At 41.6% G+C, this 124,237-nt stretch overlaps 7 protein-coding genes across 14 annotated transcripts; 4 read left to right on the top strand and 3 right to left on the bottom strand.

The window, feature by feature from the left end:
• Positions 1 to 17,904: 17,904 nt before the first annotated feature.
• On the top strand, positions 17,905 to 30,442 carry LOC109614752 (sialic acid-binding Ig-like lectin 5). Its single transcript, XM_034288715.1, has 9 exons — positions 17,905 to 17,939; positions 22,715 to 23,068; positions 25,209 to 25,502; positions 25,699 to 25,962; positions 26,354 to 26,647; positions 27,174 to 27,264; positions 27,355 to 27,399; positions 30,074 to 30,268; positions 30,403 to 30,442. Exons 2-9 carry the CDS (start codon positions 22,747 to 22,749, stop codon positions 30,440 to 30,442), a joined length of 1,545 nt encoding a protein of 514 aa, XP_034144606.1. The 5' UTR covers positions 17,905 to 17,939; positions 22,715 to 22,746.
• An 820-nt stretch (positions 30,443 to 31,262) lies between these two features.
• On the top strand, positions 31,263 to 36,726 carry si:ch211-231m23.4 (free fatty acid receptor 2). The gene is made up of 2 exons (XM_010899442.2): positions 31,263 to 31,274; positions 35,787 to 36,726. The coding sequence occupies exons 1-2, from the start codon at positions 31,270 to 31,272 to the stop codon at positions 36,724 to 36,726; spliced, it is 945 nt and encodes a 314-aa protein (XP_010897744.2). The 5' UTR covers positions 31,263 to 31,269.
• A 2,088-nt stretch (positions 36,727 to 38,814) lies between these two features.
• On the bottom strand, positions 38,815 to 53,397 carry lim2.5 (lens intrinsic membrane protein 2.5). The gene is made up of 5 exons (XM_010899439.4): positions 53,287 to 53,397; positions 46,535 to 46,787; positions 46,113 to 46,262; positions 44,199 to 44,333; positions 38,815 to 39,035 (listed from the first exon to the last, which is right to left on the bottom strand). Exons 2-5 carry the CDS (start codon positions 46,707 to 46,709, stop codon positions 38,974 to 38,976), a joined length of 522 nt encoding a protein of 173 aa, XP_010897741.1. The 5' UTR covers positions 46,710 to 46,787; positions 53,287 to 53,397; the 3' UTR covers positions 38,815 to 38,973.
• A 12,742-nt stretch (positions 53,398 to 66,139) lies between these two features.
• Positions 66,140 to 72,509, bottom strand: vsig10l (V-set and immunoglobulin domain containing 10 like). Of its 5 annotated transcripts, none has more exons than XR_002195694.3 (12): positions 72,158 to 72,509; positions 71,663 to 71,992; positions 71,295 to 71,567; positions 70,674 to 70,937; positions 70,078 to 70,323; positions 69,490 to 69,765; positions 69,070 to 69,162; positions 67,208 to 67,426; positions 66,975 to 66,982; positions 66,838 to 66,898; positions 66,656 to 66,751; positions 66,140 to 66,568 (listed from the first exon to the last, which is right to left on the bottom strand). XR_002195694.3 is itself a non-coding variant. In XM_010899436.4 (12 exons), exons 1-12 carry the CDS (start codon positions 72,228 to 72,230, stop codon positions 66,494 to 66,496), a joined length of 2,100 nt encoding a protein of 699 aa, XP_010897738.2. In that variant the 5' UTR covers positions 72,231 to 72,505; the 3' UTR covers positions 66,140 to 66,493. The 5 variants fall into 5 exon arrangements, 4 of the variants coding, with proteins under 4 accessions (XP_010897738.2, XP_019896367.2, XP_019896366.2 ...); XM_010899436.4 differs by having other exon boundaries at positions 66,838 to 66,878; positions 66,975 to 67,088; positions 72,158 to 72,505; XM_020040807.3 differs by lacking the exon at positions 66,140 to 66,568 and having other exon boundaries at positions 66,660 to 66,751; positions 66,838 to 66,878.
• Positions 72,510 to 73,342: 833 nt separating this feature from the next.
• etfb (electron transfer flavoprotein subunit beta) lies at positions 73,343 to 77,388 on the bottom strand. 2 transcript variants are annotated; one of them, XM_010899435.3, is made up of 7 exons: positions 77,264 to 77,388; positions 76,067 to 76,225; positions 75,548 to 75,706; positions 75,394 to 75,456; positions 74,576 to 74,734; positions 74,258 to 74,471; positions 73,343 to 74,017 (listed from the first exon to the last, which is right to left on the bottom strand). In XM_010899435.3, the coding sequence occupies exons 1-6, from the start codon at positions 77,312 to 77,314 to the stop codon at positions 74,301 to 74,303; spliced, it is 762 nt and encodes a 253-aa protein (XP_010897737.2). In that variant the 5' UTR covers positions 77,315 to 77,388; the 3' UTR covers positions 73,343 to 74,017; positions 74,258 to 74,300. The 2 variants fall into 2 exon arrangements, with proteins under 2 accessions (XP_010897737.2, XP_019896309.2); XM_020040750.3 differs by lacking the exon at positions 77,264 to 77,388 and adding an exon at positions 77,070 to 77,195.
• A 5,581-nt stretch (positions 77,389 to 82,969) lies between these two features.
• Positions 82,970 to 96,884, top strand: LOC105027356 (upstream stimulatory factor 2). Of its 3 annotated transcripts, none has more exons than XM_010899432.5 (11): positions 82,973 to 83,572; positions 84,480 to 84,544; positions 85,225 to 85,337; positions 87,258 to 87,374; positions 87,643 to 87,796; positions 88,129 to 88,216; positions 91,574 to 91,612; positions 92,662 to 92,720; positions 93,887 to 93,981; positions 94,085 to 94,213; positions 94,887 to 96,884. In XM_010899432.5, exons 1-11 carry the CDS (start codon positions 83,532 to 83,534, stop codon positions 94,974 to 94,976), a joined length of 990 nt encoding a protein of 329 aa, XP_010897734.1. In that variant the 5' UTR covers positions 82,973 to 83,531; the 3' UTR covers positions 94,977 to 96,884. The 3 variants fall into 3 exon arrangements, with proteins under 3 accessions (XP_010897736.1, XP_010897734.1, XP_010897735.1); XM_010899433.5 differs by having other exon boundaries at positions 82,978 to 83,572; positions 84,504 to 84,544; XM_010899434.5 differs by lacking the exon at positions 91,574 to 91,612 and having other exon boundaries at positions 82,970 to 83,572.
• Positions 96,885 to 114,587: 17,703 nt separating this feature from the next.
• On the top strand, positions 114,588 to 115,705 carry hamp (hepcidin antimicrobial peptide). The gene is made up of 3 exons (XM_010899430.4): positions 114,588 to 114,889; positions 114,993 to 115,076; positions 115,306 to 115,705. The coding sequence occupies exons 1-3, from the start codon at positions 114,803 to 114,805 to the stop codon at positions 115,402 to 115,404; spliced, it is 270 nt and encodes an 89-aa protein (XP_010897732.1). The 5' UTR covers positions 114,588 to 114,802; the 3' UTR covers positions 115,405 to 115,705.
• The last annotated feature ends 8,532 nt before the right edge of the window (positions 115,706 to 124,237 follow it).

Raw genomic sequence — 124,237 nt, 5'->3', positions numbered from 1 at the left:
TATTTTGTCCAGAAACTGTATCAGTAACATTGTTGCAACTTGGGTAACTGGGTCGAAAATAGTAACAAGTGTTGAGAGGACAGCAAATGCTATTATCAGTAATCATCAAATTATTTATTTTGTATTATATTTAAAGGTTTTCATTAAGATTTTGACATAGAGTTTGAGTATTTTTAAATAAGATCCCAACCTTTTAAATAAGACCCCAACCAGGAGAGTCAGAACATCCTAATCCTGGTTAATTGAGCTGAGAAAGTGTATGAAAAAATATCATGTTTATTTTGTTTTGTCAAATTCAAACCCATAAAAACAATAAATTCATACAGTTGCAACCAGGATTTTAATTCACTTTTCCCCTATGAGAGACACATTCATTTATTATATACTATAAGGAAATAACATATGTACAGGGTAAAACAAACAGAAAATGTGATTATATAACATCAGAACTTTTTTTATGTAATATATAACATCATAAAACATTAAGAGACCATTGCACCGTTTTCTTTCCTTTCCAAAAAAGTATTTGATACACTGCCGATTTTGCACGTTTTGCTAGGCCACTCCAGGACCATGAGATGCTTCTTACGGAGCCACTCCTTAGTTGCCCTGGCTGTGTGTTTCGGGTCGTTGTCATGCTGGAAGTCCCAGCCATGACCCATCTTCAATGCTCTTACTGAGGGAAGGAGGTTGTTGGCCAAGATCTCACGATACATGGCCCCATCCATCCTCCCCTCAATACGGTGCAGTCGTCCTGTCCCCTATGCAGAAAAGCATCCCAAAGAATGATGTTTCCACTTCCATGCTTCACAGTTGGTGTTCTTGCGGTTGTACTCATCCTTCTTCCTCCAAACATGGCGAGTGACGTTTAGACCAAAAAGCTCTATTTTTGTCTCATCAGACCACATAACCTTCTCCTATTCCTCCTCTGGATCATCCAGATGGTTATTGGCAAACTTTAGACAGGCCTGGACATGCGCTGGCTTGAGCAGGGGGACCTTGAGTGTGCAGCAGGATTTTAATCCATTATGGCTTAGTCTGTTACTTATGGTTTTCTTTGAGACTGTGGTCCCAGCTCTCTTCAGGTCATTGACCAGGTCCTGCCGTGTAGTTCTGGGCTGATCCCTCACCTTCCTCATGATCACTGATGCCCCACGAGGTGAGATCATGCATAGAGCCCCAGACCAAGGGAGATTGACCGTCATCTTATACTTCTTCCATTTTCTAATAATTGCACCAACAGTTGTTGCCTTCTCACCAAGCTGCTTGCCTATTGTCCTGTAGCCCATTCCAGCCTTGTGCAGGTTTACAATTTTATCCCTGATGTCCTTACACAGCTCTCTGGTCTTTGCCATTGTGGAGAGGTTGGAGTCTGTTTGATTGAGTGTGTGGACAGGTGTCTTTTATACAGGTAACGAGTTCAAACAGGTGTAGTTAATACAGATAATGAGTGGAGAACATGAAGGCTTCTTAAAGAAAAACGAATAGGTCTGTGAGAGCCGGAATTCTTAATGGTTGGTAGGTGATCAAATACTTATGTCATGCATTAAAATGCAAATTAATTATTTAAAAATCATACAATGTGATTTTCTGGATTTTTGTTTTATATTCCGTCTCTCACAGTTGAAGTGTACCTATGATAAAAATACAGACCTCTACATGCTTTGTAATTAGGAAAACCTGCAAAATCGGCAGTGGTTCAAATACTTGTTCTCCCCACTGCATCAAATGCTGAAACAGACATTTTATTGTTGCTTGAAAAACATAAGCCCACTTTGATTTTGATGCCAGCAAAAATTGGGGCATAGGCAACAAAAGACTGGAAGATTTGTGTTATGCTAAAAACTAAACCTGGTAGAATATCCCACAACTAATTAGGTTAGTTGGCAACAGGTCAGTAACATGATTGGGTATAAAATGATAATTCCAGAGAGGATGGATCTGTCAGAAGTAAAGATGGGGAGGGGTTCACCACTCTGTGAAACACTATGCGGGCAAATAGTGCAACAATTTAAGAAAAAAATTTCTCTATGTAAAATTGCAAAGCGTTTGGGGATCTCATCATCTACAGTACATAATATCATTAAAAGATTAAAAAGAAAATCAGAAGAAATGTCTTCATACAAGGGACCAGGCCGAAAACCAATATTTGATGGCCATGATCTTCAGGCCAGCATACATGATCAAAAGCCAACATACATGCGTTAGTCCATGGGTGACTTGCACCTCTGTGAAGGCACCATTAATGCTGAACAATATATACAGGTTTTGGAGCAACATATGCTGCCATCCAGACAATGTCTTTTTCAGGGAAGGCCTTGATTATTTCAGCAAGACAGTGTCAAAAACAGTAAAAGTTCTCATTTGATATGTTGTCTTTGTACTATTTTTTATTAAATATAGGGATAATTGATTTGCACATCATTGCATTTTGTTTTTATTTGCATTTTACACAACGATTCAACTTTTTTGGAAACGAGGTAAAGTAAACTATTTGATTATGTCTTATTTTTTGTTGGGGAGACTACCGTACACATTAAGCAATTACATGAAGAACTTCTTATTCAACTGCTGATTGTCCAATAAACTTATTTGGCGCATTAACAGTGTTATATAACAACTTTATTAATACCCATACAGTGTTCCATATCCAAGTCCAAATGTAAGCATTTCTTTTAATTTAATTCCTCTGAAACAATTCTGCTGCCTCATTATAAGGAAGTATCTGTAGGTTTTGAAGTTTTACATTCCTTTGCACATTAGGAGGCAACATCCTTGTCTGGTCAAATATAATGTTCAAAGTGTCTGCAGGGATGCAGAACAGTGAACTATTTTCTATTGAAAATATTTCATTTCAAAACACAATATATTTTGGATGTATTCGATTCCATGCACAGGAGGCATCAATCAATAATGCCACCCTACACCTGTTACAGGCCAAGCAGATTATTGCAGAATCACAATGATATATCTGCATTAATAGTGGGATAATGGTGTTTCACAGTATTACTTACCAGCCGTGTTTTGATTGGCTGTGGTATTTGTCTGTTGACTTTATACCATAATCCACATAGGTATAAACATCCACATCCTACATCCCACATCCTTCTCATGGACATCCAGAGACTGTTTGGACTTTTCATCACTGGTAGGTTATATACATCTTACTATTAGAAATGTGTTTACATGTTAAAAGTAGCATGTACTGTATATGCACTATGTACATAAAATACAAATTTTGTTTAGGACAAGTTAGTGCTGTTATCAACCCAATTATTCGACATACCATCACTCTTGTTAAAGCTGCCACTGGTCTTTATATAGAAATAGAGACAACAAAATAACCATACTCAGTATTTTCAACCTGTGACAAAATGTGAGAAATGAGCATACTGGCTACATATAGCTAATTTGGTTCTGATGCAGTGTTTGTGCTATAGTTATATTTGGCATGAAATTTATCTTGCTGTCTAAATGTTGTACACGTCTGACTATTCATAGACCTTGGAGCTTGCTGCTACTTTCATTGAGTTTTAACAACGATGCATCTTTGCACCAATTTAGCACTTTTTACTTTTAAAAGTAAAAATAAAAGTCCAAAAATTACAACATATGAGGTGATACATACTGTATACAGATGGATAAGGTGCATACTGTATGTGCTCGATGTGAGAGACAATTTGTTTTTAAATGTGTACGAAGACATAAAAAGATTCAAAGACTTTTGAAATTCAACAACTGAAAATTACTGTAATTTGGTATTTCCCTAAAGAAGAAACCAGGCAAGCCTAGTTCAGCTGGCCCGCTACAGAAAGTGGTGAATCGTGGCTGCCCTCCTGAGATGAGAACACCGGTCACCCACGTGAAAAGCTGTGTCTTTAACCACTACTCCACAGAGCTGATAGTTCAGTGTGTGTCAGTATAGCATATTGACATTATATAATATTGTCATGCAAGTTTGAATATTTTGTTAGACACCATTGACCATTGTGTTAAACTGAGTAACGTTTCTTATTAAGTTTACCTCCACCACAAATACCATCTATGAACTGCATGACTTTTGCCACTAGCCGTTTTAAAAGCTTATTAGCCAGTAAGACGCTAGACGCCATTACGCATTGTGTTAAACTTTCTAACATTTCTTATTAATTTTACCACCACCACAAATACCATCTATTAATTGTATGGCTTTTACCACTGGCCATTTTAACAGCTTATTAGCCATTTGTGAATGACATTGATACAATAACTACTGTATCAATATAGGTGACGATAACTGACTTTTACTTCAAGTGAAAAGACGAGAGAATCATGTAGCCATCGAAGCGTTTGACTATCCTGAAGAAATCCTAAGACATTCGAAAATCCACCAGAAATTGTTGCAATGGCCGTTCTTCTAGCAGCAGGATATTATGCTAGCAGCTCTAACTCAGATTTTCTTTTTTCAGTCAGGGATGGATGGACTCACTCACTCAGTCAGTAAGAGACATTCGCTCCTCTTGGCCGGCTCCACTTACACGGTCCGGCAAAAGGACTATTAGATAAGCTGGTACCTAAAAAGGACTTTTAAATAATAGCTGGTAGCAGTTACTTTCTAGTGTTTCAATATAAGTAAAACATATACACAGATTTATTATCTTTTTTACTTATAATTATTCTTTAAGCTCCCCATAATTAATCAACAAGGCACAAGCATGAGGCAGTACTTCATGAATACAATCACAATTGAATAGCTTGTTTAAATACTTCAGCCCAATTCGGAGGTCTGGTCAAGACATTTTCGTGTGACTGTGTTCATATGACACAGCACTTCCTGGCACAGCATTTTGGTTATATAAGACCAATTGAAGGGGCAAATATACAGCTCTGGAAAAAATTAAGAGACCACTGCAAAATGATCAGTTTCTTAGTTTTACTATTCATGGCTATGTGAAAAAATGAACAGTTTTGTTTTATTCTGTACACTACTGACAACATTACTCCAAAATTCCAAATAAAAATATTATCACTGAGTATTTATTTTCTAGAAAATAACTAGTCAAAATAACCAAAAAAGATGCATTGTTTCCAGACCTCAAATAATGCAAAGAAAACAAATTAATATTCATTTTTAAATACTGTGAATAATACATTTGTATTATTTTAATTAGCTTCTTTGTTACACATCGGAGCCTAACTTTTTGTAAGAATTATTTGACGTAGCCTACTTTTCTCTCAGAATTATTCCTTTGCATCCTCTCGCACTACATCGCATTTTTAATTGTCATTGCGTTGTGTGCAGAGCAAAACATTTTAGCTAGCTGTATACACAAAATGCCACTATCAAAGAGTCTAAAATAGGAAAGCTGACAGCGGAAATAGGGCATTCAAAGATGAATGGAAAGACAACTATGCCTTCATCCTACCTAGTTTCGTGAATGCAAAGCCGGTGTGTCTCCTTTGCACTGAAGTTGTTGCTGTTGCGAAGAGTATAACGTTATTGTTAGTTTTTTTATACCATACATTTCCCGACCTCTATTTCAACTGCAAGCAACAGTCGAATGTACTTCAGAACTTTTCAGTGTAAAAACTCAATTCAACTCCAAATAACGCATTGTTGCAAAAAACGTTCTCGCAATTTAATTTTGTAGGAAAAATCCCTAAAAAGGAAGTGTTTATGTGAATAAATGTTGCTGTCATGACTAAGATCTATTTAAGCACCAAATAATCATGCTGCGGGCCAGATATTATTGCTTACGGGCCAGATTTGTCCTGCGGGCCGTCTTTTGACCAAAACCTGTAGTGCATCTGTATGGAAGCATCTGGATTCATTATGTTCCTCCTCTTATTCATTCAGGTTATTTTTTAGTTTTTCACCCATCTGCATCTATACAGGGCCTTGCAGAAGTACTCAACCCTGACCAATCCTATCACATTACGAAATTACAGACGGTACTGTACACTGACATTCTGTTTAATTTTTATTTATTTTTTTACTGAATTTAAAGAAAATCTATTGATTTTATAATGGGAAATATTTCTAATAAAAAAAAATTTACTTGCATAAGTATTCAACCCCCACACATTAATACTTGGTGGAGCCCTTTCACTGCAATAACCTCTTTTAGTACTGAGGTAACTAGAGTATGTACCAACTTTGCACATAGTATTGGAGTTAGGGGTGTGCCGATCTCATCATCCACATATCCATAATCTTATCCCTATGTCATACTTTACACACAATTGTATAAATGTGATCGGAAAACCCAGAAGTGCATTTTTAAATGATGGTAAGGCCTGTATCTGATCTGCATGTTATTGCTCCATTATTCAGAGGGGTTACCAGTGCAACTCTGATATGCCTTTACTCACTCAAAACATACTGATAGTTTAAAAACAATTCTGACAGCTCAAATGGCCAATGCACATTGCTTATTTTTACAACCCTTATATTAACAATACATTCTAATAAATGCATGGATGCCAGTTCGCCTGAGTATTTGTCTAAGTTTCAAGAGAGGAAAAACGTTTCTCTTTTAAAGGATAGCCTATGCCACAACATTTGTAGAATTGCCATTCACTTTTACATTTCTTATCTTCTTATAATCTGTAGTTCATAAAACATTCTGGGATTAGTAATAACAGTATTCATGCATTGTCTTAATTAAATCACAGCCACATACAGTTAAATTATAAGTAGACATTACTCAAGCAATCGAACCACCGGCTAAACATAAAATAGACTAGTAAACTATAGTAAGGTGAAATTGGATTACTACAGTAACTATGGATTTTAACTGGTGTATTTGCACTGGAGAAAAGGTTAAATACTGTGAGTGAAGTAATACAGCTGACCGCATGTGTGCATCTATAAAGACTTGAGGCGAGTGAGAGAGGCATTAACCCTGTGTATGAAAATAAATTATATTGCAAGAATGTGTGTTGTTCATTATGGATAGGGGGCCCCATGATGCTCCACTAATATGTTGCTCAACCCTGCACTAGCTCACTGTAGTGGAAAACAGTTCATACACTGACTACTTTCTTTTGAGACAGTACTCAGAGATCAAGAGTTATCAGCGGACATCTTTATTGATGGATATCAGAGTAGCTCTGCCAAACAAGTAACACAGTAATCTACATTACTTTTTTCATAACGAATGACATATGCATCTTAATCAGACCTGCAACAGCTGTACCGGAGGTTTCTCCTAAACTACAGGCTACCTTTAAACTTCCTCCTGCAATCTTGCCGAAACCAGATAGGTTTCACAGTTAGTCTTAAACTAATTCCGGAACGGTGTCTGACTGCCCTATTCTCATCAACCACTTTCCTGTGGTTTTGCAAACCCATCTCAAATATTATTATGCACACACATTTTACATGCAGTGAACATGTTTATGCATAACACACAGAATAGACAATATGCATTCTGGATGTTGCAATAACATTTCTCCTTTTGTGTGTTACAAAGCAGACCACAAAAAAAAAAATCAAGAATATGCACAGATCAGGCAACTCAATCAATCCAGTAACATCTACATGTGTCTTCTTTATTAGGTTCCTGCTCAGGGGTGGACAGCAATGGCATAGTTAGAACAGTGACAACAGTTCTCATATAGTTTAGCCAAACACATCAATGTTTAATTAGTCATATAATGTCCAAATTCGCCGGGCCGGGCTCAGCCCGAACGGGCGACGTGGGGCCGCCCTCCCGTGGGCTCACCACCCACAGGAGGGACCATAAGGGGCCGGTGCGAAGAGGATCGGGCGGCAGTCGAAGGCAGGGGCCTAGACAACCCGATCTCTGGACACGGAAACTGGCTCTAGGGACGTGGAATGTCACCTCGCTGGCGGGGAAGGAGCCTGAGTTGGTGCGTGAGGTTGAGAGGTTCCGATTAGAGGTAATCGGGATCACCTCTACACACGGCTTGGGCTCTGGAACCACACTCCTTGAGAGAGGATGGACTCTTCACCACTCTGGAGTTGCCCATGGTGAGAGGCGGCGGGCTGGTGTGGGTTTGCTCATAGCTCCCCAGCTCTGCCGCCATGTGTTGGAGTTTACCCCGGTGAACGAGAGGGTCGTTTCCCTGCGCCTACGGGTCGGGGATAGGTCTCTCACTGTTGTTTGTGCCTACGGGCCGAACGGCAGTGCAGAGTACCCGACCTTCTTGGAGTCTCTGGGAGGGGTGCTGGAAAGTGCTCCGACTGGGGACTCTATTGTTCTACTGGGGGACTTAAACGCCCACGTGGGCAACGACAGTGACACCTGGAGGGGCGTGATTGGGAGGAACGGCCCCCCGGATCTGAACCCGAGTGGTGTTCAATTATTGGACTTCTGTGCTAGTCACAGTTTGTCCATAACGAACACCATGTTCAAGCATAAGGGTGTCCATCAGTGCACATGGCACCAGGACACCCTAGGCCGCAGGTCGATGATCGACTTTGTTGTCGTCTCATCTGACCTGCGGCCGTATGTCTTGGACACTCGGGTGAAGAGAGGGGCGGAGCTGTCAACTGATCACCACCTGGTGGTGAGTTGGATCCGATGGCGGGGGAGGAAGCTGGACAGACTCGGCAGGCCCAAGCGTACTGTAAGGGTCTGCTGGGAACGTCTGGCCGAGTCTCCTGTCAGAGAGATCTTTAACTCCCACCTCCGGCAGAGTTTCGACTGGATCCCGAGGGAGGTTGGAGATATTGAGTCCGAGTGGACCATGTTCTCCACCGCCATTGTCGAAGCGGCCGCTCAGAGCTGTGGCCGTAAGGTCTCCGGTGCCTGTCGAGGCGGCAATCCCCGAACCCGGTGGTGGACACCGGAAGTAAGGGATGCCGTCAAGCTGAAGAAGGAGTCCTATCAGGCCTGGTTGGCTTGTGGGACTCCTGAGGCAGCTGACGGGTACCGACAGGCCAAGCGGGCTGCAGCCCGGGTGGTTGTGGAGGCAAAAACTCGGGCCTGGGAGGAGTTCGGTGAGGCCATGGAGAAGGACTATCGGCTGGCCTCGAAGAGATTCTGGCAAACCATCCGGCGCCTCAGGAGAGGGAAACAGTGCCCTACCAACGCTGTTTACAGTAGAGGTGGACAGCTGTTGACCTCAACTGAGGATGTCGTCGGGCGGTGGAAGGAGTACTTCGAGGATCTCCTCAATCCCGCTGACACGTCTTCCATTGAGGAAGCAGAGGATGAGGGCTCAGAGGTGGACTCGTCCATCACCCGGGCTGAAGTCACTGAGGTGGTCAAGAAACTCCTCGGTGGCAAGGCACCGGGGGTGGATGAGATCCGCCCTGAGTACCTCAAGTCTCTGGATGTTGTGGGGCTGTCTTGGTTGACACGCCTGTGCAACATCGCGTGGCGGTCGGGGACAGTGCCTCTTGGATGGCAGACCGGGGTGGTGGTCCCTCTTTTTAAGAAGGGGGACCGGAGGGTGTGTTCCAACTATAGGGGGATCACACTTCTCAGCCTCCCCGGGAAAGTCTATGCCAGGGTTCTGGAGAGGAGAATACGGCCGATAGTAGAACCTCGGATTCAGGAGGAACAGTGTGGTTTTCGTCCGGGCCGTGGAACACTGGACCAGCTCTATACCCTCTACGGGGTGTTGGAGGGTTCATGGGAGTTTGCCCAACCAATCCACATGTGTTTTGTGGATTTGGAGAAAGCATTCGACTGTGTCCCTCGCGGCATCTTGTGGAGGGTGCTTGGGGAATATGGGGTCCTGGGTCCTTTGCTAAGGGCTGTCAGGTCCCTGTACAACCGAAGCAGGAGCTTGGTCCGCATTGCCGGCAGTAAGTCAGACTTGTTCCCAGTGCATGTTGGACTCCGGCAGGGCTGCCCTTTGTCACCGGTTCTGTTCGTAATTTTTATGGACAGAATTTCTAGGCGCAGCCAGGGGCCGGAGGGTGTCAGGTTTGGGGACCACACAATTTCGTCTCTGCTCTTTGCAGATGATGTTGTCGTGTTGGCCCCTTCTAACCAGGACCTTCAGCATGCACTGGGACGGTTTGCAGCCGAGTGTGAAGCGGTGGGGATGAAAATCAGTACCTCCAAATCTGAGGCCATGGTCCTCAGTCGGAAAAGGGTGGCTTGCCCACTTCAGGTTGGTGGAGAGTGCCTGCCTCAAGTGGAGGAGTTTAAGTATCTAGGGGTCTTGTTCACGAGTGAGGGAAGGATGGAACGGGAGATTGACAGACGGATCGGTGCAGCTTCTGCAGTAATGCAGTCGATGTATCGGTCTGTCGTGGTGAAGAAAGAGCTGAGCCGCAAGGCGAAGCTCTCGATTTACCAGTCAATCTACGTTCCTACTCTCACCTATGGTCATGAGCTTTGGGTCATGACCGAAAGGACAAGATCCCGGATACAGGCGGCCGAAATGAGCTTTCTCCGCAGGGTGGCCGGGCGATCCCTTAGAGATAGGGTGAGAAGCTCGGTCACCCGGGAGGAGCTCAGAGTAGAGCCGCTGCTCCTCCACATCGAGAGGGGTCAGCTGAGGTGGCTTGGGCATCTTTTTCGGATGCCTCCGGAACGCCTTCCTGGGAAGGTGTTCCGGTCCCGTCCCACCGGGAAGAGACCCCGGGGAAGACCTAGGACACGCTGGAGGGACTATGTCTCCCGGCTGGCCTGGGAACGCCTCGGTGTCCCCCCGGAAGAGCTAGAGGAAGTGTCTGGGGAGAGGGAAGTCTGGGCATCCCTGCTTAGACTGCTGCCCCCGCGACCCGGCCCCGGATAAGCGGGAGAAGATGGATGGATGGATGGATGTCCAAATTCATATTTCATTAGCTACGTCTAGTTGTACCAGGAAAATATGATCAGAACCTCCCTGCTAAGTTCAGTTGCTTAAGTTTTTAAGTATAAACCATTTTGGGAAATAAACATTATTACTCTTAATCTAGGATTACAAAAGCTAATGTTCATCTTATTTTCCTTCTGAATTTCTTTTCACATGCATATTCAAAAAATCAATCCTGTATAGCCATACATTTTTTTACTTTCTGTACATACCAGTCAAAGCAATGTTCATATAATGATTTAATTGTATTCCTTATTAGTGTCCTTTGTTGTTTCTCTAAACACATCCAATGTTTCTCCACTATCACCCAGTATCATGCTCAAATAAAGATCAAACAACATTTTATGTTCATTAAACACAAAAACACTGAACACAATCAAAACATCTATTATTGTCATCCTATGAGCCTTGTATCCTCCCACTTTACACCACCAACGGCATTCAACTCCTCTCTTTTTGTTTAATTTTGGATCACTGACCCACAGTGTCAACGCCACTAACCTTATGGTGAATACTGGCCTGTAACCCTGATCCATAAAGTCACTGAGCTACTGTGCACATACACCAGGTAAAAATGTTTTCCTGGGAACCAACTAGTCATATTTCACTTTTAATATGTACCTGGTTACTTATACCCCTGTGTAATGACATTACGTGGAGCTTTTGCTCTGAGCGATAGCCCGCTGGTCATGTCCTACTCATATGCTCATTCGAACTAGAGCCGACGGAGGGTCGGTAGCCGGCGGAGGGTCAGAGGCCGGGAGAGCCGACGGAGGGTCGGTAGCCGGAAGAGCCGACGGAGGGTCGGTAGCCGGAAGAGCCGACGGAGGGTCGGTAGCCGGAAGAGCCGACGGAGGGTCGGTAGCCGGAAGAGCCGACGGAGGGTCGGTAGCCGGAAGAGCCGACGGAGGGTCGGTAGCCGGAAGAGCCGACGGAGGGTCGGTAGCCGGAAGAGCCGACGGAGGGTCGGTATCCGGAAGAGCCGACGGAGGGTCGGTAGCCGGAAGAGCCGACGGAGGGTCGGTAGCCAAGAAATAAACAAACACCGAGCACAAAACACACAAAAGCAAATGCTGACTAAAGCAGCAAAAACGACAATATACAATGGAACACGTACTTACAAACAACGGCAACACACACACACCATCCAAACACGACAAGCACAATGAGCCACAATGTGGGGAGCAGAGGGGAAACATATATACACATACAAACGATTAAAATTGGGACCTGGTGTGAATGATTGAAAACATGTGACAGTCCGGGATGTGTTCGTGAGAATATGGGAACTTGTGAAAATATGGCACGGTGGCGCTGCTGCTCACCGCACCATGACAGCCCCCTAGAGGGGCTTTAGCTCCTAGTGGTTTACCCTGGCCGCATCTGCGGCTGTACTGAAAACTCATTATGCAAGATGCGATAGCCAATCAGGGCAAGTCTGCCCCTATATAGTACCCGTAAGCCCAGATCTACTGATTACTCTATTTCTGCTTCAGACTGAGAATATTTGCCGTCGACATTCTTCAGTTCAACGTTTCACTATGAAGAAATTTTTCGCCCACACTTGCCGTTGCGCGGACCTGTCTCCGAATCCTAACCGTTCATGTGTTTCCTGCCTGGGACCGGCCATGCGAGGGTCTCACCGATCCCCCGGCTTGCTCCTCCTGTGCTGCTTTGTCCCTCCCTACACGTGTAGGCAAACCTTTCGAACAGGAAGTGGACGTCTCCGCTGTGTTGGATTCCAGCGGCGACTACGAGATGTCCGAGGAGGACGCTCCTACGCAGGACCCGACTCCTCTGACTCAGACAGTCCCGCTCCCTTTCCACGTGGGTTGTGGTGGCGGGTCTCGCGCTTTTCACTCTCTCCGGGGAGAACCGGATGACGACCTCTCTTCTGCTGCTCCATTCGGCCTCACGATCCTCTGCTCATCACCCGGGCTTCTGTGCTAAGCGCCGCCAGTGCTGTCTCTGCTGCCGCGGCGCCTTAAATGAACGCCTGTATATGAGCAGTGGCGCGAATGAGCGGCTTTTCCCTTATTCTCGGCCTGCAGCCTACAGGTCTTCTAATGTTTTTGCTTGTGCATGCTTTGTTCCTTTCCCTATGCAGTGTAAAGGTAAGAGTTATCTTAGCTATGTTCAGGGTAGTGAGTGTTCTCAGGAATTTATAGGTATAACTACTCTCCCCTCTCTACCTGCCACCTCTAATAGAAATCAGCGCCGGCTAGCGGGTTCAGAGGCCTCCCGGCCCTTGCCGCATCAACCTGCTTGAACTGGACACAGACTTATTGGTGCTCACGCACTTCTCGGACCTAGTCAAGGGCCGCAGTGTCCTGGTTCGCTCAGACAACTAGGCTACAGTCGCGTACATCAATCAGGTCTCCTGCTCTCCACGATCTGCGACACGTCTTTGGTTATGGGTACATGCCCCCTTCTGCTCCCTGACTGCGAATAACATTCCAGGCCGTCTCAATGTGGGCACGGACATGATGTCTCGGGGTGGCCTTCATCACGACGAGTGGCGTCAACACCAAACATCGTCTCCCTCATCTGACAGAGGTTTGGGCTCCTTTACGAGTTTCCCCCGCAGCGTGGTGACGTGGTGCACCCAGAGGTCCGCGGACCCTTCGTGTTGCCCTGTGGAAGAGATTCTGTCATTTCTGCAGTATCTCTTTGATATGGATAGGTCTCCTTCGACCATCCGCGGATACGCATCAACCATCTCTGCATGTCATGAGGGCTTTGCTGGAAACGCGCTGTTGGCGCCCGGGGGCCAGGCTAGGCATTCCACAGTGGGACATTGCTAAGGTGCTGGGCACTCTTTGTGAACCCCCATTCAAGCCCTTCCAGCAGTGTTTTCTTAAGTTGCTCTCCCTTAAAGGAACCGTATGTAAGAAATCTATTTCAATTAATCATAAAATGGCCCTGATGTGTCACTAGACATTAAGAAATCATGTTCATTTCAAATACTTATATCACTGACAACAGTAGTCTGGCCAGGATATTGTCATTTAAAAGTGAGAGTTGCAGCCCTCAACTGATGTTGATGTTGTCATGTTGTGTTTTGGCCTGATGCGCCACCCTCCACCCAGTAGGCTACATTCATTTAAAATTAAACTTGCCGTTGGTGATATGTAAAGCGTCTGTCACACTGTGATTGGTTATGTCGATGTTAGTGACAGCGACATAACCAGTCACCTGCTCCGGGTGCTCCCTATCCACTAATCACAGCGTTTCTCAGATGAAAAAATGCCACTATCAAAAACTCGTAGCAGAAATTAGGGAGAACTCCCAGAAACTATATGTGTAGTTTTTTTTAATCGATATTTAGATAATAGCGCAAAACATTAATTTCCCACGAACTGATCGCGGTTAGGCCTACGTGTCAGTTAAACTTTTCATCTCCAATCCTGTATTTGTGATAAGTGGTACATTTTGAAAGATCTACTTTACGGCTTTATTAATAAGTAAATGAATAGGTGTGCGTAGTGCGTTTATATATGTATATATAGGTGTGTATATATAGGTATATAGGTGTGTGTGTGTATATATATATAAATGGCGTGCGCCTATGAGCACCCACGGAGGAAAACATAAATCGGCGCCTATGCTACCAATCACAAAGTCAGTAGTGTTTCGGGATCCGGGTTGCCAGCTCTGCTCTAACCTACCCTAACTCTAGTCGGATAAATAATGTCTAACGTTACAAAATCTAAAGGACCTCGTTATATTTCCGAAATACGTCGTGACAAAGTCCGAAATAAAACAATAATTTGTATAGGAGATGCTTTTGAAAGATAGAGAAGAATTTGAAGACAGACGCCAACGTTGCAAATTTTCTCCTGGACAGGTAAGATTCATCTATGTTTGACTAACTTGTACTTGATGTCAATGGACATTTCATATATTCATGACAGTCGAACAAAGTTATGCATGTTCGTGCAAAGTAACGTTACGTTAGCTCAGATGGACGTATGCTAACATTAGCAATGCATTACCAGAGCCCGTTTCTCTGTCCTTATGCTGAGACCCTGAGGAAAACAACATTAGCACACCCATTATGGCAATTTGAAACGTAATTAAGACAGAAGCCTAACTTTACCTTGGAAAAAATTATTCCTCATTCGTTCTTCGCGTATATTGTGGACTAAGTTACACATGCTGCAAGTTGACCTGTTATGGCCATTGCTAATGTTATTTAGTTACTCTAAATATTTTCTGATGGGACTGAAAACAACCCTGTGATAACCATTGGTGATATTGAATTTGTCCCGCGTTATACTTGCTGTGGCAAATGTTTTCGTTATTTGTTAGCCTACTTATGACAAAACCTTTTGTACTTGTCTGAATTAGGCTGAAACAAGTACTAGGCGGAATTCCAAGGTAAAATAACTTTTTCTAATGTCCATAACACTCATGAAAAGCACAGTGTAGCCTATGATGTTAAAAAAATGTGGCCCACTTGGAACGTTTTTTGTAGCCTACTTGTTTTTCATGCATGTTCTACAGCCAAAAATATTGGAATGTCATGTAATCTTTCACATCACATATTTTAGCGTTATGGACGTGTGCTGCAGGGTAAGTAAAAAAATACAGCTGGCCGCTTTCACTTATAGCGTCAGCAAAATGAATAGCTGTATCTTTGATATCGGTTACACATAGTGACATAGGCTTGTGCTTGTGCTTGTACTTACGTTAACAATGTACTGTCACATACGAGCATACATCTTTACGATTATATTTGACTAATGACAATTAGTAAATTTTTGCAATACATAATTACTTCGCAATAATTATTTACTTCGCAAATAATTACTATCTCTTTTTCTGTTAATTAAGCATAAACATAATTAACTGAAAAAAACTTACTGTGTACGACTCGTCGTCACTTGCCATTGGAAGCTCGTAGAAGCAGCCTTTCGCAGAGCCCCCCCTTAGTTACTGTTGCTACGTCCGACAAACAAATGGTCAAACACGACCATCACAGACTCTGTCTGCACACACGTTTTTTACATGAACATCATCACCCTTTAACTTATTTACAGTAACATATAAATGTAACATGTTGATAAGCACTATTACCATTAGTGCTTATCAACATACATGTTTAAAAATTGGCCTACCGTTTTTTGGGCGAGCTTCGACACCCTTCAAGCTTCTCCTTAGCTGGGTTAAGCCCTTGCACAGCATTTACAGGATTGGGGAACTCAGGAGTAGGTTTTCCGTTCATAAAATGCTACATGAAAGATAAAAACAAAATTATTTAAAGTTGCTTGTTGGAGCGCTATGTTCGCCTTTGTTGTAAACTGATGAAAAATAAAGTTGGGGAGCTCAAAGACCCAACACAACAGCAACTAATGTAGCTAGCGTTAACTAACATGTTAACTAATGTTGGCTAAAGCTAAAAGGCTCGTTAAATTTAGCTTAGAGAGTTTGTTAACATTCTGGCAATGATATCCATGGTAATCATAACTTTGCTCCAATTTGAGTTCTTGCCTCTAGTTAGTAGATCTAGACAACACGGTAACTAGTTAGCTGTTAGCCTTACCTTTGAGCAGACGTATTTATGCTTCGTAATGTTTGACACATTTAACTGGGAGTGGGGCACTGTTTTATCCGTTGTAGGCACCGCTCACGTTGTGTTTTCGGCTTTGGGAATGGAAAGAACACAACTCCTCCAGACAATCTCTCTGGGTATCTAGTGTCCGATTTACACACTCTGTGGGCACACCGCGGGCGCACCGCTTCACCATCTTGCTTAGAGTCAATGTTTGTCGGACTTGCTCACATAGTAACGGTTGCTATGATGTGTGATTGGACAATGGCCGTTTTGGGGGAGGGGCGAGAGGTCAATTGTAGTGTAAAACAATTAATTCACCAACTACTTCCTTTTGAGACAGTAATCAGAGATCAATAGTTATCAGTGGACGTCTTGATTGGGGATCATCAAGAGGAAACTTTTCAGACAGGATATTGGGGTCCCATATGTCAGAGCAGCTCTGCAAACCACAAGTTACACAGCAGCTTATACTTCTTGTTTTCATCCACCCTAATGACATACACAGCTCAATCAGCCCAGTAACAGCTCTGCCTATCTCAGTTCTTGGAAGTGGGTCTAACAGCCCAGTTCTCATCAACCAGTTTCCTGTTGTCTACCAGCATACTGCTCTCTTTGGTCTTGTGGTTTTGCAAACCCAGCTTAAATATTATTTTGCACACACATTTTACAAGCAGTAAATGTGTCTATGCATAACACAAAGAGGATACAACATATATTCTTGACTTTGCCATAATATTGCATACACCCAGAGCTGACCAAGAAATGCCAGGGTCTAAAGCCCCAAAAGCCAAAGTCTTGTGACGCCCTTGTTATTTCTTACTAGTACTAATAATGTGATAGTTACATTTTCTTGTGTCTTTCCCAGTCTGCAAGGCAGAAAAATAACTATGTCGTAAAATCCAAAAGGGGAGATTTGAATCTTATGTCATCAAATATACTGGTCACTTTATAACCTTTTGTTTGTCACTATGGTTGTTACATATTTGTAAGCTGACCCATGACTCTATGTTAGAGAGAATTTTCTCACCATGTGCTTTATGAGACCTGACCGTGCCTTAGAGGCTTCCTGCTGACAAATTAGATTCCTGACTGAGGGTGCCAATCAGTGTCAGGTTGTGTAGGAGAAACCAGGTATAGGGTCTTGTGTTCAGAAATGTATTCCAGAAATGTAGGAGTAATGCTTTATGCGTAAGATACTTGTTGAAGTCCATATAAGCAAATACGTAACGTACCATTGACGAAAACAGAATGAGGGGCAGAGGAGACATATATACACACACTGATGTGTGTGACGATGGGGACAAGACAATTAAGAGACCAGGTGTGATTAATAGGGACGGTGGCAGCTAGAAGGCCGGTGGCGTTGACCGCCGGAGCCGCGACTGACCAGATGGATCAGGAGGATTGTGTCATGGTGCGGTGAGCAGCAGCGCCACCGTGCCATATTTCCACAAGTTCCCATATTCTCACGAACACATCCCGGACTGTCACATGTTTCCCATCTTCCACACCAGGTCCCAATCTAGCTCGTTTGTATGTGTATATATGTTTCCCCTCTGCTCCCCACATTGTGGATCATTGTTGCTGTCGCTGTCATTGTTGCTGTTTGTGCATTTAATCGGTGAGTGTTATTGAATGTACTGTTTGAATGTTAATTGTTAAGACGCATGTTGCGCACTTTTATTTCATTCAGTCATTAGTATTGTTTTTCCGTTCGTGTTTGGTTTGTTTGTTGTTTTAATAAATCCCACGAACGAGAGTACTGCCTGCGCCTGGTTCCCTCCAACACTACACCTTGACAAGTTGTTACAGAATGATCCACCAAACCTGGAACCAGCAGGCAGTCCCTCCAGAGAGGGTATATACCTGGAGGGGCGATTGGGGGTCTGACTCCCTCTCCTCAGATGACGATGAAGCGGTCTATGAGAGAGTGGAGGAGGATCCCCTTGGGGAGCTGTGCTGGGGGTTGCCCCAAGACGGGTTCGTGGTGCCGCTGTGGGGCATGGACCAGTATGGAGTGGTCAAGCCCCTCACCAAAGAGCAAAGGGAGCTGGTGAAGGGTCTCCTGCAGGACATGCAGGAGGCAGGAAGGACAGGACGCAGGCGAGGCCGGAGGAAGAAGAGGGCGAGGTGCCCAACGCTTGGTCCGAGGTCCCCCCAGGAAAATTTTAGGGGGGGGCTGAGTGGGTGCCCGGGGGAAGTCCCGACGGCGCCCCCTCTATGTCCGGTGCCTCCTCGACCCCGTGCAGGCTGGCCAGGCTGTAGGCTGGCAATTAGGCGCACACCGCTTCCTGCTCCGCGGCCTTCCGCCGCCCCTGTCCCTGCGCCACGGCGCCGATTGCCCACTGCTGCATTGGAGCAGCAGCCAGCTCCTCCTACCTGCCAGCAGCGGCAGTCAGCGCCCCCTGCTGCATTGGAGCAGCGGCAGTCAGCGCCCCCTGCTGCTTTGGAGCAGCAGCCAGTGCCTCCTACCTGCCAGCAGCGGCAGTCAGCGCCCCCTGCTGCATTGGAGCAGCAGCCAGCGCCTCCTTCCTGCCAGAGGCAGCAGCCTGCACCGCCTGAGGCCGAGGAGGAGTGGCCTGCACCGCCTGAGGCCGAGGAGGAGTGGCCTGCACCGCCTGAGGCCGAGGAGGAGTGGCCTGCACCGCCTGAGGCCGAGGAGGAGTGGCCTGCACCGCCTGAGGCCGAGGAGGAGTGGCCTGCACCGCCTGAGGCCGAGGAGGAGTGGCCTGCACCGCCTGAGGCCGAGGAGGAGTGGCCTGCACCGCCTGAGCTTGCCGGGGTTTGGCTGCCACCGCCCTCTCCTGTCCCGGCCGCCCCGGCGCCTCCTTCGGCTCTTCCGGCTACCGACCCTCCTTCGGCTCTTCCGGCTACCGACCCTCCTTCGGCTCTTCCGGCTACCGACCCTCCTTCGGCTCTTCCGGCTACCGACCCTCCTTCGGCTCTTCCGGCTACCGACCCTCCGTCGGCTCTTCCGGCTACCGACCCTCCGTCGGCTCTTCCGGCTACCGACCCTCCGTCGGCTCTTCCGGCTACCGACCCTCCGTCGGCTCTTCCGGCTACCGACCCTCCGTCGGCTCTTCCGGCTACCGACCCTCCGTCGGCTCTTCCGGCTACCGACCCTCCGTCGGCTCTTCCGGCTACCGACCCTCCGTCGGCTCTTCCGGCCACCGACCCTCCGTCGGCTCTCCCGGCCTCTGACCCTCCGCCGGCCACCGACCCTCCGTCGGCTCTCCCGGCCTCTGACCCTCCGCCGGCCACCGACCCTCCGTCGGCTCTCCCGGCCTCTGACCCTCCGCCGGCCACCGACCCTCCGTCGGCTCTCCCGGCTCCTGACCCTCCGCCGGCTCCTGATCTTCGGCCGGTTCTGCCTCCCCGGCCTGTCCCGACGGCTCCGCCACCCTGGTTAGTCTCGGCTGTTCCGCCCCCTCGGCGGGTTTGTGCCGATGGGGGTACTGTGCTGCCCAGCCCCCCCTCCCTTGGGCTGGGGTTCGTCTTGGCCCGTCCGGTGGCCGGGCCTTTGGGGGGGGGTACTGTCATGGTGCGGTGAGCAGCAGCGCCACCGTGCCATATTTCCACAAGTTCCCATATTCTCACGAACACATCCCGGACTGTCACATGTTTCCCATCTTCCACACCAGGTCCCAATCTAGCTCGTTTGTATGTGTATATATGTTTCCCCTCTGCTCCCCACATTGTGGATCATTGTTGCTGTCGCTGTCATTGTTGCTGTTTGTGCATTTAATCGGTGAGTGTTATTGAATGTACTGTTTGAATGTTAATTGTTAAGACGCATGTTGCGCACTTTTATTTCATTCAGTCATTAGTATTGTTTTTCCGTTCGTGTTTGGTTTGTTTGTTGTTTTAATAAATCCCACGAACGAGAGTACTGCCTGCGCCTGGTTCCCTCCAACACTACACCTTGACAAGTTGTTACAGATTGGAAGATGTGATCAGTCTAAGATCAGTCTAAGAATATATAAAGGAATATATAGAAGGGCATCAAAGGGGAACCCTTAGATCACAAAAAAATCTGAAATTAAAGTACATTAAATAATTACATCATATCCGTATCTGGCAAATTGCTCTTTTTTAACAGTACTCATTTTGTCGGAGTACTCAGCATACCCTTAGTTGGAAAAAATGCGGCCCATTGTTCTTGGCAAATTGCTCCAGACTGTTCAATTTAGTGCCACAGGTCCTGATTGAGATCAGGTCCTGATTGAGACAGGGCCACTGTAGGACGTTTACCCTTTTGTTCTTGAGGCAATTCAGTGTTGCTTTTGCCTATTGCTTGGTGTCATTGTCTTGCTGAAAGGTACATTTCCTCCCAAAATAGTATTTATTTCACAGACAGAAGCAAGTTCTGTTGTATTATTTCCCTGTATTTTGTCCCAAATAATCTCTATTCTAGTCTCACTTGACCACAACCTTGGTCAATCTCTTGATTTCTGGCAAACTCCAGACTTGATTTCAGGTACTTCTTGTAATGGCATCTTTCTTGCCACCCTCTCATACAGACCAGTGTGGTGCAGAGCTTTTGACTCGTTGACTGGTGCAACATTACTTCACTACAGCCACTGAACTCTATAGCTCCTTCAAAGTGATCGTTGGCCTCTTACGAGTCTTCTCTCGAGGTTTTGAGTTGTTCGCAACAGACTTCTTTTTTTTACAAGTGCCTGGTGGTGTGATGCAGCTTTCACCTAATAATTATTGATCCAACTTTTTTTTTCTTAAAATTCACAGCCTGACCAATGTTTTTTCTACAGTCAGGTAGTTACCAGAATATGACAGCAATTTTAAATGTTCACTGATGGAGGACAATAGTAAGTTATTTGTGTCCTCATTTCCCTCATCTGTGTAAACTGAGATATTCTATATTCTAAGGGTTGAATACAGCATTTCATTGTTTGTATTTTTCATACAAATATTTCCCAACATAAAACAAATATACAATAATTGATTTGGAGTTAATATATAACTCCGGAAAAAATTAAGAGACCACTGCACCTTTTTCTTTCCTTTCCACAAAAGTTGAAAAGGAAGGTTTTGAGTGATTAATAAATTAATAAAATTAAGAGATGATTGCAAATTGAACGCTTCTGTTACTCACTCGAAAGTTTCCTTTTAAATTTTTTGCAAAGTAAAGAAAAAGTTGCAGTGGTCTCTTAATTTTTTCTGGAGCTGTATATATATCAAACAGAACTAAATGTTAATGCACTATTTGTAATTAAGTAGGGGTATGAATTCTTTGGAATGGTTATTTTTATTTTAGTCTTGTTGCCACAGATGTGACACAGTCATTAGTGATTTTGCGAGGACTGTAAAAAGACTTGCTGTCTGTTCCCTCAAAAATGGTTGCCTTGCAAGCTAACAATCTTTGGTCACTGCTAAGTTGCTAGCCAACCTGAGCTAACTCAGTTGTGTCAAAATAAAGAAATGTAATGACAGTGAAGCTATATTTTTGAACATTTTAGATTTTCTATTGGCATTTATCTGGATGAATTGTGTGATGGCAATTCCATCGATCAGAACTCTTAAAGGAGGAAGTACCGAGACAAAATTCTCTTCTCTTGGCATAATTAACAGTATATTTGCAAATAGAGAGAAGCGTCAAACGCTTACAAAATAATCAGAGGAGTCTCTGAAGTACATGAACAGTCTGTATTTATTACAGTTAAAAGGGGAGTGGTAAGATGCTGCCCATCTGTCTTTGTCAATAAAACACATTCCCTTTGTTCTGTCAATACCTAGGCTTCACACAAGGGGCAAGCTGTCCTCCCCACATGGGTAACCTCTTGAACTCTAAAGAGCTCTTACAGCATCCAGATTGACAATAGATGCCCTGATGAGTTGTACAGATGCGCAGATTAATGAATAACCTTATAATCTACCGATACCAGTCAATGATCCCCCCTAGGTAAATACCAGATCCCCCTCTCCTACATTCCTAAGGAGCAAAGGACAGATACACTTCTTGGTTTAAGCAGAGGAACATGGTCAGAGTAGCTAGTGATGCTCTGATATTTATACAGACATGTGTCTCACAATCAAAGAAAAGAGTTACATACCAGGCAATAGAAAAGCAGACATTTCTCAAATGCACCTTAGTTCTGAATTTCCATAACAATTGCTGCTGACTTGTATTTACCCAGTCCCTTACTGTGACTTGATAAATGCAATATTATTGAGATGACTTGAACTGCAAGTCAGGATGCTGACCAGCATTCACTGTCTACCACCTCTGAATGTTCTTCCATTCTATGTGATCATGTGACTGCCAATTCCACAAGACATGGAATGCTGGTCAGCATCCTGGATCTACGACCAGTTTTATAAAATGCATTAAAAAAGATGGATACAATGCAAACCAATTGGTTCTGCTTTTTTCCTCAGGGTTGCTACTTGGCTCGCTTTGTCACAGTTGGATGGTGAAGGTCCCAGACACTGTGATGGCAGTGGATGGCAGCTGTGTAGAAGTCTCCTGTCAGACCGCTCCCCATTACCGGGTCATCTGGTATGAGTACCATAGTATATCCTACCCTAAGGTCTATGACGGCAAGGACCCGGCCAGCGTGGGGACCAACTTTAAAGGGCGTACATCAGTGGGTAATGCCAGCGAGGGTGACTGCACACTAAGGATGGAGCGTGTGACGTGGACAGACGATAACCTCTGCCTTTATGTGTGGATCAACCCTGAAGTGGAGAAACAGAAGTTCTATGAACAGAAAATTCGAATAAAAGTTACTGGTGAGCACTGTCTTGTAGAAGTGAATAACACTGTGTAGTTTGTGTTTGTGTTTTCGGGATAAAGAAATACATACTGACCAAGTACTACATTCATGAAACCTTCTCAGAAAAGATCTCAGATTCAAGTGTGGGGAGAGATGTACGATCATTTCCAAGAGTGATTTACAAAACTGCCGCACCTCTTCCAAATGAGTGTAGATGTCATTGCAGTTTGATAAATAGCCGTGGACATCAGAACGTGCTGCACCTGTCCTTATTTAGCATGGAGATCATAAAGGCATGAGTGACTTAGGAAAAGCAAGACAAATCAAGTTAACTTGTCTAACACATTACATACACAAAGACAATACAAACGTTACAAATGCATGAACAGAAGCAGAAACAAGAAAATGCAGCATAAAGTGAAAGGAATAAATTATACATTAATAAGGTAGCAATACATTATTAAATATGTTGATACATTTGGATGTGCTACATTTCTAGTCATTTTATTTTATATTGCCCATTATTATTATAATTGTGGTTGTTGTTACTGAGACTGTAGTTTTTCATGATAATGATGGTCTTTATGCAAATTAAGCATCATTACATTTTTGGACGTTGGCTTACACGCTCTCCACACAGAGATAAACACCTGCTCTGTCGCTGAAACGATCTCACTATCATTTTAAGGTCATACACGTTTCATGAATGAGGGCCTCTGTAACTACTACACATGTGTAAATAAAGAACTGGCTAGCAAAATAAATGCATTGTCATTTTATTACCGATTATGATAAACACTGCCCCTCGCTATATTAAAAGAGGGTTTTCTTTCTCAGATGTTTTTCATTAGGTTTTAAGCAATTCTAACTGAAACAGTATGTATTCCAAAAGGTTGGAGGATTTGAACAACACTGAAACTAGTATATACACTATGACCACATTTTTGTGGACACCCGACCATCACACCTACATGAGGTTTTAGACATCCCATTCCAAAACCATGGGCATTAATATGGATTTGGTCCCCCTATGCAGCTGTAACAGCCGCCACTCCTCTGGGAAGCCTTTCCCACAAGATTTTTGATTTTCTCTGAGGGAATTTGTGCCCATTCAGCAAAAAGAGACCTTGTGCGGTTAGGCACTGCTTTTGGACGAGAAGGCCTGGCTCACAATCAATTCCAAAGGTGTTCAGTGTGGTTGAGGTCAGGGCTCTCTGCAGGCCACTCAAGTTCCTCTACACCAAGCTTGTTCAACCATGTCTTTATGGACTCCATTTTGTGCATGGGCACAGTCATGCTGGAATAGGACAGGGCATTTCACAAATTGTTGCCACGAAGTACCCAATTGTCTAAAATGTTTTTGTATCCTGTAACATAAAGATGACCCTTCACTGGAACTACTGTAAGGGGCCTACCCCACTCCCTGAAACATAGCCCCATACCTTTATCCCTCTTTACAGTAGGCACTAGGTATTCCGGTAGGTAACGTTCTCCCGGTAGGTAACGTTCTCCTGACTTGTGAGCAATGGGTGTGGCTTAAACACCTGAACTCAATAATTAGTAGTTGTATCCAGATACATTTGGCGATATGGTGTACATGTAGCCTAAGCCCTGCTGTTTGACAGAGTTTTGGTGGCTAATCGGTGGCCTTACACTTTCATAAGTAGGTGGCCTGGTGCTTATAAGTAGGTGGCCTGGCAATTGGTACGTGCCGTTTAGTTAGCCAGCATGCAATGTCCATCACTTTCTAGCTACATTGAATTAATGCTTTCCAAAGATAGCATTATTGTTACAAGGATTCTGTCTAATGATTTGCATAAAACCTGATCATAGTGCAGTCTTGTAACATACACAAATTTTAACAAAAGCATGTGTACATAAAAATTTAAGCGAGCTGAAGCAAACACACATAATAATTAAGTGAGGGTAAAATTACGTGTCAACCTTTCAACATAAATGATCCCCCCATTTGAACATTCATAAACACCTTTCACATACGTACACACACATGCATACAACCACACATTATAAAGACCCCTCCAACTCTCACACAAATTCATTATGAAAATCTAGGAACTCATTACTGTAATGCACTCTAGATAAGATAATTTGTCTCCTAAAATGTACATTTACTGACAATAATAATGTATTTGCAGAAAGAAAAGCTCCTGTGCTATCCATTCAGAATTCAGTGGTGGAGGGAGATTTTTTCCAGGCCAACTGTAGCATCATTCATTCCTGCCCTTCCACTCCTCCATCCCTTCGCTTGAAACTTTTGCCTGAAAACTTTACATCTATGACTTCACTGAAGGAAACGGGAGGTCTGTGGATATCAACAAAGACAATACAAGGAATAGCAAAGCGCCAACTGCACAACAAAGAGATTAAATGCACATCAAAGTTTTCTACGGTCTACGCTGAGAGTGAACAACTACTTTTTAACATCTTATGTACGTTTCGGGTCTTGTCCGTTTTATTGTCAATTGATTAACTTTTTTGTTCATGCAGGTTTACAGTGTAAATACAGAGGTTTCATAAAGGTTTACAGTGTAATATACAGGTTTCATACACGTTTACAGTGTAAATTACAAGGCATACAGACTGGGAGTCACACAAATTCTGCATGTTTGTCTGCTTCATCAACAGATGCACCTGATGGTGTAACTGTGAAGGTGCAGGAACAGCCAATCATTCTTGGTAGTAATGTCCACCTGGAATGTGTAGCTGACAGCAACCCTCCGCCAAGCAGATATTTGTGGATCATACGACAGGGTGGCCAAAGCTTCCAGGAGAATTCAACCCAAAGCAAAATGGTCTATAACAACATAAGCCAAGATACCTCATTCTCCTGTATTGTCCAAAACCATATTGGATCAAAGCAGTCAGGCTGGCTGTTTCTGGATATGAACTGTAAGTATTGTCATGTTCCCGCTTTTATCTAGTTCCACAGTTTCAAATGGAACTGAACATTATAGTTGTTCACATAAAAAAAATTTATTGCAGGAATACATTATGGGTGTAAAAAAACAGATATTTTCACTTTTCCACCATTTTATGTTTTATTGGACTGGAATGGTGTGAAAGACAGGAGAGAGTTTTTGCTGAAAGAGCAGTAGGCAAAATTCAAACCCATAATGAAGCAGTACGCGCACCTGAGTCAGCAGCTTAGAATGCTAGACCACATTAGGCCAGACAGAGTTACATTTTCATTGTTTTTCATCCACTTGGAACAGAAGACAAATGTTCAGTGTCACACAACAATTTCGGTAACCTGTGAGTTTAAGTTTGGCATCTTCCCCAGTCCCCCCGGTCATCCTCTCTGACTCCTCCTGCTGCTTGTGGGCCGGGGTCCTCCACTGTGTGTGTCGGGCAGAGGCCCGCCCTAATGCCAGTCTGCACTGGAGGATCAATGGAAGCACCACTCTCCCATCATCCTTCACATCATCCTACATTATCACAGCTAGAGAAAACCTGGTGTCAGCAGAGTTCACTGGACCGGTGGAAAGAAAACTAAATGTCTCCTGCATAGCTACTAACTCGCTGGCCATGGAGAACCAGCTACTGCAAGTTGACACTGGAGTTGAATGTGGACAGTGTAAGCTTTCAGGGAGTAGTTTATGTTGTTAAAGGAGACCTTTGTGTATGATTTTTACCATAGAAAATAGGAATAATTCTAATTATACTATAAAAGGTATTGATATTTGAAGTGTCAGCGTATTCATGCATGGTTTTTCCCTATGCCTTTCTGTTGTTTATTTATGTCCAGTCATTGTGTAGTCACCAACTGGAATAATGTCTTGGAGAAAACTTTAATGAATGTAGACATCACTTTTTAGAGATAGAGGAATACACCGACTGATATGAACCTGAAAAGCTAGCTGATGGACATTTTTCTTCTTGACATATATCCTACACAGTACATCCAAGTAGTATAAGGCGAAAATAGAATTTCACTATTATGGCTAACTTAGTATAGGTGCGACCTCATACATTGCTGTCCATGGGCAGGACAGACTTTTCTGCTGAAATTAACATTGTCTCTTTTCTGACATAATCTGTACACAGCGACAGTTATTCCTCCAATGTTTTCCCACTTTTTTCTCTCTTTTTCTTTCTTTTAGTTCTTCAATGGATGTTGACTGCTTTGGCTTTCGGATGCATAATTCTATTTGGAGCTGTATCTTTTATTTGCAGTATATGCTGCAGAAAGAGGTGTGTGCCAGTGCTCTCCATAATATAAAAAATGTAACCACTAGATTTCATCTGGAATGATGTCTCCCTTTTACACTTTATTATCTGTAGACAAAAGGCCAGATGTGATCGCCCTACTTTGGATATTCCATTAAGGTACTGTCCTTTTCTCATACCTTCATAATGATTGCCATCTTTAATAGAGATGAGAAGTAAATGCTGCATAGAATAACACAGCTTATTAGATATGTTGTAATTTTCAACATGTGGAATATATTGTGGTTTATTAACAGAAATATATTTAAATTGCACATTATAATGTGTACGCAAGTACAAATTCTTTCTCAAATGTATACTACCATTCAAAGGTTTGGGGTCACTTAGAAATGTCCTGGTTTAAAAAAAAAAGAAGCTTTTTTTTGTCCATTCCAGTTGATCAGAAATACATTGTAGACATTGTTAATGCTGTAAATGACTATTATAGCTGGAAACAGCTGATGTTTAATGGAATACAGAAGCCCATTATCAACAGTCGTCAGTCCTGTGTTCCAATGGCACATTGTGTTTGTTAATCCTTTTAAAGGCTAATTAGAAAACACTTTTGAGATGGTTAATGATGAAACTGTTGCGCTGATTAAAGAAGCAATAAAACAGTCCTTCTTTAGACTACATCAGTATCTTCAGCATCAGCATTTGTGTGTTTGATTACAGGCAGAAAATAGCCAGAAACAAAGAACTGTCTTCTAAAACTCACCAGTCTACTCTTGTTCTGAGAAATGAAGACTATTCCATGTGAGAATTTGCCAATAAACTAAATATCCTCAACTGGCAGCTTCATTAAGTACCTGCAAAAGGTCCTGCAAAAAGTCTCAACAACAACAGTGAAGAGGTGACTCCATGATACAGAGTTGCAAAGCCATATCTCAGACAGGCCAATAAAAAGGAATTGGTGGGCAAAAGAACACAGACCCTGGATAGAGAAAGAACTCTTGATGTTGACCCCAAAATAGAACTAATTGTTTGTATTTTAAATTTTTTGCATTCACTTTTTCTCAGTATCATGAAGGGAGAAAAGGCAGTTAACAAACCATTGTAACCTTTAACCATTGTAACCTTTAAAAGGGTAGGTCTTTCCTTTAAAGAAATAGCAAAGAAAGCAGAGGTGTCAGTGAGTTCAGTTTTCTGCACCATCAAAAGGCGCCTAGAAATTGTATGAACAACAAGAGTCACCGACTGCAATATACAGTACACATAAATACACCTAATAAACCAAAACAATGGCATAATAAGACTGATGAGACAATAGCGCAATGAGCAGGGTATAAAGGGTGATGGAAATAAATATTTTTGTCCAGGTATTATTATTTACATAATGACGGTGGATGTAATCTATATATATATAGTTTAATGAGTGCAACCGATGCTGTAATGAATAAATAAGACATTTTTGTGCAGTTGTAATGTACATGAGGTAGGTGTATATGATATATACAGTATATATACAGTGGGGCAAAAAAGTATTTTGTCAGCCACCAATTGTGCAAGTTCTCCCACTTAAAAAGATGAGAGAGGCCTGTAATTTTCATCATATTTCACATTATATATAGTGTCTGCAAAAAGTGGCTACTTTGATGAGTCAAAACTGTAGATTAGATTACATTATGTTAAACAAAATGATTCAATTTTTTTATCCAATTGTTTATTTGTTCTTTGGTTTAACTTCAGACTACATTAAGACATTTAACTGTGTGAATTTCAATAAAAACTGAAAAAGCTGATGTGTTCTAAAACTTATACGTGCATTTGTTTGTGTTTGAAAGAAAGATAGATATAGATTGAGTGTGAAGTGAATGTGCGTTTGTGTACCCCCACTTAAAGGAACACTTGACCCAAAAAGCACACAGAATTACATCACTGTGTGGATTGAAGTGTGAGCGAGACCTGTAAAATGAATATTGACATGTTTTGTTTACTTTAGCTAAGACTCCATTTTGTACACTGTTGTATTGTGCTACATGTCAATTTTATATGTAGTTGAGGTTGTCCTTGACTGATGGAGCCATCAGATGTCTTTCGACAATGTTCCTATCAACCGAAAGCCTATAGTGGTACATTTACAAGGTGTCAACCACTTAGGGTGTTGACGCAGGCTGTTGAAAAATGACGATGCGGTATATACACATGTAAAGCCAATCCTGACTTTGATTAACCTCACAGCCGACATGAATCTGATAACCACATGGAAAAGGGTTAGGGTTATGGTAATGTGTTCTGATCTCATAAAAATATGTTTGGGAAAATGTTTGTGTTATTATCCTTGCAATGGGAAGGTACACAACCAACTGAAAACAAGGGCGCCAATAATTTTCACACAACATGTTTTGGATTACATTTATAATTCGAAAAATGGTTATGTAAAAACTGATTCCACTGGCTCATTAGTGCTGTACAGTATACTCTGTATGCTCAAATTTGACCTTGTTTGTCATGTCCTGGCAGGGCTGGTTCGTTTGCCCTGTCCCACATTTGGATCACGGACACTTGGTTGTTTATCACCCTCACTTGTTTCGCTAATCACTGTTCCTATTTAAGTATGTTTTTCCCAGTATATCTTGTCGGTCTTTGTTTGGCCTTTTGTTTCGGGTTGTTCTTTTCAGTCCAGTCTAGTTGCGTAGTGTTTTTTTGGTTATAATTAAAGTTTTGCTTTTGAATGTCCTCCATTATCCCTGCACTTGTGTCCATGCCTCCTCAATCAGGACAATAGTGTAAGTAGCTTTGTATCTTTTCTTTGTTAATTCTTTTTTGTCATGTTTATTTTTTAACACAACAGATCTGTTCTAGATCCTCCTCTCCAGCCCAGCTCACAGCAAAAGGCTAAGTGGACAAAGCCTAAGGAAAAAGGAAAGACAGAAAGGCAATCCGACATCTACGAGAATGACTTTCTGCCCAAGAAGCCCAGTCAAACCACAGCAAAAAACAACAAGAGTTATCCAAAGATTAAATTACAAAAGGACACAGAGATAATGTAAGTTCAGTTTGGTTTATAAAAAAAATCAATGATATATCACTCTAACATCAAGTATAATCAGGTTATGCATTTTGTTGGCCTAAATATAAGAATGAAGAAAAACGTTTAACAGACTTGTACCCCTCTCACAGGTTGTGTCCAGACATGGATGACATCTACCAAAACCTTTGAACTATCAATAATGTTGCCTTCACAAATGTGACACATGCCAAGTGCACTAATGCACCCCCATACCACCACAGATGTTGGCTTTTGAACTGTGCGATGATAACAAGCCGGATGGTTCCTCTTCTCTTTAGTCTGGAGGACGCAGTGTCCATGATTCCCAAAAATAATTTCACATTTTGATTAGTCAGACCACAGAACAGGTTTCCACTTCGTCTCAGTCCATCTTAAATGACCTCGGGCCCGGAGGAGGCTGTGGCATCTTTGGATCTTGTTTATATCTGGTTTCTTTTTTGCATGTTAGTTTTAACTTGCATTTGTGGATGTAGCTACAAAGTGTGTTTACAGACAATGGTTTTCAGAATTGTTGCACTATTTACCTGCACAGTTTTTTATGGAGTGGTGAACCGCTCCACATTTTTACTTTTTTACTCATCCTCTCTGGGATGCTCCTTTTATACCCAATCATGTTACTGACATGTAGCCAATTAGCCTATTTGTTGTGAGATGTTCCACCAGGGTATTAATAAGGTACAACTGTGGCACCTTAACCCCTAAGTCAAACCAAACCCTACGGTGGCAGTTATGCAAAATGTCACTGATAAGGCAGAGTGAGTTTTGTCTGTTTTATAACGTTTGCTTAAGTCAGTCAAAGATAAATAACCCGCCCAGTGACTGTTTGCTTGTGCTACTAAAATGAAATAAATGTCCAAGCAAAATGAAGAGCATGTAAATTGCAAGAGATGGACAATCCTTCGCAACAGCTAAGGAGAGAAGTAACAACAATCCAAAATCTAAAGACAACGTTCCATAGCCATCGGTTTCATCCATTAATGATGTGAGTAATACTGCAGTAGCTTTTCATACTTGTTAACTAATCATTAGGTATGACAGTGCAGTTCAAATGTTTAGTTAATAGCCTACAAATTGAAGCTATACACTCTCTTCAACCTTTATGTTTATCAGCCGCTACAATAGACCTTAAAAGGTTTCATTTCGACATGGCTGACTTTGAGTTTGAACTATAGAAAATTAAATGGGAGATGATATCAAGGATGGTTTAATTTTCTCTTTAATATTCAATCAAAAGGCCTCATGCACTATATCAATATTTAGATAATGGTTGATCTTAATTTAAAGTTGAATGTTATTCACATAAAACAATCAAATGTTTTATCTGACAATGTCATGGACGATGTCTTTCTCTGCTTCGTAGCCATAAACCATGAAGGTGATTAATAAGGTGATTCTGTCTGTCTACATCATCACTTTTTTACTGGGCCTGCCTGCTAACCTCCTGGCCCTCTACGCCTTCATCATGAAAATACACAAAAAGCCCACACCCACAGACATCCTCCTGCTCAACTTGACCGTGTCTGACCTGGTCTTTCTGCTCTTCCTGCCCCTCAAGATACACGAGGCTGCCTCGGACATGGTTTGGACCTTCTCTAGATCTTTGTGTAAAGTCACCTCCTTCCTGTTCTTCTCTACCATCTACACCAGCTCCCTCCTGTTGATGGCGCTCAGTGTTGACCGTTACCTGTGTGTGACCTTTCCCGTCCAGTACAGGCTACAACGCAAGCCGCTGTACGGAGTGGTGAGCTGCCTGGTGATATGGGCCTTCAGTATGGGCCACCTCTGCTTCATCTACATCGTGGAGGGCAAGACAGGGATGGAGGAGGGCCTTGAACCTTTTGTCTGCTACAGCAATTTTACCCAGGACCAGATGAAGCTAGTGCTGCCTTTTCGTTTGGAGCTGTGCGTGGTTCTGTTTATCATTCCCTTGCTGGTCTGCACATTCTGCTATCTTAACTTCATCCTCATTCTCAGTAGGACCCCCAACCTTCGAGCGGAGAAGAAGAATCGGGCCATTGGAATGGCACTGGGGACCCTACTGGTCTTTTTAGTGTGCTTCCTGCCTTATAATGTCTCCCATGTACAAGGTTATATGATCCAAGACAATGTAAGCTGGCGGCCCTACGCTCTTCTCCTGACCTCGGTCAACACTGTCCTAGACCCCGTGACATTCTACTTCTCCTCTTCCTGTTTCCAGGCCACTGTGAAAAGGATTCTGTGTGGAAAGAGAAACGCCTCCCGTGGTCTCATAACAATGCCTCAAAACAACACCAGAGACACAGAGGGAAGGGGAAACCTTCCCTCAACCGAGGGAGTTTTGTCTGACCACTGATTACTTCCAAACAGCGGGGAAACGTCAGAGCCTTCTATGCCTTCAGATGTTTTTTATTGATTTTAATCTTTCCAACATTTTAATGCCTTTCTTATTACATGAATTCAGTTGCTGTCGGAAAAAGAAGAGTTAACACTAAGGACTAAAGAACATCCAAGCAGAATATTCCTTTGATGTCTCCAAACAGTTCAGCCAGAGATTTCAGGGTCTTGACAGAAGGCAACTGCCATTCACTTGCATTAGAAGAGCATTTTCCAATGACAATAGAATCAACCAATCACCGTTTGACTTGCAATGGGTTGGATTGTTCTGGAGGGGGGAAATAACACTTAAGGACCTGAGACACACCATTAACTAAGAGCAAATAGCTGGCAGTTCACTTGTTGAAGAAGGCTTTTTGTGTGGACTGATACTGGTGGCAAAAATTAGCAACATGTTCATGAACTCACTCACTAGTTTACAATAGATAAACGTTCCCCACTGCTCCCTGCAATGTATAGTGTCAATAAGTCATGGTCTAGATGCAATAGCTAACAAGGCAATCTGGTTTCATAACCAGACAAAGCTAGCAAACAGTGTTTCTTCGTTCATTAGTGGTGAGTTGTGAATGTCATGACATAATATCATTGACCCCGACTTCACATTCTGCTGGTATGACGGCAATGTCCAACAGCAGTTGGTACAGCTGTTTTAACATATTTTTTTTTAACCAAATATAGCTAACTTTCCTATTTGCGTTCCGTGGCATTGCAGTATCCTGCTTGTCTTTCTCTCTGCTTTCCTGGTTTTCTTAAAGTCAAATTATTGACTGGTGACTATGCAGGTTGTAGAAGTGAGTTTGATATGGGGTGGGGGCATTTTGATAACATAACAAATATTAATTATAAAGCTATGCATGCTCCTCCTGACACATCTATACGTTTAAAATTATATAATCTCACGTTTATAATAAAACAAGTTTATCCTTCATAAAAATATCAGACAGGGCTGTCCGGAGGAGTGACAGTAAGGGACAGGCAGTTAGTCAATAGGGTATAGCCTGGAAAAGACTGGGGAGTCTTTTTGACTTGGCATAGTTAAATCCCAAATTGACAGTGTATTGTGATTAACTTTTCAGTGTTTATTTTGTGTTTTTTGTGTTTTTTCTTTTTTTTCTGGGTTTAAATTTAACATTTAAATCATAAAGGCTAGAAAGCATTATAGGTAATATTTCGTTAACAGATCTTGTTTTTAACTTCCATACTTTTAAGATTATAATCTACTCTTGTCTGCACACATTGTAAGTCTCTCTCTCTCCCAGATATCGTGGAAGACATTACAGGATAATTTCCCCTCCCCACTCACTGAGGGTTCATATAATATAACTGTTGTTAGAGCAAATGTGCTTTCTGTCACAGCAAACACATTACATTTGTGAAGTATAACTGATCATAAGATTTGACATATACATTTTGTGATATATTTGGGTTTAATGGGCACAATTTTACTTTGTCATTCTGAAAACAACAACAGGGCTTAGGCTACATGTACACCATATAGCCAAAGGTATCTGGACACACCTACTAATTATTGAGTTCTGGTGTTTAAGCCACACCCATTGCTCAAAGGTGCATAAAATCCAGCATATAGCCTTGAAATCTCCATAGACAAACATTGGCAGTACAATGGGTCATACTGAAGAGCTCAGTGACTATAAATGTGGCATTGTCATGTTTGTCTATGGAGTCATGAAATTTCTGCCCTGGCCAACTGTAAGTGCTATAATTGTCAAATGGAAGCATCTAGGAGCATCTAGGAGCAATAACAGTCCAGCTATGAAGTGGTAGACCACGCAAACTCACAGAGCGGGGCTGACGAGTGCTGAAGCGCATAGCGCATAATAATCACCTTTCTACTGTTGAATCAATTTTCCAACTGACATTTTTGTCATGTGAAAAGACAAGAGAATTGTGGGAAACCCTACTCTTTTACTGCCCAAGTGGCTGCGATCTAAAAACATGTATGGATAGATACTTGGAAAATCCACCAGAAACAATTTTAGTCCAGTAAAGTTTCTGTCTATCGTGAACAAATCCTGATAGTTTTGTACTATTTCATTCCATGGCACAACAACCCAAAAAGCATGCATGGATGCATACTTTGAAAAACCACCAGGAATAGTTGGAATATGACTGCAAACAGTTTTATTTTAGGCTTACTATAACGTAGCTACTTAAGGTTGTTGCCAGTAAAGTTTTGTCTATCCTGAACAAATCCTAATGCATAATTTGCACTAGTCCTTTTGCTTGGAGATGCGTGTCTCCAACCACTATGCTATTTACCAAGAGTCAGTCAGTCACTCACTCATTCACTCAAAGAGACATTGGCTCTTCTTGGCCATCTCATCTAATGTACTGTCCCCAACTTAAAATCGTCTAAGTTACCACTAGCACGTTTCCCCCACAAATGAAACATGACACCACGTTTTACGTCCACAGCAATGGAAACACAAACATGAACCTATGAGGCTGATTCGTGTGACTATGTGCATGAATAGTTCCAGTGGTGGAAAAGCAGCATAGATGTTAGGATCTTAGTACCCTGACAACATTTACATGACTGTTCTCTTGGGCAGGCAATGTCTGTTTATACAAAGTAAATATTGAAATTACCCCTTTATTTTACTCCCTACAACTATCTATCTATAACGTCAGATGTAAATACCCTCACATTTGTCATATTAGTTAATCATTACCATGCTCTCTCACTGGGTGTTTTGGTTCAATGTGTCTTCAGTCTTATTACAGAAGACCTCCGACCAATCCATTATTTCAATTTAGAACTGTATTTGCACGTAAGAACAACTGTTTTAACCAAAAAGAACAATCTCTTCAAGAAGACTGACTGCACTTGTCTGATATCGCCAATTACCCATTTGAATAAAAAAATACAACAATAAACTTCAACAACAAGGTAGGTTATGGCCATCTGAAATTAAATGTTTTGTTTAAATTATGTAGCACATTTAATGTGGGGAGAGTGGAGCTATAATCAGATTATGATTTGTTTATTGGTAATTAGAAACTGGCTGAGATTTTGTAACAAAGTACTTAGGAAATGTGAAAACAACCATTTTAATAATTGCAAACAATGTTTAAAAATGTGATTACATCTTCTTGTCAGAGCAATGGAAGAGGTGAAAAGTGATGTGATTCTGTCTGGCTACATCATCACTTTTCTGCTGGGCCTGCCTGCCAACCTCCTGGCCTTCTACGCTTTCACTGTCAAGATCCGCAAAAAGCCCACACCCACAGACATTCTCCTGCTCAACTTGACCGTGTCTGACCTGGTCTTTCTGCTCTTCCTGCCCCTCAAGATGTACGAGGCTGCCAACAACATGCATTGGGACCTGCCTGAGTTCCTCTGCTCCATAACCTCCTTCGTCTTCTTCTCCACTATTTATACCAGCTCCTTGCTGCTGATGACTGTCAGTGTGGTGCGCTACATTGGGGTAGCCTTTCCCATCACCTACCATCAGGTCCACAAGCCTGTCTATGCTATGGTGGCCAGCACAATCGTGTGGCTTTTCAGCGCAGCCCACTGCAGCATTGTGTTCATCGTCCAGCACCACCCGGGCATTTCCTCTGGAAACAAAACTGTCTGCTATGAGGGCTTCACTGATGAACAACTGTACGTGCTCTTAAAGGTGCGTCTAGGGTTCTTCTTTTCCCTCTGCTTCATACCTCTCCTGGTCTGCATCTTCTGCTACCTCAGCTGCATCTGGATCCTCTACACACGCCCCAGGATCAGCCATGGCCAGAAACGGAAGGCCATTGGGATGGCGCTGGGTACTCTGGCCGTGTTCCTGGTCTGTGTCCTACCCTACAACATCTCTCACGTGACAGGTTTTTTGGATGGAAATAGCCCGCATTGGAGGTACTATACCCTGCTGCTGAGCACCTTCAACACCTGCCTGGATCCCATTATCTTCTACTTTTCATCCTCTGAATTCCGCAACACTACCAAGATACCTATCAGTAAGATACTAGTACTAAAACAGGATCCGGCTGCACTCCAAAGGGAAAGCACAAAAGATGATTTGAGCATAGAGGATGAAATGTAGTTGAGATTTTTACTTCTTATTACTGGATTTTGTGTCATGACATTTTGTAAAGAGAAACTTTATGAGACAAAATACAGAAACATGACTATAAAAATAACTGTTAAAATTGTTTTTAGATTACTTTAACATATAACCTTTAATCAGGTTTGGGGAGTAATGGACTACAAAAAATCTAATCCGTTCCATCAAAAGCAAAGAAAACTGTAATTGGATTACATATACTTTTGAAAAATGTATGATTACTTCTTGAATTACTTTTAAATAAAAAAAAAAAAAAGAATATGTGCGCTAAATAGTTATGTCACTTTGCATGTTAGATTTTTTTTTTTTTATTGTCTTGAAAACATTGTTATTCACACCCAAAAGTTTTGGTGATCAGCATGCGGGGAAAAGTTACCACGGATAATCAGATAAATAAGATTAGTGACTGAAGCTCTTGATTAAGTATCTCAGGTTTGGGCTGGTAAAAACTGAGTATGCCTACCTTAATATTAGATTACCCATAGAATATGTGGTTTAGTAATCTACTACAACACATATTCCTCAAAACATTAATAGGCTATACATGGTATTTCCCACGTTGCAGACTATAATGTTTTATTTTTTTCAGATAGGACTGGTTTAGGAGTGTTGGCTACTATTAGCCTACAAATAGCTGTAGCAAATAGCTGATTTGTGATTCTGCTTGTTCTGGACCTCAGAAAAGTAAGAGCATTGGCTGCTGATGACTTTAAGGTGAAATGCAGGGGTTAAATCCCATATTATTTATGAATATTACTTTTAGAAAATCGCCCTTGGCGAAGTTCTGTTCTCATCAATAAAACCTATTTGTGACCATGTACATGTTTGCACACGTGCACGTGCACGTGGATCCCAGGGATTTCTGACAGTTTTTACAATGAACTTTCAGTTGTGGGTCAAAACATCTTATAACTCAAAATGTACGCTTGAAAAGTTAAGAATATCTTGGTCTTTGTGTCCCTTAATATGAAAGTAATACAAAAGGTACTGATTACTTTTACGTTCGGTACTGAGTTTGAGTAATGCAAAAGTTACCTTACTGATTACAATATTAGACAGGTAACTTAACTGTAACGGATTACATTTAAAAAGTAACCTACCCAACCCTGCTTGTAATTACATACAATAAGAGTGAAATGGTCTTTCTTTCAAATATTTTGTTATCTACTGTATCTTCAAAAGCAGGGTCTGTGAAGGAATGCATGTACCAGCCATGATATATCAGTGTGAGTTGACTGCTGATCTCTAAACTACCGATCGACCATTGTGAACTATTTAGGAGCATTTTTCAGTCTAATTGAGATAGAACTTTTAGGTAATTTATTTTTATATTAATATATTATGAATATATAGTAACTATGAATATAGGTCTATAACATTTGGGTGTAAGTGAACAAAATATTAACTTGGTTATTTCACTTGGTTGTTAATGTTAATTAGCTATAGAGGAGACATTTAAATTTAAGCTCATATACTTTTATTTTAGGGTTTTATTTTAGGATTCAGGGTTATGCCCAATGCACTTGATTGTCAACCACATAACATCGGCTCACTTGCTTTTACAATATGATATACAATGTTTAATGTTTCTTTTGTAAACAGTAAATTAGAAACAATTGCTTGGAAATACAATGACGTTATTACAATGATGTGGTAGGCAGCTCAATTTTAATTAGTCTCAGTTGAGAATGTATTAAGAAAAACATTTTGTCTGACACCAATCCTACATCTTCCATCAATTTTTTTAAGTTCCAACTGAAAGTTGGGTGTAGTCCATACATGATTGATTTGTTAGCTTACAGAAGCTTGTGTTATCATTTGAGTTGAGGCAATAACATTGAGGTTCTTTTGTTTAGAAAAATAAGATCGTTTGGTTACACTGGCTTCTGGGTTACCAATGTGAAATGACACATTATGCAAAATCTCTAGGCTTATTCCATTGTATGACAGAATATCTATTTATTAATAAATATATGTATTATTTCTCAAGGTTGAATGAATGAAACAGTAAATGCTTTATATCACATTTTAAAGAGAGCTTTATCAAAATGGCACATAAACCACAAAGACAGAATCATAAATGTTTATTTATCATTGGTTCTCATTCTTCTAGCATTACTTCTATATTACAGAGATGACAATAGTTTTTGTAAGCTTGATTCTTCCATCATGGGGACTTGCTTTGGTAAAACTCGCTGGGTTTTCATTTCAGTCTTTCTTTCTCTTTTAACGTGGGCCCGTCACTCTTCTACATTCATGCATTCTATAAGCACACATGTAAAATATACCTGTAAAAGAAAAAGAAATCAATTTAGCAAATCATGACTTTGTCCAGCATTCCTGCTCTTAAAGGGAGTCTCCATAGAAATTGGTGTGTTAAAATGTTTGTGATGTCATTGCTATTGAAGTGGTTGTTATTTACAAAATAATTACTTGGAAAACCAAAACTAAAACATAGCATAATTGCATTGGATGCTCGATAAAGTTCTGTGGGCAGATGTCTAGAACCAGGACATTACAATGAGAGTAGAAGAAAGAGAAGAATCATAGTGGGAGCCAAACACCCTTAATTTGTAAGTTACAAACATTTTTAAAATGTCTCCTAGCCTTCCTTGCTAGAATTGGAAAGATGCAATCTCCTGCAAAACTATTATTTATTTAAAAAATTACACTTGAAGTGCCATGACAGTAAAATGACCTAGAAACTATTTCCCTGGATAGATCACAAACTAAAGTTCCTCATTAATGTTTTAGTATTTGGCTTGATGACAGTAAATAATTAAAAAAACACGTTGCTAATTTAGTAAAGAAGCTGAAGATCAAAATTGGATTATGTTACATAAATAGGTTGGGACGTTGCGTAAAATGGAAAATGAAAACAGAATGCAATGATTTGCAAATCATTTAATCCTTATTTTGAATAGACAATAGAACAAAGACAACATATCAAATGTTGAAAGTGAGAGATGTTATTGTTGTTGGAAAATATATGTTTATTTTGAATTTGATGCCAGCAACATGTTTCAAAAAAGGTCAGATTGGGGAATCTTTACCACAGTGGTGCATCACCAATTCTTTTAACAACATTCTGTAAGTGTTTGTGAAATGAGGAGTACAACTGCCATAGTTCTGAAAGTGAAATGTTTTCCCATTCTTGCTTGATATAGAACTCCAGCTGTTCAGGGTCTCCTTTGTCATATTTTTCATTTCATTATGTGCCAAATGTTTTCAATGGGGGACAGGTCTGGACTGCAGGCAGGCCAGTTTCACACCGGCACTCTTTTATTATAGAGCCATGCTGTTGTAATACGCAGAATGTGGTTTGGTATTGTCTAGCTGAAATAAGCAAGGCCTTCCCTGGAAAATACATAATCTGGATGGCAGCATATGTTGCTGCAAAACTTGTATGTATTGTTCAGCATTTATGGTGCCTTCACAGATGTACTAATGCACCCCCATACCATCACGGATGCTGGCTTTTGCGCTGTTTGCTGATAACAAGCCGGAAAGTGTCACTCAGTGGTTAATCACTCAGTGGTTAAGTACTACCCATCTTCTGAAAGACTCATCCTCGGGGATGCTCTTTTTATACCCAATCATATTACTCACTTGTTGCCAATTAACCTAATTAGTTGTAACATGTTCCACCATGTTCTGCTTTTGTATTACACAACCTTTCCAGTATTTTGGTGCCCTTGTCCCAACTTTTTTCAAACATGCTGCTGGCATCAAATTCAAAATGGGCATATATTTTTCAAGTAACAATAAGAATTTTCAATTTCAACATTTAACATGTTGTCTTTGTACAATTTATTATTGAATATGGGGTTTAAATGATTTTCACATCTTGCATTCTGTTTTTATTTAAATTTTTCACAGCATCCCAACCTTTTTGAAAACAGGGTTGTAAATATTATGCTAACATTTTATTAGTCACAAATATGGGTGTGCTGAGTACTTGGACAAAAGCTAAACAAAATTCATGAAATCCTTAGATTAGGGCCTAATTAATAAATTTCAACTGACTGATTCTATTAAATAAATTGTAAAGACGTAATATCTTTCAAATTGTTGCATGTTGCACTTATATATTAATTCAGTTTAGATAGTAGTAGATAGTTGTCTGTCGAAATTCCATTGCTGAGAATTTGTAATTATTTTGTAAACTAAGCCCATGCTTGCTTGCAAGTATTATTATTCATGCCCATGCATATTAAAAAGAAAATTTTTACTTTACACATGTTGTGGCATACAGCGTTGGGATCAGTGTTGGAGAATGTTACATTTAAAAGTAATTATTTACAGTTAGTAGTTACAGTTCCCATATACACTAGTAACTAGTTATGTGTCTAAGTTACTTTCTGTAGAAAGTTACATTACTTAGTTACTTTAAAATAAGTCATTTGATTCTATATTCATCTGTTGTTCAATTTGAATCCGTATATAGTCAGGTATAGTCAGTGTCAGTCACCTGTATTAGCAATCATTAATCATTATACAGCAAGAGTGACCAATCCTATTATCTCAAGTAATCATATACCATAATCAGAAACAATATTTACATTTAGGTGTTTAATAAAGAATCTTTTAAAAATCACGATTTTTTTTTGTATTGCAATTAATTCCACATTTTCAGGCCAGGCTTATTCAACAGCCTATATGTACATATTTTAATACTAGATAGATCCATTGCAGTGAACAGTGAAGAACAAAATAATAGCTGTGTTATTGTACACTGATAAACCACCTCTAAAAGAAAACATTAGGCTCATTGCAGTTTGAAACCTCTTTGCAATAATGTGCATAGTCTATTAATGTTTGATTACTTTATTAAGAGGTGAAATATTACTAAGTCTGTTTTGAATCGATTCAGAATAATTGCTTTTATAAACAGAACATGTACAGTGGGGAGAACAAGTATTTGACTGCTGATTTTGCCAGTTTTCCCACTTACAAAGCATGTAGAAGTCTGTAATTTTTATCATAGATACTCTTCAACTGTGAGTGACGGAATCTAAAACAAAAATCCAGAAAATCACACTGTATGGTTTTTAAGTAATTCATTTGCATTTTATTGCAAGTATTTGATACATCAGAAAAGCAGAACTTAATATTTGGTACAGAAACCTTTGTTTGCAATTACAGAGATCATACATTTCCTGTAGTTCTTGACCAGGTTTGCACACACTGCAGCAGGGATTTTGGCCCACTCCTCCATATAGACCTTCTCCAGATCCTTCAGGTTTCGGGGCTATCGCTGGGCAATACAGACTTTCAGCTCCCTCCAAAGATTTTCTATTGGGTTCAGGTCTGGAGACTGGCTAGGCCACTCCAGGACCTTGAGATGCTTCTTACGGAGCCACTCCTTAGTTGCCCTGGCTGTGTGTTTCCTGATACATGGCCCCATCCATCCTCCCCTCAATACGGTGCAGTCGTCCTGTCCCCTTTGCAGAAAAGCATCCCCAAAGAATGATGTTTCCACCTCCATGCTTCACGGTTGGAATGGTGTTCTTAGGGTTGTACTCTAATACTTCTTCTTCCTCCAAACACGGCGAGTGACGTTTAGACCAAAAAGCTCTATTTTTGTCTCATCAGACCAAATGACCTTTTCCCATTCCTCCTCTGGATCATCCAGATGGTCACTGGCAAACTTCAGATGGGCCTGGACATGCGCTGGCTTGAGGACCTTGCGTGCCCTGCAGGATTTTAATCCATTACTGCGTAGTCTGTTACTAATGGTTTTCTTTGAGACTGTGGTGCCAACTCTCTTCAGGTCATTGACCAGGTCCTGCCGTGTAGTTCTGGGCTGATCCCTCACCTTCCTCATGATCATTGATGCCCCACAAGGTGAGATCTTGCATGGAGCCACAGACCGAGGGAGATTGACCGTCATCTTGAACTTCTTCAATTTTCTAATAATTGCGCCAACAGTTATTGCCTTCTCACCAAGCTGCTTGCCTATTGTCCTGTAGCCCATTCCAGCCTTGTGCAGGTCTACAATTTTATCCCTGATGTCCTTACACAGCTCTCTGGTCTTGGCCATTGTGGAGAGGATGGAGTCTGTTTGATTAAGTGTGTGGACAGGTGTCTTTTATACAGGTAACAAGTTCAAACAGGTGCTGTTGATACAGGTAATGAGTGGAGAACAGGAGGGCTTCTTAAAGAAAAACTAACAGGTCTGTGAGAGCCGGAATTCTTACTGGTTGGTAGGTGATCAAATATCTATGTCATGCAATAAAATGCAAATTAATTATTTAAAAATCATACAATGTGATTTTCTGGATTTTTGTTTTAGATTCTGTCTCTCACAGTTGAAGTGTACTCAACATGCTTTGTAAGTGGGAAAACCTGAAAAATCGTCAGTGTATCAAATACTTGTTCTCCCCACTGTATTTAAATGTTAATTTGCGAACAACTTTGGTTTTCCAACAGAGAATGATTTGAGATCAGACTTTGGTTGTCCAATAGGCGAAAGATTCCACCAAAACCTAACAGCAACTGGTCATGGGTGAGTGTAATAATAACGTAGTTGAAATAGTAAACTGCTTCCCAAGCCTGAATCGTGTAGCTCAGCCTTCCACTGTACCTTTAGCAAGGAGAGCTGGTGCTGCCATCTTAGGATCCTTTATTGCTGCTTGGAACTGGAGAAAATAAATGCTACATAATGCTACATTGGTTGCAATTGAGTAACGCCTATTAAAAAAATAACTAGTAAGGGATTACTTAAATTAAAAAACTAACTTGTTACGTTATTCATTACCGTTATGAAGTAGTCTCACTTTTGTACCGTGTTACCCCCAACACTGGTTGGGATAACCTGTGTGATGTTGGTCCCTCAACCAACACAAAACATTGGCAAAATAGGCTAAATCGTTTGTGCGCCGTTTGTGCTGTTTTTTGTCATTACAATTCTAGTTTGTGCTGCTATCATTTTATAGATATTAAAGAATATTTTATAGGTCACTCAGCCCCCCAACATGCTCCAAATTCAACCAAAATAGTAATGTTTGTTAGTGCTCTGTTTGTGTCTGTTTGTCCAGTTAATAGTTTTGTTTGTGCTACTGTAATTTAGGTATTAACTCAACCCCCACATACTCCAAATTCAACCAAAATAGCCTTGTTTGTGCTCAGTTTGTGGTGTGCTGGTGTGCTGTTTGTGCAAGCCTCAGCTTCTGTACTAAAATTTCTGGATGCTGTTTATCATTCAGTCTTGCGTTTTGTCACTAGTGCACAAGTGTCTTATTTGTATGTATGTTTTATTGTTGAAATGTAGGGCTCAGCTGTGTTGATTTCTCTGTATAATTAAAGGCAAAATAAAATAAAAAAGTTAAATATATAGGCCTCAATTGCAAGTGTTCTCCCTGTCTAAATAAAGTTAAAACAAGTTATAAAAAGGGAATGAGCTCTTTTTTTGCATGTACCATGCGTATCTACAGCTTTATCATGCTTACCTGCAAAAAAGGTCATGAGCAGTGCCACCCAGCCCAATATGTAGGACCAAGAGAAGCGCCAGTCACCAAAGCGCTTTCCCAGGAAGTTCACTGTCACCCCAGTGTAGATGGCCATTGCAAGCAGAACAAAGAGAGCTAGCGGTGGTTAAGAGAGGACACATTTAAATTAGGTCTAATTAGGTCTACAATAGACATAACTGTAGAAAAAGCAATGGAATCAGGTATGTTCTGTGAAGGACTAAATTTGATATTTGACCAAATAATGAACAGGCCTTTGTTTATGGGTCACAATATGAAAGAATCTTGCTGTGTCTTTGGGCAAATTAGTAAGTATTTAACAGGACAGGGGGCTCTGTTAATCTGTATGTTGTTTTCTCTTTGTTCTCCAAAGACACAGCCCATCTGTCCTGACAGGATAGGGCTCTGTGAAGAGGGGTGGCCTTCTGGGAAGAGGGGTTGGCTAGAACCAGGGCTAGCTCCCACCTTTTGGAGGCCCTAAGTAACATTTGATTTGAGGCCCTCTTTTCTAGCAGTCCCTAGTGGTCTGGAGCCCCCTAGCGATTGGGGGACCTAAGCAACTGTTCATGTGGCTTATGCCTAGTGCCGGCCCTGTTTATAGCTTCAGCTGGGCAAGTAGCCTTCGATTGGGATGGGTGCTTCTTTCATATTATGCTGCATTAATATAGGTTAATTTTGGTCATTCAGACTTCTATTTTCATTTGTGGGAATTTCCACAATAGTTTTTTTTTTAATTTGTGTATTGTGTGTTACAATGTACACCAATCAGCCATTACATTATGACCACTGACAGGTGAAGTGAATAACACTGATAATCTTATTATCATGGCACCTGTCTGTGGGTGGGATATATTAGGCAGCAAGTAAACATTCTGTCCTCAAAGTTGATGTGTTAGAAGAATGAAAAATGGACAAGCGTAAAGATCTGAGCAACTTTGACAAGGGCCAAATTGTGATGGCTAGACGCCTGGGTCAGAGCATCTCCAAAACTGCAGCCTTTGTGGGGTGTTCCCAGTCTGCAGTGGTCAGAACCTATCAAAAGTGGTCCAAGGAAGGAAAAGCAGTGAACCGGCGGCAGGGTCATGGGTGGCTCATTGATGCACATGGGGAGTGAAGGCTGGCCCGTGTGGTCCGATCCAACAGACAAGCTACTGTAGCTCAAACTGCTGAAAAAGTAAATGCTGGCATAGATATAAAGGTGTCAGAACATCGCAGTTTGTTGCGTATGGGGTTGCGTAGCTGCAGACCAGTCAGGGTGCCTTTTACGTGGATGGCCGGGTGAGTGTGCATCGCCGGGTGAGTGTGCATCGCTTACTTGGAGGATGCAATATGGGAAGGAGGCAAGCCGGCGGAGGCAGTGTGATGTTTTGGGCAAAGTTCTGCTGGGAAACCTTGGGTCCTGCCATTCATGTGGATGTTACTTTGACACGAACCACCTACCTAAGCATTGTTGCAGACCATGTGCACTCTTTCATGGCAACGGCATTCCCTGATGGCATTGGTCTACATCAGCAAGACAATGCGCCCTGCCACAAAGCAAACTTTGTTCAGGAATGGTTTGAGGAACACAACAACGTGTTCAAGGTGCCTCCAAATTCCCCAGATCTCAATCCAATCAAGCATCTGTGGGATGAGCTGGACAAACAGATCTGATCCATGGAGGACCCCACCTCGCACCATACGATGGTGATCTGTTGCTAACCTCTTGGTGCCAGATACCACAGCACACCTTCAGAGGTCTGGTGGAGTCCATACCTTGATGGTTCAGGGCTGTTCTGGTGGCAAAAGGGGGACCTACACAATATTAGGCAGGTGGTCATAATGTTACGGCTGATCGGTGTATATCTCTGTTTAATGTGTAGCTTTGTTAGCTTTGCAATGTCCAGTGGGACTCACTGGATACGAAGAACATGATCCCTGCAGCAAAGGAACGGTTAAACCTCTCGAAGGCGGAAAAATGTGCGAAGGAGAGAATGCCTGCAATGATGCCGGCAAAGCACGACATAGCTGACAGGATCATGAAGGCACGGGTGGCATTCCAGTAGGCTAAGGACAAAGAAAGAAAGACACATATGTACATTTATTTCCTGACACATTTAATGAGCCTAATTGAGTCTAATGAACTTTGTTATGAGACCTCATCAATAGTCCTGAACATGGGAAGACAGGAATACAGCTTCCGCATTAGACTCGATTTGACTCTGTAATTTGAGAAAACTGACAATGATTGAGTTGTCTGACCATATAGGAACTTCCTAATATGGATGTTGTACTACAACTTCTAGTGGTTTTATGGGTTCTCAGTTGTCACCACTCACCGATGCTGTCTGTCTGCATATAGCACTTGCCCGACATGCAGTATCTCCAGAGGCCTTGGTGGGCAAAGCTGCCCGACAGGCGGTACTGCATCCAGTAGTCAGTCGCTGTGGAGACTACTAGCAGGATGTTCCCTACTATGGCGCAGAACAGGCCCCCTCCCATAAAGCTGTGCATTCTGAGTGACACTGCAACGGCGTTGTGGCTCTACGCACTGCAGAGTACAGCGAGGCAGAGGGGCAGGATCGCTTCACACTATACAGTTAGAAATGATGAAAAACAACAACAAACAACAATGGGCTATAGTCAGCAACGGGCCACAATGACACAGAAGATTTCCATTAAGTGGTCATTTCTTTCATTGACTATTTAGAATGTTTTGACATTTAGAGAACAGATATGAAAAATAAATGAAATAAAAAAGAAGAATTATGAAAAAGAAGACATCTATGGATAGGCTGATGTCATAGAGTCCCTATGCATTAGAATGCAAAACGTTGGCAGCCATCTTACGTGGAACCTGTTCTAAGCCAGGTACAATAGAAACGCATGGCATTTCAAGTTTTTTATAATGGTTCTATTTACTTATTACAGTATCTCACAAAAGTGAGTACACTCCTTACATTTTTGTCAATATTTGATTATATCTTTTCATGTGACTGAAGAAATGACACTTTGCCACAATGTAAAGTAGTGAGTGTACGGCTTGTATAACAGTGTCAATTTCCCCTCAAAATAACACAACACACAGCCATTATTGTCTAAACCGCTGGCAACAAAAGTGCGTACACCCCTAAGTGAAAATGTCCAAATTGGGCACAAAGTGTCAATAATTTGTGTGGCCACCAGTGGCGTCGTTAGGCCTGGGCGTCCGGGGCTATAGCCTCGAATCTTATGAATAGCCCCGGAACTCAAACTGAACAAAGATAGTAAAAAAATAACCCCTTGATCTATTCATCCATAATTCCAATCGTGCATTATGACAATGTAGACTTGTAGGCTGCTAGCATGTACATTGGAATTTTCCGCGTGTACATTCAAAACCCTGTACTTTCTGTCCCGTGCGGGGTGGGAGGGTGGGCTAAGCCCTGAATGTATCATGATCCTAGTGACGCCTCTGGTGGCCACCATTATTTTCCAACACTGCCTTAACCCTCTTGGGCATGGAGTTCACCAGAGCTTCAGAGGTTGCCACTAGAGTCCTCTTCCACTCCTCCATGATGACAGAGCTTGTGGATGTTAGAGACCTTGCGCTCCTTCACCTTCCATTTGAGGATGCCCCACAGATGCTCAATAGGGTTTAGGTCTGGAGACATGCTTGGCCAGTCCATCACCTTTACCCTCAGCTTCTTTAACAAGGCAGTGGTCGTCTTGGAGGTGGGTTTGGGGTTGTTATCATGTTGGAATACTGCCCTGCGGCCCAGTCTCTGAAGCGAGGGGATCATGCTCTGCTTCATCTTTAGATGACATCCATGCAGACCAATTTGATGCAGTGTGCAGCATATGGTCTGAGCACTGACAGGCTGACCCCCCACCCCTTCAACCTCAGCAGCAATGCTGGCAGCACTCATGTCTATTTCCCAAAGACAACCTCTGGGTATGACCCTGAGCATGTGCACCCAACTTCTTCTGTGAGGCGAGGCCTGTTCTGAGTGGAACCTGTCCTGTTAAACCACTGTATGGTCTTGGCCACCGTGCTGCAGCTTAGTTTCAGGGTCTTCGCAATCTTCTTATAGCCTAGGTCATCTTTAGGTAGAGCAACAATTCTTCTTTTCAGATACTCAAGAGAGTTCTTTGCCATGAGGTGTCATGTTGAACTTCCAGTGACCAGTATGAGGGATTGTAAGAGCGATGACACCAAATTTAACACACCTGCTTCCCATTCACACCTGAGACCTTGTAACACTAACGAGTCATATGATACCGGGGAGGGAAAATGGCTAATTGGGCCCAATTTAGACATTTTCACTTAGGGGTGTACCAGTGGTTTTGACATTGATGGCTGTGCGTTTAGTTATTTTGATGGGACAGCAAATGTACACTTTTATACAAGCAGTGTACTCACTACTTTACATTGTAGCAAAGTGTCATTTCTTCAGTGTTGTCACATGAGGGGTGTACTCACTTTTGTGAGATACTGTTTGTCCTTTTTGTGGAGCATATTGCTGCTGCACAAACCACCAAGTGTTAAGTGGCTTTACTTTTCCAAACTGGTGCCAGGTAAGATGACAGACCTATTGGGATGGCAGATAGAACTATGGCAGGACTGTCAAAGCTATGATGAATTTCCATTGAACTGTATTGTATCAATGAAAACAGCAGAATGACTACAACAATAACACAAAAGTGTTTTTACATGATCTATTCAGGCAAATTCCACATTAATAAACTGGCAACAGTTCATATGCCCTCGCACCGGTGTCATGTCTCAAGTAGACCACAGGATGCCAAGGCCAATATGGAGATAATTCTTGCCTATTTTAATCATTCTCTAAATATTGCCACCCTGTGCCATGGAAAAACGTGCACTTCCGTAGATCTGAAATACCTTAATGTCAAAGCCATCCAGGTATTATGGCTAGGGGCACACAGTTTTATTAAATGCCATGTCAATTGGCCATGTGGAGGCGCTATTACAAGGGGTTTAGAGTGCGAACTGTGTAAACCTCATGTCCCTAATCCCACGTCGCTGTCAGGTCATGACAGTCGATATATAGGTCCCTCACCTCACAAGGAATTAATTTGCCCCAAGAATTCATAAGGTCTGCCATGATCACTTTTTGGTAATTTGGAATTCTGTGAAAAACAACAAAAACACATTATTTTGGGAGATTTGTTTCAATTTTCTGAGATAAAAATGGGAATCTCTCATTTCCATAAGTATTCATTTCTTTGTAGAAGCACATTTGGCAGCGATTTGAGTGTTCTTGGTTATGCCTCCACCAGTTTTGCACACATGGATTCGGGATGTTTTTGGTATTTGCCTGCATTTATATTTCTCTTAGTCTTCCAGTCACTGCCTCTAAGCATCCCCATCAGTCACTGCCTCTAAGCATCCCCATCATAAATCCCGGACCAAGGTCCTTCTTGGCGGTTATTCTGTTTGGCCCGACAGCCAGCTTTAGGAAGAGTCTTGGTGGTTCCAAACTTCTTCCATTTCACAATGATTGAGCCCACTATGCTTCTGGGAACTTTGCTTCCCCAGATCCATGTCTTGCATAGACAGAAATCACAGAGGGGGCGTGACCCCCACATCCTGGGGGAAACTATGATTTGTCCCCCCAATATATCACAGTAAACATAACTATGTAATTTCAATAATATTAATAAGATGCAATGAAAGCACTTGTGCTGATTATAGATACTTAATAGCGTGTTTTTAAGTTTTAAAAAACTGCGCCCCACCGCCTTTTGACTTACAATGTTTTGATCCACTGCCCCCCAGCACTCAGCAGTGGCACATCGTGCAGGTACTGTGCATGTGTGGGAATCTGACAGTCTTGAGTCTGTCAAAGGATATGTTAGATATTTCTTTCCTTCTACCACTCGGTACAATATAACACATATATAACCGTCACCAGCCTCCATTTTCCCTGCATTGAATTACAGGTCACAATTTATGTTAGCTAGCTGACATAAGCTAGCAAGCTACTGTAACATCAACCAGCATTTGTAGCTGTTTGAATTTGAGTCAATCAGAGAAGTTTACAATGCTCTGTATGTATAGTGCACTCAAGATGTTCTGTACAGACTTACTCCAACTACCGTGTACAAACAAGGCTACAAAGATAACCAACCTAACTATAGTTAATGTATAATCATCAAAATATGGGGCTTTAACTGGGGAACCTTTCAATACTTAATTGACATGGAAATGGACCAATAGCATTTGAAAGAAATCTGAGAAACTGGACCTTCTGATGCTGTACAGTACACCGTGAGATGTGATGGTATACCGTGAGATGTGATGGTACACCGTGAGATGTCATGATGTGCCGCAGAGTGCTTGTCATGTAACTCACGGTGTTCCATACAGTATTTTTTCACACATGATTAAGACGACTGTCATGAATTAAGACAAATTTGACCAAAAAACATACAAGAGACCTTATTTATTCTCATATTATTCTCATCAAGGTGTGTGCCTTTCTATACTTATGTAAATGTGATATTTAAGTTTTTCCATTTCAATAAATTGGCACAATATATTGTGTGTTGATTGATGTTAAGAGCCAAGGATTTTCATTGACTTTGTTCATTAAAAAATTTAGGTTATTGATCCTTTGCTAGCTAGACACTAAGAAAACCATAGGGACTGATACAGTAGATTAGGCTTGGTGGTCAGTGCTTCACCAACCTTGAAGCAATGATAATTGTATTTCAGATAATATTAATTTCAGGGTTAATACCTAAAGTTTGGCAAACTGCTCATGTTCTCCCACTGCATTAAGGTGGAGACTCTAGTGTCCTCTAGAAGGACCAGGCATTGGTGGATATTGTTATAGAAGGCTTTCATGCTAAACGTTCCTGACAATCTAACTGAAAAATTGTGTTGGTAAAATAGCAGTTACCAAACATGCTGTTGGCTTAATCAGAACTGGGTAAAACTGCTTTTGAAAATGTTGCCCCAAACAAATGGAATGATAAAAGTTTTAGTGCCAATAACACAATTTATATTTCTTCTAAATTACCTTTTTATTTTCAGTTGTAATATTATTCTCTCACATTTATCATCTCAACTACCTAACTAGCTAATATGAGTGTATTATCCAAATACATACATGTAACCAAGGACCACCATTAAGTATAGGAGAGACTGGCAATGAAGTAACTTATTCATAACCCTCTAAGTTACACTAGTTTACTCAGTGTGATAATGCTTGGTTATACATTCATAGAAAGTGTTTGATAAACCTAATTTTGGGTTCTATAATTCAAACATAATACAAGTTTACCATTTATGAAATGATTATATATTTAGCATTTTTAAACAGAGTAGGATAAAATGTGTGAAACATGTCAAGTTATCTGATAAAATACATGATAATCGGCCAGTAAAAAGAATGGATGCTAAAATATATGGCAGGTCAGCCATGTAAGCTACAGCAAAAAGCTGTTTGGCTGTCACGACTTGTAATAAGGAGTTAGGGGTTTGATCAATAAAAACCTAGATGCTGGTGTGTGGGGACACTGAAAAAACCCCAGCCCTGAACCTAAATGTAGGCTGACAATTAGGTAAGAAAAGACCCAAGATCAAAATAAAACTCCATCCACTAATATTAGCACCCTTAAATAAATATGAGCAAAACAAGCTGTGAAGAAAATGTCTTAGTTGTTTATTCTTTTGGCCTTTCATCCAAATACTCACAAAAATAGAACCTTTAAATGAAGCATTGATTTAATCAACTGAATTCAAACAGAACTGACCCGAGGCACGTACTAGACCTAGACAAAAGCATAATTTGTGCATAGAAGCAGACAAAGCAGTCAACTCTTTTTACTCTGCAACATTGCAGAGAAGTGCAACACACTCAGCACAAACTAGATGAAACAACACAATCATTCATTATTTGCAGAAACATGCACACACACGTTACTTTCAGTAGCACATTGTGGCAATCATCTCAGTATGGACCTATTTTGAGCTATACATGGCCCATACTTGAGCACTACAAAAGGTTAGGTTTGGTTTATGTTTCAGCCAAAGTCGTTGCAAATTACACAAACCTACACTTTAGTGATTACGCCTGGTAACAAAACTGGTTTCATCAACAAACTACACATGTTGACCTAGCTGAACATGTTGGAAGACTCTCATTGCGATGTGTTCAGTACTAGTGCTCACATTGCCCTTTTTTGTAGAACACTTATTGTGGGCAAAATGGCATATTTTTTCACTTCATGAATGAGCAACCTTTCCGGAATTGCCCACCAGATACTATATTTAATGAGCTACATTTATCTTTAGACACCCACAGCTAATGTGTTCATCATGAGGATGCAAAGAGCCAGCGTATTGGCTCTCTAGATGAGGTAGCCATAGGGGAAACATAATCCTTGGTTTAATAAATGCCTCACTTATGGCAAAGTTAACATATTTTCAGTAATGCCATTGGTTTGGGGACATTGGTTTGGGCACATCGGTTTGTTACCGGACATGATCAAGGTCACCAGCTTATGTTGCATTAGGGCTAAATGTGCATAGTTATGTCGTTTAAACAGCTAACAACGTGTGACCTTTGATCACATGCAAACAACATGCAAACTGCAAACACAGGCAGACAACTAATCACAAATGCCCCAAAGGTGAGATCAATGGATCCTTAACTTCAGCATCCATCTTGACTCTCCATTCTATGTATTACATGCACTTCAACATGTATTATTTGCTACTTGATGTCCAGCACGGAGATCAATATCTGAAGAATGCTAAAACAAATTGTTTATTTTTACTTATGATTGGTAAAACAAAATGGTTACAAAGGCACCGATTGAAATTACTTAATAAGTGGGGGAATAGAGGGATTTAGCCTACCCATTTTAATAGCAATAAGAAAAAAGCCACCTCTTATAATATTTTGCTTATTTATCTTTCTCCACAGCCAGAAGTATCTCTTTTGGCCCACCTGTGCCCTGCATGGCTGCAGTTCTTTACTCAATGTAGATTTTCTGTACTCCTGTGGATTAGTCCATTCAGTATAATCTGGCAACACAACAGTACAGGGTCTAAAGTACCAGGATGCATGCGTCTTACCTGAGTTCTTCAGGATTAATTAACCCCTCTTAAGTGTAAAACTTTCCGCAGGGAAAGGAGGAGAGTATGCAAGCCCGAAGTGAGCAAAATGTCAAAGAGGACCCCCTAGGCTGAATTCCAAAAAGTTATTCCCTCTGCTTTTTTGTTGATGGAGGCAAAATCCTTTAAAACAATCAGCAGAGAGAACAAATGCACTTGAGCTGGTGGGCATAGAGGCACGTGGTTCTTTCCCATTGAGTCCCATCGGGACGGTATGGTGGGGGGATGGGGGGGCTGGGTTGATAATGTGGAACAGTGGGTGTTGGGGGGCAATGAGGCGGCCAGCAGTGTGGCCTGGTCCCTTTTCTGTTGTTTCTGGAACATTGGATGTGCATAGCCTTGCAGTACTAGGGGCGGTCAATACAACATGCTGAAACGCACACTTTCTTTCAGTTGTAGGGGCAGAGTCATCTGTGGGCTGAGTGTGGCCATGGGAACAGACACACACTTAGAGAGCCTACACATGACATCGTCAGGCTGGTTTAACTCTCTCCTCTCCACTTTTTCCTCACACACAAACAGACATTGCTTGCTGAAAATACAGAATTCTCTAGATAGGTTTAAATGCAGGAAGTTAGCTTATTTTGCTTAAAACAAATGCCACACACATTGACATCCCATGTTTAATTTTGATTTGTCAGTGTCAGCTAACACTGGGATTTTAACACTAACGTACACTATGCAAACAAAGATGTCCACCGATTAATGATGCTAGCTACAGGGAACTAAGTGCTGCTGTAACAGGTAAAGCAAAGGATAGTGGCAGACTGACATATGTTGATAGCAATTAGTTTTCTCTGCAATTCAAAATTCATGAAAGGTATATTCTCAGGCTAGCACACAGACATGCATTCACAACAGACAAAATTAGACATATGACACTGATACTAACACTAATGTAATTAATTCAAAATTATCTTTTGCCAAGTACCTGCAATATTAATATATACAGATTATGTTTATGCATGTGCATTAAATTACTTGCAGTTAGACACATTATTAAAGAATCTGGTTTCACCATTACTGCCATTATAGAGCTTGATTAGATAATAACATTCATTCCAATAAATAAAGGAACAAATAAAATTGTAAATTACTGATACAAACAGAGAGTGAACAGTAATTGATTATGTACCCATTGTCCTCCAAGCCATAGAGATATCAAATCCATTGATTTCATTCCTCGGGGCTGTCTGAACAAAGAAAATAATATGAGCATTCAGTGAAGATTACCTCATGTTCACAGTAAAATAATTTCATATCTTTTGGTCTTGAGTGTTGGTGTGTTTCTCCAGTATCTCCGATCTCACAATATTTGCCACGCAACACAGTAAAAAGCAGGAGGTTGAAATTTGTAAGTTATCTCGTGTTGGAGTGAATTACCTAGACAGTGAGTTAGGATACATGGAGTGTCGCCTTCAGCGCCCCCTTCAGGTAAACCTCCTCCAGTGCAAAATGGCTATCATTGTGTCTGTGTAGGTAAAACCACAGTCATTAATGTCATTACAGGGTAATGTCCAGAAGCTGGTTAGTGATAGAGCAGCTGCCTACTGATGCCCCTGGAAGCCATGGTTCAATCTACTGTTCTGCATGAATATTTAGTGATTTCCTATTGTCATACAGAAATCCAAATTACCCAGAGCAAAATATATGAAAACACACAAAAGAAAAAGCAACTGTTAAGCCTGCAGGTGTTATATTGTTCATAATGTTGCATTATATAAGGCATACATTAAGATATATACAGTATGTATCAATATTCCAACTCAAACTCCTAAATGTAATCAAATGCAAATATATCTACATGTTTTAGGTAAACTGTTACTAAAAACTGTCTACTGATCTGTGGTAAATTACATAGATATAGATTTTCTGAGTAACTGATGTGTCATGTTCATGCCTCAAAGACATCTGTCTTATTAGTTTTAGCTTTTGAACACAATACATTCAAATTAAACATCAGCTTGTTATAATCATGTTTCAAATATACCTAAGGGAATGCCAAACAGTAGAATTACATAGGATGAACTAAGCTTAAGAGTTGTTTTTTTACACAAAAACGTGATGGGACAAAGAAAATCTGCAGGCCCTTGCCCTATTGCCTTCACTCAGACAAGACCAAACGCACCAACAAACTGGAGTTTGATGGAGGCACTCCTGTGCACATTGGTCGAATTGCAGAAGACGTCACCCATGTCATCCATTCTGGGAGTGATGAGAAAAGACCTCAGGATCTTTCAGTTGAGCAGTTCAGTGTTTTTGTGACTTTGGTGGTCCCCAATGGTGTCCGAGATGGTAGTAGAGTCCATCACACACTCACACCTCAACTCCCCGTCATGCACGAAGCACAAGGAAAATGGAAGCATAGCTGGTGCATCTGAAAGAGAAAATTCTTTAAAGAAAGTATGCTGTAATCATCCAAAGTTTATATATCAGTGATGCAGAATTTTTTTTAAATGCTTCATGGTCATTTTCAGAATCTTTAATAATAAAATTAGTTGGTGTCAAAATGTAAGTAGTTCTCTGAAACCCAAATTAACAACTTGGCCCTTTTGTGCCTAGGGAGGCGGAGCTGTTCGGGATTCATTGATCATGTCAATCACAGCAGATACTCTACAAATATAGCACATACACTCAACATTCACAACAGTGGTGGCTGAACTAGTCTCTCCCATCTTGTTCACAGCAGAACAGCAGAAATGACCTGCGTATCTGGTCGCAGAGAAACTCAAACTCTCAGAAGTCTTATCTGAGCCGGACCGCCCGCTCGCCAAACACATTGTACCACCTGTATTATGTGACTGGCTGGGAACTGGCAGAGGAAAACCTTGACAGGGCGGGCTAGTGAACATAAAACAAGGAAAACACTGCTATGGGAAAGTGAATCCAATAGCAAACAGTGAATTTAGCTCCAATTACAATAAAAGCATGAGCATCACTGTTAAAAAAAAGTGAAGAATATTATATGTATGATAATATTATATGTATGATAATATTATATGTATGATACAAATATAGCACATACACTCAACATTCACAGCAGTGGTGGCTGAACTAGTCTCTCCCATCTTGTTCACAGCAGAACAGCAGAAATGACCTGCGTAATTATTTGTAAGTTATATTAAAGTGGCCATATATAAGATTGTTACTGTATTACTAACATACATTTTAACATAAATGACTAGAATACATTAGCAGTTAATTTAAGCTATTGCTTCAAAAAAGCGCCAGAGATATTCTCCACTGAAACTCTCTCGCCGGTCAGTCTTGGAGTTTGAATTGACTTATGGTATGCTAATACACACAGTATCATCCCTCCCCCCCTTAACCTCCCTGCACTAGCTAGTGCTTCAGTGATGGAAGAAAGATTACGTTATTGTTTAATTGTTTAGTCTTGTGAACATTAGAGGCAGGATTCAACACAGTGACCTCGTAAATGATCCTAAAAGGAGACCTATATATACCCACACACAATACACTGACTCAATGTTTATACCTTTCGCAAGTACACTCAACGTGTTCATCATGGCGGTGAACATTGTTGACCAGACAGATGACAGACACATTTTCATTGGTGCCCTTGGCAGCCCAGATACCCACAGTGTGGTTCTGCTTCAGGTGGCAGGTTGTTGAACCAGAGCCAGGAACTAAGATCCTCCATCCATCTTCAACTGCATTGTGGCCACAGGGCGAGACTGAGTTTGGCACCTGCAGATGATTTGGTCAGCATGGAAGAAGCTGGAGAAAATATATATGATTAATCTGGAAAATAAAAAAGTGTTTGTATTGGAAAGTTCTCCAGCATAATAGGCAAAGCTCCTACACTAGGATACAGCGCCATCTGCTGTAGAGACTTAGAATCTCACCCGTTCGAACCATAGACATCATATATAAAGGCTAGACACCTTGTCCGCGCTAAAGGCTAATGGAGGTCGACGTCCGCACATGGCGGCCATCTTGCCACAGGCCGCTCGCTCACTTGTAACATTGTGTTTTATGGTGCATGTACTTTTAAATAACCATAACTTGCACATTTTTCTACTGATTTTCAAACGGTTTGGTTTGTTATAAACGTCAGAGATAAAGTTATGACACTGCATACATATGAACCATTAAAACCATGGACTTCCATATGAAAATATCCTTGAACAGAACCAGATAGGTGTAATGAATATACAAACAAGGTAGGTATGTTAAATCAATAAATAGGCTACAGAATGGCAACAAAACATACACTTTTGTACTATTATAAAATAATTTTAATTACTACATGTTTTTTCTTTATGCCAGATAACAAGCATCTCTGAACTGACCACATTTCAGCCCTCTAGGTCACTTGATATGACTTTAGAAACAACTGAGCCCTAGCACCAGGTCCTGTGAAGCTGTGTGCAAAAGCAGATCAATATAGAATGAAATTGACCATTATTTGCCAAGGTATGGTCATGCGTATTTATTTGCACACAAAAAATAGGTACATGATTCCCCTTTACAAATATAAATGAATCATTTATATATACACACAAATAAATAAATGCTGTAGAGAGCACTACACTACTGTTGAAGTAAAAGAGGACAGTACCTTGAAAACATACCTTGGGCTAATGCCCTTTGAAAAGGACAGTTTTATTAAGTTTCTGTCACATGATGTTGCTCTGTAAGCTGAGGATTGTAATTCTGGCGATGTGGTGCAGCCTTAACTTAAAAAACAGGGACAGAATTATTTTTAACAGCCTATGGTGGTGGATGTCTATCCCAACACAAACATCCTCTGAACCGATCCTTTTTCAGACAATGTAAACAACCTCAAGCAGTTTGATGGGCTGTGATCGTCTGGTACTGCCTGATGACTGCCGAATGACCCACTCTGCTGCCCTGATGACACTCATGGTTCCCTCTGATGGAATCACCAGACCTCCATTGTTTTTTAAATTCAGCATGTGGTAGCTCTGGTCCTTGATGGCAGATGCAGCATGTCACCAGGCTTGCACGGCAGACATCACACGACAGCTTCTTCCGAGCCTGTTGCACAACAAATCCTGAAATTTTAGTTAGTAATATCATAACTAATAACAATAATCATTAATAAGCATGGGGAAATTAAGGGAACACTTCCCTTTTTGGACAATGGAGATTGTTTTTCCCCAGATTGTGACTATTGGCACTTTTGGTTATAGGGAAAATCGACTTTCAGTTAGCCTTCACCTGAAATGTACATGAGAGCGTTGTCCACAAGACCATCGAAGTGGACGGGAAGGTAGCTGTGATCATGTACTAGGGCAGGAATGTCAGCAAACGGGGATGGAAGATCTTCTCCTCCTGCTGCAGAGGACACATCTACAGCTGACAGGCTTGTAGAGGTGTCGATGACAACTGGTAGGGACTCTGTGTCATCCTGTGCCGTCACATTGCCTCTGCATGGTTTAACAACCCCACACTGGGCCATCAGCTTTACATCCTAAAGATGTACTTGAACTGGCTGGCATTAGGGTTGTTATTCGTTTAAGGAAAAAAAAAAGATATAAAAGAATTGTACACAGATATTCAATACATGCTTTAAAATGTTTTATGCTTAAAACATTTTTACAAAAAAAGACTAATTAGAACTAGCCACCTCTGAATGATCTTTCCACATAAAATAGGTTGAATGACATTATCATACAATTCAGACTGTATTAGTGATGATAAGTTCTGCAAACAAATAGACAAACACAGGCATTTTTCTAAATACTCAAAATGGTTTGTGACACTTCCAGGTATTGTGTATGTCTTAGGGTTAGGGTGTATGTCTGCAGAAAACACATGTTACCAAAAGTAAAAAAACATATGGACCGACAAACTGAAAACAATACAAGTCACTTAGTGTTGCGGCTGGTAAATATAAATGATGAACCCTACCAGATACTCTGATGGAGTTGAAGAGAAGCTCCAAGTGGTCCTGGCTGAACCTGTAGGTCAGGACATATTGCTGTCCTTCAAGCAACAAAGGAACCAACCGGATTGACAAGCATGTGCAACTTTGCTGGTTAGCAGCTAAACTGTAACGTTAGTTGCCATAGGTCTCACTCAAAGCTTATTGTTATTAGCCAGCAAATAACTACAACCACATCCACAAATATTGTAATTTAGACAAAAGATTAGTTGTCATAAAATCGTTATTGGTGTCAGTAAAACCTCTATAATCGAACAGCTCGTTTGTGATAACTGCCTTGATAACTTGCGCAAGTAGCCGTGATCCAACTATGCTGCACGATTTAGACGTTTTTAGAATAGAAAAGCTGTAATTTCAACATTTTCAAGCATTCAGAATTATAGCCACGTTAATAACATTTGTAAGAAACCAAACTGTTTGTAAATCCGTCAAGGTTTCAGCGAGATAAGAGTATTTTTGTTAGTGCTGATCACTCACCTTATATTAGGTACCACAGAGCCCGACAGGAAGCCTGCCTGTGACAAGATGGCCACAGGTGATGCCGGAAGTGAGTGCGCCATGAGACGTCTAGCCTTTAAATAGGATGTCTATGGTTCGAACGACATGACACAGAGCGAAGGGAAACAACTTGTAACAGGAGGATGAAGTGATTTCGGCAGAGACTCCCAGCTCGAACATCACTTCGCCTGTGGCATTCCGTCTCGCACCATACACTCCTCCACACTCCTGAGGATGTGCCAAGGCCCCTGTACCTCCCCGACGTGGCTTCTCTGTACCGTCCCCCAGTACACCCCAAAAGAGAGAGAGGGAGGGAGGGAGGAGCGAAGAGGAGGTGCAGGTGTGTAGGGCAAAACAGGAAACGCTGACGACACCCCTCTCTTTCGGCTCCTCACATGCAGACTGCAGATCTGTGGCCTCAGTGCTGAATCTAAACAAGAAACCAGGCAAGCCAAGTTCAGCCGGCCTGCAATAGGAAATGTTACCTCAAGATTCAAACCCGGGTCGCCCACGTGAAAGGCTGTGTTGTTTACCACCACACCACAGAGCTGTACAGGTGCTGGGTGTCAGTATAGCCTCTTGTCTTTATCCTGAACAAAACCCTCTTTTGCCACTGGCCATTTTAATAGTTAATTGGCCATTCATGAATGACACTGATACAGTAAAACTGACTAACGTTTCTTACTAAGTTTTCCTCCCCCACAAATAGCGGCTGTGTATTGCGTCTCCACCTGGCCGTTTTAACTGCGTATTAGCCAGTAATAAGCTTTATCGGTATCTACTAATGTACTGGAATAGTCATACAAATTGAACAGTTGCTAGCAAGTCTGCCAAAGCTATTTCATTTCATGGCCTATGAACGTATTTTTTTCTTTCATGGCAAAACAACATACTTTTTTCTTTCATTCGTGAAATACATTTATACGATAACTGTCAATAAAGGCGAGGATAACTAACTTTTTCATCAAGTGACAAGATGAGAGAACCGTGGAATCTACCGGAAATAATAAATGTCATTGCATTCAATAGATTTGAACTTAAGTTCCACATGGGAGGCACTGTCTTTAACCACAACGCCACGGTATTACACGTTTCAGCAGTCGCTGGACTCCACTGAGGATTGTGTTAAACTGACTAACGTTTCTTATTAAGTTTACCTCCACCACAAATAGCATCTATGAACTGTATTGCTTTTGTCACTAGCCGTTTTAACAGCTTATTAGCAAGTAATAGGCTTACTAGTATCTAACTTCCAAGGAATAATCATAAGAATTGAGCAATTTCTAGCGACACTGAAGATGAACTATTCCATGCCAGAAACAGTCGCAATATACAGTATCTCACAAAAGTGAGTACACGCCTCACATTTATGTATATATTTTGATTATATCTGTTCATGTGACAACACTGAAGAAATGACACTTTGCTAAAGTAGTGAATGTACAGTTTGTATAACAGTGTACATTTGCTGTCCCCTCAAAAGAACACAACACACAAGCATTGATGTCTAAACCGCTGGCAACAAAAGTGAGTACACTCCTAAGTGAAAATGTCCAAATTGGGCCCAATTAGCCATTTTCCCTCCCCGGTATTATGTGACTCGTTAGTGTTACAAGGTCTCAGGTGTGAATGGGGATAGGTGTGTTAAATTTGGTGTCATCGCTCTTACAATCCCTCATACTGGTCACTGGAAGTTCAACATGACACCTCATGGCAAAGAACTCTCTGAGTATCTGAAAAAAAAATGGTTGCTCTACCTAAAGATGGCCTAGGCTATAAGAAGATTGCCAAGACCCTGAAACTGAGCTGGAGCACGGTGGCCAAGACCATACAACGGTTTCACAGGACAGGTTCCACTCAGAACAGGTCTCGCCTCACCAAATTGGGCCTGTCAGTGCTCAGACCATACGCCGCACACTGCATCAAATTGGTCTGCATGGCTGTCGTCCCAGAAGGAAGCCTCTTCTAAAGATGATGCACAAGAAAGCCTGCAAACAGTTTGCTGAAGACAAGCAGACGAAGGACATGGATTAATGGAACCATTAGTCTGATGAGACCAAGATAAACGTATTTGGTTCAGATGGTGTCAAGCGTGTGTGGCGGCAACCAGGTGAGGATTGCAAAGACAAGTGTGTCTTGCCTATAGTCAAGCATGGTGGTGGAAGTGTCATGGTCTGGGGCTGCATGAGTGCTGCCGGCACTGGGGAGCTACAGTTCATTGAGGGAACCATGAATGCCAACATGTATTGTGACATATTGAAGCAGAGCATGATCCCCTCCCTTTGGAGACTGGGCCGCAGGGCAGTATTCCAACATGATAACGACCCCAAACACACATCCAAGACGACCACTGCCTGGCTAAAGAAGCGGAGGGTAAAAGTGATGGACTGGCCAAGCATGTCTGCGGACCTTAACCCTATTGAGCATCTGTGGGGCATCCTCAAATGGAAGGTGGAGGAGCGCACAATGCATACTTTGCTTCGCCTGCAAGGAGATATGAACTCGGGACCTATAGATCACAAGTCTGCATCTTTAACCACTACGCTATTTAACAAGGGGTGGGTAGTAATTCAATCAGTCAGTCAGTGACATTCGCACTTCTTAGCCGACTCCACTTATGCAGTCCGACAAAAAGTACAATAAGAGACACAGAGAAGGAACAGTGGGTGTATGGGATTCTGCTTTGCTATATTCTGCACCACAAAACTGAAAACATTTCAAAATGTTTGCATATTTTATTTTTTATTTGCCTTTTGACAGTAACTGTTGTTGCATGACTGTTGATGATTACCTGTAACCTCCAGTGTCACCATCCGCTTGAAGGCTACGATAGAAGTTCTGCACCCTGACCAAAATGTGGGTAAATGTTTTCCCCGTTATGTTCCAGTATGGTTCCGTTGATCAACAGGCTGCAGTCTCCATCGGTGGCCCTGCCAACTAGTGCAGTTCTTCCTCTGAAGCTGTCCACATCCACTGGTTTGGTGAGGCTGACCAGCACAGCGAATTTAGTCGATATCTTAATACAGGTACCAGGTGATGCCACTGGGGGCATATGAGCTTTTACAAGGGAACATAAATCACTTTGCAAACCTTCCATCTATTGGCCTATTTGATCTGTCCATTCACCAGTACACTGACTCAGTTGTTTAAGTAGACAACGTTTGATAGTAACAGCTTTTCTCTGCCTAATGAGACATGCGATAAATGTGACATATGCAACCAGTTAACAGACCAAATATTCACATAGTCCTTTGATCACCCAGATGGTTATAGTTTTAAAGTAACCAACAGTTGTTTGTTTAACTAACAGATTGGTAATGACTCTTAATTGTATCCTAATTTAGTTACTTGGTGTTTGGTAATGAAGGGTCTACTTTGCCTCAGCAACACTGACTCAATGAGAAACAAGTCATTCATAAGACAACTGATGGCACCTTTATTCATAGCAACTAGTTTCTAAGTAATTAATAATTGTTCATCATAAATATAATAAATGATGCCAGGCAGTCATTCATGCAATGGTACACAAAATCATGATCCTAATAAACTGCCACTTCAATTAGGGTACAATAATGTACCCTATTTTTGTGCACAACCGATGAAAATGTAACATAGGCTGAAAGTAGCACGCTAATGTTAACTGTGAGGGTAGCAATTTGGTGTAGAATATTTAGCTAGAACATTACGTAAATTGGTAAACGATTAAGCCTAGGCTACTCAAACGAACCCAAAAACATAACATGAACTTAAGAATTGTAGCAATAAATGGTTTAAATCGATGGAAAGCTGGCAAACCACACGGTCATCACCGTGACTCTCGGGTATGAATTAACTTTCGGTTCTAATCTCAACAAATCTGGGCAAATGTTCCAACCATTAAACAATAAAAATCTGAGAAACATACAAATACAATCCACAACAAAGGCACCAACCTTAAAGATTTCAGTCTGCACTTCGTTTGATAAAACCGCAGTCTTGTTGGGTTATCAAATGTGACTTAACGATCTTGGAAATCGGATAAGACACTGACATCTGACCACCGTTTGCTTTCACAAAGGCATCGGCGGCCAAAGTAACCACCCATTCACCACAAGAAACCACAGACATACATTTCTAGAACAGAATGGGTGGGATATAAAAATTTACCTGACATTTTTCAGTTCCTTCAGTGGTAATACCTTTAGATAATTGTGAGTAAAAAACTGAAGTATTTGAACATACATACTACCTAACTAAAAATAGCAAATGTCTTAAAATATGCCAGGAAGGCGTTCCGGAGGCATCCAAAACAGATGCCCAAGCCACCTCAGCTGACCCCTCTCGATGTGGAGGAGCAGCGGCTCTACTCTGAGCCCCTCCCGGGTGACCGAGCTTCTCACCCTATCTCTAAGGGATCGCCCAGCCACCCTGCGGAGAAAGCTAATTTCGGCCGCCTGTATCCAGGATCTTGTCCTTTCGGTCATGACCCATAGCTCATGACCATAGTTGAGTGTAGGAACGTAGATTGACCGGTAAATCGAGAGCTTCGCCTTGCGGCTCAGCTCTTTCTTCACCACGACAGACCGATACATCGACCGCATTACTGCAGAAGCTGCACCGATCCCTCTGTCAATCTCCCGTTCCATCCTTCCCTCACTCATGAACAAGACCCCTAGATACTTAAACTCTTCCACTTGAGGCAGGCACTCTCCACCAACCTGAAGTGGGCAAGCCACCCTTTTCCGACTGAGGACCATGGCCTCGGATTTGGAGGTACTGATTTTCATCCCCACCGCTTCACACTCGGCTGCAAAACATCCAAGTGCATGCTGAAGGTCCTGGCTTAAAGGGGCCAACATGACAACATCATCCGCAAAGAGCAGAGACAAAATCGTGTGGTCCCCAAACCTGACACCCTCCGGCCCCTGGCTGCGCCTAGAAATTCTGTCCATAAAAATTACGAACAGAACCGGCGACAAAGGGCAGCCCTGCCGGAGTCCAACATGCACAGGGAACCAGTCTGACTTACTGCCAGCAATGCGGACAAAGCTCCTGCTTCGGTCGTACAGGGACCTGACAGCCCTTTGCAAAGGACCCAGGACCCCATATTCCCGAAGCACCCTCCACAGGATGCCGTGAGGGACATAGTCGAATGCCTTCTCCATACCCACAAAACACATGTGGATTGGTTGGGCAAACTCCCATGAACCCTCCATCACCCTGTATAGGGTATAGAGCTGGTCCAGTGTCCCACGGCCTGGACGAAAACCACACTGTTCCTCCTGAATCCGAGGTTCTACTATCGGCCGTATTCTCCTCTCCAGTACCCTGGCATAGACTTTCCCGGGGAGGCTGAGAAGTGTGATCCCCCTATAGTTGGAACACACCCTCCGGTCCCCCTTCTTAAAAATAGGGACCAACACCCCGGTCTGCCATCCCAGAGGCACTGTCCCCGACTGCCACGCGATGTTGCACAGGCGTGTCAACCAAGACAGCCCCACAACATCCAGAGACTTGAGGTACTCAGGGCGGATCTCATCCACCCCCGGTGCCTTGCCACCGAGGAGTTTCTTGACCACCTCTGTGACTTGGAAGACGTGACGGTGGGATTGAGGAGATCCTCGAAGTACTCCTTCCACCGCCCGACGACATCCCCAGTAGAGGTCAACAGCTGCCCACCTCTACTGTAAACAGCGTTGGTAGGGCACTGTTTCCCTCTCCTGAGGCGCCGGATGGTTTGCCAGAATCACTGATCTATTGCAGTGTTTCTCAACCCTGGTCCTCATGACCCCAAGTGGTGCATGTTTTTGCCCTAGCACACACACCGGTTTTACATTTTGTCCTACCACTTACACAAATGATTAATGTAAATCCACCTATCAAGCCCTAATCTGAATCAGGCGTGTGAGAGTAAGGGTAAAAAAAATGCACCCCTTGGGGTCCCTAGGACCAGGAAACACTGGTCCATTGCTATATAATTTGACATGATTTTACACAAAGACCCACCGGTAATAATTGTGCTTAAATGGCAACTGGAGCAAACCAATAACCTATTAACTTTGTGGCCCAACACCCACATGCCATCCAACTCTGAGCAGAACATAGAGCGCAGCCGCATCACAAAGCAAGACCAGAAACAAGCCTACATTAGACAAGTTAATGAATAATGTCCAAACAGCCTAGTCAAAGCCAAGCCCTACTCAAATAATGAAAAATATCACTGAGCTAAAGCCATTCTGCATAGAGTGGGCCAAAACACCTCCAAGGCATTAGTAGGCAGCATAAGGGGATAATTACTTTCTCCACATGAGGTTTTGGGTGCAGCATTAAAATAGATAACTGGATCAGTTGGGTTTGTTTACTATGGGTGCCTTTATGATATTATTAAACCATACAGACATAAAGCACAATGGGCCATTCAAGTTTATTGAAAACAAAAACAAAAGTGGTTGATCACCACTAGAAAATGTTTTACAAAAACACTAAGGAACAGTTTTCGCAGACACAGATTAAGACTAAGTGAGACTTAATTGCTGTCTGAACAGTCCAAAAGGAGTTGAGAAACTTCATTAAAAATTAAGTGCAGTTACAGAGGGAAACTTCATCATATTTCAAAAAGTGCTGACTGGTGTGATCTTTGTATTTGTGCTAAAATATTAAGAACATATAAATGATTAGGACATCATAGATCAGTGAAAATAAGACAAGAAAAATGGTGACATTAGAAGACTTAGTTATTACTCCTCTGGTCTTGGCACATTACACAATAGTGGCAGTTCTCACATGGGGAGGGGAAACAAATCTGGGGATAGGGACGGACCGCTCCGTGGGATCCTGGAAAGTAAACACACAAATCAACCTTATGGTATAGATTCTCTCACCAGATGTTAGTTCAGGCCATGACATGGCTCAGTGAATTACCATCTGTGGGTTTTTTCGGTCATGATCAGGCTGGGGTTTGAGTCCTCCAGTCAGTAGGTAGCTAGGAGCGTTAATATTCGGTTGGGTTGTCACCACCTGCAGGGGGGACAGGGAACATGAGTTCTACAGTACTGGCAAGAACAAGACAATTTACAGCCCCCACCCCCCCTTTCCTACATTACCTTCTCCACCACTCTGGCCACAGGATATCTGTTTGCTTTGCCTATGAAATGGAGACAGACCCTTTCACAGTGAAAACCACTTGATTACAAGGGTGCTCATGAAAGGAAGGTTAGGGTGTTGAGAGAGGTACACCTACGTTTCTTCCTGGAGCAGCAGATGCAAAGGCAGATGAGGCCAATGAGGAGGAGGAGGAAGATTACTCCACAAGGGATCCCAGCAGCAAGCCCTATAATCTGTGACTGGCTCAGACCTTCAAAAACCATGAGGATTTTTGGGGAGAACGATGTATCCCTTTTAAAGCCCTTTCCAGCAAAGTGAGGAATGGGAAAATCGACCGGAATACTAATGTTTTCTAGTCAGTTCTATTACCTGGTCCAAGGCTCTGTACCTCAGATGGTTTTCCCTGAATTCCGCCAGCAACAGGAATGACCCGGAATTGGTATGTGGACTTGGGATCTAGAGTTGAGATGTTGGCGCTCCGGGAAGTACTAGGTTTCTGCTGAACAGTACGGAAGTTGTCTGTGGCCTTTTGCCCTGGTCTTACACTTTTAGACATAAGGTCTGGCCCGCTCATCTGGATGTCAAACCCTGTAAAGCAACATAGACAATTATGTGAAACCGAACCAGTACTACTCCCTCTGCTAATGGCCACCATTAGGTATGCCTGCGTGTTAACACAAATAGCCACACAGCAATTCATGTGGCAGCAACTCAATAGTTCAACAGCATTCAGTCAGGGTCAAGAGGTTTACTCAACCAAACATTAGAACGGGAAGACATGCGACCTAAGCAACTTTGAACTCTGTAAGATAGTTGGCGCCAGATGTGGTGGCTCAAGTATCTTAAATAACCGACCTCCAGGGATTTTCTAGCAGTAGTCTCTTGAGTTTAAAGAAAATGGTACGAACGCCCAGTTCCATGGGTGAAAACTTGTTAATGACAGGCCAGTGGAGGATGGCCAGACTTGTTCCAGCTGACAGAAAGGCCACAAATTCTCATAACCACTCCACCACAAAAGGTTTGTCTAAAGACTTCCTGTTTATCCTTAAAGAGGATGGGCTACAGCAGTAGGTGACAACTCTGGGTTCCACTCATGTCACCTAAGTACAGGAAGATGAAGCTACACTGGGCACGTGATCGCAAACCGAACAATTCAAGATTGGAAAAAACATCTCCCTGTCTGACAAATCTCAATTTCGGCTGCATTACACAGATGGCAGGGTCAGAACTTGGAGTAAATGGCCTTAACCCATCCTGTTGTGGGAATGGTACAGACTTGTGGTGGGGGGAAGTTCTCGTCGGACTTCATAGCACTGAATAAAAATAAAAAAATAACACTTGAAGGAAACATTTCTGCCAATTGGGGTGGGAATTTCACTTGTAACAGAATATAAAAATATGCTAAAGTCTTGATAAAGCACAACTTCATTCTTAGACAAGATTTAGTCCCAAAACAAGACTCAATCCTGTATAGATTTATCATTGTCTGGTGTGTAGCTTATTTTTAGAATTTACGAGCTTATGTCAAGCTTCGCCCTTCATTTCAAGTTATAATTATTTTTGAGTAAGGATTTTTGCAGTGTAAGCATTATTCCAGTGGCCTTTGGGTTGAGGTAGAATAGGAGGTTTATATATGAATGTGCAGCCAAATAAACTGCAAGCACTGCACGATGCGGTCAAGGTAATACGGATTAAAATCCCTAAGCAATGTATCCAGGACCTGGAATCCAATGCAGTGAAGAATTCAGGTTGTTCTGGAGGCAAAAGGGGGTCCTATCCGACACTAGATAGGTGTAGCTAATAGCAGTCAGACTGTACGCTACATGAAAACCATTGAAATTGCATTCTGAAGTTCAAATTTCTGATAATATATGGTATACAAGGCTCTCAGCCACCAACTTAATTAAAGCTGTATATATACACACACAAACCCAAAAGAATTCTCTCATTTAGGTCACAACAGGTTTGCTCAAGGCCAGGTGGTGAATATGATCTCAGGCAGTCAGCAATATTTACACCCCCATCTCCTGTATTTGGTGTAGCACCCTCAGCAGTATCGTTTAGACAACTCGTTCAGCAGTCAGATTAAGAGCCATTTAACAAAAGGGGTCAGGGCACAATGTTGAACATTTGCAACTCTACAGTTAATTGTAAGATTATTTTACAGAAAACGGTATTTTACAGAAAACAATCTTTCAAAAGATTTGATGAGAACACGTTAGCAGCTTTACCTGTAATCACAGAGGTGGGAGGGACTTCCCAGGTGATTGTGACGGCCGTTCCATCTCCATTAGGAAACAGATGGGAATATGATATGGTGGGGCCTGAAGGAGAAGAGGAATGAGAAGGAGAGCTTTGTGTAAAAAGTCCTGTCCTTACAGTCCCATAACTTTAGAAGTCTCTAGTAACCCAATTTCCCAGTTCAGTAAATACAATCTAATCCAACCAGTGCAAAGCATAGGGATCACGTTACACATCTTTAACCAGATACGGTACTGCAGTCTTCAAGGACAAAATACTGAGTACCAGACATACAGCTCAAATTTCATTACGACTTGAGCCTCAAAAATAAAACCCACTACATTTTGCAAGTGTTAGAGGCAGTTAACCAGCTGGTTAGAAACACCAGTCTATATACAGAACAACAATACCCAGGAGCTGAGTCTCTTTTGCAGTGTTGCCCAGGGGGTTGCTACAGTTACAGGTGTAATTGTACAGACGAGCCACGCTGCTGTTGAAACCGTGAACGCTGAGCTGGGTGGTGTCCTCGTTAATCTGGTACTGCATCCCATTGGCTAGGATCTCACTCCCTTTTAACCATGTGACCATAGCCTTGGGCATGGCCTGGCTGTGGCACTGGATGTTGACCACTATTTGACCACCTTGGTCGACAGCGGTGACCGTCAGGAGGATTTCTGCAGGACCACCTACGGAGGGACAACACTAGTTTCACCAGTTAAATACTGTGTGGAGACCACAGAGGAAGACAGATCTGGCAAATGTCCTCTTGCATGGATATTGGAATTGCCACTGAGGCCTTCTACCACATGAATATAGTCAAGTGGCTGGGATGTGACTTACCCTGATGACCCGTAATAAGTCTCAAAATAAATGTGTAATCGGCATAGACAGCGTAACGATATGGATGAAAGATGTTCAGTAAAAAGGAAACACTAAGGCATGATTTATCAATAAAAGGTCTGGTAAATATGGGTAAAAAGACAGCACTAGTGACTCACCTAAGGTAATACTACATTGCGTCTGAAGGAGAGGGTGGTCGACCCTGCAGAGGATCGTTTTTCCATTAAGGCCCTGGGAGGCAGGCCTGGTCAAGCTGAAGTCTCCGGCCCCGCTGGTGGTGGTGTTGAAGAATGGGAAGGACAGCGAGGCCTCAGGGGTGCCCCCTGGCCAATGGCAGTTGAACTGCAGGTTAGCATTTCCATGTGCTGCATTGACTGAGCATAGTGGGCTGCCAGCCGGCCTCTCTGTCAAGTAAGGGAGGGGTTAAATTGGCACCCTACACTGAAGCAAGGCACTTGGTTTGGCACACACAGGCTGTTCTTACCATGTGTATGTACACCAAACCAGGCTTTGTGGATTAGTTTTACCTCAAGATTCCTTTCATTGGTATACAGTAAAGTTATGTTGTTTTAATCATGTGAATAACATTTTGTGCGGTGCTTAAGTCCTGGATGATGCACAACGTGATAAAACTATTTCCCAACTTGGGATTAATAACACCATTCAGGTGTTAAGAAACTCAGTAAGATCAATGATCCCAAACATCAGAAAACAACACTAATAAAAAAAAAAGAAAAACACTAATAATGGGTACCGTAAACATTGATGGTCAAGTTCTTCTTGCGACGTACTCCTGTGTTTTCATTGAAAAGCTCACAAGTGTATATGCCCCCCTGGCTGGTCTGGACACTGGTCAGATTGAGACGTCCTCCTTGGGAACCAATGGTGTGACCCTGAAACAGCCAGGAGGCCGAGGGCAGCGGTACACCCTCTGCCCGGCAGGACAGAGCGAGGGATTCTCCAGACACAAAGAAAGTCTGCGACGGACTGACACCAAGAACAGGCTCATCTGGTCCATCTACAGGAGACCACAGATAAAGAATCAAGTATGAGTTTGAGGGCATATCAGATTACACTTTAAATGGAGTGCATCACTTAACATGCAAGTACATCATTCAGCACGTTTACCATGCATGCACGGTGATGAAGTTAAGGGGACGTTTGCCATCTTAAAATGTGAATGCTATAGAGCAGCTGAAGGAAGCGCAGTGGAAAACTGGAGTCGACAGGAAAACATTCCACAAAGGATTCAATTCAAGGGTTCAACAACAGACCTAGAGATATGTAACAACGGGTGCAAAATATGTGGTTAACTAAGTCTAATAGAAGCAGAGCAAATCAGAAGAGAGGGACATTCAGAGAAACCCCTTCTTACAGAGAACAGTGATGTTCCTATGAGCTGTGACGGCACTGAAAGGGTTGGATAGGACCAAGGTGTAACGTCCCGTGTCAGTCCGGCTGGGCTGATGGATGACCAGGCTCTTCTGGTCTACTGTGTAGTGGGAACTGTTCCGTATCAGCACACTGTTGAAATACCACCACCACTGGGATGGCTCTCCCGGCACTGAGCTGTACTGCAGAGTATACTTGTCCGCTCCCTCTATGGCGTCAGCAGTCTGAACGGTCACAGAAACGTTGCGGATGTAGTCTGTAGAAGTGGAGGGCACAGGGAGGTGATGATTTGGAATTGTAATCAGCGTAACGGGCAAAGACAACCCTTAAAACGAGCCTTCAGGTACCCACCGTAGACATTGAGGGAGAATTTGGCCGAGACAGTGACCATTCCAACCTTAATTATGTCCAGTGTGTACGTGTTACTGTAGGCAAACGACAAATTTTGAAAGGTGAGAGAACCATCAGCCTCAATTGTCAACACATCGCGGTTAGAGTCCGATATGGCTGGAGCTTCACTGGAGCCAAGGGTCCAGATCACCACAGGTAAACCCCCCATCTTCCATGTGACCATAGGGTCAGGCGCACCAAGGATTGTCACTGCCAGAGTCACATTGCTGCCAACGGTGGCATTGACCAGGGACGGTCCCCGGAGAGAGATGGACAATGCGCAGTTAACACCTATAGTTGACAATAAAAGAACAATGGAATCAATATAAAAATATAGCCAGAAATATGGGACACAAACAAACAATACACTATTTAGTTTAACTTAATGGCTAAGTATCAAACAAGTGGGATTATTAGGTTTACAAAATAAAACAATGACGACAAATGGAAACTTACCTTCAATCATGAACATTAATAGTGTGACTTTGAAAACAAGCAGCTTGAGAACACCAAACTGATGTGAGGGCATATCTGCAAAACGCCTTAAAAAAAAAAAAGTCGAAATCGAAAAAACATAAAATGCCCACTGCACCCTACATAAAATTAATCAACATTTACAATGTCATAAAAAGCTCGAAAACGTTCTCTAAAACTTAAGTAGGTAACGAATTAAGTAGGTAAAATAGCTCGCGTCTTGTAGCCTTATTTCTCTTTCAAGCTCTCCAGCCGTCTTTCATCAGCATTCAATGGCAGATCACCTGTGTGATGTCAAAGCCTAGATTGTACGAACGTGAGGACCACGCCTTTGAAGTTTAAAATGTTAGTGTTAGTCTGAAACAATTAGTAGCATAATTAATAATATTGGTAACATGACGGCTGTTTATACAGCAATCTTTTTGATTTATTTTTTATCGTGTAATAGTTGTACTTCTAAGTGGGACAGTTCACATCTTCAAGTCTTTTCCCGACTGTTTCTATTTGAACACTGATTTGTTTTATACAGAAATTAAGTTTTATAACTGTATTTAAACAGCTAACATTGAACTGACATGCGTGTCAGTAACGTAACATAATTACCATAATGAAAAGTAACTAATATAACTGCATTCCTATATATGGGTGATCTTGCCCTCTGGGAGATACACGACCTTGGAACTAAGATAGGAAAACCAACCACACATATCAAGCTCTGAAGTTACTGGTTTGCCGCTAACAGAACAGTCATTACAGATTGTTTCTACATGGCAGTTAGGAAAACATAATCCACACGTTTTGGATCTTAGAAGTTCACTTACTTATAATGTATAGTAGAATACGTAGTCTTTGTGACTACCTGAATACAAATTTGCACAAAATTAAGCAAAATATTATTTCACCTTAGTTTTTTCATCTACTTCTATACATTTTCTCAGGGAAATTCATTTTGGGCTTGGCACTCCCAGCAATATAACTATACTCAGTCCAACTTCTCTTCAATGTAAGAGGGAGATGGAATACCACATGACTCTGGAATTTAGCAGTTTGGAATGTGTAGGATGCTTGCAGACAAGTAATGTCTACTTCAGATATTGGTTTGTGAGAAACACACATATGAACCGACAGAACACAGAAAAACACAATGATCATTAAAAAACACTGATGTAGATATGAAAGAAAGTTGTTTATTGTAGGATGCTGTACAATTTAAAAAGAACAGAGGCCCTTATGGTAGAAAGTCAACTGTGCATGGTTTTGATCATTCTTCCGTCTACTGAGAGGCACTGTCATCTGAAGCTGCCACCTAACCCACAGAAAACTATTTTCAGATAAACTTTGTACACACCAATTTGGCTGACATTTGACACCAAACATGAAATGCACATTCAGCTCTGTAGCGTTGGGTTCATTTACATATAACATCCAACTCATACTACACAGCCCGGATGTGACACTGAAGGTTTAGGTCCATGGTGCAGTTCAAAATATTGTGACACTTTGTTGACCCTTAATGCAACTCACATTAACAAAGGTGAGTAAATGTTGCCGGCCTGGAAGTAGTGCATTTTAAATACCTGGTCACCTACACTCACAGAATATACTATACATTAATTCAAATGTACCATGTGGATTAGGATTCACAGCAAAACAGGCCCTCCCATCACCCTGTGGGCTAGGAGGGCTCCTGGAGGACAGTATTTCTTAGTAGCCCTTCAGTTCAGCCAATGGACTACTGTCATGGAAGTCAGTCACACACAGATGGCCGGGTGGAGATGGGTTCTGTCTTAGGAAACCAGACCTCCATGTTCACTGCTACTTTACCGTTGTTCATACAGAGACCTGCCAAGGAAATGGGGGACATGCATATTATAGTTATTTAGAGGGAGCGAAAAACAAAGCTAGACAAGTACATCTGAGACTCTACAATGGTGAGATGTATGACAGTTAAATCTCCCTATTCCCCAAAATGTACAATTGTTGTTAATATTGACATTGGTTTGTTATTACATGGCTACTGGGTTACCAGTACTATGTAACAATTAATAATGGTAGACATACTGTTTCCAGGTAAAAACTTACCACGTGTGTCCCCTGCACTCCCACTCCGACCCCCACAGGGCCTCTATATTGTTCCACTCTCCTTGAGTTTGGCCACCAGGTCATCCACTGTCTCCACTTTAACCCCAGCCAGTCTGGTTGGGGGCTCATCCACCCTTAACACCTCCAACCTGGACACAATGTCCACCCCAAGGTCAGCTGGCTTCATGTTGGCTATCTTCTTCTTTTTGGCTTTCTGAGAGAAAGGAATTGAACGAGGTATGAGAAATGGAAAATACATTTGTCTGTGGACACTATTTGGGAAAATACGTGTGAGTGTGTGGTGAGGGGGGCAATTACCATGATGTTGGGCAGGGTGGCATATCTGGGGGTGTTGAGTCGAAGGTCTGCTGTGACAACAGCAGGCATATTGATCTTGATGGTCTCTAGACCACCATCAATTTCCCTCACCACCTTCACCTTATCCCCCTCAATCTCCACCTCAGAGGCAAATGTGCCCTGCAAGAATAGAAGGTCCATTGAGTAAATGCTCAAATCCACACTGAGATGAAGTATTCTTTAAATGTATCAAATGAACATATAGCAAATGATTGGGGTAGAACTATGTACGTTATCATGCCTTAGGGCATGTTTTCAATCCACCAAACAAAATTATTCTGACAATGAACCGAGCTTCTACTGGTGACAATGAAAACATGCTCAAATTGGACTTGACAAAATTGGGAAGAGAGAAAAAAAGGGTTCTGAAATTTAATGAACTTTGACTAAACATTTCGCAACAAAAAATGTTTTTGGGCAGAGTGAATATACCCTGTAAATATTGTAGGTCACAAAGTATTCAAATTGTGACATCTGGTGTACACCCTGATGTTGCCCTTTGGTCAACATTTCAGAGTAGACCAGAGTACGTGAGCGTAGATGTGTTGACTGAATCTGGCCAAGTCAATCAAGCCTTGTCTAACACCGATGGCTCCTTCAGGCTGGTGAAAATATCCACAGCTGGCCTCTTAAACCAGCCTTGAAAGGACCAAATGTCCTGGTCCAGGGAACCTTTCTATTCAAGGCGGTAGTTAAGGGTCAACCAGACCTCAGTACCCTCAGACCAGCTAAGTGAGTCCTACTGATGTGGATTAAAACAAGACAAAACCTTAACTAACCTGAGGCCAGTCCAACAAGGCCGCAGTCATCTGACCCGTCTGGTTACAATCATCATCTATGGCCTGTGGAAAAACACCCACACAAACTCAGCGATGACTGCATGAGATTTCACGTCAACTGGCATTGGTGTGGCGGTGGCACAGCGCTGATTACCTGTTTGCCTAGGATGACCAGGGAGGCCTCTTCCTTCTTGGCCAGAGCCGCAAAAATCTTAGAGACCTGTAGGGGTCCAAGAGACTCGTAGTCTTTCCCTGTGACCTCTACGTGGATGCCGCGGTCACAGCCCATGGCAAGAGCAGTGCGGATGGTCTCCTACACAAACACATTACCAACAGGTTCTGAAAATGACAGAGGAGGATCTAACAACACAGACAGACTAACATTTCCACATTCAAGATGATGTTGACCAACTATAGCATTTGGCTCTTTCGATTTTAATCACAGCAAGCCTAAACCACCAAAAGGTTCACCACAAATGCATTTGAAGACCTGTTAAGGGGGAGCAAAGCCAATGCTACAGAATATTCAGAAATAAATTGAGTAAAACAGGTTATGCATAATGTAATAAGGAGACCTCAGTTCAGTATATTTAATCTAAAATGTTCAGAACATTTTGCATCAGTGAATACACACAACTTGGCCATTCTAGGTCAGAGAACTCTTGACTCTTACGGTTGCTTGTGCAGGCCCACAGCTGACAGCCACCACTTCTTTAAATAACTTCTTCTCCTTGAGTTTAACTGCTTCCTCCACAGCAATCTCACAGAAGGGGTTCATGGAGTGCTTGACGCCATCTGTCACCACCCCGCTGTGGTCAGGCTTCACCCGGACCTGAGGGCGAGAGCAGGCTTGTGTTCATTAGGTCCGAAAAGAAGAAATCAGACTGAAAGCAGCTGGACAACAACAAGAAATGCTTACTAGTTTCTCACTTCAAGCCAACTACTGTCCTACTGGCTAGTCACTCACAACTGGTGACATTGAAAGAAAGACGAAAACAGACGGACAGAAAAAGGGCTAGGTGTGCACATAGGCATTCGATGTTGATTGTGGGGAACTGGACAGTCTTGGAAATGCAGTAGTTACAGTGGGCTGAACATGTGTGCATTTAAAAAAATGGCAACCCCATATTATGGAAGAAGCCATTGTAAATAGACTTTACACTGCCATTCCTTGTCGCATTCTAAGCATCCCTCCCCTCCTCTGATGGACATGGTTAAGCTGGGGCCATCGTATCAGCCAAGAAAGCTTTACGTAGGTGTACTCATATGGAAAAGCTGGTAACAGATATTGCACTAAGGTTCCTTTACAGAAATCAATATTACATTGGAATACAGCCGACTGATAAGAAAGGCTGTAGGCGCTATAGCAGCCCTCCGGCAGTGACAACAAGTTTGTCATGATGATCGTGTTAATGGGTAATATTTACGAGCCTGAATGACTAAACTTTAGCATATGCAGTACAATGCAGACACACTGTTGCACTCACACAAATAATTGCTATTATTGTATATTGTTGTTGACAGTTCTGTGGTGTTTCAACCCCAGAACAAATGTTACTAGTTAGCAAGCATGCAAAATAAGCAAGACATTTAATAACCCTGCCATGACCTTGGTATTTCCCTATTCCTTTCCATAACTATACGCTAGTGAAAATAATTGACATGCCTGGACTTACAGCAAGCTAGATATCAAACCAGTCCTTTGCTCAGACGTAGCTAGTCATTCCCAACTCGAATTAGTCACGTAACGTTTGTTACCTAGCTTACTACACTTCAGTAGTTAGCAAGCGACGTCTTGAGAACAATTCGGCAAACATCATAATGTATTATAAAATGGATTTTAAATACATGAAACTGGACGAGTAGCTACCTTGACAGCATAGTCAATGACACGTTTAACTCCAACAAGAACCCGCGACATTGTTAGCGAATCTTCAACTCAGCAATGCTATTATGTCACCACAACGACCTTTCACCCCAAAAGAGGTAGGAACGATTTAGAGTGTTTCCATTGAATCGAAAGAAAGCGGGTCTAAACCGGGCACCCATTTGTAGAACCAATGAAATCACGTAAATCTTGAAAAAACTACATCGAAATTCACCAATAACCAATCAAAGAGAACAACCCAGTCCATCAGCTATTTCAGTCAGAAACAAAGCCAAGGAGATAAAATGTTCCTCTCGCGTAAGCTACCCGAAGCTAGCTAACTAATGGTAACTGGGGTAAAGTTCATTTTATACATTCTGGTTGACATGGTGACCTTATGAGAGCCTAGGCTGCTCTGCTATTTTATTAACATAAAAAATTACTTCTTCAACTCTGAATCCAAGAGAAAAACATTGAGGAACATTTGGGGTTGCAGGAAATTAATTAAATGCCAACAGTGTCCACAAAGTACTCTACATTTCCCTCTCCACCAGGTCTATGCAGCACATTACCTTACTCCATGGAGCCAATTCCAATATCAGCTTTCCACCTCTTAATCAGGCTACTGTTTAACTCGCTATCACTAACAAACAAAACTCTATATTATTTGAGTTTATCAAGGACAATGTCCTGGGACTTCTTTGCTTGAAAGAAATGTGGCACAGAAATGGTGGGCCTGATTTACTACATAAAAAAATCCCCAACTAGTTATACCAACCTAGATAGTACCTGTGCCCATGGCAGAGGTGGTGGTGTGACTCTTTTCTACAATGTTTTTTTTAAATCTTATGTTGAGTAAAATGTTTCCAGTCACAGCTTGTTTAGCATTTGAGTGCAAGGCTTTTAAATTGAAGCCTCTCTCTGGGATTTGTCTCTTTTTAAATCAAATGCAGTCTCTTTCAGTGCTGTTTGCTGAGCAGATCACATTCCTGTCCCACTGAAATGTAATTTTCATTCATATTAATTCAAAAAAAAAATCCTCTGCCATGTCTTGAAACTGCTATACTGGTACAACATGTCAGAGTTCCTACTTACAATCTTCGATAAAAACATCACCTTATCATCACTGGAGAAGCCCCTTCCTCAGACCTGCATGTATACTAACATAAAAATGTTGGGGTTACTTAGAAATGTCCTTATCTTTGAAAGGAAACCAACATTTTTGTCCATTAAAATAACATTAAATTGATCAAAAATACAGTGTAGATATTCTTAATGTCATAAATTACCACTGTTGCTGGAAATGGCAGATTTTTTATGGAATAACATAGGCATACAGAGGCCCATTATCAGCAATCATCACTCCTGTGTTCCAATGGCACGTTGTGTTTGTTAATCTAGGGGCCGTATTCACAACACATCTTAATGCTAAAAGTAGCTCCTAACTTGCTGGTTTACAATTAACTCTTAAAAAAGGGCGTGTCAAGTCCCAACTTTAGGACTCCTAAATGTTTGGTCTAAGAGTATTTCACAAAAAGTTTTAGCGCTATAACCAGCTCCTAAATCTGGGTCAACCCTGCCCTTTCTTTTAGCTCAAGACTTCTCTCCGTTCCTTAGTAAAAGTTGGTCTTAGCAGCTTTGTAAATAGGTTTTAAGAGGAAACTCTTAGCTAGGAACTTTTAGTGCTGTTTAAGAGACCTCCTAGTGGTAAGATAAAATGTTTTGTGAATACGGCCCCTTGTCTATAATTTCACAAGGCAAATTTATCATGTTGGTTGCTAATCCAAGTTTATCATTTTAAAGGTCTATGTGATCATTAGAAAACCCTGTTGCCATTATGTTAACACAGCTGAAAACTGTTGTGCTGATTAAAAAAGAAATACAACTGGCCTTCTTTAGACTAGTTGAGTATCTGGAGCATCAGCAATTCTGGGTTCGATTATGGGCTCAAAATGGCCAGAAACAAATAACTTTCTTCTGAAAGTTGTCAGTCTATTCTAGATCTGAGAATTGCAGGCTATTCCATGCGAGAGCCCACCAAGAAACTGAAGATCACGACTACTCCCTTCACAGAACAGCACAGACAGTCTCTAACCAGAATAGAAAGAAGGGGGAGGCTCCAATGCACAACTAAGTAAGAGAACAAAGACATTAGTGTGTCTAGTTTGAGAAACAGATGCCTCACAGGTCCTCAACTGGCAGGGTCACTGCTGGCCTTCCAGGCAAAACTGTAAAGAATAAGGCATAGCTCCGGCTGGTGAATAAAAAGAAAAGCTTAAGCATGGCAAAAGAACACAGACACTGGACAGATGAAGATTGGGGAAAAAAGTCAGATGTTTGGATCACAAAGAAAATGTGTGAGACATAGACCAAATGAAAAGATGCTGGAGGAGTGCTGGACACCATCTGTCATGGTGGAGGCATTGTGGTGGTCTGGGGGTGCTTTGCTGGTGGTAGAAGTGAACGATTTGTACAAGGTGAAAGGGATCTTGATGAAGTAAAGCAATCACTCCATTTTGCAACCCAATGACATACCCTGTTGACGGTGCTTGATTGGAGCCAATTCCTGCATACAACAGGAGGAAAACCTCAACAAATCGACAACTAGAATGCCAAAGGTCTACAAAGCTGTAATTGCGACAAATGGAGGATTCCTTGACGAAGGAAAGTTTGAACCACATGTAGGACGGTTGTATACATGATCTAGTTGTGTCAAACATAGGGCTGTGACAATGTTTGTTACTACCCCTGCACTTCACCTATGCCCCAAGTGGACTAATAAATTCAGAAACATTGAGTCCTTTGGAAGGTCGGTCTTCCAGGAGACACTACAACTTGCACTACTAGCTGACTTACACAAGTCCACACAATGATGACATGGCTGACCTGTATAACAGGATACGATGACACGGCTGACCAGTATAACAGGACACGATGACACGGCTGACCTGTATAACAGGACACGATGACACGGCTGACCTGTATAACAGGACACGATGACACGGCTGACCTGTATAACAGGACACGATGACACGGCTGACCTGTATAACAGGACACGGTGACACGGCTGACCTGTATAACAGGACACGATGACACAGCTGACCTGTATAACAGGACACGATGACACGGCTGACCAGTATAACAGGACACGATGACACGGCTGACCAGTATAACAGGACACGATGACACGGCTGACCTGTATAACAGGACACGATGACACGGCTGACCAGTATAACAGGACACGATGACACGGCTGACCTGTATAACAGGACACGATGACACGGCTGACCAGTATAACAGGACACGATGACACGGCTGACCAGTATAACAGGACACGATGACACGGCTGACCAGTATAACAGGACACGATGACACGGCTGACCAGTATAACAGGACACGATGACACGGCTGACCAGTATAACAGGACACGATGACACGGCTGACCTGTATAACAGGACACGATGACACGGCTGACTTGTATATCAGAGAGAACTTTGTATCCTCTCACCGTAACCTCACTTGTGCTCCTACCCAATCAGCCCTTTCACCAAGTGACTTTGCTCTGGTGGCACCTGCTGCTGTGTTAGAAACCATTAAAAAAACTACCATTGGCACCATTGACCCTATTCCAACATCTATATTAAAAACATACTCAGCCACAATAATTTGTTCAACAATGCCACCCACACTGGACAGGTACCCTCACAAGCCAATTCAAGATGGCGGCCATCATCCCATTGCTCCATAAACCATCAATTGACCCAGTCCTCCTTTCAAACAACAGGACTATATTCAAACTCCCATTTTTATCTAAAGTCAAATGGAGATTAATGTCTTCTTTGAGCTGACGATTAAATTATGTTCAACAGTACAAAACTGTCTCTCTAGCTGTCCCTTTAAGGGTTGGAGTGTTATCGAGGGAAAAGAGCAAACTGCTTGTGTGCCGTCACACAAGCTTAAATCGGACTAGTTGCAGCGATAGTTCTCTGTAAGGAGTAAACATACGTCTGTACTAACTGTAAAGGGGAACTGTGTATCTTGACTCTGAACAATAACATTTGTCTCCCTGTCATCCCTAACTAAATGAGACCGGAATAGTATTCGCTTTTCCAGGGTGGTTAGGGGCAGGAAGGAAAGAACTGCAAGTGTCTAAAACAAGTATAAGCTGATAACCAGTGAATGCAAAATGATAGACGGAGGAGCAAGAAAGTTTAACCTGGGAATATCTCAGGCACTCTAATCCATTTTGTAGGAAAATATTATTTAGATTATTAGGATGATCGTTTTTGCTTGTATAAGCTAGTAATACTCTTAAACCATTATTGCCACTTTAAACTCAAAACTAACATTCAACAAGCATTAATGTTCACAAAACAACGTCAGTAGTCGAGAAACATTAGAACAAAGTGGAAACGTTTTTTGAAATATGTACACATTTATTAAAAAGGAATTTACATAAGTATGCAGACCCTTTGCCATAACAGTTCAAATTGAAGTCTGAAACATTCTGAGGCTTTTGAGATATTGGTACAAACTGTTCGTAGTCAAACTGTGGCAAATTCAGTTTATTGGACATGACGTAGAAAGTCACACAACCTTGGGAGAATGATGCAACCTTTGTTCCCTGAGGTAGGGCAATAGGTGGCGCAATAGGGACACTTGTCCATGAAAACAAATATAATCACCTTGTCATAAGACCCTACAGGTGTCTAGCATTCTCCACAGTGAACAGCATGGGGCCCTAAATGTGTAGAACCTTGTTCAGTCATTTTTTGAACACACAAAAACTTTTTGATCCAAAATTGATCTTTGTCAGATCATACACATCCCGCAAAACACAAATGACCCATGTAAAATCAGTGATCCGCTGTCAAAAATCCACTTTGTTATGGTAGGCTACACAGGCATGTGCAAGAGCAGGGCCATGGACAAGCCTTTTGAAGGGCATGTGCTGAAACTGAAAAAAAGTTCTTCCCCAGATTTCTTGTTTGCTGGGTTTTGGGGAGATTGTTATTGTCTTTCTCAGTTGTTACACTTTGCATGCCAAACTGGCATGTTCTTGTCTTCAGACATAATATCCTCATGCAATCATCTGCAAAAGCCACTGACTTTTAAAAGCATGACTATATATGTAAGCCTTCATTAACAAAAAAATAACACTGAATGGTGATCTTGTTTTTTTTAAACATTTTGATATATTAGAGAGGGCCCCTAGCAGCCAGAGGTCAGTAGGCGACCGCTAATGTCTCTTATGCCTGGAAGTGGCGCTGACTACTGTGGCAAACAAGATTCAAGTCCTAACTATATTACCCACTATATATGTTTGTTTCCTGATGTGTATTTGATTCAATGTCAACAAAAAGGCTAATTATATGAAACAATTATATTAACAAGTCTAGATTTCTTCCACTTCTTTTTTTTTATAGATTGTTCACAAAATGCTCAATGGAGCATAGTTCAAAACGATATTGCAGCGTGTTTGCCGTTTTGTTAATCCATCACTATTCTTTGACAGGGCATTAAGGACAGTCATGTGGTTCATGCAAAAACCCGGATTGGATCTTTGCTGTCACCTGGGTAGACCAACGTGATCAGTCGCATAGTAATGTATGTCAGTTATAACACGAAATAGATTTTTAACCTGAATATCACACGATAGTGCTGCATGTACACAGAAATAATAGCCAGATGTGTAATTACAATTCTTTTTCGTTACAAATTATGGAATTAAAGGTTGGAATAAAATCTGTTTCAATCTGGAGCACATATCAAAACTGTCTGATGTTTATCCTTCACGAGATAACATTACACCCCTTTCAAGATCAAAAGCTGCACAAAAATAGTCAGAGCGCAGGACGGGGAATCAAATGAATAGTCTAGTCCACTCCATATTTTGTGAACCACGGACGTTGGTTTGGTGCATGTTTTGAGAGAAGAAAAATCCGAGCGTTGCCAAACATTGGCCGAAATTACTCGACGAATTACAGTGCAATTACGTTAAACCTAAACTAATTCGACAATCCAAGTTGATATCCTATCGATACAGACTAAAATTTATATTGCAAGAGGCGCGAGTAAAAAGGTGGAGAGTGAAAGCTTCGAGAGCGACATTACAAGTCAGCGACAGCGGTCTCCATTTTAACTTCGAGTCCGATATATGTCTCACGTGTCTTGGACTGTCTCTCTCACATGACCCGGGTGTTTGTTCCCGTGATCAGCACTTCCATACACGCGTCCGTGTCACTGAATATCACATTTTATTCTAACCCTGATGGATATGCACCTCGAACAGAGTCTGAACACCGCAACAAGGTAATATGCGCGTTACTTCCTCGTCATGTGGATTGTCTCCTCAGCTAATAAGCGAAGGCCTGACCTCCATTTTCTAGTCTAGAGTATAGAACAGAAAATCTTCCATGTACAGTATGTATAAACTTACGACGTTGTTAAATAGCAACAAATTGTAGCTAGGTAACGTTAACTGTCAGTGGTTTCAATATGTTGGTCATCTTATGCACAGCTAAGCTAACTACCAGTTACTGTATTATATAGTTTATTTGGTTACAGTAGCTAACCCAGTACAGTACTGTCCTGCAGTCTGTAGTGTAGTACGGAGTCGCTGGGAATCTCAAAACGATATAATCGTCATGCTTTTGATACCCACTGTATATTAATCGTTTTACCCTGCTGCAGTCGGCTGGCGAAATAAAGTAGCTATACCAAGGATTATCTGTTAGCTAACTGTTGTTACTAGATGAAAGTTAGCAAGTTAACGCGTTACTGTGTTTTCTAGCTAGCTTCCAGTAAATTCAGGTGTACAACACATAGTAGACGTTATAGTTATTTGTTGCCTCAGTGGGTTTTGCAGTTAGTAGTAGTAAATTGATTTGCCACCGCTAGCTACTACTACGCTATATTTGTGATTGCATAATTTGTAGCTTAACTTAGCTAGTACACTTGACTTACCTAGTAGGCTAGATCATCTTTTTTTGACAGTGTACAGTAATTCTATGGAATGTAGGGTAGCAAGTAATCCCGATTCTCAGCTACTGTACTGTAGATAAAGTAGGTAGCATGCACTTACCACATATAGCTAGCTAGTATATCCGTTGCATATATTGTAGTCGCTAGGCTGGTCTCTCCCAAATTTCTGCTTCAATGTCAGAAACTATCTACAGTAATATAACCTTAACCGTTTTCGTGATTTGCTTATATTTAGAATTTGTCCTTGTTTTGTGTCTAGTCACGAAAAACAAGAGGAGGACGAAGTTGTCCAATTAGAAGGTAAAGCTGTAATTGTGTTTAAATGTATTGTTTATGTAATTTTTCTGTTTTTACATTCCAATGTAGGGTTTTCTGTAATTATTGGGACATTAATTTATATAATTATTTGGCCCTGAAATCATACAATTACCTTGCATTTTAATTATAGATTCTCTGCTTTCATTTGAAGGTTGGTTTCACCTTTTTATTTACACTGGTTTCACCATTTAAAATGGCAACTATTTTTATACATACCTTTGGTGCCACAAATAGGTGGCACAAAGATTATTGTGGCTATTGACATAACAGGTACTTCTGGTTTGGCTTGTTCCTTCACATTTATGCAGCCACCAGAACATAGTCAATGTCTTATCTTGGTTCTGCACTTTTTGTTTAGGCATGAAAAGTAAATAATGAATACTTAACATTAGTGCTTATAGATTATATTAATCCATTACACTTTTTAGTGCTCTGAGATGAACACATAATGCATTAGGTGTTAACCTTTTTGAATGGTTAAAACAAAATGTAAACAAGTGTCCTCAGAATCTCTACTTCAACCTCATAGTAGCCAATGGTTACAGTGGACACTGGATTTGACATACTATAGAAAAAAACTGGCCAAAATACATTTCATGTCGCAATCTTAAGTAGTTTGAGTTTTATTCCCCTATGTCCTTCTACTCATCCTGTCATTTTAGGTGACTGTACAGTGGGAGGGGAACAGACTGCGGTTACCATTGCCAGTGTTCAGCAGGCACAAGCATTTGCGGACCACAACATTCAGTACCAGTTCCGCACTGAGGGGGGTCAGGTAGGTCTCCTCCAGACAGTTGTGGCCAAATTGTTTTGCCAGTGGTAGTTTCCTAGTATAAAGAGTCTAAGAACCATCCTTATTGATACAGAAATAGTCTCACTTTGCTGTTTTTAAACTTTGGAGCGGATATAACCCTTATGTTAACATTTTGGTTACACTCATTGTTAGCGGATCAAATTGACACGGGCTGTTAAATCACTACCCAGTACGCACTATTGATATTTTAGCCCCATACAAATGTTTGACATCCATAACCAACTCATATAAATTATAAGATTTACTAGTTTTATTTTATTATATAGACCATTTAGACCACATTTACCTTATGATGAATGCTAATTTTTTTCATCCCGAAAACAGAAATGTCTCTATTTGCTATGATGGACAAAATTAACCAATACTTTTTAAAGTTCTAGGCAATATTCTGCTTAATAATGTCTAGATACAGTATTGTCATCATAGTGACGACATCAGTGTTTCAGGTCAAAACATGTTACACACAAATCAAAAGTTAAGGAATCAGATGGAGCAGGGCAGGTCATCTCTGCATGAAAATTCATGACAATGTTCAGAGGCTTGGTTTCTGGGCAGGTTCTCACATCACATGTTGTTTGTCTCTCACATGACGGGCTGATTGTGGGTCAGTTATCGAAGCGAACTACTCTGGAGAATATCTGAAATCGCTCAAGTGACATGGTTGCACGGAATGTATCTCTCCCTGTCTTTGTATCCCACAAGCTAGCCGCTGATTAGCCACTGATACATTTTTGGACTTGTAGTCTGTGAAGTAACATATGGACAGGGTCCTTAGCAAGCCCTATAAGTAATAAAACCCTGGGAAAGTTATGAACAGTACTTCCTGGGTCCTCCCACACACTACACAACAAAGCCTTTCCCGCGAGAAAAGTTCAGTTCCAATAATAACAAAGATAATAATAATTGTGTTTGTAAAAGGTGAGGGGTGCTGTTAGACATTACAAAGGGTCTCAGTGGGTGTAATATCTCTAATGTGACAATTCCTCACTTCATTCGACCTGGTAAAGAAGTACTGCTACAGTGGGTGTGTAGGGGTGTGGGGGTGTGTGTAAAAGTGTTTTGGTGTAGTTTCCACTCTATCTGCACTCAACAAGCATTTTTATCGATTCTCCACCACCGGGTTATTTTGACGATAACATTACGAATGTAACTATTTTTATTTAGAGGCCCTTAACATTTTTAAATTTGGTTGCCTTCCATTTTATATGTTCATAAACACAATGCTGACAATATCATCAAGTTTCATGCAGATCAAAATAACCTACATGGTATTTCAGACATATCGAAGTCTTAAAACGGGTCAATTTGACCCTAACATAACTTAAGGGTTAAAATAGCCTACAGGTTTGGGTGTAGCATTGAGTGCCCTAATTGGATAACCTTAAATACCTGTCAACACTTTTAGTTTGGCACGGTGGACGTTACAGTACTTCTTCACAGAAATGCATTTTCTTCAGCGAGCCAATGAACTGACCTTAAGCTGATTTTAAGCCATTCAATCAGTGTAGGCTCTTCCCCAGATTCGCATGCAGCTGCTGTCACATGTCAGTCAAGTGGCGAGTCACACGTGAATGGGACTGAAACACTGATTATTTTGAAACAAATTGTTTTCGTATTGAATCAACCCTGTTCTGCATACTTGAGACATCATGCATTGAGGGAAGGTTTTAAAAATGTAGCCTATGGTATGAAGACAAGTATGAGAGAAATAACCAGCACATTTATAGAACACACATACTGGAAAAAGGAAAAAGAAAAAAGAGGTGGAATCACAAAGGCCTTGGCCAGAAACCAATATATTTTTGTGAGAATGAATGACCATTCTTTCTCTGTCTGTCCTTCTGTTTTGACCCGCTTTCTTGGTCTCTCTTTGTTCCTCAGGTGACTTACCGTGTCGTCCAGGTAACTGACCAGCAGCTGGAGGGGAGAGACGACGGAGGAGCAGTAAGCGTCGTGTCAACAGCCGCTTTTGCCGGCGCTCCCCAGGCAGTGGCCCAGGTAGGTACCGGAACAAGGGGACACTCCCCAGCCCAGAGAACAGTTAGCCAGCCGCTGTCCTGCCTTCCATTAGCACTCTCGCTAATGGCTACATAATCGATTATTATGGTTCAAGCAAGCTATTAACAGTAATGCAGGCTGTGTTTTCATGTTTTACACGTGCCGTGACATGTCAGTTAATAACATGTTGTAATGACGTAACGTGCCGTGTTATAAGCCTGTTATCGGTGAGGCTTGCTAACTTCCTGTCCCGTCGCTGGTCTCTCAGGCTGTGATCCAGAACCCTTTCAGTAATGGGGGAAGCCCCGGGGCGGAGACGGTGGCAGGGGAGACACGCTTCGCCTACTTCCCCGCGTCGGCTGTGAGCGACGGCACCGTGTCCGTTCAGACCACCGCTGACCCCACTCTGACACAGGCCGGGGGTGAGTCCACAACGCCTTCATTCTAATGCAAAGCTATCCATCCCGTGAGGGCAAACATCCTGTCAATGCAGACGTAAAGAAGTTTGAACGCAAATGGTCATTAGAGTACCATGACATGGCGCTGACTCGGTGGGAATAACCATTCTGCACGAGGGCTCTGTGTCACACGGCTAACTCCAATTAGACGGCATGTAACAATAAAGGCATTGGGATCTAGGGCCCATAGTGACAACTGCAACCTGCCACGTAAATGTCTCTGTCTTTGCCTCTCCTGCCTCTTTCTGTCCCCCTCCCCTTCTGTGTCTTTGGTTTCTATTCCTCTGTTCCCACAGGTCAGTTCTATGTGATGATGACCCCCCCAGATGTCCTGCAGGCTGGCACCCAGAGAACTATAGCCCCACGCACCCACCCCTACCCTGAGTGAGTATACATAAGGCTGCCTCATACTCTCCTCTACGCTTCACCCGCACACAGCAGTCCGAGCCCCCCCAGAAACCTACCTCCACACTCCTTACATTCCTTTTCCACAATCCTGTTCAGTGTATATAACCTATAGGTCAAGGTCATGTTTCAGAGTAGTTACTCACCTATAGGTCAAGGTCATGTTTCAGGGTAGTTAATCACCTGCCAGCTAACTTTAGCATTAGCATTACTGGCAAACACCGTGTATTTTGGCTACAACTTGCTTTCACAATACAGATGAGCTGTTCGTGGTAGTTTGGCACAGAAAGTAAATCATAGAGCATGTGTGGTTTATATTAAATCAAGAACATGGGTATGTGTGATCATTTCACCCCATAATGAGAGGCAAGTCTCAGCGGGTGACACTATACTGTTATCTGATTTAACACACCAACGGTTAAAATACAATTCTGTAAGGTAAAATAGGACCTGGTCCATGCATCCAGACCAGGGTGTATGGTAGATAAACCCTCGATATGCCTCCCTGTCCTGATTCCCTTCCAAAAACATGGAAGTGCAGTTTTACTGCCTCACTCCTGTTTCCTGAGACTTGGGTTGGGCCAAAGCCTCACCTGGATGTGTCTCAGACAGCTGTGTGTGGTGTGGTGTCTCCTGGGTCACTCTGCTGTTGGTTTGGGATGGGCTGATGCTCTCTTAAGGGTGCTGGGTTTGTGCATGTCCCTTTTTCTCATTGGTTTATCTCTCAGTCACGACCATCAATATTATTACCATGTGAAACCACTCAGATTAACACTGAATCGAAACCAAAATGTTAAATCTGCTTTATTCTTGCTAAAAAAAGTTAGAAATCTTGTACAACCCTGTTTCCCAAAAAAAGGACGCTGCGTAAAATTCAAATGAAAACCGGAAACAATGATGTGCAAATCATTTATCTCTGTATTTAATTGAAAATAGTACAAGGACAACAACAAATGTTGAAACTAAGAAATTGTCTTTGTTTTTGGAAAAATACATGCCCATTTTGAATGTTGGGACAGTGTTGCATCACCTCCTCTTTTAACTATACTTATTTGGGAACTGAAGAGACCAATTGCTGTAGTTTTGAAAGTGGAATGTTTTCCCATTCTTGCTTGATAGTGGGTTTCAGCTGCACAACAGTTCAGGGTCTTCTTTGTTGTAGTTTTTTCATAATGCGACAAATGTTTTCAATGGGTGACAGGTCTGGACTGCAGGCAGGCGGACTATTTTACTTCAGAGCTTGTAATACGTGCAGAATGTGGTTTGGCATTGTCTTTCTGAAATGAGCAAGACCTTCCATGAAAAAGACCTTGTGTTGATGGCAGAATATGTTGTTCTAAAACCTGTATATATTGTTCACCATTAATGGTGCCTTCACCGATGTGCAAGTCACGCATGCCATGTGCACTAATGCACCTCCATACCATCATGGATGCTGGCTTTTGAACTGTGTGCTGATAAGAAGCCGGATGGTCACTCTTTTTAGTCAGGAGGATGCAGTGTCCATGATTCTCAAAACTCTTTTCAAATTTTTATTTGTCACACCACAGCACAGTTTTGCACTTCTCCTCAGTCCATCTGAAATGAGCTCGGGCCTAGAGAAGACAGCAGCGTTTCTGGATCTTGTTTATATATGGTTTCTTCTTTGCATGGAAGAGTTTTAACTTGCATTTGTGGATGCAATGACGTATAGTGTTCACTGACAATGGTTTTTGGAAGTGTTCCTGAGCCCATGCAGTGATTTCCACTGCATAATCAAGTCTGTTGTTAATGCAGTGCTGCCTGAGGGACCAAAGATCACGGCCATCCAGTATTGGTTTTTGGCCTGGTCCCTTGCATAGAGAGATTTCTCTTGATCTTTTAATGATATTATGTACCATAGAGGATGATATCCCCAAACTATTTGCAATTTTCCGCTGAGGAACGTTATTCTTAAATTGTTGCTCTATTTGCTTGTGCGGTGTTTCAGAGTGGTGAAAGTTTCAAGGTTTATTTGTTAAATGCAACGAACAATACAGCGTCATCCTGCACAATGAAACTCTTGTGACATGAACCCATCCTCTCTGGAAAAATCTTTTTATACCCAATTATGTTATTGACCTGTTGACAATTGACCTAATTAGTTATGTGATATTCCACGAGGTTTAGTTATTTAGCACTAGACCTCTTTTCCTGACTTTTGTTGCCTCTGTCCAAACTTTTTTGAAACTTGTTGCTGGCATTAATTCAAGGTGGGCATGCATTTTTCAAGAAACAATAAAATGTCTCAGTTTCAACATTTTGTTATGTTGTCTTTGAACTATTTTCTATTGAATGTAGGGTTTAAATGATTTGCACATCATTGCACTCTGTTTTCTTTTACATTTTATGCAGCATCACAACCTTTTTGGAATGGGGGTTGGAATTCTAATGTAGAGCAGAATGGTATGATCTAAGTGTTAATCTAGCATATGTGAAGTCTTCTTCATGAAGACATACTGATGCCAGAACCAAGGGATGTACTGTAAACATGCCTGACACACAGCCTTTATATCTTTAGTTTACGTGCAAGTGTTTGTATATTAAACAAGATAGGTGTCTGTCATAGCATTTAGTTTCAGTGATTTGTGCACTTTAGGGAAATGGTTTGGAAGAATAGGTCCAAAGTGTTTTTCATTTTACATAATTTCCTGTCTAGGAGAAAATACATGGCACAGTCAGTGAATTGTTTTGCCACCCGGAATGAACACATGATCGTCTCTCAAATCAAATTAGCGTTAGTTATCCCTTGTATTGCCATTTTTCTGCCTGTTGGCCTATGTGATTATCCCCTTATCTCATGCCTGTGAAACAACATTGAGATCTCTGTTTTTGCATCGGGAAAACAAATGTAAATTACAGCTTTAGGTTAAAGGAATTTCCATAGGTTTGCTGGTCCCTGAATAAACACTGCTTTATTTTGCTATCCAGGCTGACCTAGTTTTCTCTAAAGTACTTTAGGCTGCTTGGGGTTTTCCTGTGGCACCTTGGTTTATGACTAATCTAGCTGTTGTCCCCTGCAGTGAGTCCTCCATTGTTTTTGGTTTTCTGTAAAGCTTTTGTCTACTTCACTAATATATCTTACCTGTATCCAGTCAAAATAGACCGATACCATTGCAGTGTGTGCTTCGGTTCAGGGAGGACCCCCCCCCCCCCCCCCCTTATGGTTTTCCATTCCAATTCCACTTACCATTTTGATATGTATGATATTTTTATGTATTATATTCATCAGCAATGTATAATCTAATTCATGAAAAGACATTTGATCTGTGCTAATAAATGAAATGAACCCTGCCCCCGCTTACCTGCTGTTTGCAGAGACGAAAACGAGATGCTGCAACATGACGGGTCAAACTGGTGAGGACAACTTCCACCCCCTCCTCCCCCCACCCCCCAACTTGCAACCAATAAACAAATCAAATCAGCCCTATAAGGACAAAGGAGAAGTCACACCACCTCCCTATTCCTCCTTATTCACTAATCCAAACTCCCTGGTGATTAGTAAGACCCTTGATGTGAGATACATTTAGAATTGGTAGATGTGTGTACCCCTGCTTTGATGTTAGTCCTCACACGTTATTGCCATGAGGTGTATTTCTCTCTGTTCACTTGTGTAAAACCTCCTGAAATAAGTAGGCCTACGCAACAGCCGCCCATTTTGATTTAGCCTTTTTTATAATTTTTTTATTACTTTTACTCATTAGATGTTGAGAAGGTAAGTGCTCTGCGTGAACATCAACCATTTTCATTCATTTCCTTTCAAGTTACACAATTCATTAGTTGGATCAAAACGTTGTCAAAGTAAGTGCTTTTGAATTGTTTTGCCTTAGCAACGTGGCCCTGCGCTTCTCATCTCCAGTGGCTTGATGAGCTCGTCTCGCTGAACTTAATTATAAAATACCTCAGGGAAGACACACACAGAGGAGAAACAGTTGTGTCATTAGCTCCACCCTGGGAACCGGGGTGACGACATCTGGGTTTTTTAGCATCACAATTTACCGCCCCGATGTAGGCCATACCTTGAACTCCCCCTGGGCACACACCTTTAACACCTCTAAGAAATCTGCCCATCGTTCCAGGCGGCTGTCAAACCGCCCGTAATATAATTCACCATACAGCTGCTTCATCTCAGCGCGGCCGCCCAGGGTGGTGCATTGTGGCCCCCTTTCAGAGTACAGATCTTTTGCCTGAGTGGTGGAACTATGCTGAGGTCAGGTGCTTCAAGATGGTAGTTCTGGTGGTGGAGTTCTGTTGTATTCTCAAGTGTTATACATTTTTTTGTTATTGTTTTTATATATATATTTATTTTAAAAAAGCAGTTGCGAGAGCTTTTCATCTGTATGGTGGTAAATTGAGGACTCTGTATTTGGAAAATGCTTAAGTGTTGAATTTCTTTATGTTTGTAGGAAAATGGATGGGCCCCGGACTCCCAGAGATGAAAGGAGGAGAGCTCAACACAATGAAGGTGAGGATATGGAAAGGCCTACATTGACTGGTTGACCTTCTTTCCAAAATAAAGGGTACTCCAGATGGGGACTTTTTTTTGGCCAGTACAGACTTTCATCCATATCAGATTGATAATTTAGAAATGCCAACAGATTTGCATTGAAAATGAATCCAATGTGTTAAGTGATAATTTAATCTGGTAAATCTAAATAACCCCCCCCACCACCTTTATAAGAGCCTGTAGAGTTCAGAGAAAATGTTTTATTGACAGATTAGACTAACACCTAAGATCCACAACATAGCAGGTCATGCACCTTGTCTGTGAAATATAGTGGCGCTGTGGTTATGGCTTGGGCATGTATGGCTGTGTATGGCAAATTCTGAGCAGTACAGAAACCTCTTGTCTGCTTAGATACCACTGAATGCCTGTAAATTCAGTGGAAGGTGCTTTGTCTTGCAACAGGACACATGACTTTAAACACACTGCCATAGCTACAAAGGGGTTTTTCAGGACCTAAAAGTGACTGGCTTACTTAGTCACCTGATGGGAATCCAATGAAGCATGCCTTTTACAGTAAAGCATCACTGGGGAAGATACCCAGCATCTGGTGATTGGAAGCCCATTACAGGCAAAGGTTATGGGACCCAGTCCTAAACATGACTACTTTATTGTACATAATGTTAATCTAATATGTTTGTTGCCCTAAAATAGCGGGAAAGTGTTTTTGGTCCCGAATACTTGTGCACACCAGCTTTGCAATTCTCAGCTTCCATATCTCGTTCCATTAAAGTATATTTACAATATGTTGTTATCCTAAAGTCTCCTTTACAGTTCCTCTTAAACTGATAAAGAACGAATGTTGTATATCCCACAACCAGTAGAGGCTGCTGTTGTTATATCAAGTCCACCCAATGTGAAATTTCAGAGGTATAGAGAATTTTACATTTACATATATAAAAAAAAACATCAACAAAAAAACAGGCATATGAGTCATTCCGCAAATGCTGTTTTCCAGAGCAATTTACAGGTAGAGGTCTTTTTTTATTTTATTTTTTTATGTGGGTGCCCACAACACGGGCGATGCACGTGCCTCGCTTCACATACTGAGCTCCATGATCCCCGGACTCTGTAGCTTCCTCTGACCCACTGGTGTCCTTCTCTGAGCCTGTTCTGTGTGTCAACAGTTGAGAGGCGGCGGAGAGACAAGATCAACAACTGGATCGTCACTCTCTCCAAGATCATCCCAGACTGCAACATAGACAGCACCAAGACCGGGGCGGTATGTCTCTGTGTGTGTGTGTCTGTGTCTGTGTGTGTGTGTCTGTCTGTCTGTCTGTGTCTGTGCGCAAGTAAATCTTCTAAACCCTTTCCTCATCCCCCAGAGTAAAGGGGGGATCCTGTCTAAGGCGTGTGACTACATCCGAGAGCTGCGTCAGAATAACCAGAGGCTCCAAGACAGCGTGAAGGAGGTGGAGAGGGTGCAGGTGGACAACGAGCTCTGCAGGCAGCAGGTACAACCACCTTGAAGGAACACTTCCACACAGGCTGCAGCTTACCCTGGTCCCGGCCATCTGGTCCAGCTGTCTTGCCAACTGCTTCAGTCGTTGCAGGCCGAACACAGCAGTTGGTGAAAGGGCAGAAACAGATCCGGTGATCACATAGCATCTCATGCCGGCAAATGGCAAGGATTTTGGCTCAAACGTTCCATTCGCAAACCCCATCCACTGAAGATGAGCTTTTCTATTTGATTGTCTTAATGCAAATGCTGCCGTTCAATGACATGGTCAGAATGAAGTAATGGCATAGGTTTTTAAGGAGAGTTTTGCCATTAATTCCCTACTGAAGCTCATTCTAATGCTGAGAAGCAAACTGTATAGCGCTGTGCAGGAGAGAGGCCGTGATTGTGTTGCCCAGGGGAGAACTGGGAGAATGGCACAGTACCGTGAGATATGAGAACCATGGAATGTGTGGCCAGGATTGTCAAAACTTTATTTTGGGAATCTTGTATAATGTAGCAGTATTATTTCCACATGAAGACAAGTTTCTGTGTAGCTCTCGAATCATTAAAAGGAGATGTGAGGCCTGGAAGTAGATGTGGCGTTTTGCATTTCATCTACGTTGCACTAGGCGACACTGAAGGCGATTACTGTCGTTCGTTTATGAGTCATCTGCTCTTTGTCTCAGATCGAGGAGCTGAAGAACGAGAACGCCCTTCTCCGAGCACAGCTCCAGCAGCACGGCATCGAGAGCGTGGTGGAGACGCCGCCCCAGTAGAGGAAGGTGTTGGGTGGAGAGAACGGCGTGGGAGGAAAGAGGAAGCAGACACACAGGATCAGAACTCAACCAACCAGAAGGATGACTGGTTTTCAGTGGCAGACAGTGGCTGTTTTCCTGGTCTTTTTGAGGCTGCGTCCAGATCCCTTGCCAGCCCCCTACTGCTGCCTTGATGGCACTTGACTGATCCAGGACGAGTCAACATGACAAAGCCACAGTGTAGGAAATAGAAATGTGCCTCTGGCAGAGACAAGGGCACAACCACAAGAGTAGAGCGCTTACTTCTTATCCCAGATACACCCACCCCCCTTTTATATTTATTTAGTTCATCACCTGTGGACTGTAACAGTGGACATTTTGTTATTGTGTTACATTGTGGTGTTTTCCAATTAATTTCCCTTTTTTCTTTCATGCTTTTCTTTTTGTCTGTATCTGTGGTTTTATAATAATAAGTTGGGATGTTTACTGTTAATCTTTTTTTTTTGTGTGTACTGCTTAAAATATTCCCTAAATCTCATTTATCCTAGACAGAGAAATAGATTGGTGTATAAAAGGGTTGTTGGCTAAAACCGAACACGATAAACACCTGTAAACCGACTCAGCATTATGTGACAGAATGGCTTGATTGTTGGCAACGTTTTGGATGTTTTTAGAAAGTGACTTGGATATTTCAAGGATGCAATTTTGGTCTACCCAGAGGAGTAGCTGCCAATATCCTGGCATTGATGGGTAGAGAAATGGTAATTAATAACTCATTTTCTCTGTATGCTGGCCTTTTCTACAATTATGACCATTAAATGCACATACTCTTTAAGGCTGGTTTCAGACTCTGGCTGGGTGAGATTTTAGACCATCTGATGTGGCCTCAGATAAGGTAGAGGTTTTAAGTAGTGCACTGAGACTAGGCCCATGGGGGTGCGGTCAAAAGGAGCCAGTTCTGGAGCCGGGGTACCATTCGGCATTGTGTTCACTGCTAGGCTAAATGTAGGGGCTACATAAACGTTTGGATGTCTTTTGCTAATGTGTGTATGATATGTCTTGATGTGTACGAATAACCACATGTTTCATTTCTGACTTTTGCTTTTCTTTTTGTAACAAAGACATCAGATGGAGCCCAATTTACCCAGGGAGCAATACTCTGGGGAGAATAATTGAACAGTGAAAATGTCCTATCCTTGCACTTCTAATGTGTGCTCTGTATATCCCCTCCTTGCAAACAGGGGTGTGTATGCAAAGAAAGACTTGGAGAAGATTTATTCTGAGACACACACTCTCACTCTGCAGGACAATAACCAAATTGAAATGCTATGAATGCGCGGACAGGTGATGATAATGACAATAACAATGTGGATGGGGATTTCTTTTGCATCATGTGTTTTGTTCTGTGGTTTGGTGGACCCAGGAATAGCTAAATAAGTGTTGGAGAGCCTTATCCAAGCATTTTCGCCATGTACTGTTGTGTCCGGCTCAGGAAGCAGCAAAGCGGCACCAATACCCAAACCCTGCGACAGTCCTACGTACGCAATAACACCACCTTGACAAACTCTCCTCTCGGACCTTGGGCTTTGGAGGCACAGAATATAGGTTGTTTCCTCTTTTCGCTTGATACAAACACAGTATGCATAGTGTAGACACGTTGGTTTCTTCTGAATATAGTCTAAATCAACTGGCCTCATTTAGCAGTAGACACATTTAGTGGGAAGTCTGCTAAATCAAGTATGAAAAGGAATAATTGTTCCCAGATTAAACATGTGGTTCATTTGATGATTTATGTTTTGAAATGGCAAAAACCGTAACTACCAACTTCTTTCCCCTGTAGCAGCCTTGCTATTCTCAGGTTAGATTATAATACTTTTCTAAGTAAAATGGCAGAAAAATAAATGATCGTCTTGCTAATAACCTTGTCAACATGTCTTCTGGGTCTTTGTCTGGGTTGTGTGTTCCATTCTGATGTATGCATGGTTAAGGTAATTAGGATGACAGTACTAATACTGTATGTTAATAACAAAGGTAGAAGATAATTAATAGTGGTAAAAGAAAAACTCAGAAGGTGCATTTAACCTTCATTTAAGCAGGCAGTCCCATAGAGACCAAGGTCTCATTTTTCAAAGGAGCTCTGCATAATGGGTGAATAATGTAGCTTAGGCGCTGGTTTGTTTCTTCTTGCCCACTCACAAAGTTGTCATACAAAAGCAAAAACATGTCTCAATGACTGTAATGGTGTATGCTAGAGCACGACCAGATCTAAGATCAGGCCATGCGTAACATTAAGGCTACAGGTAAAACCTGCAGTGCTAAAATTAAAACATACAGGTTTCCGCAGCTTGTCTTTCCTCCACCAAAGAAGTAGAAGTAAAATCAACAACCTCATAGAACAATGCTGCTGATGTTACTGTTGTTCAAATTTGAAATCTTTAAAATGACTTCTGGACATCATTAATAAGAAGGTGGTTATTTTTCTGTTTGGTTAGGAGCAGGTCTATCGGGGGATTTGGTGTCACATTCAGATTATTATATATTTTTTCATGAACACATTAGTGGGCTGTTTTTCTCAAACCCCTCCTTGCGGAACCCCGAACATTTCACAGTAGTATTATAACCATGATTCATGATTGATGTAGTCAAAAACCACCTTTTTAATATATAAATCCCACTTTTCCATTTCTTTCTTAAATGCTGACTTTCACTCTTTCTGCTGGCCCCATCATGACTATATTTACTTTTGGTGAAAAGGTTTTGTTATTAAGTGATTTCATGACGATTGTTTTTGTTCAGAAATCAGTAAACAACCAGTCCGTCTTTCCTTGTGTCCCTCCATCTGTGCCTGTCTCTTGGCCAGTCTGACAGCCGCCAGTCAAACACAACCAGGCCAGCAGGCGTCTATGTGTCCCCTGCTTTGTTTGAAGTGGATGATCTCTGATCCCATGTCCTCTCAGATTGGGACATACTCGATTTCTTTCAATACCACAGTTGGCAAGGTGCTTTTAACAGACCTTTGCATACAGGCTGCTTCAATGAATGACTGGCATATGGAGTTATGGTTATGCACTGGGTTGCTGGACACTTCATAATAATCCTTGGAAATATACTCAATATACAGTAGAACATTTAAAAAAATTAAAATGCTCTTAATAGTTATAGGGCTGTTTTTGCAGACACAGATTAAGCATAGTCTAGGACAAAAAACAAGCTCAATGGAGTTTTCTCCTGAAAACTCCATTTGTCCTAGTGTAGTCTTAATCCGTGACTGTGAAACTGACCCATATTATTTGGAAATTGGGATTTTCTATTTATATCCCATTGTAGTTATACTGTATGTCATCAAGGCTGTGTCACTTATTTTATAGCAGCCTCTGGACAATTTCTGAGGGAACAGATGGTGGGGGGCTGGAATGTAACTCCAAATATGCGTACAGTGAAAATGAGTCACTAACTAAACACAAAATAGATTGTTTTTAATAGAATCTTGTTATTCCTGTTTAAAATTGTGACAGTCAAATAAGTATTTTCTTTTACTAGAAGGAATCCTTGGGAACAGATTCCCTCAATTGAACACAATTTAACTGAATTATTGATAATCTTTCAATTGCTGTCCCCAAACCCATCATGTAACAGTAAATGATGTAATCATTGAAGAAAGTTTCCTTTTTTCAGATTGAAAAGTATACAGATATGGAGTATTTTCTTTTTATCTAGTAGAAAGGAATTAGGAAATTTAGACTAACATGAGATCATTAGGCAATTCTTTTGTATAATCTAGAGAGAAAAAAAAAAGATATGTAATACGCACCCCTCGTATTTTACATTTTCTAAATGATACATTGCATATTTGACCATCTTAGCCATCAAAGTTAGTTTAATATACATGCATTATAGTCCGGGAATATTCTGTCATACAGAAATAACTGTAAATTGCTTCATAAACACCGCCTTATATTTGTCTTCTTACTGATCAGATCCAGATGCCTATAATGTTCACCCTGCATTTATATTACATGCTTGTTGGCATGCCAAGATGATTTGGCAGTATTCCTTGAAGTCTTTAACATAGCACTGTCATATGAAAAAAGCTCAGGTTATTAAATCAATGATTGTTTCAATAAAAATATATGTTCCTCCAATCTATGCAATTTATGCAGACTTCAAAAACAACTAAAACCTTTATTTTACTATTAATCAAAAGTGTACTTAATATCAGAAAGATTTTTAAATCCCTTTTGGATGATAACTGAAAATAAGTCAAGATTCTTTATGTTATTTACATGTGATTTAGAATATTTTTCCCCCCAGGTAGTGCTACTAAAACAAGAGTTGTCAATCTATTTTCATACTCTGAGTACAGATGACATCATGAAACTCAATGAAAAAAGATGGACGACTCTTAGTTGCCCTAGCTGGGAAAATAATGACTATGGGACAAATTCAACCTCACAGATTGAGATTATACACATGCCTTAATTGATGAGATTTGTTTTGCCAAGTCTTAATGAATGTCGATGTGATTAACTTTTCTGTCAGACTGCCTGCCTAAAGTTATATTTTTGTTAGGCAGACAATATTTATTTTTCATTTTTACAGGTAAGTAACTAATGAGCATCGTGAGGGATTTCAATATGGTTTCAAATAAACAGAAAATGGGAAAATGGGAAAAGATTGGTCAAATAATGTAGGCACATATACACTCACCTAAAGGATTATCAGGAACACCTGTTCAATTTCTCATAAATGCAATTATCTAATCAACCAATCACATGGCAGTTGCTTCAATGCATTTAGGGGTGTGGTCCTGGTCAAGACAATCTCCTGAACTCCAAACTGAATGTCAGAATGGGAAAGAAAGGTGATTTAAGCAATTTTGAGCATGGCATGGTTGTTGGTGCCAGACGGGCCGGTCTGAGTATTTCACAATCTGCTCAGTTACTGGGATTTTCACGCACAACCATTTCTAGGGTTTACAAAGAATGGTGTGAAAAGGGAAAAACATCCAGTATGCGGCAGTCCTGTGGGCGAAAATGCCTTGTTGATATTAGAGGTCAGAGGAGAATGGGCCGACTGATTCAAGCTGATAGAAAAGCAACTTTGACTGAAATAACCACTCGTTACAACCGAGGTATGCAGCAAAGCATTTGTGAACCCACAACATGCACAACCTTGAGGCGGATGGGCTACAACAGCAGAAGACCCCACCGGGTACCACTCATCTCCACTACAAATAGGAAAAAGAGGCTACAATTTGCATGAGCTCACCAAAATTGGACAGTTGAAGACTGGAAGGATGTTGCCTGGTCTGATGAGTCTTGATTTCTGTTGAGACATTCAGATGGTAGAGTCAGAATTTGGCGTAAACAGAATGAGAACATGGATCCATCATGCTTTGTTACCACTGTGCAGGCTGGTGGTGGTGTAATGATGTGGGGGATGTTTTCATGGCACACTTTTGACCCCTTAGTGCCAATTGGGCATTGTTTAAATGCCACAGCCTACCTGAGCATTGTTTCTGACAATGTCCCACCCTGTATGACCACCATGTACCCATCCTCTGATGGCTACTTCCAGCAGGATAATGCACCATGTCACAAAGCTCTAATCATTTCAAATTGGTTTCTTGAACATGACAAAGAGTTCACTGTACTGAAATGGCCCCCACAGTCACCAGATTTCAACCCAATAGAGCATCTTTGGGATGTGGTGGAACGGGAGCTTCGTGCCCTGGATGTGCGTCCCACACATCTCCATCAACTGCAAGATGCTATCCTATAAATATGGGCCAACATTTCTAAAGAATGTTTTCAGCACCTGGCTGAATCAATGCCACGTAGAATTAAGGCAGTTCTGAAGGCGAAAGGGGGTCAAACACAGTATTAGTATGGTGTTCTTAATAATCCTTTAGGTGAGTGTATAGCACTCCTACCAGCAGATGTCAACTAATGTAGGCACGTATAGCACTCCTAACAGCAAATGTCAGCTAATGTGGGCACATATAGCACTCCTACCAGCAGATGTCAACTAATGTAGGCACGTACACTCACCTAAAGGATTATTAGGAACACCATACTAATACTGTCTTTGACCCCCTTTCGCCTTCAGAACTGTCTTAATTCTTCCCCATACTTGTGAAACCGACGTCAAATATGTTGTTTCTTACAGTATAGCTTCCTCTCTGCCTGTTCACCTTGCCTGACACTGGAATTTAGGTATTCTGCTTCGCAACATAAGTGGCCACCATCCTTGACAACATCACAAGCGTTTGAGCTATAGAAAAGGTACCACTTGTTTAGCTCCATCTGCAACATTTCAAGCAAGTAGACTGAGCTTACAGTAGGTTAACTCTTTTACACTCATCCCTTTTAAACTCGCTGCACAGCGAGCTACCCCAGTCACTGTGCTGAACTCAACTTAAGATCCGGGTCACGCCACCAGTGAACCCAATGTTAAATGTGCTATTGCTAACAAAATAGCTTCCTCCATGACAGTTGCCTTGCCCCACACTAGGCGGATCTCTGTTTCACAATGTTTTAATGCATCAGAAGCAGTTACAGCATGTTATCATGTTATTCCCTATTGGGACAGCTACTGAAAACTACTGAGTTCTGCCTGCCCCCACCTGTCTGTTGTTGTCACACCTGCCCATGTATATTGGGTGTTCTGTATTCTTTTGCACTGGAGATGATAGTCCTACCTAAAATATTCTACTAGATAATTTTAAGACATGTTTTCATATTTACTTATTTTTTCAGTTTCCTGTTATTCTTTTATATTAGCATTCTATCTTACTTATTTCTTGCTAATTCGTCTTTCTGCCCTGGAAGCCGATGGCTTATCTAGCTAGCACATTTTATTTTTTACTCTGGGGGCAACTATACAACCTCTTTCAACCTCTTTCTCTGTGAAAAACTATGATTATTTCTACAGCCATCTTATGCTTCTTCTGCCCTTCGGGCAATTGTTCAACCTTGCTGCTCCAAGAGCAGCTATTAACATTTCAATAGCTAACTCTGTCTTTTCTTCTGCTTGATGCAACCGTAAAGCCTTTCTATTTTGAGAAAGACTATGAATATTTCTATATCTTTCTCATAGAAAACCATACAACATCGCTGCTTTGAGAGCAACTATGTCTATTGCTAGCTTATGTTTCTTCTGCTTTGGGAGCAACTATTTAACATTGCTGCTTTGAGAGCACCTATACAAAATTCACAAGTAAGTAAATTTTATTTTCTGCCCCGGGGGCAACTAATACAGCCTTGTTGTGTTGAGACCACTTATGAAAGTTATTTTATTTGTAATTAATTTAGAACTTTTGTAGATTTTTTTTTTTCACATTGACCATGTGGTCCTAATGTTTTTGTTATCATTTGGTTGTAGGTTGTTCTAAATAATTTTTTGCAATTGCTATGTGAAAAGACAGCATGTAGGTAAGAACATGAAGTGTATGCATTAGGGAGCAATATGTACAAGAATTTTAAAGGGAACTTTACACAGTGATATTTTTCAATATGAACAGAAGTCCAAAAGGGAGCTTTACTCAGTGAATTTTTTCAATATGTACAGGAATTTAAGTCACCTCTAGTCAGTTATATTAGTTTTTAATACATACAGGGATTTAAAAGTGAACTGTAGTGTGTGATATCTTTTCAATATGCATTGGAATTTAAAAGGGAACTGTTGACAGGGATATTTTTCAATATGAACAGGAATTTCAAAGGGAACTATAGTCAGTGGTATTAGTTGATTTGTTAACAAATATTGTAACATCTCTTTAATCTTGTCATCAGTTTGATATTTTTGCAGATACTTTGATATGCACAACTATTTGACATTTACAGTTTTCTGTATTCCAAACCTAACTTGTCTCACAACACAATTGAATGGCTCAAACGCATTAAGAAGGAAAGTAATGCCACAAATTGACTTTTAACAAGGCACACTCGTTATTTGAAATTAATTCCAGATGACTACCTCATGAATCTGGTTGAAAGAATTCCAAAAGAGTCCAAAGATGTCGTAAAGGCAAAGGGAGGCTACTTTGAAGAATTTTAAATATATTATGATTTGTTTAACACTTTTTTGGTTACTACATTATTCCATATGGGTTATTTCAGTAAAAATAAAGCAATACCCTTGATTGAGTAGGCGTCCAAACCTTTGACTGGTACTGTAGGTGTTTATAAAAATTATGAGGATTGTTATAATGCTGTATTTATGGCACCAGGGGGTGTGGTATATGGCCAATTTACCACAGTTAAAGCCTGTTTTTTGGCACAATGCCTTACAGAGTGCTTGGCTACAGCACTTATGAAATATTGGCTATATACCACAAAGTCCAGAGATGCTTTAATGCAATTATATACCAGTAACTAACAGGAATAGTAAAAAGAAACATTATGTCATACCTATAATATAATGTCTCATATCATAGTCTTCAGCCAATCAGTATTTAGGATGCAAACCAGCTAATTTACAGTGATCAAATTAACAGTAACATATTAAAAGGAGTCATCAATAGATAACTAAATGATTCATTTTAACCTATAACTAGGCCACATTATAAATAATGTTATTTACAATCAAAATAATGTAAACAGTCACAGCAATAGTTTCCTATCAAACTCTATATCTAACCAAATGACACAAAGGTCTTTAATGATCTAGGCCACTTCTTTAGCTGTAGCACTGCACAGCTTTGCTGACAGCGCTAACTTTTTAAGAAGAAATACTAAAAACAAATAAATCACAGATTGTGCAATCAGGGGTGGAACGCAGAAAGGATTGCACAGTGAAATAGAAAGTTTTGTTTTATTTATTAGAGGGCAGGAAGGAGACAAGCAACAATATGTTTGGTCAGTACTAATATCCGCACTTGACTACATCAAAAGCACATTAACCTATTGATGTTCAATACAATATAACAGAGGGACAAAACTGGGAGGCTCATTTCTATGAAGTGGTGGGTTTGGGTTTGTGCTAATTATGCTATGGTGCTCAGAGATTTTTTAGTGTGTGTTTTGTTTAGCTCACATAATTTGTTTCGATTTGATGACTGACTGAACCAATCATAGCAGTGACTGCCCTCAGGTTGTTTTACAATAACTAAAACTCCTACAAGCTTAGGTTGAGTCTCTGTTCATTGTTACATTGATTTTCCTTTCCATCCTCACTGTTTTACACCCTGACAATGAGAAACATCCCCATAAAATGATGCCACCACCATATTTCACAGAAGGGATGGTATTTGGGTTTACGGGGGTCAAACATAATGCTTTGCATGTAGGCTGCAAAGTAACATTTTAGTTTTGTCATACTTAAAACCTCTAGCTGCATACAGTGGGTAAAGAAAGTCCACCACCCCATTTTAAAATGTTCCCCACTTCATGCCATACAACTTGAAATGGAAACAAAAATACAACTAGAAATACAATCTGACTTTTTCATGCTTTATTTAAACACTGCAACCCACAATATCCAAGTGGGTAAAAGTGTATTTCTTTCTTGCCACCCTCCCATAAAGGACAGATTTGTGGTGCGCTTGTAATATTGTGCTCACAAGCACACACACACACACCTTTGAATTTTTTTTATATCCATCCCCTGGCATGCATTTCCACAACTTTATCTTTTAGATCTTTTGAAAGTACCCTTCCGCCCATTGTGGATGCTTTGCTTTGAATTGCTCTGCTAAGCAGTGGAGTCCTCTATGAACAACCCAGTGAGCAATCAATGGCGGCCCACCAGCGTTTTGCGGCAGCTAGCCGCGGAAGAGAGGGCGTGCGCTGTGATCTGTTGTATCTGCTTGTGTTGCCATTTTCTTCCAGCAGAGATGCTATTGTACCCCTTTTATTCTTGTACTGATCATTTGATTTATTTTAATATTGTTAAATCTAAGTGTACAGAATTTTGGTCAACATTGGTAGTTTATAAATAAAACAGACGTTGACTATCGTACTATTGCTTCTGTAAATGACCTTTGTTTAGACATGACCTTTGTTTAGTCATGTACAGTAAACACATAGAAACAGCCGTCTCTCGCCATTGCTTACCATAATAATTTCCCAAACGAATTGCCATTTTTCACTCAACAACTCGCATATAGCCTCGTCTTTAATGCTTCATGGAGTTTTTTACTGTGTTTAAACACCGCCGTGTCCGTAGATGGCGCTATAGCGAATGTGAATTGCACATGTGTAAGGGAATCCCACGCTGTACTACCGTGAAAACTAGTAGGATCATTCATTTTAGTGACTTGGTTCTTTCATCAACTCTTGTTCAAAGTTTATAAGATTTAAGCTATATGCTCTGAATTGGACAATACAACAAGTGGATTATCACATTGTTTTACTACAAATTGATGAACTCCCGAAACAATGAAGATCAAGGATTTTTGGACATCAGACGGAAAATTGTTGAACACCGAGTCACCTACATAACTATGGTGAGTTCTGTTCTATTATAAATAACTAGCGGTAAGTGTTATTAGGTTACTGAGTAAGAACGTAATGACTTTTTGCAATATTATATTAACATTTGAATTCTTTAGTCAAGTTATTTGTAGCTGAAAGCAAGTTCTAAACCATTGGCGGGAAAACAAGTTATAGAAACTGAGCTTGAAAAAAACTGCGTTGGCCTGAGATTAAATACCTATAGTAACCCTTGTTTCTTTGTGTGTCCACAAGTTTGGTTGCTTACTATTTTTTGTTTCTTCAGTTATCCTCAAGTTTGGATGTTTTGTGCTTCTTCGCATATCAACAGTTGAACAGGTATGGTAACATCGTGAGCTAACTTGTCTAAATCGTGTGTCTTAGGGTATCAACAAGTTATAATTTTATAATATGTGCTTACTCCTTGTAACTTTTATCAACTGATATTTAACGTTAGCTAAAATGTGTTTCTTTGTGTAACGTTATCCACATCATGTGGATAACGTTACTCTTGGTAGTAAATTTAGATAGACTAGCTAAACCTGGACTTGTTGCAATTCCGTTACTGAGGTGTCTTTGTGTATCCATATTGTTCTTAGCTAGCCTGTGTGTGTCTTATGCTTTAAATCTCTTTTCTAAACATTGCTTTCAGGTGAGGTTTTCTGTAGTTTTGTTCCCGGAGGAGGATGACTGTGTGTTGTTCACCACCTGAAGACACCAGGGAGGCTGTCCCTTATAAGCTCATCAAGCATGCAGGTGAATTTGAAATCATAATAACAATTTGAAATGAATGAAACTATGTTTTGCAGGGTAAATGCTTACAAAACCTTAACATTTCCTAGACACAGAGGAGCAAAAATAATTTCAGCATGTGCCCCTACCACCCCATGGATGCACATCTACACCACAACACCCTGTGGATTGCAGCCCTGGAGGTATATGAATTACATGTTGATCTTGTAATTGCTGCAATGTTAACTTGGTTTCACCATATTTACCTGTTCACCAACTTTTATGTTTATTTTTAAAATGGTGAAAGCACAGTACTCCATGCCACCATGTTGAGGATTGCTACATAGGTAAGTGTGGGTTCATTCACTTAACCCAGATGCTTAACATGTTATTAAAGCAAGTTGCTTCCAATTTTATTTGTCAATTTCTAATTATTTTTAAGGGCAAGAAGGCAGAGGTTGGGGGAAGTTTTAGCTCTGCACATGAAGGTAAGAATGAACATTTTGGCGGACACTGAGATTTGAGTTCTAATTGTAAAATAACCAGATATTTAGGACTGAATAATTTACTGTCTGTCTTTACTTTCAGAACATTTGGAGAAGATCAAGCGGCTGACTGAAGAGAAGGTCGAGCTGAGGGCACAGCTGGCTCTACAATCAGGTAAAAACAAGACAATAGTTACGCTAGCATCTTGTCTTAATGAAACTGCATTTGTTTGAACGTGTGCCCTTTACTAAAATGCAATACTGCACAGCCTTTCTGAAATTGCATGTATATGGCAGTTTTGTTTATTTCACTATTAAGCTATTGACATTTCATTGTGCTTTTTAGCTTCTGATAAACGTCTGACTGAAGAGAATGTCAAGCTGAGGGCACAGCTGGCCCTACAATCAGGTAAAAACAAGACTATAGTTGTACAATATCATTTAAGTACAATGTCTGATTACTGGAGCCATAAGGAAGAATCCTTCCAACCAGGATGCCACTGATGAGGCTGTCCAGAACCAGGTCCCCAGGTACCAGAAATGGGCAGCTGACCGTACAGGTGGGAGAAGATGTCGCGGCAGTACAAAGGGTACATGAATGACATCTCCAGCACAACCAATATTGCTGCTAAGCTGTAGTACAGTAACTGCTGCTATGTACAGTGTTTTATATATGATTGCATTATCCTCTTGATATATTTATAGCTCTGTGTGAATGTTCTTAATTCTGACTGTAGTTGTAGTGTTATGCCACCATTCATAAGCTTATTGCACTGATGTATCTATGATTCAATAACTATTGATTGCTGCTAGGTCATACTTATGTATATAACTGCCATTCTAGCCCTTGTTTATTTTGTATTGTATTATGTTTATTTTGTACTTTCACATTCAAATACTGAAATTTACTATATCTGTTGCTGGACACGTTTTCTTGCACCATTTGATTTTGTAAAAAATGTATTTCAATACATTTGCACATGTTAATTTTGTATGCTTGCTGTATAATGCATGTTTTTTTGTATGCATCTTGCACTATTTGAAATGCATTGTTTGGATTATATTCGGTTCATTGTTATTTGTGATATTATTGTGACGTGAGGCATTATTATTATAAAGGATTATTATAAATAAAACCTAATATTGTGACGTGAGGCATCCCGCTGGGTTTAGTGCATTAAAGCGGCTAGCTGCCGTCGGGTCGTCGTCGAGCCGCTGATCAGGGTATTATTAGAAGGCATTGTAATGAAAGCGGCCAGCACGACTGCAACGTGCGCTATAAAAAAAAAACTGGCGTGTTGCTTGCTGGGAACTGCTTTTATTCTGAACAAATCAAAATAATTTGTAATCTGAAAGGTGGTTGATTAAAATTCAAGTTTGTAATGCAAAGGCTTTTTTTTTTTTTTTTTACTTTTACTTAGTTTTACTGTTCAGATTATAAATCATTTTCAGACTTTTTTGTATTTTTTCCCCCCACTTGGATATTGTGGATTACTGTGTGTAAATAAAGGAAATAGTCTAAGTTCATGTGTTTTCATGAAAAGTTTATGGGTTTGTGTATAGTTTCTGTAGGGACTGTCGTATACTAACTTTATTGGTATCCAAAAAACTTAATGCTAACAAAGTCCTTTGGAAATTGATCAAATTTTTATGTCTTAGCTGTCTCTAGCACATTTTTCTGTAACCATGAATAAAAACTGTTGTCATTTTGAAATACCCTCAGTCTATCAAACTGTTTGATTTCAAATCTTTACATTGGAGTATACACTCACCTAAAGGATTATTAGGAACACCATACTAATATTGTGTTTGACCCCCTTTCACCTTCAGAACTGCCTTAATTCTATGTGGCATTGATTCAACAAGGTGCTGAAAGCATTCTTTAGAAATGTTGGCCCATATTGATAGTATAGCATTTTGCAGTTGATGGAGATTTGTGGGATGCACATCCAGGGCATGAAGCTCCCGTTCCACCACATCCCAAATATGCTTTATTGGGTTGAGATCTGGTGACTGTGGGGGCCATTTCAGTACAGTGAACTCATTGTCATGTTCAAGAAACCAATTTGAAATGATTAGAGCTTTGTGACATGGTGCATTATCCTGCTGGAAGTAGCCATCAGAGGATGGGTACATGGTGGTCATACAGGGTGGGACATGGTAAGAAACAATGCTCAGGTAGGCCGTGGCATTTAAACAATGCCCAATTGGCACTAAGGGGCCTAAAGTGTGCCAAGAAAACGTCCCCCACACCATTACACCACAACCACCTGCCTGCACAGTGGTAACAAGGCATGATGGATCCATGTTCTCATTCCGTTCATGCCAAATTCTGACTCTACCATCTGAATGTCTCAACAGAAATTGAGACTCATCAGACCAGGCAACATTCTTCCAGTCTTCAACTGTCCAATTTTGGTGAGCTTGTGCAATTTGTAGCCTCTTTTTCCTATTTGTAGTGGAGATGAGTGGTACCCGGTGGGGTCTTCTGCTGTTGTAGCCCATCCGCCTCAAGGTTGTGCGTGTTGTGGTTTCACAAATGCTTTGCTGCATACCTCAGTTGTAACGAGTGGTTATTTCAGTCAAAGTTGCTCTTCTATTAGCTTGAATCAGTCGGCCCATTCTCCTCTGACCTCTAGCATCAACAAGGCATTTTCGCCTACAGGACTGCCGCATACTGGATGTTTTTCCCCTTTCACACCATTCTTTGTAAACCCTAGAAATGGTTGTGCGTGAAAATCCCAGTAACTGAGCAGATTGTGAAATACTCAGACTGGCCCGTCTGGCACCAACAACCATGCCACGCTCAAAATTGCTTAAATCACCTTTCTTTCCCATTCTGACATTCAGTTTGGAGTTCAGGAGATTGTCTTGACCAGGACCACACCCCTAAATGCATTGAAGCAACTGCCATGTGATTGGTTGATTAGATAATTGCATTAATGAGAAATTGAACAGGTGTTCCTAATAATCCTTTAGGTGAGTGTAGAGTTTAGATGAAAATAAATGCTTACAGTGTAAACTGTACATATAGGCCTTCTAGGCAGAGTTGCAAAGAAAAAGCCATATCTCAGACTGGCCAATAAAAAGAAAATATTAAGACTGACAGAAGAACACAGACACTGGACAAAGGAAGAACTCTGCCTATAAGGCCAGCATCCCGAAGTCGCCTCTTCACTGTTGACGTTGAGACAGGTGTTTTGCAGGTACTATTTAATAAAGCTGGCAGTTGAGGAGCTGTGAAGCGTCTGTTTCTCAAACACTCAAATGTATTTGTCCTCTGGCTTAGTTGAGCACCAGGGCCTTGCACTCCTCTTTCCATTCTGGTAAGAGATAGTTTGCACTGCTCTTTTAATGGAGTACTACACATCGTTGTACAAGATCTTCAGTTGCTTGCCAATTTCTCACATGGAATAGCCTTCATTTCTCAGACTGACAAGTTTCAGAAGAAAGTTCTTTGTTTCTGGCCTTGGATTAGTAAACGAAATGTGCCATTAGAACACAGGACTGATGGTTGCCTGATAATCAGCCTCTGTACGCCTATGTAGATATTATATCAATTACAGCATGAACAATGTCTACACTGTATTTCTGATCAATTTGATGTTATTTTTATCTTTCAAAAACAAGTACATTTGTAAGTGACCCAAGACTTTTGAACGGTAGTGAAAACAAAGAATCATGTTGAGGGGTCAAACAAAATCCCAGATGAAACGACTTTGGTCGGTGGGCTGCCTGATGCCAACTCCTGCTTTATAGTGTTTGAGAAGAATTATGTGTATTTGTTTAAATTGTTTGGAAATGTATTGTACTAAACCTCAACCTTACAGTTGTTTTTCCACTAGCTAACTCTACTATTTATATTCCTACATGGTTTGAATAACACTGCACAACATAACTGTCCTCAATTCATTGAGGTGAATCGAAACAGGAGGTCTTTATAATTACAATGCTTACCCAGTGAGAGTTGCTGGCTAGTAAATGACATGCATGGTTGACTCCAACAAATGCCACAGTCTTTAATACGCTAGCTCTTGTACTGTAGACCCAATGAACAACACTTAAGACTCAAGAGTTGGAAAACTTTGGCTGAATGTCTGTCTTTTTCATTTGTGCACAGTGATGTTTTGTACCTTACAGAAATAGCATTTCAACACTCAGTATTGTCTCCTACCACAGCCTCTCCAGCTGACTAAGGCTTGTTTTGTGTCAAGAGTGCATGGCAGAGCTTTAGTGACTCACAATGCCTCCAGTACCTTCATTCCCCATAGACTCTCATCTCTACTGTAAGCACTACAGGAGACATCTTTTCTTATTTATAACAAGAGACTGAGCAGCAAGCGTTGGGAGGAAGAAGTCATGCGCTCAGGGGAGCTGGGTGGCACAGAAGGACCAACAAGAGAGGTTACTTTGCACTTCTTAGGTACTTATTTCAGTTATTCTCTGGTGTGTCCTGCACATTTAGCTTGGTCTGTATTTCTCATCTAAAAGGAGCGTGGTATTTTCCAGGAGTGACAATATATATTCTGGGACATTCCCAAAGCGGGAGTTAATTTTCTGACCTGTTACTATGGCCTACTGAAACAGTTAGGGCTCAACAATGCCCGTTGAGGCAGAGAATGTCTCAGAAAAGGTGTTACTAGTTGGACAGAGTATCTGTAGTCAGCTGCATTGCCACATTTCTTTAACAATCAACTCTATTTGATTTAGACTACTGTTTTTTGTCTCTATAAATAGTTCATAGGAATAGTTCATCCACATGATCCAATAAGACTGGAAAAGGTGGAGATTGTGTGGTGGTTGGGTATTTGTTCCTAGTAGCAAATATTGTGTTCCTCAGGTTAAGTTTTGAGACAATTGGCCTCAAGTGCCTGGAAAGAAGAAATACATGTGAGATGGGAAGAGGGGGAGAGCCTTGTGGTTAGGAGAACTGAGGGGCCAATGCCCTAGTGCAGGAGGTGCTAGTGGTGGACTGGCGCCTGTCTAGGTGACACTGTCTCTATGTCCACCTGACTGGAGCCTAGCTCTGTTTGACCAGAAGATTTCCAAAGATAGTACTGGCGACTGGTGACACAGCAGAATATTCCTACCTTGCTCCCACATTCACTGCTAGATGAATGGAGCTGGCCGTGTGGATTCCAATGAGGAGTCATTCGTGGTTATATTTGTTGACACTGATGTTACGGTCACCCAAAATCAACAAGTGATGGGAAAGGGTTATCAATACACGAGACAGACAGACGCAGAAGTCCCCTGAAAATGTTATGTCACTTGGTCACAGCCAAGTTGAGCACAGCCTATAATATAATTAGTGAATGGATTCAAATGTAATAGTATAATCATTATCATATCAAACAAGTTGAGCCCTGGAGAGAACATACAATAATTATTATTTAGACTTGTAACCACAAATCAACTATTCACTGATGCTTTGAAGACGCAAATGAAGTATTCAGAAGTGTGCATTTTACACAGGATAATTTTTTGTGCATTAATATGAAAAAGCAGCATGGCATGATATTACATTAGTTAGTGTGTAGTAGCCAAGCCTACATACACACATTTTTTTTTTCTCAACAGCAAAATACATAAGTGAACTTATACACACACATAATGTTCAGTCATTTTATCTTAACAGCTAATTTTATTTAAAATCACATTTTGTACTAAAACATTCATAGAGATAATCTAGCTGAGACCTAGGCCTCTTTTTGTTGGTTACTGGGCCTTTTGACTCCTTGGTAGCTATGAGAGTGTGTTTCGGTCATTGTCATGCTGCATGTAGAAGTACCTTTTCTACTGGTGACCCAGTTCGAGTAATATCCATACATGGCCAAGCCATAACACTACCTCCACCATGTTTCACAGATTGTGGTACAACCTGGATCAAGGGCAATAACTTTTCTTCTACATACATTCCTGTTTCCATCAATCTGGTACTGGTTGATTTTCATGACACATGCTTTACCTTCTGATCTGTTCCAGATCTTTTGGACTTTTGTTCGTTTTATTCCAGATTGAAAATAACAATTATTTCGTCAACAGTGGCTTCCTTGGTCTACCATGTTTTTTTTTATTGCTGAGTATACCAACGCTTCATTTTTCTTAATGTACCAGTTAATTTTGGCGTACATAATGTTTAGTTATCTGATCGATTTATTTTGATTAAGCTTGACTCGATTTATTTTGAGTACTGTAAGCTTGACTTGCTTTTGATTAAGCTTGAGATGAGGACCAAGTCTACGTTCCTCATGTTGTCATACCCGAGTAACAGACTCGACAAAAACCCTAGAATCGACATATCTGTCATCATGAACTAACAATAGCAACAAACACACCAACCTAATAAGAAACAGCTATGAAGCCCATAACCCAAATAATTTAGGTACCCTGAAACGTAAAGACTATGTACAAAACATGCTTACATTTCTGAATGGATCAGCTAATATGGATATAATGAAATACCCTCAAATTAAACTGACAATCTGCACTTTAACTGAATAGTTATTTTATTATCTCAACTCCGAAGTGCTATAATACAGAGCTCCAAAAAAGTTAGTTAATTGTTTCTATGAATGTTTCATGTGTATTTTTTTCTACGTAAACCTATATCGTTGGTTCACATTTGACTGCGCTATTTGGCCCGTGTTATAATCATGTCTGGTGAGGAGAGATAAATGAATTTGCACATGATGTCTGTTTAGTCAGCTCCCCTACATGAGTTGTACTGCCTTGCCATCAGTATCATGTCATTCTAGCAACTACACCAGAAACCAACTGAAATTTTATTCTGTTCCTTCTGTTCCTCACTCAAAACTATACTTTTTAACTTTTTTGGAAAGGAAAAAAAAAAGGTGCAGTGGTCTCTTAATTTTTTCCGGAGTTGTATTTCCATTCACCATTATAAAATGAACATATAGGTCAAGCATTGAGAATCAATCCTTGGCGATATGAGCTTGGAAGCAGCCATTGGACAGAACACAACAAATCTGGTTCCAGGATTTGTCTTTTCACTGAACAGAAGACATACAACTCTGAGACACGACCCCATTATATTTTGACCAAGTCTGGCCAAGCAGGAAGGGATTCTGGTCTGCTTGGATGAAAAATAAAACTAATGAGGACTGTCTTGCTTTGTGTACTTCTCTGATATAGAGGCTCTTTTTATTAAGACAGACAAACACTACATAATGCAATGCATTGTAATATTCACATATTCTTTCATTCATAATAACACCTGAAACACCTGAATTAAGTGCTGTATTTGCACTTCTTTTCAATGGCTCAACCTTTTTAAAAACGATTATATTAGACTGGTTCCTCACATTATACCACATTGTACGTCAAACGAAAGCCTTGCAAATGGACGGCTAATTATTCCATTGGAGGGAATATAATAATGTCCCTTTGACAGAGGCATAGATACTGTAATGGCTCACTCCCTCATGTGGGGTTTTCCCAGGTCAGATAAAGGGCTGTGCAGCCAGCCTTACTCTTCCCATAACAGTTCATTCACAAATCATGCTGGGTAATTTCCCGTAATACTAAGACTTCTGCAATAAAATATTGGAAAGAAATTACAAATTTCTACCCAGAAAAGAGTAATGGGCGTGCTTAAAAATCTATAATATTTTTTGGAATAGACAATAGCAGTTGGTGTATATCCCCACTAAATGAACTAAAAGCAACCCATATGATTTAATGATGTAGGCCAATCTGTGTGCAGGTTTTCATACGATTATTTTTGTATTTCATATTATTTTGATGATGTCAACTAGGGCAGTCTTCCATGAAGGCTACCAGTCAACTCAGCAATGAGGTGTTACCTGAAGATTCCCATGTTTGAATACCTGTAAGTGATCTAAAAAAAGTTCCAACTGTGATTAAGTAATAGCTGACGGGAATGTGCTCTAGTGACGCGGGGATCAGGATTGCACAACGGTGGCTGAAGTTTGTATAAATACTGGTACAACACAGTCTGAACCTCAAAACAGGGACGTCCTTCTATTGCTGACCGCAAAGGACAATTAACCAACTTGGTTTTGGAATCTTCTGTATTGAGAATTGTGCTTTGGAAGGTGTGTCTTTTCACAAAAGTATTTTACAATCTAGAAGTTCTTGCTGAAAAAGTAGAACAGTTCCAACTGAATTGGAAAGGGTATTGAAAATAATCTACACTTCTCTACCAAAACCAAAAATGAAGGTCTTCAGTGTTGCAGTTACAGTGGCGGTGGTTGTAGTATGCATCTGCATCCATGAAAGCACAGCTGTTCCTTTCTCTGAGGTGAGTCTAAACTCCCAACACCAAATATGATGTTCTTTCTGCACTCAGTGTTCATTGATTTCAGAGGTTGGTCTTGACAAATTTGTGCATCACGTCTTTGCAGGTGCGACCAGAGGAGGCGGGAAACATTCACAATCCAGTTGGGGACATGCAACAGCCCGGCGGCGAGTCCATGAATCTGCCGCCGGTACGTTCAATCCAGTGAATGAATTACACTAATTACCTTCAGCAAATTAAAATCTAAGTGGTTGCGTTTCCCTAGAGGAATAGGATGAGCCTACCAGTGCTGCCTGTTAATGTTTGATTGTGAGTCGTTAGGGAGGGCTACAGGGTGTGCTGTGTGCACTGTGGTTTTGAAGTGAGGACTTAGACGAAAATACTTACCTGTGTTTTTCCCCCCATTTTGGATTTTAAAGTTTAATTTCAGAATCAAGCGTCAGAGCCATCTCTCCCTGTGCCGATATTGCTGTGCCTGCTGCTACAACAAGGGGTGTGGTTTCTGCTGCAAATCCTGAGGACATTGTCAACACCAAAAGCATCTTACTAACTTAATGCCACTATTTCCTCTTTTTGACATTTTTTAGAGAAGAATCAATCTCAAAGACTACTTTCTCAGCACACACGTATCCTGTACATAAATGTTTACTATCATTTTCCTGAACTAATGTATAGCCTATTTTTTCCTTTTATATTTATTTTGCACATTTTCCAATGTTTTTATTCGAGGATGTTGTTTTTGTAGCAATTACAATGACTTTTTAAATCCTTACTAATATACATTTTTTGTAATATGAATAAACTTTTTTGAATAGCAAATGTGGTTATTTCTGAATTGTAAATGTTTATTAGTGTACCTTGTGGCTAATCGTTCAGGCAGTCACTGCTTCATTCAAATTAGCCATGTGTCTAATGACCCTGGGGTCTGGGAATAGAATCTACATGGAATTTTAAACAAAACAAATCCAATACACACACAGAAACCAAAAGAAAAATATTGATTTGTGTGCAGTTCTGAAAATCTATGTTATCAGTGTTTCGAATGTTTTACCATCAGGCCATTGTACCTGGTAACCCTTAATTAAGTGGGTGGTGGATGTTGTTGCTCAGTATTCTGTGTAATACAGTTATCAGCCTATAGGGAGCACTACAAACCATAGGTTGTGGAGGTTAAATAGTCCAACCATTCAATCAATCGACATAATGATTTGTCATTCATCCAAAGTCACTCAAGTGTGACTACACATGTCAAACATTCAAATAAACATGGGCAAAATAGGACCTCCTTTTGGCTGGCGTGCCCGTATTCCATCCATTGATCAAGAATACGTAAAAGCCACAAAGTAAGTTAATATTGACGGGCAGGAGCTGGGAAAAAACAGAGTAGGTCTTCCACAAACATGTTCCCTCTAGGCTCCCACTCTTTCTGCCTCTCCCCCCGGTGTCAGACTCAATCTGGGATGGCCTGTCGTACAACAGAGAAAAACAGACAAAATAGTCACTTTTTAATCAGTCAGTCCTCTCTCTTCCAATGACTCTCTTCTTTCAGTTGCTACCTCTTCTTTCTTTTCCTACTTATCTCAATTGATTTTATGTACTAAGGCCACAAATGGGTTCATATGAACAGGGACGAGTGTAGAAATACTCTCCTTCACCTAGCCTACAGTCCGATGACCCAGTTGCAGTTGTGTATCACATGTAGAAACTAACTGATGGGATTAATTGAAACTGTGGACAAACTACTCTATTAGCCAAGTCATTACAGTGACATCAACATTTCAAAATGGACTGCATAATTAAAGTTATGAGGTATAGTTTCCAACCATGACATGTTCTAAAACAAACAAATACAACTTTAGATCCATTTGTATTTCTCCATTTACAGAAATATGTAGAAATACTTTTTTATGGATATCTGGGTTGGTAGATTCTCTTGGTAGATTCTCTGGAACCCTAATCACTAGAGTAAGACAATGTTATACTTCCAAAAATGTCAATGTTTTTCTCAACTGTGGGATGAAAGCAGTATGGGGAAACAATTTTACAGCATGAAGAATTCAGTGTTAGCATATTGCATTGTAATGCAAGCAGGAGAAAGCAAATAATATTATCAAAATAAGATTAGGGCATACAGGTTGAATTGCTCTATGAAATTGAAATATATTACTGGAATTGGTAATCGCTGTATAGTAAAAAAAAAAAAAAAAGGGGCAAGCATGTAATATTACATTTCAAATTGTAAAATGGAGAAATGGAGAGGTTATATGAAAGTATCTTCATATGCCTTCTTGCTAGTATGATTTACAGTGGGGAGAACAAGTATTTGATACACTGCCGATTTTGCAGGTTTTCCTACTTACAAAGCATGTAGAGGTCTGTCGTTTTTATCATAGGTACACTTTAACTGTGAGAGACGGAATCTAAAATACAAAAATCCAGAAAATCACATTGTATGATTTTTAAATAATGAATTTGCATTTTATTGCATGACATAAGTATTTGATCACCTACCAACCAGTAAAGAGTTCCGGCTCTCACAGACCTGTTAGTTTTTCTTTAAGAAGCCCTCCTGTTCTCCACTCATTACCTGTATTAACTACACCTGTTTGAACTCGTTACCTGCATAAAAGACACCTGTCCACACACTCAAACAGACTCCAACCTCTCCACAATGGCCAAGACCAGAGAGCTGTGTAAGGACATTAGGGATAAAACTGTTGACCTGCACAAGGCTGGGATGGGCTACAGGACAATAGGCAAGCAGCTTGGTGAGAAGGCAACAACTGTTGGCGCAATTATTAGAAAATGGAAGAAGTTCAAGATGACGGTCAATCTCCCTCAGTCTGGGGCTCCATGCAAGATCTCACCTTGTGGGGCATCAATGATCATGAGGAAGGTGAGGGATCAGCCCAGAACTGCACAGCAGGACCTGGTCAATGACCTGAAGAGAGCTGGGACCACAGTCTCAAAGAAAACCATTAGTAACACACTACGCCGTCATGGATTAAAATCCTGCAGCACACGCAAAGTCCCCCTGCTCAGGCCAGCGCATGTCCAGGCCCGTCTGAAGTTTGCCAATGACCATCTAGATGATCCAGAGGAGGAATGGGAGAAGGTCATGCTAAGGGGACAGGACGACTGCACCGTATTGAGGGGAGGATGGATGGGACCATGTATTGTGAGAAGGTCATGCAAAGGGGACAGGACGACTGCACCGTATTGAGGGGAGGATGGATGGGGCCATGTATTGTGAGATCTTGTCCAACAACCTCCTTCCGTCAGTAAGAGCATTGAAGATGGGTCGTGGCTGGGTCTTCCAGCATGACAACGACCCAAAACACACAGCCAGGGCAACTAAGGAGTGGCTCCGTAAGAAGCATCTCAAGGTCCTGGAGTGGCCTAGCCAGTCTCCAGACCTGAACCCAACAGAATATCTTTGGAGGGAGCTGAAAGTCCGTATTGCCCAGTGACAGCCCCGAAACCTGAAGAATCTGGAGAAGGTCTGTAAGGAGGAGTGGGACAAAATCCCTGCTGCAGTGTGTTCAAACCTGGTCAAGAACTACAGGAAACATATGATCTCTGTAATTGCAAACAAAGGTTTCTGCACCAAATATTAAGTTCTGCTTTTTTGATGTATCAAATACTTGTTACATGTCATGCAATAAAATGCAAATTAATTACTTAAAAATCATACAATGCCATCCATCCATCATCTTCCGCTTATCCGGGGCCGGGGTCGCGGGGGCAGCAGTCTAAGCAGGGATGCCCAGACTTCCCTCTCCCCAGACACTTCCTCTAGCTCTTCCGGGGGGACACCGAGGCGTTCCCAGGCCAGCCGGGAGACATAGTCCCTCCAGTGTGTCCTAGGTCTTCCCCGGGATCTCCTCCCGGTGGGACAGGACCGGAACACCTTCCCAGGAAGGCGTTCCGGAGGCATCCGAAACAGATGCCGAAGCCACCTCAGCTGACCCCTCTCGATGTGGAGGAGCAGCGGCTCTACTCTGAGCTCCTCCCGGGTGACCGAGCTTCTCATCCTATCTCTAAGGGATCGCCCAGCCACCCTGCGGAGAAAGCTCATTTCGGCCACTTGTATCCGGGATCTTGTCCTTTCGGTCATGACCCAAAGCTCATGACCATAGGTCAGAGTAGGAACATAGATTAACCGGTAAATCGAGAGCTTCGCCTTGCTTCACCACGATAGACTGATACATTGACTGCATTACTGCAGAAGCTGCACCGATCCGTCTGTCAATCTCCCGTTCCATCCTTCCCTCACTCGTGAACAAGACCCCTAGATACTTAAATTCCTCCACTTGAGGCAGGCACTCTCCACCAACCTGAATTGGGCAAGCCACCCTTTTCCGACTGAGGACCATGGCCTCGGACTTGGAGGTACTGATCTTCATCCCCACCGCTTCACACTCGGCTGCAAACCGTCCCAGTGCATGCTTAAGGTCCTGGTTAGAAGGGGCCAACACGACAACATCATCTGCAAAGAGCAGAGACGAAATTGTGTGGTCCCCAAACCTGACACCCTCTGGCCCCTGGCTGCGCCTAGAAATTCTGTCCATAAAATTACGAACAGAACTGGCGACAAAGGGCAGCCCTGCCGGAGTCCAACATGCACAGGGAACAAGTCTTACTTACTGCCGGCAATGCGGACCAAGCTCCTGCTTCGGTTGTACAGGGACCTGACAGCCCTTAGCAAAGGACCCAGGACCCCATATTCCCGAAGCACTCTCCACAAGATGCCGCGAGGGACACTAATGCCTTCTCCAAATCCACAAAACACATGTGGATTGGTTGGGCAAACTCCCATGAACCCTCCAACACCCCGTATAGGGTATAAAGCTGGTCCAGTGTTCCACGGCCCGGACAAAAACCACACTGTTACTCCTGAATCCGAGGTTCTACTATCGGCCGTATTCTCCTCTCCAGAACCCTGGCATAGACTTTCCCGGGGAGGCTGAGAAGTGTGATCCCCCTATAGTTGGAACACACCCTCCGATCCCCCTTCTTAAAAAGAGGGACCACCACCCCGGTCTGCCATCCCAGAGGCACTGTCCCCAATCGCCACACGATGTTACACAGGCGTGTCAACCAAGACAGCCCCACAACATCCAGAGACTTGAGGTACTCAGGGCGGATCTCATCCACCCCTGGTGCCACCGAGGAGTTTCTGGACCACCTCTGTGACTTCAGCCCGGGTGATGGACGAGTCCACCTCTGAGCCCTCATCCTCTGCTTCTTCAATGGAAGACGTGACAGCGGGATTGAGGAGATCCTCAAAGTACTCCTTCCACCGCCCGACGACATCCTCAGTTGAGGTCAACAGCTGCCCACCTCTACTGTAAACAGCGTTGGTAGGGCACTGTTTCCCTCTCCTGAGGCGCCGGATGGTTTGCCAGAATCTCTTCGAGGCCAGCCGATAGTCCTTCTCCATGGACTCACCGAACTCCTCCCAGGCCCGAGTTTTTGCCTCCACAACCACCCGGGCTGCAACCCGCTTGGCCTGTCGGTACCCGTCAGCTGCCTCAGGAGTCCCACAAGCCAACCAGGCCTGATAGGACTCCTTCTTCAGCTTGACGGCATCCCTTACTTCCGGTGTCCACCACCGGGTTCACCACCAGGTGGTGATCAGTTGACAGCTCCGCCCCTCTCTTCACCCAAGTGTCCAAGACATACGGCCGCAGGTCAGATGAGACGACAACAAAGTCGATCATCGACCTGCAGCCTAGGGTGTCCTGGTTCCACGTGCACTGATGGACAACCCTATGCATGAACATGGTGTTCGTTGTGGACAAACTGTGACTAGCACAGAAGTCCAATAACTGAACACCACTCGGGTTCAGATCAGGGGGGCCGTTCCTATAAGCAAACCCACACCAGCCCGCCGCCTCTCACCATGGGCAACTCCAGAGTGGTGAAGAGTCCATCCTCTCTCAAGGAGTGTGGTTCCAGAGCCCAAGCCGTGCGTAGAGGTGATCCTGACTACCTCTAGTCGGAACCTCTCAACCTCACGCACAATCTCAGGCTTCTTCCCCGTCAGCGAGGTGACATTCCACGTCCCTAGAACCAGTTTCCGTGTCCAGAGATAGGGTTGTCTAGGCCCCTGCCTTCAACTGCTGCCCGATCCTCTTCGCACCGGCCCCTTATGGTCCCGCCTGTGGGTGGTGAGCCCACGGGAAGGCGGCCCCACATCGCCCATTCGGGCTGAGCCCGGCCGGGACCCATGGGGAAAGGCCCGGCCACCAGGCGCTCGCATACGAGCCCCAACCCCGGGCCAGGCTCCAGGGTGGGGCCCCGGCTGCGCCATACCGGGCGACGTCACGGAACTCAAAATCTTACGCATCATTAAGGGGGTTTTGAACCGCTCTTAGTCTGACCCGTCGCCTAAGACCTGTTTGCCTTGGGAGACCCTACCAGGGGCATATAGCCCCAGACAACAAAGCTCCTAGGGTCACTTGGGTACTCAAACCCCTCCACCACGTTAAGGTTCATGGTTCATGGAGGGGTGGCAATGTGATTTTCTGGATTTTTGTTTTAGATTCTGTCACTCACAGTTGAAGAGTACCTATGATAAAAATTACAGAGTTCTACATGTTTTGTATGTGGGAAAACCTGCAAAATCGGCAGTGTATCAAATACTTGTTCTCCCCACTGTATATGCTTACCAAAAAATAAGGTAGGTTGAATTGCAGGCGCATGGGTCTTTTGGATCAATGCCTTTAGGAACCTAATTCTCATCATTAAAGAAGATCATGAATCCCATTTGTTCTTTCTCTGCAGAGCCTTGTTGTTTGAGACCCCACGATAACAGCATGCTGTAATAGTCATACCAGGTGGTAAGCACACCTGCTGCCTTCTACCCTCTGTAAATCAGCCAAATTAGAAAGTAAGGACTTGATATTCAGGAATATACCTTTGTTTTTCTGTGACTTAATCAACTGCATTGCTTGCATTACAAGTCATAATCTCTAAACCTTCCATAACCACCAAAATAGCCATAACCTAACAATTTGGCACTTTTTAGTAGCTAAGGAGGATGTTCACTCATCCAAATAGGGTATTTTACTGTTTTTATTTGAATACATTTTCATATTTTTTAAATTTTTTATATAGAATAAATATATCCGGATTAAGTCAGATTTCATGTGTTTTCATTTCAGGCAATGCTTCCCAATCCTGATCCAGGGGACCCCAAGGGGTGCAATTATTTTGTTTTTACCCAAGCACTGACACATCTGATTCAAATGTTGCCCTACCACTTATACACTTGATTGATGTTATCAACATATCATCTTTAATTTGAACAGGTGTGTTAGTGCTATAAAAATGAAATGAATCATCTGAAAAGTATTTCAATTATCACATCATCTCAAAATCATGTGTGTTGACATTTCATTTCATTACTAACCATTGTCTTTTTTTACGTGTCTCTATTTACTTATTCCATTATGTAATGACCATTACAAACAATCACATGGCATCTCTGTTGTTTACTTTTCAGAGAAATCACTCCACCATTGGTGCAGCAAGGGAAAGTGATCAAATGTATCTCTACTGTAACAGCAGACAAAAACTGTGGATAATTTTCCATTGCCTCAAAATCATGTAACTGGCTTGCATTGTCCTATGGACTAATGCATAGAGATTCAAAGTACAGAAAACAGGGTGGTGAGCACAGTACACAGATAAGTTCCCTTTAGGTCGGTCACTTTGGTGGCACAATGGGGATGCACATGCATCAAGCATTTCCTTGAATACAAATACAATTATACCTGATAAGGCTTCAGGGGTGTAGCAATTGGGAACCACACGTCCCATGCTACAAAATAGCTTCCGGAAGTTTGGGTTCTTTTTGCCATGTTCTCCCTCTTGTTCTCCCTCTTTGCCCTAGTCAATGGTTTCACATGCAAGTTCTCTTTGTTTTACAGACGTTTTGCAGTCAGATGGAGCTAGTTGTACTTGTGCTGCGTTTCCATGAGCGGTCTTTGCTGGTTTCGTGTTGCTGGTTGCTGCCTGGGCGTGTGACTGTTCTCTGTTACCTCCCAGTTTGATTGCTGGCGATCTGCTCTGAGGGGTTTCTCCCTTTCCTGCACTGGCATGCTGCTGTACCTTGCTGTCCTGTTTGATGTGATGGCAACCACTTGTTTAAATTCTGCAGTGTTCAGTTCTGCTGACGTCGTCTCTTCTGGGGCCATTGCTGTTTTCTGTATGGTGGAATTTTTTTGTTGTCTTGGTTATGTCTCCTTGTGCTTGACTAACTTTGACGGGTCTATTTCTCACACCCATTTCTTCGGCTTTACGTTGGTTACAATGGCCATACTTGTCTGGAGGAGTGAGTGAAGCGATATTGAGCACTCCGTTCTTACGTCTTTTCAGGCTCAGCGGCATGTCGGGCTTCTCCTTTGTGGGTGCTGTCTCTTCCGCTGTGAGTAGGTCTTGGCCGGCTTTGCCGTGTTGAGCGTGCAACTGCCTCTTCTGCCTATGTAGAACAGCACAAGTCAACATAGGAGCTTCCTCATTTGAGGAATTTGGAGGCCTAGTTCGTTATCCAAGTGGATGTAATGGAGCCAGGTTGTGTTATACTGCCTCCAATAGACAAGAGGTTGGCAAGCTACAAGTGTTAGTTTCTGTTGCCTAAAAAGGCTAGACTTATGTGTCCTCAATGAGTATCTTAGAGTCTACAAGTTCAAGATACTTACAATACGCAAGCTGTAACACTCAGAAAGTCTGGAAACTCAAGATATTGCTTTATATCTGTTGAGGCAATGATTACATTTTCATTAAAGATTATTACAGGCGGAAATTGAATAATCAAAGGTCTGAGGGTCAAGCCATGTCTGGGTCTCATTTGGGCCATTAATTCTATAACCCCCATTCCCTAAAATTGGGAATGAGATAAAACACTTCCTTTGTCCTACACAAACATATACAATGAAGAACTACTCTAGATAAGATAAGAGTTAGCAGAGAAATAATTTAGAACAGTTGGAAGATGTGGCTTCCGGCTTCCATCACTTAATTTGGCCTTGTCAAAGTGTGATTATATTTAAGTGTTCAGTGATTAAAGGTGTGTCAAACTTACAGTGTCCTCCCTTTCTCTTTCCTTTAAGCTGCTAGAGTCATAGACATTGTTACATTGTAGTTTCAAGATTAAAAACTGAATGTATGTCTATCACAAAGTATATGTTTGTTAAATTATTGTTTTTAACAAAAAAAATGATGTAATATAGAGAAACAGCTATTGTCCTATGAGAATTAGGTGAGTTTGTGAGGAGTGGGAAAAATAATGTTGAGTGCCCAGAGCTATGTACAAGAACTGTTCTGTCATACAGCTCTGCTCAC

The sequence above is a fragment of the Esox lucius genome, chromosome 20, assembly GCF_011004845.1.
Source record: "Esox lucius isolate fEsoLuc1 chromosome 20, fEsoLuc1.pri, whole genome shotgun sequence".
NCBI lineage: Eukaryota > Metazoa > Chordata > Actinopteri > Esociformes > Esocidae > Esox > Esox lucius.
Note: the sequence above shows the minus strand (reverse complement) of the source record. Positions and strands in the feature narration are given on the sequence as shown.

Bases quoted from the DNA above. Each gene is read 5' to 3' on its own strand.
- LOC105027356 (XM_010899432.5), top strand. From the start codon at position 83,532: ATGGATATGCACCTCGAACAGAGTCTGAACACCGCAACAAG. The intron at 87,797-88,128 runs GTGAGTCCACAA...CTGTTCCCACAG, and splicing joins CACTCTGACACAGGCCGGGG to GTCAGTTCTATGTGATGATG. The intron at 88,217-91,573 runs GTGAGTATACAT...TGCTGTTTGCAG, and splicing joins CGCACCCACCCCTACCCTGA to AGACGAAAACGAGATGCTGC.
- lim2.5 (XM_010899439.4), bottom strand. From the start codon at position 46,709: ATGCACAGCTTTATGGGAGGGGGCCTGTTCTGCGCCATAGTAGGGAAC. The intron at 44,334-46,112 runs GTGAGTCCCACT...AACCACCGCTAG, and splicing joins GATCATGTTCTTCGTATCCA to CTCTCTTTGTTCTGCTTGCA. The intron at 39,036-44,198 runs GTAAGCATGATA...TTTCTTTTACAG, and splicing joins GCTCATGACCTTTTTTGCAG to GTATATTTTACATGTGTGCT.
- etfb (XM_010899435.3), bottom strand. From the start codon at position 77,314: ATGTCGCGGGTTCTTGTTGGAGTTAAACGTGTCATTGACTATGCTGTC. The intron at 76,226-77,263 runs GTAGCTACTCGT...TCTCGCCCTCAG, and splicing joins TCATTGACTATGCTGTCAAG to GTCCGGGTGAAGCCTGACCA. The intron at 74,472-74,575 runs GTAATTGCCCCC...CCTTTCTCTCAG, and splicing joins CCACCCTGCCCAACATCATG to AAAGCCAAAAAGAAGAAGAT.
- LOC109614752 (XM_034288715.1), top strand. From the start codon at position 22,747: ATGGTGAAGGTCCCAGACACTGTGATGGCAGTGGATGGCAGCTGTGTA. The intron at 27,265-27,354 runs GTGTGTGCCAGT...TATTATCTGTAG, and splicing joins AGTATATGCTGCAGAAAGAG to ACAAAAGGCCAGATGTGATC. The intron at 30,269-30,402 runs GTAAGTTCAGTT...CCCCTCTCACAG, and splicing joins CAAAAGGACACAGAGATAAT to GTTGTGTCCAGACATGGATG.
- vsig10l (XM_010899436.4), bottom strand. From the start codon at position 72,230: ATGCCCTCACATCAGTTTGGTGTTCTCAAGCTGCTTGTTTTCAAAGTC. The intron at 69,766-70,077 runs GTGAGTCACTAG...GTCCCTCCGTAG, and splicing joins GCAATGTAGTATTACCTTAG to GTGGTCCTGCAGAAATCCTC. The intron at 66,569-66,655 runs GTAATTCACTGA...TTTACTTTCCAG, and splicing joins ACCGAAAAAACCCACAGATG to GATCCCACGGAGCGGTCCGT.
- hamp (XM_010899430.4), top strand. From the start codon at position 114,803: ATGAAGGTCTTCAGTGTTGCAGTTACAGTGGCGGTGGTTGTAGTATGC. The intron at 114,890-114,992 runs GTGAGTCTAAAC...ACGTCTTTGCAG, and splicing joins CAGCTGTTCCTTTCTCTGAG to GTGCGACCAGAGGAGGCGGG. The intron at 115,077-115,305 runs GTACGTTCAATC...TGGATTTTAAAG, and splicing joins AGTCCATGAATCTGCCGCCG to TTTAATTTCAGAATCAAGCG.